This window comes from Carcharodon carcharias, chromosome 4 (genome assembly GCF_017639515.1).
Source record: "Carcharodon carcharias isolate sCarCar2 chromosome 4, sCarCar2.pri, whole genome shotgun sequence".
NCBI lineage: Eukaryota > Metazoa > Chordata > Chondrichthyes > Lamniformes > Lamnidae > Carcharodon > Carcharodon carcharias.
Window position 1 is genome coordinate 130426234 of NC_054470.1, and position 144179 is coordinate 130570412.

The 144179-nt window shown below is 43.2% G+C and overlaps 1 protein-coding gene across 1 annotated transcript; it reads left to right on the top strand.

Moving 5' to 3' along the window:
- Positions 1-15822: 15822 nt before the first annotated feature.
- Positions 15823-82791, top strand: st8sia4 (ST8 alpha-N-acetyl-neuraminide alpha-2,8-sialyltransferase 4). The gene is made up of 5 exons (XM_041186386.1): positions 15823-16082; positions 17515-17646; positions 29245-29502; positions 48703-48996; positions 81116-82791. The coding sequence occupies exons 1-5, from the start codon at positions 15976-15978 to the stop codon at positions 81390-81392; spliced, it is 1068 nt and encodes a 355-aa protein (XP_041042320.1). The 5' UTR covers positions 15823-15975; the 3' UTR covers positions 81393-82791.
- The last annotated feature ends 61388 nt before the right edge of the window (positions 82792-144179 follow it).

Here is a 144179-nt window from a genome sequence, read left to right on the forward strand (position 1 = left end):
TCCCTTGTAGTTGACAGTTTTTTAATTCAGCCACTGGATGTAGGTTTCGCTAGCTGAGCCAGCATTTATTGCCATCCCTAGTTGCCCTTGAGAAGGTGATGGTGAGCTGCCTTCTTGAACTGCTGCAGTCCGTGTGGTGTAGCTACACAGACACTCCTCCCTCTGCCTAGCCAGACACCTTCATCCCTCTCTTCTCCGTTGCCTTTACTCCCTGTACGCCATGAGATATAAAGCTAGTTCACCAGGCCCCATGTTCCTGATGTACTCCTCCAGCAGGATGGAAGAGAGATGCATGTGTCAGCTTGGGTGTTCTAAGAATCTCTCTTGGTTAAATCTGAAGGTCCCATAACGCATCCCAAAGAGTGCTGGCCACTGCTTGGATGGCTAGAATTTAGTGTGCTGCATAGCTGCTCGAAACCCTCCCCACCTCCACCCCACTACACCTGACCGATTGGCAGCAGCTTTGCCCATTGGACTGCATGCTGTGCTGTCAGCTCAGGCGCAGGAATTCTCCTAACCTGCACTGCTAGGCTGTGCTGTTAGCTTGAACCATGGGGGAGACTGGTCCAAACCGGAATGATGACATTGCAAGGGGCTGTGAGCGTCTCCACCAGTGACTGCTCCATGGCCAGCTTTCACAAAGAGATTGTACAACATGCACTGTTCAATTGTTCTGCAGTCCACTAAAATGCTCATTAGTTTGCAGTCTGTGCGTGAGGGGTGAGAAGCCCTGGAGCACTTGCTGGCAATTTCATGCCTCTGCATTGCTCGAGTGGGTAGATGAGCTAGAGGCCCAACTCCACACATATCAACGTGGCTGTGTCTGAACTGTCTCAGCTGCAGAGAAATGGTCACTTTATACAAGGTTTCCCTAATGCGTGGTCACTTTCCTACCCGCCCACCCTGCACGTGCTTGTGCATTACCTTCAACTGCAGGGCAGCCCTTGCCACCCACCCCCCCACCTTCCAAGCTGCCTCAACTGTAGGGCAGTCCCTGCACTGCCACCCCCAATTTGCCTCAACCTTGAAGTCCAACAAGCGACCCTGGTGAACACTGCGCAACGTCAATGTGCACTCACCTCCGAGTTCCCTCAAAATGCAGCTCATTAAGTGCACACTTAGATATGCATGTCGGCAGACGGGCAGACAATCCAGTGTGGGTGGTTGATTCTGTGTGGGGCTGGCCTTATAATGGTATGTAGATGTCCAATGGCGGGAAATGTGGCCCGCCATCAATGGGCTGAGTGGATGGCTGCAAACTGGTTTCACAATGTTGTGAAGCCAATTTTTGGCCTTCTCATCATCTTGTCTGCTCATGCCACCGAACATGCTCGACGCCAGCAGGCACCAAAATTTCCACCAAGAATAGTGGTAGGAGTAGTGGATAATACACTCTCCGACCTCATGCAAGCAAAGAAAGATGAAACCCTGGAAAAGGCAATCCAGATAGTTAGGCAGTCAGAGCTCTGTGAGGAGCACAGAACCATTTATAGGGGAGCAAATAAACTGTGGTGCAGAAACCAACTCACAGTTCAGCTGGTCAAGCAACAAAGACACAGGGACACTCCAGGCCAGGCAAAGCAATACTCGAAGCAGCCAGCAGAGCGATCATGCTGACACTGTGGAGCACAACAGTGTGCTTGCACACAAACAGGGGAGAGACTTCATCCTGAGTGAGACACAGTCAGAGTGAGTGTGGGTATTGGCAATTTGGTGCATAGTGGGAATTCGGTGCAGAGAAGAAGAGGTGCTCTTTGCATTTGTTCCTTGCTATCCAACTTTTTAAATCTTCAGAGAGTGGTCTTGTGCTGCTGCAGCGGTAGAGGCTACAAGGGAAGGGAATGACTGGTAAGTAATGGGTAAGATCGGGTAAATATTTACTACTTTTATCGCTTATAGTTTAAGGTCTTTTTGTGGTTTACAATTTGTATATTCTGTAGTAACGAGGATCAGGAAAGAAGGGCCCTAGAGTAATTGGTTTAAAAGGTTTAATTTAAAGGGATAAGTTATGGCAGGAGAACTCAAAGCCATGGTGTGCTCCTCATACTCCATGTGGGAAGCCGGGAAAATTTCCAGTGCCCAGGACCAGCATGTGTGCAGGAAGTGTGTCCAGCTGCAGCTCCTGGAAGCTCAGGTTTCAGAGCTGGAACGATGGCTGGGGACACTGTGGAGCATCCACGAATCTGAGAGCATCGTGGGTACATGTTAAGAGAGGTGGTCACACCACAGATGAAGGGACTTGAGGAAGGAAGGAAGTGGGTGACCACCAGGTAGTCCCAAGAGAAACAGGCAGGTAGTTCAGGAGTCCCCTGTGATCCCACTCGCAAATCGGTATTCCATTTTGGAGGCTGATGAGTGTGCTGGTTCCTCCAGGGAGTGCAGACAGAGCCAAGCTTCTGGCACCACAAGCAACCTGTCTGTACAGGAGGGGAGGAAGCGAGGGAGAGCAATAGTAATAGGGGAGTCAGGGGAACAGATTGGTGCTACTGTGGCCGTCAACATGACTCCTGGAAGGTGTGTTGCCTCCCTGATGCCAGGGTCCAGGATGATACTGCAGGGCGTCCTGAAGGGGGAGGGTGATAAGGCAGAGGTCATGGTACATGTTGGTACCAATGACATAGATAGAAACAGGGATGAGGTCTTGCATCAAAAATTCAGGGAGTTAGGCAGTAGACTAAATAGTAAGACCTTCAGGTTGTAATCTCTGTATTACTCTCAGTGCCATGTGCTAGCAAGCTCAGAAATAGGGGAAAAGCGCAGATGAATACGTGGCTTAAGAGTTGGTGCAGAAGGGAGTATTCTAGATTCCTGGCTCACTGTGACCGTTTCTGGGGAAGTAGGTACCTGTACAAGCGAGACGAGCCAACCACCCAGGAGGTAACCACAGCACCTTCAGCAGTGGATGTAATAGAGAGCGACCAGCAGCCCAATGAGCCTCAACCTCTAGCTCCAATGACAGTACAGCTGATCAACACTGCAACCACTGAACATACTCTGCAACTCCCAGCCAGCATGCCAAAGCCACAAAAGATGCAAGAACCTGGCAGCAAACGTCCATTGTCAACAGCAAAATGCAGAGGTGAGTGGATCACTAAACCCCATTCTAGTTAAAGGAATGCTCATCCTCTATCGCAGAGGATATCAAGATGACTTACACAACTACAGAAATAGCAAAAGAAAGTGACCAGGAGACAAGCACAATGGTCATCCACCCTGCAAGAAACAAGTTAGAGCAACAACCACTGACCAGCACAACAGCCAGACTGACCATGAACGGTTCAACATGAAAAGAATGAAAGAAAAGGATGAAATCATGCCCAGGTGCCAGAATAACCTCCAAACCTACAGGAAGAACCAGCAGCGACAGAGCTTACCACTCCTCTGACAGTAGTGCGAGCAAGACATGGAAGTGTTATAAGGCCACCAGACAGCCTAAACCTTTGAATTCAAGGACTTGAAGGGGTGGGAGGGGATATGGGTTAGTGATAACGTATGATAATAACAATGTAAGACATTAGGTAAATTATAATCGCTTGCATTGCATTCAATAAAGGCTTGGGTGAAGGTGTAATATAAGGGTCCGGAACATTACTGAGGTTCTGAGTACAGGACTACCCACACAGTGATGTAAGAGGCACATGACTGGTACTTAGGGGTCAGCTGAGTGTTGGTCAGAAGCCTGTGCACCAGCAGCATGGAGAAAGCTCCTATTTTGTATAATTTAATGTATATTTTAAGTCGTTCTAAGAGTCATTAAAGATTTACAGTTAACCTATGCATGGCCAAGAAGACTTCTTCAGGCATACCAAACTGTAACCAACACCATACAACACCTCATTCAACATGGTGCAACTTTTTCAAGGGCTTTTACTGTGAGACTAATAGCTCAAGGGTGGAAGCACTCATCAGTTTAGTTGATTTCCATTGATTGTAATCTGATGGTGGTAGGGGCCTCAATAGTGCACTCTGTGGAGAAGTGGAGAATTTCTGGATTTTTGCTTTACTCTGTGCATGTGTGGTCTGCAGAATTTGCTGTCAGTTTCAATGAAGTAATGATGGTAAAGCTGGTATTACTGCCACACAATCTGTCTGATTATTTCTGCCCCTTTCAAAATAATTCAAGATAAGACTTTTAAGCCAGCACGTAGAAAGTCCTACAAGAGATTTGGGCCTAATTTTAGGGAATGAAGCTGGGCAAGTGCCATAAGTGTCAGTGGGGGAGCATTTCGGTAATTGTGACCATTGCTCAGTAAGATTTAAGGTAGTTATGGAAAAGGACAAAGATGGACTGGAAATAAAGGTTCTGAATTGGGGGAAGGCCGATTTTAATATGATAAGACAGGATTTGGCCAAAGTAGACTGGGAGCAGCTACTAGTAGGGAAATCTACATCAGAGCAGTGGGAGTCATTCTAAAAGGAAATAGTGAGAGTTCAGGGCCAACATGTTTCCATAAAGGCGAAGAGTGGAACCAACAAGTCCAGAGAACCCTGGATATTAAGGAATGCACAGGATTAGATAAGGGAAAAAATGGAAGCTTATGGTAGGCACTGAGGGCTCAAAACAACGGAAGCCCTAGAGGAGTATAGAAAATGCAGGGGGTTCATTAAAAAAGAAATCAGGTGAGCGAAGAGGGGGCACGAAATAACATTGGCAGGTATAATAATAAAGAAAAATCTAAAGGCATTTTATAAGTACATTAGGGGCAAGAAGATAACCAGGGAAAGAGTAGGACCTATTAGGGGCCAAAGCGACAATCTGTGTGAGGAGCCGAAAGATGTAGGTAAGATTTTAAATGAGTACCTTGCATCTGTATTCACTATAGAGAAGGACAATGTAGATATAGAAATTAGGGAGGGGGACTGTGATATACTTGAACAAATTGACATTGAGAGGGAGGAGATATTAGCAGTTTTAACGGGCTTAAAAGTGGACAAATCCAGGCCCAGATGAGATGTATCCCAGGCTGCTGTGGGAGGCAAGGCAGGAGATTGCAGGGGCCCTGACATTAATTTTCAAATCCTCTCTGGCCACAGGAGAGGTGTCAGAGGACTGGAGGACAGCTAATGTGCTGCCATCAGTCAAGAAGGATAGTAGGGATAAACGAGGGAACTATAGGCCAGTGAATTTAACATCAGTGGTAGTGAAGCAATTGGAAAAAATTCTGAGGGACAGAATTAGTCTGCACATGGAGAGGCAAGGAGTCATCAAGGATAGTCAGCACGGCTTTATCAGAGGAAGATCATGTCCAACAAATTTGATTGATTTTTTTGAGGAGGCGACTAGGTGTGCAGTGCAGTTGATGTCATCTTCAGTAAGGCTTTTGACAAGGTCTTGCATGGGAGACTGGTCAAGAAGGTAAGAGCCCATGGGATCCAGGCCAATTTGGCAAATTGGATCCAAAATTGTCTTAGTGGCAGGAGGCAGAGGGTGATGGTCGAAGGTTGTTTTTGTTACTGGAAGCCTGTGTCCAGTGGTATACCGCAGGATTTGGTGCTGGGTCCCTTGCTGTTTGTAATATATATTAATGACTTAGACATAAATGTAGGAGACATGATCAGTAAGTTTGCAGATGACACAAAGTTGGTGGTGTGGTAAATAGCAAGGAGGAAAGCCTTAGGCTACAGGACGATATAGATGGACTGGTCAGATGGGCAGAACAATGGCAAATAGAATTTAATCCTGAATCGTGTGAGGTGATGCATTTTGAGAGGACTACCAAGGCAAGAGATTACACAATGAATGGTAGGACCAGAGTATCAGAGGGACCTTGGTATGCATGTCCATCGATCCCTGAGGGCAGCAGGACAGGTAGTTAACTTGGTTAAGAAGGCATATGGGATACTTGTCTTTATTACTTGTATTGAATACAGGAGCAAGGAGGTTTTAATGATGGAGCTGTATAAAATGTTAGTTAGGCCACATCTGGAGTACTGTGTGCATTTCTGGTCACCACACTATAGGAAGGATGTGATTGCAATAGAGATGCTGCAGAGGAGATTCACCAGGATGTTGCCTGGGCTGGAGCATTTCAGCTATGAAGAGAGACTAATGTATGCTGGGGTTGTTTTCCTTACAGCAGAGAAGGCTGAGGCTGGACCTGATTGAGGTGTACAAAATTATACGGGGCATAGATAGGGTAGATAGGAAGAAAATTTTCCCTTTAGTGGAGCGGACAATAACCAGGGAACATAGATTTAAGGTAAGGGACTGGAGGTTTATGGAGGGGAATTTAGGAAAACAAAATTTCACCCAGAGGGTTGGGGGTGGGGATGTGGTATCTGGAACTCACTGTTTGAAAGAGTGGTAGAGGTGGGAACCCGCACTACATTTAAGAAGTGCTTAGAGGAACATTTGAAATGCCATAGCATACAAGGATATGGACCAGGAGCTGGAAAACGGGATTAGAGTAGATAGGGGCTTGATGACCAGCACAGACAGGATGGGCTGAAAGGCCTCTTTCTGTGCCATAAAACTCTATGACTCAATAAACTTCCAGTCATTTGCTTAGGTTTCTTTGAACCTAAATTGCCTTTACTTCCACTTTTAATGAAAATGTCAGCTTGGTTAGTGAGCAGTATTTTGTTTCAGAGTCAGAATATAATGGGCTCAAGCACCAATTCAGCACTTAAGCACTGAAGCTAAAGTGACACTTCATTACAATATTGAGGAAATTTTGCACTATCAGAGGTGTCATCTTTCAGATGAGATATGAAAGATATCTCTTAAACCCCTGTCAGTTTAACATTGGTGGTGGGAAAGTTTTTAGAAGAGGGTGAGCGGAGAACCCTGGGACAGGCACTCAGCAGCATCTAGAGGAGATTTAAAGAAAGCAGGAGCTGGACTTGGGGCTGAAAGCGGCGCGAGGACATCACGATTCAAAAAGTGACACGACACAGGGGAGGCAACTGATTGGTAAGTTGGGTCAGGTGAGTACTTCTACTTCTACTTTTTCTATTAATTAAACTGCTGCAGCCCATTACTTTGGACTGTAGTGGAAGTGTTTGGAGTGGAATAAGGCCACTACCATAATTAGTATTCTTTAAAGGGAGTAACTAATGAGCTTAATCTAAAGGAAAGTCATGGCAGCAGAGCTCATACGCATGATATGCTTCTCCTGCATTATGTGGGAACTCATGGACACTTCCAATGTCCATGGCAACCATGTGTGCAGGAAGTGTGTCCAGCTGCAGCTACTGGCTAAACGCATTTTGGAGCTGGAGCTCTGGGTGGATTCACTGTGGAGGATCCGCAATGCTGAGATTATCATGGACAGCATGTTCAGTCACACCGCAGGTAAAGACTGAACAGGCGGAAAGGGGATAGGTGACCACCAGGCAGAATAGAGGAAGGCAAGCAGTACATCAGTCCCCTGTGGCCATCCCCCTCTCTAACAGATATACTGTTTTGGATACTGTTGGGAAGACAACTTCTTAGGGGAAAGCAGCAGGAGCCAAGCCCATGGCATAACGGGTGGCTTTGCTGCACAAGATGGGAGGAAGAAGAGTGGCAGGGCTATAGTCACAGGGGATTCAATAGTGAGGGGAACACGCAGACATTTCTGCGGCCGCACAAGAAACTCCAGGATGGTAAAAGCAAAATACTACGGATGCTGGAAATCTGAAACAAAAACAGAAATTGCTGGAAAAACTCAGCAGGTCTAGCAGCATCTGTGGAGAGAGAAACAGAGTTAATGTTTTGAGTCCGTATGACCCTTCTTCAGAGCTCTGAAAAAGGGCCATACAGAATCGAAATATTAACTCTGCTTCTCTCTCCACAGATGCTGCTAGACCTGCTGAGTTTTTCCAGCATTTTCTATTTTTGCTTGAGGAGATGTGTTATCTCCCTGGTGCCAGGGTCAAGGATGTCTCGGAGAGGCTGCAGGGCATTCTGAAGGGGGAGGGTGAACAGGTCATGGAACATATTGGTACCAATAACATAGGTACCAAAAGGAATGAGGTCCTACAAGCTGAATATAGGGAGTTAGGACATAAATTAAAAAGGACCTCAAAGGTGGTAATCTCAGGATTACTACCAGTGCCATGTGCCAGTGGGAGTAGAAATAACAGGACATAGCAGATGAATATGTGGCTGAAGAAATGGTGTAGGGCTGAGGGATTCAGGTTCCTGGGACATTGGGGCCAGTTCTGGGGAAGGTGGGACCAGTACAAGCAGGATGGGTTGCATCTGGGCAGGACTGGGACCAATGCCCTTGGGGGAGGTGTTTGCTAGTGGGTCAGGGAGGGTTTAAACTAGAATGGCAGGGGGATGGGAACCTGAGAATGGAGATAGAGAGGGGGAAACAAGGATAGAAACGAAAGACAGAAAAGTAGAAGCAAAAGTGGAAGGCAGAAAAAACAAGGGCGATAAACAAATGGGGTCTTAGTGCAAAATGTGTTAAATGACTAACAAGGTTAAAAAGACAAATCTAAAGACATTTTACTTTAATACGCGGAGCATTCACAATAAGGTAGATGAATTAACAGCGCAAACAGATATAAATGGTAATAATACAGTTGTAATTATGGAGTCATGGCTACAAGGTGACCAAGGATGGCAACTGAACATCCAGGGATATTCAATGTTCAGAAAGGACAGACAAAAAGGGAAAGGACGTGGGGTAGCATTGTTGATAAGGGAAAAAACCAATGCAATAGTGAGGAAGGATATTGGCTCAGAAAATCATGATGTGGAATCTGTTTGAGTGGATGTATGAAACACCAAGGAGCAGAAAAAGTTGATGGGGGTTGTTTATAGGCCCCCAAACAGTAATAGAGATGTAAGGAAAGGCATTAAGCAGGAATTAGAGACCTATGCAATAAGGGTACAACTGTAATCATGGGTTACTTTAATCTACATATAGATTGGACAAACCAAACCAGCAATAATACCGTGGAGGAGGATTTCCTGGAGTATGTACGTGATAGTTTTTTAGACAAATATGTTAAGGAACCAACTAGAATGCAGGCTATGCTGGACTGGTTATTGTACAATGAGAAAGGATTAATTAACAATCTTGTTGTGGGGGTCCCTTGGGGAAGAGTGACCATAAAATTATAGAATTGTTTATTAGGAAGGAGAGTGAAGAAGTTGAATCTGAAACTAAGGTCCTGAATCTAAATAAAGGGAACTACAGGGAAACGAGGTGCGAATTGGCAATGATGGATTGGGGAACCTTATGAATAGGGTTGACAGTGGATAGGCAATGGCTAATATTTAAGGAACGTATTCGTGAATTACAGCAATTATTCATTCCTGTCTGGCACAAACATAGAGCAGGAAAGGTGGCTCAACCATGGCTTACAAAGAAATTAGGGATAGTATTAGATCCAAAGAGGAGACATATAAAATTGCCAGAAAAAGCAGCAAGCCTGAGGATTGGGAACAGTTCAGTATGCAGCAAAAGTGGACAAAAAGACTGATGAAGAAGGGGAAAATGGAGTATGAGAGTAAAGTTGCATGGAACATAAAAACTGACTGTAAAAGCTTCTATTAATATATGAAGAGAAAAAGATTAGCAAAGACAAATGTAGGTCCCTTACAGTTAGAAACGTGGGAAATTATAATGGGGAACAAAGAAATGACAGGGGAATTGAACACATATTTTGGTTCTGTCTTCAAAAATGTGGACACAAATAATTTCCCAGAAATGTTAGGGAACCAAGGGTCTAATGAGAAGGAGAAATTGAAGAAAATCAGTATTATTAAAAAATAGTGCCAGAGAAATTAATGGGTTAAAGGCTAAAAAATCCCCAGGGCCTGATAATCTACATCCCAGAGTACTAAATGAAGTGACCCTGGAAATATTGGATGCATTGGTGGTTATCTTTGAAAATTCTATAGACTCTGGAGCAGTTCCTACAGATTGGAGGGTGGCAAATGTAACCCCACTATTTAAAAAAGGAGGGAGAGAAAAACAGAGGATTACAGACCACTTAGCCTAACATCAGTAGTGGGGAAAATGTTAGAGTCTATTATAAAAGATGTGGTAACAGAATACTTGGAAAGCATTAATGGGATTAGACAAAGTCAGCATGGGTTTATGAAATCATGCTTAACCAATCTACTGGAGTTCTTTGAGGATGTAACTAATAGAACAGGTAAGGGAGAACCAGTGGATGTGGTGTATTTGAATTTCAAGAAGGCTTTTGATGAGGTCCCACATAAGAGGCTAGTGGGCAAAATTAAAGCACATGGGATTGGGGGTATTGTACTGGCATGGTTTGAGAATTGGTTGACAGACCGGAAACAGAGAGTGGGAATAAATGGGTCTTTTTCCAGGTGGCATGTGGTGATTAGTGGTCTAGAGCAGGGATCAGTGCTTGGACCCCAGCTATTCATGATATATATAAATGACTTGGATGAGGGAACCAAATGCAATATTTCCAAGTTTGTTGACAACACAAAACTGGGCGGGGTTGTGAGTTGTGAGGAGGATGCAAGGAGGATTCAGGGTGATTTAGACAAGTGGTGGCGGCAAACACATGGCAGATGCAGTATAACGTGGATAAATGTGAAGTTGTACGCTTCGGTGTGAAAAACAGAAAGACAGAGTATTATTTAAATGGTGATATATTGGGAAATCTGGATGTAGAAAGGAATCTGGATGTCCTTGTACACCAGTCAATGCAAGTAAATAGGCTGGTGCAGCAAGCAATTAGGAAGACAAATGGAATGTTGGCTTTCATTGCAAGAGGATTTAAGTTCAGAAGTAGGGATGCCTTACTGCAGTTATACGGGGCGATGGTGAGACCACACCTGGAGTACTGCGTGCAGTTTTGGTCTCCGTACATAAGACTATAAGACATAGGAGCAGAAATTAGGCCATTCGGTCCATCGAGTCTTCTCTGCCATTCAATCATGGCTGATAAGTATTTCAACCCCAATCTCCCGCCTTCTCCCCGTAACCTTTGATCCCCTTACCAATCAAGAACCTATCTATCTCGGACTTAAATACACTCAATGACCTGGCCTCCACAGCCTTCTGTGGCAATGAATTCCATAGGTTTACCATTCTCTGGCTAAAGAACTTTCCCTCATCTCTGTTCTAAAAGGTCTTCCCTTTATTCTGAGGCTGTGCCCTCAGGTCCTAGTCTCTCCTACTAATGGAAACATCTTCCCCACATCCACTCTATCCAGGCCTTTCAGTATTCTGTAAGTTTCAATCAGATTCCCCTCATCCTTCTAAACTCCATCCAGGGTCCTCAAACGTTCTTCATACGTTAAGCCTTTCATTCCTGGGATCGTTATCGTGAACCTCCTCTGGACCCTCTCCAGGGCCAGAACATCCTTACTGAGATACGGGGCCCAAAATTGCTCACAATATTCTAAATGTGGTCTGACCACAGCCTTATAAAGCCTCAGCAGCACATCCCTGCTTTTATAGTCTAGTCCTCTCAAAATAAATGCCAACATTTATGCCACGTACCTAAGAAAGGATATGTTTGCCATAGAGGGACTGCAGCGAAGGCTCACTAGTCTGATACTGGGGATGGCAGGACTGTCGTATGTGGAGAGATTGGTTTGACCAAGCCTGTATTCATTAGAGTTTAGTAGAATGAGAGGTGATATGATTGAATTGTATAAAATTATAACAAGGCTAGACAGACTGGATGTAGGGAGGATGTTTCCCCTGGTTGAGGAGTCAAGAACCAGTGGCCACAGTCTCAGGATACGGGGCAGGCCATTTAGGACTGAGATGAGGAAAAATTTCTTGACTCAGGGAATGGTCAACCTGTGGAATTCTCTACCAGAGAAGGTTGTGGAGGCCAGGTCACTGAGTATATCCAAGAAAGAAATTTTTGGATATTAGGGGCATCAAGGGAGAGAAAGCAGGAATATGGTATTGAGATAGAGGATCACCCAAGATCACATTGAATGACGGAGCAGGCTCAAAGGGCCAAATGGCCTACTCCTGCTCCTAGTTTCTATGTTTCTAAATAATTATCTGGGAGAAATTAACATTCATTTGGACAAGTGTGGACTGATTAAGAAAAGCCAGCACAGTTTTGTTAAGGGAAAATCGTGTTTAATCAACTTGAGTTTTTTGATGAGGTAAGAAAGAGGGTTGACATTGGGGTTATACTCCTTGGAGAAAAGAAGGTTAGGAGAAGATTTGAAAGAGGCTTTCAAAATCATGATGGGTCTAGATAGAGTAGATAGAGAGAAACTGATTCCTGTTGGTGCAAGGGTTGAGAACCAGAGGACTCAGTTTTAAGGTGATTATGCGGTCTGTCCGCAAGAATGACCCAAACCTCCCTGTCGCTTGCCATTTTAACACTCCACCCTGCTCTCTTGCCCACATGTCTGTCCTTGGCTTGCTGCATTGTTCCAGTGAAGCCCAACACAAACTGGAGGAACACCTCATCTTCCGACTAGGCACTTTACAGCCTTCCGGACTGAATATTGAATTCAACAACTTTAGGTCTTGAGCTCCCTCCTCCATCCCCAACCCCTTTCTGTTTCTTCCCCCTTTCCCCCTTCCTTTTGTTTTTTCCAATAAATTATATAGATTTTTCTTTTCCCACCTATTTCCATTATTTTTAAATATTTTTAAATCTTTTGTACTCCCCCCACCCCGACTAGAGCCAAACCTTAAGTGCCCTACCATCCATTCTTAATTAGCACATTCATTTAGATAATATCACCAACTTTAACACCTATGTGTTCTTTTGTTCTGTTGTCTGTGACATCTTTTAATGATCTGCTTCTATCTATCACTGCTTGTTTGTCCCTACAACCACACCAACCCCCTCCACTTCTCTCCCCCCACCCAAATTCTGCCCCCCCCCCATCCCCCCCCACACACAGCTTATATTTCACCCCTTTCTTGGATTCACTCAAGTTCTGTCGAAGGGTCATGAGGACTCGAAACGTCAACTCTTTTCTTCTCCGCTGAAGCTGCCAGACCTGCTGAGTTTTTCCAGGTAATTCTGTTTTTGTTTTGGATTTCCAGCATCCTCAGTTTTTTTGTTTTTATCTTTTAGTGCTGTTACCATTTTGTGATTCTATAATGTTCATATGGTCTTGCTCTAGGCAAACTGGCTGCTAGATTTTCGTACATAACAAAAATAACCACACTCTAAAAATATTGAATTAACTGTGAAATGCTTTGAGATGTCCTGGGGATATGTGATATACTACCTTAATGCAAGATCTTTCTTCCTTAACATTTTTACAAAGTATGTGAGGAAGATCATAGCATGCAAAGAAAATGATAGTTTAGAATGGAACTCAAAGTGTTGTGTTAAAACTGGGATGGGAGGAGTGCACTATCTATCTCTAGTTTCACTACTCCATGGGTCACAACATATATTTAAATGATTTTTCCAGCTAGCTGATAGGCTAAATATATGTTTTACCTATGAATCTCAGAATGACTACTCAACTCCCATTTTTCTTCAATAAACAACAGGATTGTTAGTTTATTATAAAACCGTCATGCAGAATGATATATGAAAGTTTAATAATGATTATTTCTAAATATTCTAGCTCACACTCACACACACATCAAAAAAAATTAAAATAGAAGAATTCTGCCAAAAGGTTAAAAGTCATTGGCTCAAGAGACAATGATAGATGGTGGAGTCTTTGAAATGGCATTCGGGTTATACAGTTGACTTTTCAGCACTGGTCTGGAGGACAATCGATGACTCTTGCACTAATTTTCAGTGGACTTTGAGGGAAACTTGCAGTCAGTTGATTTCAGAACATAGAGAAACTTCCATTCCCTTTTTGCTTTGGACTGGGTCTGGAGCTTCAGGAGCTGCTGTCTTCTTTACCGAAGCAGTTGTTCCTTTTTGTTTTCTCCCCAAAGCAAAATCAGCCTTCCAGCTTTTAAACACCAGTTTCCAAAGCATGTTTTTTCCAAAGCCATAAACCACCGTGTGACTCTTTTGTAAACGGTCCACTGGGGTCAAGAGATTTCAAGTTTCCTTACAACTGCTTAATTACCTTTTCTTGTAAAATTCTGTTTTATCCAAGAACAGCTGCAAGAGAGCCCTTGCATTAACCCTTTAAGCGACAGTATCTTTTAAAAAGGAAAAATTCTTCCAGAATGTTCTTAGTCCTTAAAGATGAACCATTTTTCATGATTAAAGTGTTTATGACAGCTGTGACAAGTATATACAACTAAATGAAAAAATAGAAAATGCTAGAAATACTCAGCAGATCCACAGCATCTGTGGAGTGAGAAATAGAGTTAACATTTCAGGTTGATAAACTTCCCTCAGAATTGAAATAAATTTTAGTTTTAGTTGACAAGGCAATATGATCGGCGCAGGCTTGAAGGGCCGAAGGGCCTGTTCCTGTGCTGTACTTTTCTTTGTTCTAAGTTAGAGGTATCAGCTGCTGTCCCAATAAAGGTGACTGGGACTATGGCTGGAAATTGTTAAACTCAACTTTAAGTCTGGATGGCTGTCAAGTGCTAATTTGAAAGTGAGGTGCTGTGCCTTGAGCTTATGTTGCACTTCATTGGAATAGTATAGGAGGCTGGGGACGGAAAGGTCAAAGTCGGGAGTGGGGAGGGGAATTAAAATGACAGGCATTTGGAGGCTCCAGGTCACTTGTGGACTGGACGAATATGTTCCACAAAGCACTCACCCAATCCGCATTTGGCCTCCCCAACTTGCAGGAGATCGCGTTGTGAGCAGCTAATCCAGTGTACTAAACTGAAAGAAGTTTGAGAGGAAGCACAGCTTGGGTGACGGTTTTGCTGAGCATTTCCAGCATTTCCTGTATGCTTTTTCAGATCTCCAGCATCCACAGTATTTTGCTTTTGTATATACAACTAAACAATGACGTAGCCCCCTGAATATTGTGGTTTCATGTGTATTACCTAACAACAGTTGAGGGGCAACAACACACACACACCCTCACTCAATTCAGAAGTTCTGCTTTCTTGAGAGGGTCCTCTCCTACTGCCAGATTAGATGTGATGAAATCACCCAGAAGCAAACTCAGCCTTCAGCAGGCTCACCACAGGTTTTGGAGAGGGCATGACGTTTGTCTTAACAAAGATAAAACTACCAGACAGTGGTTCTCACATCACTTCCTATTGCAGTGACACAGTTATTAAAGTATCACAATGCTAAATGGGATCTAGTTAAAACCACTAACTTTGTACGTTCAGAAACTCAAATAAATTTGGGGTAACATGACATATTTATTGGAAAACAAATTCAAAAAGGGCAGGACCAGTTTTCAAAGCAAAACCAACACATGCAAGTTAACGTTAGAAATATATATATATATATGTATATATATATGAATGCAGTATTCATTTGTTTGAATAGCATAGTGTTATGGGCAAAATTCACAAAATTGATTCATTTCTGTACTCAAAATTAACTTGCTGAAGGCCCTTCTTCACCATGAAGTCCCACACAGCCCATGAACCCTGTACCAATACAAATTAAGGAGCGTGGACACACTCAGATCCGTCTTGAGGCGTGGCGGACAGGGAAACTTTACTAATAAAAACAAAAAAACTGCGGATGCTGGAAACTTTACTTCCTTTTTTAGCTTCAACTTATTTTAACCTAGTTTAGAACATGTCACTATCTTTCCAAGTCCACATCATAAAACCTCCACCTTTCGCTTCTCTTTTTCTATCAGCCAAACGCACGCTGCCTTTTAAATTCACTCAGCACAGAGTCTGCCTCCTGTCAATCATTTCCCTCGATTGGAACGGCAGCTTCGCTTTTCTATTGGTGAACCCAAGACAATTAGGCGAGAAGCAAAGCAGTATCCGTGCTACTATTGGTGGCCGACGGTGTCAGTCATGGAGTGCTGTGTTTAGTTCTTCCCCGCTGAGTGGATTCACTGAGTGAGAGAGAAAAAGAGAGGAGGAGCAGGGGCGTGTGGTGAACTGTCCGTCTCCAATCTCAGACAGAAAACCTTTGCGCCTTACTTATTTCCCAGACTGGGAGGGAGCGACTCTGTTATTTTTACACATAACTAGACACACACATTAAAAAATGCGTCTCCCTCGAAAATGTTGGACATTATGCACCATAAGTATCATAGTCATTTTTTTTAAAACAAAGGACGTAACAAGATCGGAGCAGCAGCAAACGCAAATGGGGTAATGTGCCTTAATCTCGTTTTAAATGAAAAAGTGGTGAAAATATTTTAAAGGAGTTTGCCTGCAAATCAATAAATGCAATTGGTTTGGTATATTAGTATTTAATTTTATTTTGATGAGCGACAATTAGCATTTGTAATCCACAAGTGATATGTCTGTTTCTACCTTTTAAAGCTACTATTAATGCTTTAGGAAGAGTTTTTTTTTTAAAATGTACGTTTACAATTGAGTTAGTTTTGCTGCTTATAGTCTTTGTGGTTCCCTTTACTGACGACGTGGCTCGCTAACGTTTTTTTCTGAGAGAAAAGTGCTGGGATGGAGTGGAAACCTTTGTGGAAGTGATTCAGTGAGAAAGACAAGTCTCGGCTTCACGAAACAAAACCGGTCCCCACCTCACCACCCCCCCCCCCCCCCCCCCCCCCCGCTCCCTCACCAGCCTAGACAACTCGCGTGGAAGAAAACGAGCAGGAATTTTGATATCCATAGTCTGACGCGCTCGGGTACCAGTGCCTGTGGGAAATGTGGTAACTCTGGATGGTGAAAATTTCCGATCCAGGAGCAACCCCCCAGATCAGTGCCGCCTTTTGTGTTGTGTTTTATTGAGTTGCCATCTCTTTTTTTTCTCCAGTAGGTGGGCTTGTGCCTCCTTGCACCTCAGATGTGGCTAACGCGCCAGTATTTTTGGTCTGGTACACACACTGAATGGTTGTGATTTGACTGATTGGTAGCAGTGAAGTCACATTCAGTCCAGCACTGCAAAGATCACAGTGTTCTTCTGTGCAACGAGTGTATCTTTTTTAACAGGCTTTGGGAGGCAAAAGAACTGTTAAGCGATTCTCCTGTTAATATCGATTTGACATTTTAGCTCACCGTTTCTTTTATGAAACTGTCATTGCGGGTTTAATACGTTTTACTGGTTTCCATAACGAGTTACTTTATATTGGATTGTCATCGATTTTTTTCCGACTCTTTTAGTAATGTTATACAAACGATCGGTGAAAAAAAATGATTTTCTTCTATTCTGAAAGCAAAGCTTGCAAGTTGCGGTATGAGGGCGGAAAGTCAGTTCTCAGCATTTATCAGAAAGTCATATGCAATCAAGTGTCCGCTGGATGGTGAGAGACACGATTACCAAGCTCTCACATTCGCTGGATGGGGGAGCTGTGGTAAAGGCAAGGCGAGCAGTCAGTCACCCAAGCACAGCTCACAAGTTAAACTGGCTGGATCGCCTGCGCTTATCAAAGTGCCGTTCATGTCATAAACAGGAAAAAGAGCTGACGTGACTGGAGAGATAGGTGAAGTAATCGGTGTGAACATAAATGGTCAACTGCTGCAACGTGCAAGATACACATTTAGTGGTTGCCTCGCATAATCTGGGGTTGATAAATTGTGAAAAGCATCTCTACAGTAACTTAAAATTTAACTGTTTCAGGGATGGAGAAGCGAGTCCAACCAGACTGATGGTTAATACTTCCAGAAAAGTAAATAGGAAGAATGTGCTTCCACGCTTCCAGCACTCTGTGGAGGGTTGGAAAAACAATGCATCTCTAGTGAACAAGATCAGGTATAAACTTTAAATTGATGGCTGATGTTGTTGACATTGGAAAGCTATGTTCACATTGTATAACCAACATCCTATTCCAACTAACTTTACCCCTTTGCTGTACAAATATTAAAATAATTGATTTCAGCAGGAAATAAGCAAAACATGTTTTTATTAAATGGAACAGGAAATAAAACACATTCAGCAGTTCATGTATGACTTCTGCCAGGCCCTTGTGTGTTAAGACTACATTTTAAGCCAAATCATTACCCAGCAAAGGTCGGTGAAGGTTTCTTGGAGCTGAGTGGGTTTACACCTTATTTTCTCAATTATAGAGCCAGTTTATGTGATCATAGGTCAGAGTAGGAAAATGTGAAAGATAGAATTATACAGATCTTTAGTATATGTACTGTCATAAGGCATTTGTTGCCGCTATTCTAGTCACCAGGCCTCCTCCACCCAAGCCACCTGACATTTAGCTGAACATTTTAAATTTTAGGAAGTTTATGATGTACGTAATTGAGTAATATGAGCACTAATGATAGAAATGTTTAATGAACCAAGGGTATTCCTCAGACAATTGTTGATATTAATAGAGGAAAATCCACAGGGCTGCAATCTCTTACATTTTTTCACAGCAACAGTGAGTGTAACAAAAAAAACTAATTCTGAAACATAGCAATGTAGCAGGTGTTCTAGTTTATTATTAGTCAGCTAGCTTGCAAAACTATTCAAAGACACAATTCAGGGGAAAATACAATAGAGGAGAAAGAAATTTTCATGAATAAACTTTATAATTAAATCCTAATGTTGACATCTATTCACAGTTACAACCAAATTTCAGTTGGTATTCACCGAGAATTAAAGTGGACTGAACTGAATAACAAGATTTTCAAAAGAAAAAGAGAAATACTTAACACACCCCCTCGACTCATTACAGAATAGAAACTATCATAATGGGCAGACCTCCAGACATATCTTGTCATCAAAGGCAGGCTTGCTTTACATGTATATTCTATTTATGTAAATGTAAAGAGACAGACAAGCAAGTGCATATGAGAGAGAAGACAGTAGATATCTCTCTCTATTGCAAGATAGCAGCTGTGTTAAGAGGGATAAACCGTAAATGAAGCTGAATTACTCATTTGAACACTGAGACGAGGTCACTGACTTAATTGCAGTTAGGTATAACTTATTGTTTAAGTGCACAAGGTAGTGAATTTTATTTTTATAATTTCCTTATTGTCATGATGCATTTCCATTTCTATTTGAAGAAGCCACCTGACATAACGAACCTGAAGGAATATCGACTTTCTGGCACATGGCCTGTAGGAATATTGAATTTATGACATAAAATCTGGAGCCATATTGAATTTGGGACATGAGACAAGTAGTAGTTGCAGATTATTTTTTGACAGTGAATTGCAGGAAGAGTCGACATTGTATAGGCTAGCAGCAAAATCCTAATCCTAGTTACATGTCCATACGGAAATTGAGAAACCAGATAGCATGTTCGTCACCCATAAGTTTTTACAATTGCAGTAAAGTCAGGATTACATTTGCCATGTGTGTTTTTTTTTAGTTTAGCATGTTTCATAGCTTCTTCTACTTAGGAAAAACCGTCCCAATTTGATGTTTTTACTCTTACTATTAGGATTTTTAAATCTATTTTCATTTTTCCGCTCCTGGAGGCAGGGATAAATATGATTCCACAGGTTCTTTTCACAAGCAGCATTTGCAATGCCTGAGTCTAGACATGGACAATTGAATTCTATGTAACACTATGGGGAGGTCTTGTGGTGCAGTGGTAGTGTCCCTGCCTCTAGGCCAGAAGCTCTGGGTTTAAGTCCTACTTCAGGACTTGATAGCCATGGAAGATACATTCATAATGTGGCCAAACAGGTTGATTATCAGCCTGTAAATCCTTTCAATAAGCTCAGGGGCAGCTGTAAAAGTGGGAGAGATTCCTTGTCAGTCATACGTCAGAATGTAATGGCAAATCACTTTGCTGAGCATAATAATGGACCAATCCAATGGGAGTCCATGGTTACCAATACCCTTATAGGGCATGGCACCAGGAGGAGGAGGGGGGCCACTAGATATGTGTTTTACAAATGGGAGTAGAGACGGAGGGCCATCGCAAGATATGGTCAAGAGTGGGATTTCTGACTAGAATTCCCTTTCCCAGACCATAAATATTAAGGCCAATTGTAATATTCCTGCTTCTCTCCTGTCTAAATTCGGCTAAATTAGCACTTACTAGGAACAGAACCTGCAATTTTCCTGGCCTGCCTGGTCGGGTACTTCCTGAGCAGAGCTTTGACTCATAACAACTGCCTTGTGGCTCCTGTTGGAAAGTACAAATGTGTTTGTCAAGTGAAGAAAGGGTCAGGCTTGGCTGTAAACCTCCCCCACGTCTCAGTTCAAGCTGCTAACCTTCACTATCTGGCTCATAGATCCAGAATGATGACACACTATGAGATGCTGATACCCTAGAAATTGTATCAAAATTAAGTCAGCAGATTCAGGATAGAAAAGCAGAAAGCTTGGGGGTAAAAGTATTATTTTAGCTCTCAGCTGTTGTGGAACTGCAATTAGTTGTAATTTGGCGCTAAGTATGAGGTGACAGGCTAAAACACTCAGGAAAAATACCACTGACAATCATATGTCAAATAAAATTCATACATTCCTTCTAACATTTCAAAGTAGTCCCACTTGAACTATGACAGTGCATTATGGCATACTTATTTATTTGTTGAATTAGCATTAGGATGTTACACTTGTTATTGGTGTTTTCAGTTGAGTTTCTGAAGAATAAAATTGCCAGCTGCAATTTCCCCCATCACTTAAATATATACTTCCTGTATATACATTATAATAAAAGTTTCTAAATATAATGCATTTGCTCAGAAAATATTACCCAAATAAGAGATTTTGGTGATAAAAGCGATAATATGGTGCACAGAATACAATTGAGTTTTCTTTTGTTCGAGCTACTCATATTGGCAAAATGCACAACTGAAAGCTTACAAGACACTGGAACTGGAACTAAATTGATTAATAGGGTTACTTCTGATTTTACTTTTTTCAGCTGAGCAGTTCTGCTAAAAATAAAGACTTAGACCTCTGAAAACTGAACAGCTGTTTTTTTCTTTAAATTTCCTTCCTTTTATGGGACAATGGTTAGGAAGTTCGTCTTGCAGAGACTTCCAGCATTAGCAGTCAGCTGGAACATTTTTTTAAGTTTTCAGTTGCAATTCAGAAATGACTGCATTTTGTAATAATGCAGAATTAGAGGAAGTGGTTCACAATAAGCACCTGTAAACAGCAAAGCCTGGAAATGGATAAGACATGCAGCGTAGAATGCTGTAGCTTACACCGTCAGTCTGAATCCTCAGGAGTTTTGGAAAGCTTTATTTCACTTCTAGTTGTGAAATCTGGAATAACTGACCACATCCAAGCTAAACGGGAATCAATTTTGTTTTTAAAAACTATGACTAATATGTATAGGATTTGTAGAATGGACACAGTATGCTACTCATTTCAATCTCAGTTTTATCCTATACAGTCTTGAAGGCATTGATTTTTTCTGGCATACACCAGTGGCCCTCCATTATGGTGTGCTGCATATGAGTGCCACCTACAAATCCAGGTGATGGCTGTTGGCAAATAATTGAGTGTGGGCACTAACATCTGACACTGTAGACCTTTTGTTTCTAGTAGGGGTCAATGAATAGCAAATTGGTGTGGAAATCCAGGGTGCTTTTCCCTCCCTTGAACCCAGGGTTATAGAGACATAACCATAGCCACCATTGCCCATAAGATCACTAGGAGGACAGACCTATGATTGGGGAAACGATGGTGTAGTGTTATTGTTGGTAGACTAATAATCCAGAGACCCAAGGTAATGCTCTGGGAACCTGGGCTCAAATCCCACCACAGCAGATGGTGGAACTTGAATTCAATAAAAATCTGCAATTAAAAGCCTTACGATGATCATGAAACCATTGTCTTTTGTTGTAAAAACCCATCTGGCTCATTAGTGCCCTTTAGGGAAGGAAATCTGTCGCCTTTATCTGGTCTGGGCTACATGTGACTCCAGACCCAAAGCAATATGATTGTCTCTTACATGCCCTCTGAAATGGCCTAGCAAGCCACTCAGTTGTATCAAACCACTACAAAATCACAACAAAATGAATGAAACCAGATGGACTAACCAGTATAGACCGAGGCATCGGAAATGACAACAGCAAACTCATCTCTGTCAAGTCTGTAAAGTTCTCCTTAATAACACCTGGGGGTTAGTGCCAAAATTGGGAGAGCTGTCTCACAGACTAGTCAAGCAACAGCCTGACATAGTCACCCTCACGGAATCATATCTGACAGATTATGTCCCAGACACCATCATCACCATCCCTAGGTATGTCCTCTCCCACCAGAAGGACAGATCCGACAGATGTGGTGGCACAGTGGTATGTAAGAACAGGTCAGAGGCTAGGAATCCTGCAGTGAGTAACTCATCTCCTGACTCCCCATCTACAAGTCAGGAATGTGATGGAATACTCTCCATTTGCCTGGATGAGTGCAGCTCCAACAACACTCAAGCAGTTCGACACCACCCAGGACAAAGCAGCCCACTTGATTGGCACACCTTCCACAAACATTCACTCCCTCCACCACCGACGCACAGTAGCAGCAGTGTGTATCATCTCAAGATGCACTGCAGAAATGCCCCAAGGCTCCTTAGGCAGCACCTTCCAAACCCATGACTGCTACCATCTAGAAGGACAAGGGCAGCAGATAAATGGGAACACCACCTGGAAATCGGCCCCTAAGCCACTCTCCATCCTGACTTGGAAATATATTGCCATTCCTTCATTGCCGCTGGGTCAAAATCCTGGAACTCCCTTCCTAGCAGCACTGTGGGTGTACTGACACCACATGGACTGCAGCGGTTCAAGAAAGGACTCACCACCACCTTCTCAAGGGCAATTAGGAATGGACTATAAATGCTGGCTCAGCCAGCGACGTCCACATCCCATGAATGAATAAAAAAATGTAAGGAGTCTGAAGGAGCATGAATGCTTCTCTTAAAGTCATACTGACCTCCTGGTCTGCTATCGACTCTTCTGTTTTCCTGGAATTGCCTATTCCCTCTTTTATTATGGGCTTCCAGTTCAGTTGGAAGTGGGCCAAATTCCCCCACCACCCCTGTAAGCTACTGTCAGTGATGGCTGATCTGGCTTGAACTATGAAAATGGGGTTCTATGCCTCCCACTAATGTCATTGGCCAGGCATAGCAGCCCACCTCCCACTCCTATCTACAACAAAGTTGAAAATCATTTCTATTACATTAAGCTTGGATTACATTAAACTATTTGGCATCTTCAATGCAATATTTCAGCCCATTAGCAATTCAAATAAAGAATATAACTGGTGTGGATGCTGCAATATGCAATAACAGTGGCAGCAAAGTGGGTTAATTCCCCAGTCTTCTGTGTGTCCAATCTCAGCCATGCTACTAAAAGAGGGAGTATGGGACCTATACATGGAAATCAAAGAAAGGGCTATCTATGGGCTGCTCTTGTCCCCTTCTCCGGTAGTACCTGGGAACAAGCCACCTGCCTAGGCCAGCAAAAAACTCAAGGGGATGACAAAGACAATGAAAGAACTTATATCCTCACAAAACAAAAATGCACCCTGCTGATCTTACATTATTTGGATGATAATGTACCATATTCACAAATTCAAATCAAATAACTCAGCACTCAGAATTGATTTTCAATGAGCTGTTTGGATTTGAATGAGCTGGAGTCTCAAATTGCCTAGGAATTTCAGGAAATTAATTAAGAAGAAATTCTATACAATATTAAAATTCCATGCACACTTGTTACTGGACATGCTTCAACATCTCCACTTATCTCTTAATTGTCTTTAAGTCCCTTGGTTGAAATGACTGATCACACTAGCATCTCATACATCCTACTTGCGTTAGACTTATGAGTAGAATGCCATTTCTTTTAAATATATTTTTCCTTTTTGTATCTCATATTACTATAGTGTATCTCACATACAAGTGAATTGGTTTGCAATAGCAGTAGGTTATTTTGAAAAATCACCACAAGTTCAAATCTTTTCTAATTGCGTTTTCTCAGAATTTGATATGTCAGTAGTATTACAGTGCTAATGTAGAGAAATGGTATCCTTAGAAGATGGAGCTTCTATTAGAGTCGCTCTACTACCCTTATTTAATGGTGTGTGAAATATTCTGCTAACCATTATTTTCTTATTTTTGAATATTTCAATGAGAATCATTACTACTGAAGAGAAATAATTTTAGGCACAGATAGAAATTTAAATGATCAACTAAGAAAATTATATACTTTGGGGCATGAAGAGGGGTCAAAAATATGATCACAGGTGACCTGATTCTATCAGGAAAATATATTTTATCGGCCCCCACAGCTTGGTATGAGTTATAAATCAAGGCCACAACAAGAATCCAGTTCTCTCTGTTCCTCTTCACTGCTATTTAGCATTGTTATTGGCTGGCTTACAGAATTGAGATAATAATTTCTTTCATAAAAATCCAATAGCCAATTTTCAAAATTATACACATTGTTACTGAATTTTATGCTCAACAAGGTGAACAGTACTTGTATTAGAAGCTAGAACTATTTATTAAACTGGATGTACAATGAGGAATAGTGAAGTGCCGTTTTTATTTCATTTATGAGAGATTTCTTTAAGGAACTGATCACAGGAGTTATGTGAATAAACTGGGAATTTCTATGTTCATCCAAAGGCTCAATGTACCACATATTAAGATAATGAGATGCACCATCCAAGTATTTCTTTTCATTCACAGGACATAGGCCTTGCTGGTTGAGCCCGTATTTATTGCCTATTCCTAGTTGTCCTTGAGAAGGGGGTGGTGAGCTGCCTTCTTGAACCACTGCAGTCCGTGTGTTGTAGGTACACACACAGTTCTGTTAGGAAGGGAGTTCCAGGATTTTGACCCAGCAACAGTGAAGGAAGAGCAATATATTTCCAAGTAAGGATGGTGACTGACTTGGAGGGGAACTTCCAGGTGGTGGTGTTCCCATCTATCTGCTGTCCTTGTCCTGCTAGATGGTAGTGGTCGTGGGTTTGGAAGGTGCTGTCGAAAGAGCCTTGATGAATTCCTGCAGTGCATCTTGTAGATGGTACACACTGCTGCTACTGTGCGTCGGTGGTGAAGAGAGTGAATATTTGTGGATGTGGTGCCAGTCAAGCGGGCTGCTTTATCCTGGATGGTGTCAAGCTTCTTGAGTGTTGTGGAGCTGCGCTCACCCAGGCATGTGGGGAGTATTCCATCACACTCCTGACTTGTGCCTTGTAGATGGTGGACAGGCTTTGGGGAGTCAGGAGGTGAGTTTCTCGTTGCACGATTCTTAGCCTCTGAACCGCTCTTGTAACCACAGTAATTGTTTGGCTGGTCCAGTTCAGTTTCTGGTCAATGGTAACCCCCAGAATGTTGACAGTGAGGGATTCAGTGATGGTAATGCCATTGAACATCAAGGGGCAATGGTTGGATTCTACCTTGTTGGAGATGATCATTGCCTGACACATGTGTGGTGTGAATGTTACTTGCCGCTTGTCAGCCCAAGCCTGGATATTGTCCAGGTTTTGCTTCATTTGGACATGGACTGCTTCAGTATCTGAGGAGTCGTGAATGGTGCTGAACATTGTGCAATGATCAATGAACATCCCCACTTCTGACCTTATGATGGAAGGAAGGTCATTGATGAAGCAGCTGAAGATGGCTCGGCTGAGGACACCATCCTGAGGTACTCCAGCAGTGATGTCCTGGAGCTGAGATGACTGACCTGCAACAACCACAACCATCTTCCTTTGTGCTAGGTATGACTCCAACCAGCAGAGAGTTTTCCTCCTGATTCCCATTGATTCCAGTTTTGCTAGGACTCCTTGATGCCACATTCAGCCAAATGCTGCATTGATGTCAAGGGCAGTCACTCTGACCTCACCTCGGGAGTTCAGCTCTTTTGTCCACGTTTGAACCAAGGCTGTAATGAGGTCAGGAGCTGAGTGGCCCTGACAGAACCCAAACTGGGCATCAGTGAGCAGGTTATTGCTAAGCAAGTGCTGTTGATAGCACTATTGACGGCCTCTTCCATTACTTTACTGATGATCGAGAGTAGACTGATGGGGCAAAAATTGTCCTGGTTGGATTTGTCCTGCTTTTTGTGTACAAGACATACCTGGGCAATTTTCCACATAGCCGGGTAGATGCCAGTGTTGTAGCTGTACTGGAACAGCTTGGCTAGGGGCACAACAAATTCTGGAGCACTAGTCTTCAGTAATGATGCCGGAATATTGTCAGGGCCCATAAACTTTGCTCTATCCATTGCCTTCAGCTGTTTCTTGCTATCACATGGAGCGAATTGAATTGGCTGAAGACTGGCATCTGTGATGCTGGGGACCTCCAGAGGAGGCCGAAATGGATCATCCAGTCAGCACTTCTAGCTGAAGATTGTAGCAAATGCTTCAGCCTTATCTTTTGCACTGATGTGTTGGGTCCTCCATCATTGACAGTGGGGATATTTGTGGAGCCTTCTTCTTCAGTGAGTTGTTAAATTGTCCACCGCCATTCTCGTCTGGATGTGGCAGGACTGCAGAGCTTCGACTTGATCCATTGGCTGTGGGATCGCATAGCTCTGTCTATCACTTGCTGCTTATGCTGTTTGGCATGCAAGTAGTCCTGTGTTGTAGTTTCACCAGATTGACACCTCATTTTTAGGTATGCCTGGTGCTACTTCTGGCAAGCCGTCCTGCACTCTTCAATGAACGAAGGTTGATCCCCTGGCATGATGGTAATGGTAGAATTAGGGATATGCCAAGCCATGAGTTACAGATTGTGTATGAGTGCAATTTTGCTGCTGCTGATGGCCTACAGCACCTCATGGATGCCCAGCCTTGAGTTGTTAGAGCTGTTCGAATTCTATCCCACTTAGCACAGTGGTAGTGCCACACAACACAATGGAGGGTATCCGCAACGTGAAGACGGGATTTCATCTCCACAGGGACTATGTGGTGGTCACTCCTGCCGATACTGTCATGGACAGATGCATCTGCGGCAGGCAGGTTGGTGAGGATGTTTTTCTCTCTTGTTGGTTCCCTCATCACCTATCGCAGACCCAGTCCAGCAGCTATGTCATTTAAGATTCGGCCAGCTCAGCCTGTGGTGGTGCTAGCGAGCCACTCTTGGTGAAGGACATTGAAGTCCCCACCCAGACCACATTCAGTGCCCTTGCCACCCCCAGTGCTTCCTCAAGTGGTGTTCGACATGGAGAAGCACTGATTCATCAGCTGAGGGAGGGTGGTACGTGGTAATCAACAGGGGGTTTCCTTGCCCATGTTTGACCTGATGCCATGAGTCTTCGTGGGGTCTGGAGTTGATGTTGAGGATTCCCAGGGCAGCTTTCTCCCGACTGTTTACCACTGTGCCACCACCTCTGCTGGGTCTGTCCTGCTGGGGGGACAGGGCATACCCAGAGATTGTGATGGTAATGTCTGGGACATTATCTGTAAGGTATGATTCCGTGAGTGTGACTATGTCAGGCTGTTGCTTGGCTAGTCTGTGAGACAGCTCTCTCAATTTTGGCATGAGCCTCTAGATGTTATTAAGGAGGAATTTGCACGGTCGACAGGGCTGAGTTTGCCATTGTCATTTCCGGTGCCTAGTTCAATGCCGGCTGCCGTCTGGTTTTATTCCCTTTTATGGACTATTAATTATTCAGAAAACTTGTTTGTGCTGTTTCCAGTTTGATGGAATCAATCCCTTTAAGAACGCATACTGTAGCCACTGGAAACTGCATTATGGTTCTACAACAGGAGTAGGACCCAATTGAAATAAGGCATCTGTCTGTTTGGGCAGCAGTGCTAGTCAACCATTTTGTGGCCCAACGTAGTATTTCACTCTGAAAACTCTGTTTATGCAACTATGTGCCAGAATTGCAGTTGATACAATATCCGTAATATGAACTTTTTGAATGAAATTTTAAGCCCTGATTTAATTGTTATTCAAATTATTATTCTTTTTAAAAATGCATGGCAGATATGACCATTGATTTAATAATACCGCTTACTGTGCCTTTACAAGTTCTATTTATGTATAAAGCGAAGTGTTTCAAAATAATACTAAAAAACCTGGAAGTGCAAATCTGTGTGATATGAAACACTCCTTCATATTCTAGTAAATGACATGTTGTGTAAAATATGTATTATTTTCAGGAAGGAACAATAAACAATGAGTGTTTTTTCAGTGAGAGATTTTATTCTATAAGAAAGCATTGTAATAACGTACTGTGTATATTTTGGATCTTTCAAGATCAGAAGGAGCAGAACAGCTCACTTTCACTTGTTTTACCTTTACCAATACAGTTATACGTACACTATTTTAGTTTAGACATTTAAGCATAAAGCGTGGAAGGAAGTTTTTACTGTTCTTACTTAATTTAGACTTTCTTGAGGGTCGAATTCACAAAATCAATTCGCCTGCTTTCTCCAAAAATAATCCCAATTCTTGATTCTCTATTGCAGGCAAATGTTATTATTGTATATTTTTCAATTAAATAATAATCTCGTATCTTTTTGAATGTTGTACTCAATGAGTAGTGACCATCACTTGTAGCAAATCATTCTCCATTCCAATAACACGTTGCATGAACAGATTTCTTCTCATTTCCCCTTACATGTCCCAGCTTATTTTAAGATCATGACCTCCTGCCGTCAATTGACCTACCAGGGAAAATAATTTATCCACATTTACATTGTCTGTTTCTTGTATCATTTTGTAAACCTCTAATCAAATTCCGCCCCACGTCTTCTCAGTTCCAAGCAATGAAGCCTTGGTTGTTGTGTCCACTCCTTGTGACTCAGAATTCTCACCTTTGACTGAGTAAATCTGCATTGTATTTTCTCCATGGCTATTATATTTGTTCTAATAGTGCGGAGCCCAGTGCCACATACGATGCTTCAGGTGTGAACTGACCATCATTTTGTAGTGCCATTATAACATTTTTAGTCTACATTAAAATGTGTTATAATGAGGATTGTACTTCTGATGGGGGAGGCGTTGGCGTAGTGGTATTGTTGTTGGACTAATATTCCAGAGGCCCAGGATAATGCACTGTGGATCTGGGTTTGAACCTCACCACAGCAGATCATGGAATTTGAATTCAATACAAATCTGGAATTAAAAGTCTAATGATGACCATGAAACCTTTGTCGATTGTTGTAAAAACCCATCTGGTTCACTAATGTCCTTCAGGGAAGGAAATCTGCTGTCCTTATCTGGTCTGACTTACATATGACTCCAGACCCACAGCAATGTAGTTGATTCTTAAATACCTTCTGAACAAGGGCAATTAGGGATGGGCAATAAATGCTAGCCTAGCCAGCAACGCCCACATCCCATGAATGAATTTTAAAAATGGTGTCATTCTCTCATATTCGTGAAAATACATTCTAACTTTTTATCATGTTGCCTTAGTCCAGTAAAAGCATATTTTCAGAGTGATTTATCTTTTTTACTGAATGTCACTTCTTCTAACGCAGGAAGGATATTCTTCGATTTTTAGACGCTGAGAGAGACATATCAGTAGTGAAAAGCAGTTTGAAGCCAGGCGACATTATTCATTATGTGCTGGACAGGCGCCGGACTCTCAACATCTCTCACAATTTACACAGTCTTCTCCCGGAAGTGTCCCCTATGAAGAACAAGCGATTCAGTACTTGTGCAGTTGTTGGAAACTCTGGGATTCTCCTGGGTAGTGGATGTGGAAAGGAGATTGACGGTCATGAGTTTGTAATAAGGTAGGACCCTTTCTATAACAGATTTGGATTTCCAGCATCCGCAGTTTTTTTGTTTTTTTTTGTTTTTAACCCTTTTTATAACAGCAAGTTACCACCTTTGCAGTTAACAATGGTTTTCTAAGGCACAGACCTTTGACCTTATGCTTGAGCATAATAGAAACATCGGGGCCAATTTTAATTCTTTGCGACTGGCTGGGTTTTGAATGGGTTAAAATTGATCCATTGGATAAGAGACAAACTTTGTAAGCAAGAAATTCTTTGTTCTAATGCAACATTTTCAATTTTTCCCCTTTAATGAAATTTAATGGATTTTTTTCCTTGAAAAAATCTGAAACAAAATGAAAAGAAAATTATGTCTGGCCAAGTGCTTCCTTTCTCGGCTAAAATTACTGGATTGTAGGGCAATGATACAGGTCACTGCAGGTTTCACAGACCATGCCACATAGTGTGAAGCAAGTTCACACAGGCTATCACCTACATGTTAAGTTCCTGACTTTTACTGCACCATTATGGGGAGAGGCAGACCTTCAATCCTCTTGGGGTTGCAGGTTACACAGGCAGGTGTCTAGAAAATATAGTAATATGGTTAAGAAAAATAAAACAACGCTTATTAAACTTTTAAAAATATGAATGTTTATTTATAAAATGTTTGATATACTCCTCTTTTGCTCTGTTTATTTTATGGGTGAAGATAGAAAGATTGGAAAGTGTTCAATAAGAATGGTAAAGATGCTACCAGCTCTTAAGTCTTTGATCTGTGAAGAGGAACAAAAGGAAGTAAATTTGCTCTTGGTTCAAAAGACTAAGTTGAACTTTTTGAAACCATAATGGAATCTGTAGGGTTGATATAGAAAAATACTCTGACTAATCTGGAGAATAAGAAACAGGCATGTTGTTACATATAAGTTTAAACAGGAGTGAATTACAACTAAGAAAGTAATTATTTCATACTTGGGAACAAATTATTACACTTTGTTAATTATAGTGGAAAACTAGATATGATTAAAAAAGTGAAGTAATGCAAGTATAAACTACTGGTGCAGTATTTAGCCATGCTGAGCTTTGCTCTAAATATCTCCACCTCATTAATAATGTATTAACAAACATTAGGAAAGGGTAAGTAAACAGCCTATACTTTTTTTCCATTAAGGAGTTAGTAAGGTCATTAATGATGAATATGTACAGCATTTAATTAATTTAATGAAATTTAATGCAGAGAAGTGTGAAATTATGCATTTTGGCAAGATGAACGAGGAGGGGCAAAATAAGATAAAAGGTACAATTCTAAACTAGGTGCAGAAGCAGAGGGAAATGTGCACAAATCATTGAAGATGGCATGTGGGATTGTGGGCTCTGTAATTAGAAACATTGAGTTCAAAACCAGGGAAGTTATGATAAACCTGTATAAAATACTGCTTTGGCCTCAACTAGCATATTGTGTGCAGTTCTGCACACCCCACTTTAGGAAAAATGTGAAGGCATTAGAAGGAGTACAATAAAGATTTAAGAGAACGGTCCCCAGGATGAGTAACTTGAGTTAGGTGATAGATTGGAGAAGCTGCGGCCATTCTCCTTGAAGATGAGAAGGTTGAAAGAAGATTTGAAATCATAAGGAGTCTGGCCAGATTAGATAGGGAGAAACTGTTCCCTTTAGAGGAAGGATTGAGAACCAAAGGACACTGATTTAAGGTGATTGGCAAAAGAAGCAATAGTGATGAAAGGAAAATCATTTTTTCCTAATAGCACTGTGGGTGTTCCTACACCACATGGACTTCAGTGGTTCAAGGAGGCAGCTCACCACCACCATCTCAAGGGCAATTAGGGATGGGCAATAAATGCTGGCCCAGCCAGCGAAGCCCACATCCCATGAATGAATAAAAAAAGAAGAAAAATAATGTTAATGGAACGAGTGGTTATGATCCGGAATACACTGCCTGAGCATGTGGTGCAGATTCAATCATGGCTTTCGAAAGAGAATTGGGAAATTACCTGAATGAAAAAACTTTGCAGGTGTAAGAGGAAAAGCTGGCAAGTGGGACTAGGTGAGTTGCTTTTGCAGAGAACTGGAACCAATGCGATGCTTTGAACACTTCCTACCACCCCCAATACTGTAACCATTCTTTGATTTCATAGTTGCATAGCCAGACTGAAAGATGAGTATTTTACAAAAGCAAAATATCATGAATGCTGCAAATCTGAAATAAAACAGAAAATGCTGGAAATACTCAGCAGGTCTGGCAACACCTGTATAGAGGAAACAGTTAATGTTTTATGTCTGTGTCCTTTCATTTGAACTAGGAAAAGATATAAATGTAATAGTCTTTGAGCAAATGAAAAGGAGAAAGGTGGAAAGAAGAACAAAAGGAGTGTTTTACTCTGGCTTAGACATGGCATTGGTGAACTTAATGATCAGGGAGCAGAAGCTAGGCAAAGCTCATAAATCCATTCAGTTAAATGCTAAAAAGGGACAGTTTGGTACTGAAGAGATGTGAGTCAATGAAGTAAGTAGACTTTTCTAACATTCTTGCACTTGCCTTGTTAATCAAAACTGTGGTGCATTCACTGGGAGAAAGGGAGGAAAAGCAAAACAATTTTTTAAAAAATTGATTGACCTAATTAGCAAATCAGTGGATTTGGGTATAACGTCCCCAGTAAATATTGATAATTGAAGCTGTGTTCAAGACCTGATTTTGGAGTTAATTATGACCTAATATCACCTTTCATTTGTAAAAACCATGGGTTATATTTTCAACTTGCTGGCTGGACACAAAGCTGCTGTTGTGGATCAACTGACCATTGTAGAACTCACCTTATTTTTCATTCAATTGGTTTTAATGCAAAAAAGGAATCTAGTTTTTATAACAGGCAGCTGATCACCTCGGTTACATGAATACAGAAAATATACAGAGTGTAAATGTCACTGCTACACAACGTTATTCTTGTTATGAAATTGTTAATAGTTTAAAAATGGCTAATTCTTTAACCTTCACTTCATGCATTGCACACTTAAGTGTTGGAAACTTACTCTAAGTGCAGTCAAGTTTAAAACAAAGAGCAGTTAACTGTCAGGACCCTAACAAATAATAGTTCTTTCACAAAACCTGAAATGTTTCTTCCAAACTGTAAGTATGTCATGGGAGAATTTCACTGGCCTGCACATGGCTTAGTCGCTCATGGCAAAGGAGAAATGTGACTTAATCTACGTGTTACCTCATTTGAGGAATATCAGATCTCACTCTGATTTACCTAGGCAGTGCACATAGGAAAGCAATTGCTTTGAAGGATGGAATAGCAAATAGGAAGCTATAATTCATAGTAATCTTACATTTCCTTGTAATAAGGAGGGGTCTTGCAGCTGCAAAAGGAGGTGAGGCCCAGGGCCGGAGGGGAGGGAGGTGGTGTTGGGGAGGGGGTGTGGTCTTGATGGAGAGGCTGGGAGGGCGAGGGAGAACCCGTGGGGGAATGTTACAGATGGGAGAGATGTGGGATAATTTTTCCCTTTTTCCCGCATCTCAACTGATGGCAAGATGTAATTTTGAGAAAAGGTATTTTAACCCTTTGACCACTGTGACTTTTAAGAACAGATACGAAACAGGCTTTCTGGTAAGTTTAAATCAAAAGACAGAATAAACGTTTATTTCTCACAACACCCAAAAATGTGCACAGCAAACACTCAATTCCTCATTCACACAGACACACACACCCACGCAAGAAAACATGACTTCCAAAGATGTAACAAGCACTTGGATTACTTGAAATCCCAAAAGTCAGTATTGTTTTGTTCCTCTACGAAAGTTGTCAAAGTGTTGCAGGCGTGGAAATTCTCTTTCAGTTCATTGAAGAAGAAAAAAATGAGGGTCAGAGGTTTCTGGTGATGAATTCACAATGGTACACTAAGCAATAGTAGGTTTCTGGCTTTTCTAGTCGAAAACTGTGGCCAAGCCCATGTAATCAAAATTACAATCTGCAGGCACTTCTCTGCCTGAGATGACTTTTTCAAGGCAGGGGGTATTTTATGGCCACCCGCTGCCTGCAAACCTGCCAGTGGGTGACTGCAAAATTCTGCTCATAGTCTAATATATTTAGAAATAAACTAAAGAACGATGTTGTGTGAAACCTGGAAGCATTTTTCTATTAGAGATTGATGTATAAAATCGAGGCGAGGAAAATAGTTTAATCTGAAAATGAAGTGTATGCATGTTGATCAATAAATGATTCTATCATTTTTTTGATAGAGCATTGAGGGATTTAGAGGCAAGGCAGGTAAATGGAGTTAAACAATGAACATATAGAATAACAGAACAGGGTCAAGGGCCTGAAAGGTTTTCTGTTTCAGTTATTTTGTTCACCCAATGGGAAGGAATGCTTGAAAGAAGTGTGTCTCAGAGATACACTGTAGTGCTGATTCCCTAGCCCATGTTTGCTTTGAGTGCAGTTTCCTAATGTTATCCTCATATATCTACTTTACTGAAATAGTTTCATAATGATGTTAAGCTGCAGACCCTATTCCACACCCCCACCACCCTCCCAAACCCCTGGATGATTGGAATGAACTGTCATTTAAGATCACTCACTTTTCATTCAGACACTTCTATTTATTCTTGACAGAGCTTGCCATACAAACATACAAATTAGGAGCAGGAGTAGGCCATTTGGCCCCTTGACCCAGCTCTGCCATTTGATAAGATCATGGCTGTTCTGATTGTGGCCTCAACTCTACTTTCCTGTCTACCCCCTATACTCTTTGACTCTCTGGTCAGTCAAGAATCAGTTTAACCCAGCCTTAAAAATATTCAATGACCCAGCCTCCACTGCTCTCTAGGGAAGAGAATTCCACAGACTAACGACCCTCTGAGAGAAAAACATTCTCTTCATCCTTGTCTTAAATGGGAGACCCCTTATTGTTAAACTGCATCCACTACTTCTAGTCTCTATCATAAGTGACTTAAAAGGCTGTTGGCTCTTCTGGTCATCCATTTCTTGCTGTGAGTTCTTGTTGCTCACAGTCTCACTATAGCCTAAAGAGTATCCCAAACTTTAGCTTCACTAAACTTCTGTGTTTCTCAATTTTAAATGTACATGAAAACGCAGGACAGATTTGCTTTCATGATATAATGTATATTGAAATATGGTTTAGAACATTAATTGTGGTTCTTACAATTGCAACCAAAGCTGTAGCTCAGTCTGTTATAACTAGAAATTGAAAAGGTTTAATTATATTGCTGAAAAGAGAGACATGTTGCCAATGCTTTTCGTCTTGCACTTATAAGGACAAACGCAAGAATGCCAAATTTCAAACGATCTCAACAATTTATATTACAGGAGAAAAGGGTGCTGATTGGTTGGCAGGTTGACTCTGGTTGAGGCATTGCCATGAAGAAAACAACAGGGAACTGTAGGCTCCCTAAGTTCCCGGGTAATTCAAAAACGGTGCAAAGCTTGAACATATTTCTTTTGTTTGCAGAGGACATGTCCCTGCATATGAATGTATGCCTAGCAAAATTGGAGTCAGTGGGATTTTGCTGGTTGGAGTCATACCTAGCACAAAGGAAGATGGTTATGGTTGTTGGAGGTCAGTCATCTCAGCTCCAAGGGAGGCGATGGCATAATGGTATTGTCATTGGACTAGTAATCCAGAGACCAGGGTAATGCTCTGGAGGCCTGGGTTCAAATCCGACCATTCAAATTCAGTAAGAAACTGAAATTAAAAGTCTAATGATGACCATGAAACCATTGTCAATTGTTGTAAAAACCCATCTGGTTCACTAATGTCCTTTAGGGAAGGAACTTACCTGGCCTGGCCTACATGTGACTCCAGACCCAAACCCACAGCAAGGTGGTTGACTCTTAAATGCCCTCTGAACTAGGGATGGGTAATAAATGCTGGCCTGGCCAACGATGCCCATATCCCAACGAATACATTTTTAAAAAATCACTGCAGGAGGTCCCTAGGGTATTGTCTGTTGCCCAACCATCTTCAGCTGCTTCATCAATGACCTTCCTTTCATCATAAGGTCAGAAGTGGGGATGTTTGCTAATGATTGCACAATGTTCAGCACCATTCGTGATGACTCAGATTCTGAAGCAGTCCATGTCCAAATGCAGCAAGACCTGGACAATATCCAGGCTTGGGCTGACAAATGGCAGGTAACATTCGTGCCACAGAAGAGTCAGGCAATGACCATCTCCAACAAGAGAGAATCCAACTGTCACCCCTTGACATTCAATGACATTACCATCACTGAATCCTCCACTATCAACGTCTTGGAGGTTACCATTGACCAGAAATTGAACTGGACTAGCCGTATAAATACCTTGGCTACAAAAGCAGGTCAGAGGCTAGGAATCGTGCGACGAGTAACTCACCACCTGACTCCCCAAAGCCTGTCCACCATCCACAAGGCACAAGTCAGGAGTGTGGTGGAATACTCCCCACTTGCCTGGATGAGTGCAGCTCCCACAACACTGAAGAAGCTTGACACCGTCCAGGACAAAGCAGCCTGCTTGATTGGCACCACATCCACAAACATTCACTCCCTCCACCACCGACGCACAGTAGCAGCAGTGTGTACCATCTACTGCACTGCAGGAATTCACCAAGGCTTTGACAGCACCTTCCAAACCCGTGACCACTACCATTTAGAAGGACAAGGGCAGCAGATAGATGGGAACACCACCACCTGGAAGTTCCCCTCCAGGCCACTCATCATCCTGTCTTAGAAATACATTGCTGTTCCTTCACTGTTGCTGGGTCAAAATCCTGGAACTCCCTCCCTAGATGGGAACAACACCACCTGGAAGTTCCCCTCCAGGCCGCTCATCATCCTGTCTTGAAAATATATCGCAGTTCCTTCACTGTCGCTGGGTCAAAATCCTGGAACTCCCTCCCTAACAGCATTGTGGGTATGCCTACACCAGATGGACTACAGCGGTTCAAGAAAGCAGCTCACCACCACCTTCTCAAGGGCAACTAGGGATTGGCAATAAATGCTGGCCCAGCCAGCGAAGCCCACATCCCATGAATGAATTAAAAAAAAACTTGTAGCAGGCGTAAATGAGCCACGTTACAAGCTCAGTGAATTATCTTAATGTAGCTATTCTCGATTTCAGGATTTCTGCCCAATTGTGGAATCACATCTAACAGTAGATGTTTTGGGTTTTGCAAGCATGGGCTGGTTGAGTATGGCCTGGACTCTGCCTGTTACGAACAACCAAAGGAACATGCTGTTTGATTCAATCAGCCAATTGCTGGGATATACAGCCTATGTACCTGACATCGCATTGGCACTGAATTCACACACGATGTTGCTCAATTGTGTGGCAGGCAGCATGTCTTTTTGCACTGATGGCAGCATCTTGTTAGTGGAAAATACCACTCATAGTGCAGCGTAAAATGGCTTCCTTAACCTACTGGTCATGTTTTTGAGATACTCTGTCTTTCCAGGGTAATTTGAGATAGAGCAGGCATTTTTCAGGTTTGAATGTGGCTGCCTTTTCCATTTGCTTACCTTGTGAGCTTGACACAGAAAAATAGTACATCAAAGCTACCCTGTGGGATGTGGCTATCGCAATCAGATCATTGTTCACGGTGTATCGCGCAAACTCACAAATGGGCCAATGTTGCTGCTGAGGAAGCCTTGGGAGCTTGCTGCAGTGCTCACTAGAAATATGCTTTGGTACACTGGTGGGTGTGAATGTTTAATCTATGGGCTGCCAATCAAGTGGACTGTTTTGCCTTGATGGTGCTGAGTTCCTTGAATGTTGTTTTTGCTCATCAATCCAGACAAATGGAGAGTATTCCATGACTTTCCTAGCTTGTGCCTTGTAGGTGGTGGGAAAGCTTTGGCATGTGAGGAAGTGAGTCGCTCACAGCAGAATTCCTAGCCTCTGCCCTGCTTTTGTAAACAAAGTATTTGTACCAGTACAGCTGGTACAGTTGAGGTTCTGGTCAGTGGTGCTGAAAGAACGTAATGGTAATGCAAGTGAATGTTAAGAGGGGCTGATTAAGTTTTCCTTTGTCGAAGATGGTCGTGCTTGCCTCTTGTATAGTGCAAATGTTACTTGACACTTAACAGGGCAAACCTGAATGTAGTCCAGGTCTTGCTGCATGCAAACACAGACTGTTTCATTATCTAAGGAATTGCAAATTAAGCTGAATGCAGCAATCATCAGCCAACAGCTCCCACCTTTGACCATTTCATGGAGGGAAGATCGCTGATGAAGATAATTGGGCGTGGGATGCTGTGCTGAGGAACTTCTCCAGTGATGTGCTGGGGCTGCAATTATTGACCTCCAACAATGATAACATTGTGCTGGGCGTAACTCTAGGCAGGCAAGACCTTTCCCTCGATCCCCCTGACTTCATTTTACAATTGCTGCATGGCGAAGCCAGTTACTCTCGCTTTATCTCTGCAATTTAGCTCTCGTGTCCATGTTTGGACCAAGTCTGTAACGAGTTCTGGAGCTAAATGGCCCGAGTGGAACTCAAACTGTAAATCAGTGTGTAGGTTGTTGGTGAGCAAGTATCATGTGACAGTACTATTGGCAACTCCTTTTCATAGCTTTGCTGAAAATTGACAGAAGGTTGATAGGACAGAAATTGATTAGGTTGGATTTTTCTTACTTTTTGGGACAGGGTATACTGTAACATTTTTCACAGTATTAGGTAAAGGCTAGTGTTATAGCTGTCCTGGAATAGCTTGGCTAGAAGCATGGATGGCTCTGAAACGCAGGTTTACAGTACTACAGCTGGGATGTTGTTGGGACCCATTGCGTTGGCTGTATCCTGGTACTGACTGTTTATTGGTATCATCTGGAGTAAATCAAATTAGCAAAAGGCAGTGGGGACCTCAGGAGGAGGCTGAGATAGATTATCCACTCAGCGGCTGGGATTTTCCGTGCCCACCGGTGTTGGGTGTGTTGGTGGCATGAGCGGACAACATGGTGCGATTGGTTTCACGACGGGGTGTGAAACCAGTTTGCGATTGTTTGCTCAGCCCGCCGATGGTGGGCCGTGTTCCTCGCCATCGGGCAGCGGGAGCCTCATTGTATTACATCAGCATATCATTATTAGATCATCCCGCCGGAATCGTGCCGCCCGCTGGATCGTCTGTCCACATCAGTGGGAAACACACCGATGTATTTCACAGCAGCATGTAGGCGACGCGCACTTGGCGGGCTGCACTTCGCTCAGGACTTCAAGGTTTGTTTGCCTACCTTGCTTCGGTCAGTACTTGCAGTCATGAGCGCCAGGCTTCACAGGCAGCACCACATCACTTTTAGGGGGGCTCATGGCAGGTCTCTACCTACCAGATCAGCCATATGTGGGTGGCTTTTCAATGGCTGCAGGGCTAGGGCTTACTTTTCGAAGGGGGCGAAGTGGCCTCAGGCGAGGGAAGAGGCTGCAGGATGAGGGCTGTACTGCAGAAGAAGGGTATCCCAGGGTGTGTGTGGGGGCACATGTTGATCTGTGTAAGCAGCCTCAAGATGGTGAGGGCAGAGCAAGCAATCTCCAAAGGAGGCGAGGCCAGGTGGACATGTGAGGGTATGTATGTTAGAATGGATGGTGATGTCCCTTGAGCTGGCAGTGAGTGAGATGCCAGTGAATGTGTGATGGGCTTGAGTGTGCGCATTTAGAGTGATGAGATGGGTGCCACACTTTGGCTGCACGGTTGAGATCATTCATCCGCTATCTGCATTGGATGGCCAACCTCTTCTGTGCAGCATAGGCACTGATCGCCACTGCAATTGCCACCAAGCCGGGGTGGTAAGGTAGCTGCTCTTCCTGCGGCCAGAGAGGGGGTAGAGGACATCACAGCGGGCCTCCAAGACGCCCAAAGTGCGCTGGAGGGCTGCAGTCTTCTTGTCTTTCGGGGCCATATCTTTGCTGCAGTCCTGGGCTGGAAGCACTGAGCGCAGCTATACTTTAAATGTGGTGCCTGGTTTGATGAAGCAGTCTGTGTGGCAGACAAATCGGAGCCTGCCTGCCATGGAAACAGCATGTTTCCCAGGAATGCATAAATAATGTGGCGGGTTTGAGACGATACGGCGTGAAAACCTGCCATTGCAGTAAAACATCATTTTACCCGCCAGCTACTGCACTCAGTGCAAATCTGGGACGATTCCACCCAACATTTCTGGTTCCGGCCACTTCAGCTTTTGCACTTGTGCTAGGCGCCGCTATCATTGAGGAGGGGACGGTTCATGGAGCCATCTCTTTTGTTTAGTTCTGAATTGTCCACCCCTATTCATGGCTGGATGTGGCAGGACTGCAGAGCTTTTATCTGATCCATTTGATGTGGGATCGCTTAGCACTGTCTAGAGTATGCTCCTGGTTAACATATGCTTAATGTTTATATTTCCTGTGTTGTAGTTTTACCAAGTTGGCACCACATTTACAAGTAAGCCTTTTGCTGCTCCTGGCGTGCTCCCCTACATGCCTTGCTGAACTAATGTTGGTTATCTGACTTGGGAATAGAAACATGGAAAGATTTATGGCACAAAAGGAGGTCATTGGGACCATCAGGCGAGAGAGAGCTATGCAGCCTGATCCCACCATCCCCCACTTGGCTCGTAGCCCTGTAGCATCAAGTTAATATTCAACTGCTTTTTAAATGCACCAAGCGTTTCTGTCTCTACCATCCCTTCAGGCAGTGAGCTCCAGACCCCACTGTCTGATGGGTGAAAAAATTACTCCTCAACTCCTTTCTAACCATTCTTCCAAAACATTAAATCTCTCCCCTGATTCTTGTCCTATCTGCTATTGGAAAAGGTCCTTCCTACACAATCTAGGTCCCTCATAATTTTGTCACCTCAATTCAATGTCTCCTCAGCCTCCTCTGTTCCAAAGAAAATAATACCAACTTACCCAGTCTTTCCTCAGAGCTAAAGTCCTTCAGTCCTGGGAACATTCTTGTAAATCTCTCTCTCTAGTGCAATCCCATCCTTCCAGTTTTTTTTATTCTTTCATGGGATGTGGATATCACTGGCAAGGCCAGCTTTTACTGCCCATCCCTAATTGCCCTTGAAATGTGTGGCTTGCTAGGTCATTTTAGAGGGCATGTAGGGGTCAACAACATTGCTGTGGTAGACCAGACTGGATAAGGATGGCAGATTTCCTTCCCTGAAGGGCATTAGTGAACCAGATGGGATTTCACAACCATAGTTTCCTGGTCACCATTACTGAGATTAGCTTTCAATTCCAGATTTATTAACTGAATTCAAATTCCACCAGCTGCCCAGAGCATTTATCTGGGCCTCTGGATACTAGTTCAGTGATATTACTACTATGCTACCATCTCCCTATAGGGAGATAGTAATAAGGTACTGTACACAGTACTCTAGCTGTGGTCTAACTGGTGTTTTAGAGTTAAAGGATAAAAGACCTACATTTATATAGTGCCTTTCAAGACCACTGAATGTCCCAAAGTGCTTTACAGCCAATGATATGTTTTGAAATGTAGTTATTCTTATAATGTAGGAAGCGCGGAAGCCAATTTTTGCACAGCAAACTCCCACAAAATTCAATATGATAATCTATTTTTATGATGTTTATTGAAGGATAAATATTGGTCAGGATGCCAGGATAACTCCTTTCCTCTTCTTTGAAATAGTGCAATGGGATCCTTTGTGTCTATCTGAGGAGACAGATGGGGCCTAGGTTTAAAGTCTCATCCAAAATTTGACAACTTCAACAGTGCAGCACTCCCTTAGTACTGCACTGGAGTGACAGCCTAGATTTTTGTGCTCAATGTTTTCCTAGAGTGGGACTTAAACTCATAACCTTCTGGTTCAAAGGTGAAAGTGCTACCAACCGAGCCACAGTTGACAGTTAACTGAAGGAAGAAAGCAACTCCTATGGTGGCACTGGCCCAGCCGATTGTGGTCTCAGCTGTTGCAATGTTTTTCTATTCCAGTGGAAGAAATAGTGGTTTGGACAATGCCAAAACATTGGCTCATTTGGATCCAACTTAAGCTTACGTGACCACTGGAAGTTTTTGTGACATCTTGGTATTCAACTTTCTCTTACAAAAACTTTACAACACAGTTTTCCTTCTCAACGAGAATTGAGTCTATCCTTGTCTGGTGAAAGTACCCTTGTGTGGGCTACACAAAGTTCTAGCATAACTTCTCTGCACTCATACTCTAGGCCTTGACCAATAAAGTAAAGCATCCATTGTGCTTTTTTGACCACCTTATCTACGTGAATTGGTTCCTTTAGGGATCTGTGGACATGCTGTCTAAGATCCCTCTGCTCCACTACACTTCCCAGAATCTTACCATTTATTGTGCATCCCCTTGCCTTGTTTTCCCTCCCTATGCACATTATCTCACACTCCTCCAAATTGAATTCAATTTGCCATTTTTCTGACCAGCCATTGATACCTTCTTGCAATTGACAGCTTTCTTCCTCGCTACTAACTACACGGTCAATTTCCATATAATCTGCAAACTTTTTAATCATGCCCTCTATATTTAAGATTAACTTGTTGATATGAGCCACAAACAGCAAGGAACCCAGTACTGAACCCTACACAATCCCACTATTAACAGCCTTCCAGTCATAAAAACACCTGTTGACCATCATTCTTTGTGTCTTGTCACTGACTCAATTTTGGAACAGCTTGCCACTTTTCTATGGGCTTATAAATAGTAAAATGATAATAAGAAAAGGGGAGAGACTGGTTAGGGGCCAAAAAGAAGACCTCCATCCCTCCCGCATGGAGGGAGAAGGCATGGTTGACGTACTGAATGAGCACTTTACATCTGTCTTTACCAACGAAGCGGATGCTGCTAAAGCTGTAGTGAATGAGAAGGCAGTTTAGAGACTAGTTGGACTAAAAGTTCATAAATGCGGAGGTTTTAGAAAGGCTTGCTGTACTTAAAGTTGATAAATCACCTGCACTGCATGCTGTACATCTGAGGACATTGAGGGAAATAAGGGTGGAAACTGCAAAGGCAGTGACCATAATCTTCCAATCCAATCCAATCCAGGGGTGGTTCTAGAGGACTGTAGAATTGTAAATGTTACAGCTTGTTCAAAAAAACGGTGTAAGGTTAAACCCAACAACTACCAAGCAGTCAGTTTAACACCAGTGGGGGAAAGCTTTTAGAAACAATAACCTGGGACAAAATTAACAGTCACTTGAATTTAATTAAGAAAAGCCAACAAAGATTTGTTAAAGATGAATTGTATCTAATTAACTTGATTGTGTTTTTTGATGAGGCAACTCAAAGATTAATAAGGATAATGAGATGGATGTGTATTTGGACTTTGAAAAGAAGATAAGGTACAGCATAATCGGCGTGTTAGCAAAGTTGAAGCCCATGGAATAAAAGGAACAGTGGCAGCATGAATACAAAGTTGGCTGAGTGACAGGAAACAGAGTAGTGGGGAATAGTCATTTTTTTGATTGGAGGAACATATACAGTGGCATTCCCCAGGTGATAGTACCAGGAACACTAGGATCGTTGGCTTTAGAATCCTCTTACACAGAGAGCATTGGAGGTTGGGTCATTGAATATATTGAAGGCTGAGTTAGATAGAATTTTGATCTACAAGGGAGTGAAGGGTTATTGGGGGGTTGGGGGGGGGCAGGCAGAAAAGTGGAGTTCAGGCCATGATCTTATTGAATGGCAGAATAGGCTTGAGGGGCTGAATGGCCTTCTGCATCTATTTCTTTGGTAGAATTTTGCCCATGTCGGGCAGGCTTGGCGGGGGCGGTTGGGAAACCGAATGTCGCTCGCGATTGAGGCTGGAAGGTGATTTCGTGCTGGCAGGCCAATTAAGGCCTGCTCAGTGTGAAACATGAGCAGCAGCGCTCAGTGCTGCCTGTGCGGGCGGGGGGAGAAGGGCGAGTGGGGTGAGCGCGAACTTCACACATGTGCGCGAGTGAATGCTTGAAAATCTCCCTGAGGCACAGAGCTCCCTCAGAAAGATGAAGAGTTAAAAAAGAAAATAAATTAAAAATGTAATAAAACATGCCCCCTCATGCGACTCTGTCATATGAGCAGGAACATGTTATTAGTTAAGTTTTAAATTTTTATTTTACTTTTATTTGCTTTAGGTTCCATGAACTTCAGTTTTTTGAATAGACTGGAGAAACTGGAAGAGGAGGTTAAGAGGAGATTTTGTAGAAGTGCTCAAAATCTTGAGCAGGCTAGATACAGAGAAACAGTTCCCATTGACACAAGGGTTGACACAAGAACCATAGGACGTAGATAAAAAATGATTGGTGAAACAGCTGGAGGAAACAGGAAGAAAAACCTAGTGAGTGGTTAGGATTGGGAATGCACTGCCTGAGAGGGTGTTGGAGGCAGATCAATCAATAGAAATTGGAGAAGCACCTGACAGAAAAATATTTGCAGAATAACAGGGAAAGGGCAGGGGAGTGGGACTAGCTAAACTGCTCTTGCAGTAATCTGGTGCAGACTTCATGGGCTGAATGGCCACCTTCTGTGCTGTAACCATTCTATGATTCTATGAAGTCCACACTCCTTACTTTAAAGCCCTTGACTTAGTAAAATAATATAGATATTTCTGCAGCTCTAACTGCCATAGCTTCGCGAGACAAAAAATTCTGTCATGCTCACCAACCTATCACATATCCAATTTGTCCTGTCATGGCACTCCTTGATATTTTTGTTCACTGCTCCCTTCTCCTTTTATCCCATCCTAGAGTCGTGGAGTCATAGAGGTCTATAACACAGAAAAAAGCCCTTCGGCCCATCGAGTCTGTACCAGTCAAACAAGTACATCACTATTCTAATCCCATTTTCCAGCACTAGGCCCATACCCTTGTATAGAGGCTTTCACCTCTCACCCCTGGTTCTGCTGTCGCCGAGATGGTCGAGTGAGGGATATGCCGAGCTGTGAGGTATTAAAAAAACTTCCCAATCAGAATAACCAAACTCCATTTTAAACTCTGCTTTTTAAAAAAAAATTATTTTGTTACCATTTCTTCAACTTTGCCCAAATTCTAGATTAAATTCCAATTGTTTCAAAACCTTTTAGCGTTTTGTAAGACATTTCTCACCCAAGAGGCACCCAGCTTCTTAAATAGATAACACTGTAACCATCCAGACTAACTACAGAAGAGGAACAGAATCTTTACCATTTTTCTTTTGTTTATCCTTTTTCTCCTTTAAAACAGTCTCAAGTTCTGATGTTTGCTACTTGATCAAATTTGAAAGAAACCATCAGTAAAATGTGTCTTTAATTTGAATTTTAGTCGTACTTCTTTTCGTCTGCTACCAATGTTTTGAAAAGTCTAAATTGGATTTCTGCCAGACTTCTTCAAGACTTCAGGCTTATCTTTATGTTTTGGGAAACAAACTGTAGAGCCTTTTTACAGCTGTATAGTACATGTTAATTCATACTTAAAGTCATGTTTTCATCCAATAACTTTGTGTTCATGAAGAACACCCTGCTTTAACAATGAATTGACAGTGTTTTGAATTTTCAGCTGGGTAAGAGTATGGCTTCATGGTAAGAAGTAAGGATCGTGAATGTTGGTGGTGGTGCAATGTAGTGTGTTTGACCACAGTTTTGCCTGGTAATTCACAAGTACCTCATATTAACCCTGAATGTTAGAGTATAAGATAGATATTATAAATTGTTTTATCTTTTTGACCTTGTATAGTTAAGTTTATTTTTATTTGTTCAAAATCTGTGGAATCTTGTGGTTTTATTCACTTAGCAAGTGTCTTGAAACTCAAACCTTGTCTACTTTAACTAAAATGTTACTGATCCATAACCGGATTGAACCAAAAATTTGGGGATCTAGTCAAGGATCATATCATGAATTGGGGGCACATCTGGGATTTTGAATCCATAGACAAATACAAGTGTTGGTACTTGCTGAGGTTAAGGTTGAAAAGTTTTTCACAGTGCATTTTACTATACTGATTAAAAAGCAGAATGGCTTTGTCAATTGCTACAGCTTTTCCACAGAGGGAAGATTTATCCCGGAGTGATTTGCAACAATTAACCAAGGTTAGGTTAATTGCATTAACAAAGGGGTTAGAATTAGAATTAAAAGCAGGGGCTAAGATAGCAGACATAATTGACTGTTGCTTCTCAAATTTCAAGCCAATGATACCTCGATTACTGTAGAGCCCACTTATGCTAATCTGTAAGATTTTGGCTTTGGGAGCCACAGATACCTAAGATAGGCAGTCAAATATTCTTATGTAATTTTGAAGTAGCTTATTAGGTTTATTAAGAAGGAACACTTTCAATATAATGCATGAGCTAAATGGGCAGGAAAAATATACAACCGGTGACAGATGAGAGAGGTTCGCTGATCCCAGAGGACTAACAGACGGTTGGTACAGTTGATCTCAGTAGCTTGTGGTGGCAGCATTCTGCTCCAGCTGAAGTGCGAGGGAATTCTTCCCTCAGTTCCCCTCCATCATCCCTGGTCTTCCAACTGAACAAGCTTGACTAGGACTGCCACCTGACGAGGACTGTCCCCGAGCACTCGTTAATGTACTTTATTTCTAGGGGCTGGTAGTTTATCTTTCGAACCAATGATTACAACACAGGTACACAAGATGTCAGGATGGTTACCTGCCCGCTGTCCATCACCTAGCTCAAGGTCAATTTTTAGTATACCTCATGCTGAGGGTCATTTGTTTGCCCTTAGTAGACACTCATATAGATAAAAGGGTACACAAGGACCCAGAAAATTCCCTGTGCAATCAATCCTGGAAGGTGTACATCTTTGTTTTCCCTCAGTCCCTGGCTACTAAGAATGTTTTTTTTCCTGAAGAGAGACAGAAACAGAAAATATACAACCGTCTTCAAGGGTTTACAATACAATGCCTGCTAATTCTACGATATTCTGAAAGACACCATTTCTTACAGTCTTACACACCCGAGAGGGTCTCCGTGTTTTTGATGGCGTGCTGCATCCTTTGGAATCTCACAACTATAAAGGCCCAACAGCAGTTTCTGGGATCTGGGGGCCATATTAGCAGGAAGAGGTGGTGGAGGAGGAAGGGAGGAGACCACGTGCACCACATGCAACTGGATGGAATGAGAGGGACTGCATTTTTTTAAATTCATTCATGGGATGTAGGCTACTCTAGGTGAACCAGCATTTATTGCCCATTCTTATTTATTGCCCACGCTTGAATGGCTCTGGACCTTGAGGGCCCAGCTTTGGACTGCACCACTTTGGCATGAATGGCAATAGACTAAGCTGGCTGCAAGGGAACAGCAAGGACACTGGTGAAGTGACAGTGCTGGGACTGCTGCCACTGTGAGAGAAGACAGCAGATTCATGCTCCTTGGTGCCATTGCCACTCCTCTGGGGCAGCTCTCAGAGATCCTTGTAAACTGTTGGAGCACAGATTGCTGGATAACTAAGAGCCTACATGCCCCATTGAGCACTGAGATCTGCACGCACAATGGCAGCTGTCAGTGCTTGGATGGCAACAGCCAGGGTCTCATGACTTCGGCCTGAGCTTTTACTGCAGTACTGGGACACCAGAAGCATTCATGAGTCAGCCTGACAGGGCTGCTCCATGCTTGTACTCGCCACTTCCATAGTGGAAAGGATGGGCTCCAAACTCTGCCCTGTTCGGTGCCACATTGGAGCCCAACACCTTCATGCTTCTAGCCAGTGACTGGAGACTAGCTAACGGGTCTGTCAATTTATCGAGAATCTCAGTGTACATCTTAATCAGCTGCCCCAAGAGGTTCTCATCTGAGTCTCCTGCAGCAGGACTCATCTATGACTTTGTCCTGCTAGGTGTTTGCACTAAACTGACCTATCCCTCTGGCCTGGCTACATCCCAGCCGTCCCCGGGGATTCACCATGTGCAGAACCCAACTCTAAACTAGCTTCTAATATACACTAGTATCTGCACTGGTGGCTCTGATGTAATGGTGCTTCTTCCCCAGAACAATGATATTGCTCTTGTCCTTCCTCATGAGGCTGCAGTGGCTGATTAGGCAGCAATTCTGAACTACCTGAAAACTCAAAAGCATAAGGGGAGGGCAGGAGTGAGGCCAGGCAGGTGGGGAGGAAAGCAGAAGGTCCCTGATCACTCTGTCCGCACTTTCCATTTCATATCACCTTTCAGGATGAGGATGAGGAGTGAATGGAGAAAGTGCCTTAGGCAGCAATGTGCCATCATCTTGTATAGCCTCGGCGGCGCCAGTGGCTCTATGGCATTGGTCCCGGTATTCCCACTCCTCCACAGCACTGAGGTACACGGTACTTCTCTGCCGATCCAATGGGTCTCCTCTCCTGTAAGAGGAAAGAATGTTAGTGATCATACGTCAGTATGATGAGGCGATGTGCCTGCCATAGTTATAGATTTGTGTGGGTGTTTAGAAGTATGTCTGGACCTGGCATGATTTGAAGGGGTGTTTGTGGGTGAGATGTAGTGTAAGAATGTTAGGAGTGAGTCTTGAGTGCCTGGGTGTGGGGTGTGCTGCTGGGTGAGTGATGGGTTTGTGCTGCATTGAGCAGTGTGATAAGAAAGTGATGTGGGCAGTGTGATATGTCATGTGCAGATATGAGTAAGGTATTTAAACTTTTATTGGTGCTGCTGCCATGTCCTGGGTGCCACACACTAGGCATTAACCCCCGCTTGTCGTGTGTTCCTGTTTCCTTTGGAAACATGGCCTTCGTGGCCTCCACCTCTCTGACCCATGCATTCAGGGCAGAGTCACTAAAATGGGGAGCTGTTTCCATGGCCTGGGGTGACATCCAAATGCTCCAATGTCTGCAGTGCACTACTACAACTGCCAAATGTAAGGACTGCAACTTCAAAACAGAAAGGCTGTTTGCAGATGTTGTTTCTTCAGAACACTACTCTTGAACTGCACAGAGGCAGCCAGCAGCGCAATGGAGAGCAGGTCAGCACGGAGCCACTTGTAAGCCATGTGAAAATCAGGGAAATGAGCTGCGTACACAGATTTTACCTGCTACTCACTTCACTTCAACCAGTGTGGACAGATCGCAGATCGCAGCCCCTGCATCCAAAAATGGTCACAAATGAAATCCTAGCCCATTGTCTTTTGTAGATTATTAATAATAGATACATATATGTTGGAACTCATATGAAAGTATTGGCTGTTTAAATTATTTTTGATTATTTCCATAGTCTGTAATTTATTTCTAAATACTAATAAATATGTTAATTGGGAAGAAAACCTTATGCAAAAAATAATTTTATTTGTTGTAGGTGTAACCTTGCTCCCCTCGTGGAATATGCTGATGATGTTGGACTCAAGTCTGATTTTGTCACAATGAATCCATCAGTCGTGCAAAGAGCTTTTGGAAGTCTTCAAAGTGAGACAGACAGAGAGAAATTTGTCGACAGACTGGCTGTGTTGAACGACAGTGTTCTGTGGATCCCCGCTTTCATGGTTAAGGGAGGAGAAAAACATGTTGAATATGTAAATGAGCTGATTCTGAAGAACAGGCTGAACATCCAGACAGCCTATCCATCCTTACGACTCATTCATGCTGTCCGAGGGTAAGTATCACTCCATGGCTCAGACTAGGTTAGTTATACGTTTTGGACCATGAAGTAGGCAGCACGTTGAACATATGCTGGTCGGGGATGTATGACATTGAACCGCAAACCTTAAATACTTTGCTGCTCATCTGAATTCAACTTCTAGGTCAAACAATTGGAATTTTAAAAAAATCTAAAGTTTTCTCAGATCTACCAATTTTAATCCAAGCAATTAGATTTTAAAAAACTGTTTGGATTAACGAGGGCAGAGATCTTGCAAAATGTTGTTATATAATGCCTGCTTGACTTGTGCAATATAGACAAGATATCACCTCCATTTAAACCACTCATCCTCTATGTATAGTGTTTGAATCTATAAGGATCAATCTGCAACCTTTTCAACACCAAATGAGATAAAGAGTAGATGACAGTGGGAAAATATGATTGGAACCTGGCATTATTTTGAATAATGCACAAAAACTGATCCATTCTCAGCGAAATAGTCTACAAAGGACTTAAGATTGATAACATAATTTAGATTTTCTGTAATTGAAATCTTTCCTGACCATAAACTCATTTATCAACTGCATTCAAAGGCATTGGAAGTTAAAAGATTACTTATTAAAAAATTAATAGTCATACACCACTCTGCCATATAGTTATGCCTGATGAGTGTCTGCCTCCATGAAGATATATGGGCTAGAAATGGATCTAGATCTGTAAATAATCCTTATTGACATTGAAAACAGTTGCTGTATATGTAAGAAATATACTAGCCCTATCTCAAAGAATATGATGTAAATGAGAGTGCTGTGTAGAAAGGATGAATAGCTCAAATGGGAGTGACAAGTTACATCAGGTTGACTTTTTGAGAAAATTTCAGAGATCCCACCCCACCAATGGATCTTACACATTGAGGTAATTTATTTGAAAATTGCAGGTGCATTCAGACTGATTGTGCAGTTAACCCTTAGTGGCAAATGGTCTTGGAACCTTTTGTTCTGTTGTTCATATAAATAAATACATAAATATTTAATACATAATTGGGTTTTCTAGGTCTCACAATGCCTAATAATTATTTTGTCTATCTGCCAGTATCTTTTTCAAAAATGTTTTTAAAAAAGTTAATTTTGTAACCTTTTGGTTTAAAGAGGAAGTACGATAAGCAAAATTCCCCCAACATCCCTCATGTAATGAGGGTAGATAATGACGTGCTTTTTCTTGGTGATGACTTGTTATCATGTTTTATGCTTTAAAATTGCTGAGTAGAAGCAGGTTTCCTTCATTCAACACACAGATTTCATTCCACTGTGTGGAAGCATGATATTTGATAAGGGGAATTTCTGTACAAAACTTCCATTCTCAGACTGTCTCTAAAACATAAAACATTGTAAGATGTGACCGTAGGGAATCCAGTATATAGACAAAAAATCTTCCTTTTACAATCTTTAGGGATGTTGAGACAACTCAGTGGAATATACTTTAACTCCTTTAACTACTCATTTGTAAGGATACATCAACAGTATTTATGAACTGGGTGCTATAAAGGTTGACTGCTCATTTGTAAGTTTAACGTCAGACCACAATAGTATCGTGAAATGATTAGTCATAGCCAGTGCTAAAGTTTTATTCTGACATATGTGCTATGAATGGTGCAATGTGATCATTGTATGCATTTTCTTAATAACATAGTTGTTATGTACAGAGAGGGCTACAGTAATGTGGTTGATACACGGACTTCCAAAAGGCATTTGGTAAAATGCCACATCACAGGCTTGTTAATAGAGTCAAAGCTGATGGGATACAGGTACTGGACCCCTTATCCAGCATCCCAAAATCTGGAAGGACCTGAAACCGGCGACATTCGCAGCTGGAGAGGAACTTCCGGTACGCTGAGTATTCGGGTCTTGGTGCACCAATCCCTTGCTCCATGGGTCTAGCCTTATTTATTTCATGTCTGGGTTAATGGCGCAGAAGCCAGCCTGGTCCACCCCTCATCCCTTTCCCGTCCTGGCTGGGTCTGGCTCGGTGGAAAAATCACCCTGGCTTTAAGTTTGAATTAATTATTATCCAATTTCCACTACACCACACCCCACCCCCAAACCCCAGATCTTAAATCAGTAAACCCCTGTATCCGGCACACGCTCGGTCCCAAGCTTCCCAGATATGGGATCCGGTACATGTAAAAAGGACAGTGGCAGCATGGATAGGAAGTTGTAAATTTCGACAGATGACACAAAACTTAGAAGTATTGTGAACTGTGAGGAGGACAGTGATCGGCTTCAAAAGGACAGAAGAGGCAGGCGGAATGAGAGGAAGAGGGGGGTGGTGGGAGAAAGGAAAGTCACTCTTTCGTGCATGCAAAACAGTTCAAACAGTTGCTTGGTGGTCCAGAATTGAATATTGCTGAAAAGAGAGACAAGTTGCCAAAGCTTTTTGTCTTGCACACATCAGGACAAACGCAAGAATGCCAAATTTCAAGCGATCACAACAATTTATACGACAGGAGATTAGCAGATACAAGGGAAGCAAATCAGTAGAGGCATTAGTGGAGTACAGACAGTGCAGGGTGGAGCTTAAGAAAGCAATTAGGAGAGCAAAGGGGATATAGGAAAGCTCTGGCTGGTAAAAGTAGGGAAAATTCCAAGATATTCTATAAGTATATCAGTGGGAAGAGGATAACCAGGGAAAGAGTAGGGCCCAAAAGGGACCAAGGGGACAGTCTATGGGTGGAGCCAGAGGACATTGCTGGAGTGTTGAATGAATACTTCACATCCGTCTTCACCCAAGAGAATGAAGATGAAGGTATCGAACTTGGGGAGATTGTGAGGTTCTTAAGCAAATTAATATAGGGCATGACAAGGTATTGGAGGTGTTGGCAGTCTTAAAAGTGGACAAAGCTCCAGGTCCAAATGGTATGTGTCCCAGACTGCTAAGGGAGGCAAGGGAGGAGATCGCAGGGGCTCTGACCCGAATTTTTAATTCCTCTTTGGCCACGGGGGAGGTGCCAGAGGACTAGAGCACAGCTTATGTGGTTCTGCTATTTAAGGAGGGTTGTAGAGATAAGCCAGGGAATTACAGGCCAGTGAGTCTCACGTCAGTGGTAGGGAAACTATTGGAGAAATTTCTGAAGGAGAGTATCTATCTCCCCTTGGAGGGACAAGGTTTGATCAGGGATAGTCAGCATGGCTTTGTCAGAGGGAGGTCATGCCTAACAGATCTAATTGAATTTTGAGGAGATAACCAGGTGTGTAGATGAGGGTAGTGCAGTTGATGTACTTTAAATGGATTTCAGCAAAGTCTTTGACAAGGTCCCACATGGGAGACTTTTAAAGAAGGCAAAGGCACATGGGATATAGGGTAATTTGATAAGGTGGATTCAAAATTGGCTTCGTTGTAGGAGGCAGAGGGTGATGACAGAAGGATGCTTTAGTGACTGGAAGCCAGTGTCCAGTGGCGTACCACAGGGATCTGTGCTGGGTCCCCTATTATTTGTCATTGATATAAACGACATAGATGACTATGTGGGGGGTAGGATTAGTAAGTTTGCGGGTGACACATAGATTGGCTGGGTGGTTAACAGTGAGGTTGAGTGTCTTGGGCTACAGGAAGATATAGATGGGATGGTCAATTGGGCAGATAAGTGGCAGATGGAATTTAACCCTGAAAAGTGTAAGGTGATATACTTTGGAAGGAGTAACTTGACAAGGAAGTATTCAATGAACGGCATGGCACTAGGAAGTTCTGAGGAACAAAGGGACCTTGGCATGTGTATCCATAGATCTCTGAAGGCAGAGGGGCATCTTAATGGCATGTTGAAAAAGGCATATGGGATACTTGCCTTTATCAATCGAGGCATGGATTACAAAAGTAGGGAGGTCATGTCGAAGGGTCATGAGGACTCGAAACGTCAACTCTTTTCTTCTCCGCCGATGCTGCCAGACCTGCTGAGTTTTTCCAGGTAATTCTGTTTTTGTTTTGGAGGTCATGTTGGAGTTGTATAGAACCTTGGTGAGGCCACAACTGGAGTACTGAGTGCAGTTCTGGTCGCCACATTATAAGAAGGATGTGATTACACTGGAGGGGGTGCAGAGGGGATTCACCAGGATGTTGCCTGGGATGAAACATTTAAGTTATGAAGAGAGGTTGGATAGACTTGGGTTGTTTTCGTTGGTGCAGAGAAAACTGAGGGGCGACCTGATCGAGATGTACAAGATTATGAGGGGCATGGACAGGGTGGATAGGGAGTAGCTGTTCCCCTTAATTGAAGGGTCAGTCACTAGGGGACATAAGTTCAAGGTGAGGGGCAGGAGGTTTAGGGGGATGTGAGGAAAAACTTTTTTATCCAGAGGGTGATGATGGTCTGGAATCTGCTGCCTGGGAGGGTGGTGGAGGCTGGTTGCCTCACATCCTTTAAAAAGTACCTGGATGAGCACTTGACAGGTCATAACATTCAAGGCTATGGGCCAAGTGCTGGTAAATGGGATTAGGTAGGTAGGTCAGGTGTTTCTCATGTGTTGGTGCAGACTCGATGGGCCAAAGGGCCTCTTCTGCCCTGTGATTCTGTGATAGGGGATTTTGTTTTTATTTATTCATTCAGGGGATGTGGGCGTTGCTGGCTCAGCCAGCATTTATTGCCCATTCCTAATTGCCCTTGAGACTGTCATGGTGGTGAGCTGCCTTCTTGAACAACTGTAATCCTTGTGTTATAGGAATACCCACAGTGCTGTTAGACAGCGAGCTCCAGGATTTTGACCCAATGTCAGTGAAGGAATGGCGATATAGTTCCAGTCAGATGACAAGTGGCTTGGAGGGGAATTTGAAAGTTATGGTGTTCCCAATCATCTGCTACCCTTGCCCTTCTTGATGGTAGAAATTGTGGGTTTAGAAGCTGCTGTTGAAGGAGCCTTGGTGAATTCCTGCAGTGCATCTTGTAGATGGTACACACTGCTGCTACTGTGCATTGGTAGTGGAAAGAGTGAATGTTGAAAGTGGTAAATGGTGTTCCAGTCAAGCAGGCTGCTTTGTACTGGATGGTGTCAAACTTCTTGAGTCTTGTTGAAACTGTATTCATCAAGGCAAGTGGAGAGTATTCCATCACACTCTTGACTTATGCCTTGTAGATGGTGGATAGGCTTTGGACAGTCAGGAAGTGAGTTATTCAATGTAAAATTCCCAGCCTCTGACTTGCTCTTGTAGTCACAGTCTTTATATGGCTTGTCTAGCTTATTTTCTGGTGAATGGTAATCCCCAGGATGTTGATAGTGGGAGATTCATTGATGGTAATGCCATTGAATGTCATGGGGTGATGACATCCTCTTGTTGGAGATGATCATTTGTGGCACTTGTGTAGTGCAAATGTCACTTAGCACTTATCAACCCAAGCCTGCATATTGTCCAGATCTTGCTGCATTTGGACATGGACTGCTTCAGTATCTGAGAAGTTGCAAATGGTGCTGAACAACATGCAATCATCCACAAACATCCCCATTTCTGACCTTGTGATGGAAGGAAGGTCATTGATGAAGATGGTTGGGCCTAGGATACCGCCCTGAGGAACTCCGATTGACTGATGCATTGCAGTAGAAAGCATATGGACATATGAATTAGGAACAGGAGGGAGGTTACTCGGCCCCTCAAGCCTGTCTCATGGCTGATCTGATTGTAACCTCAACTCCAAATTCCCACATACCCCTGATAGCCTTTCCCCCCCACCCCTTGCTTATCAAGAATCTGTTTACCTCTGTCTTAAAAATATTCCAAAACTCTCCTTTCACCTCCTTTTGAGGAAGAGATTTCCAAAGACTCACGACACTCTGAAAGGAAAGGAACTTCTCCTCATCTCTGTCTTAAATTGGCAACCCCTTATTTTTAAACAGTGACCCCTAGTTCTAGATTCTCCCAAAAGAGGAAACATCCTTTCCACATCTACCCTGTCAAGACCACTCAGGATCTTATATGCTTCAATCAAGTTGCCTCTTACTCTTCTAAACTCCAGTGGATACAAGACGAGCCTGTCCAACCTTTCCTCATAAGACAACCCTTCCAATCCAGGTATTAGTCTACTAAACATAGAAAATAGGAGCAGGAGTAGGCCATTTGGCCCATTGAGCCTGCTCCATCATTCAGTATGATCATGGTTGATCCTCTAGCTCAACACCAAACTCCCGCTCTCTCCCCATACCCCTTGACTCCATTAGTGTCTAGAAATCTATTTCCTTCTTAAATATATCCAGTGACTTGGCCTCCACAGCCTTCTGTGGTAGAGAGCTCCACAGGTTCACCACCCTTTGAGTGAAGAAATTTTTCATCTCAATCCTAAATAGCGTAACCCTTATCCTAAGATTGTAATCCTTTGTTCTAGACCCCCCAACAAGGGGAAATATCATCGCTGCATCCAGTCTGTACAGCCCTGTCGGAATTTTATACATTTCAATACGATCGCCTCTCATTCTTCTAAACTCCAGTGAATACAGACCTAGTCGATCCAATCTCTCCTCATACCACAATCCTGCCATCCCAGGAATCAGTCTGGTGAATCTTCGTTGCACTCCCTCTATGGCAAGTATATCCTTTACATAGGTAAGGAGACCAAAACTTCACACAATACTCCAGGTGTGGTCTCACCAAGGTCCTGTACAGCTGCAGTAAGACATCCTTGTTCCTGTCCTCAAGTCTCTCACAATGAAAGCCAACATACCATTTACCTTCCCAACTGCTTGCTGCACCTGCATGCTTGCTTTCAGTGATTGGTGTACAAGGACACCCAGGTCCCTTTGTACGTTAATCCAACAGCTTCATGGTTAATTTTACTTCAGATTTTCTTTCGTGCAATCAAATTCTCAAATGCTGTGGATGGATTTGAATGCTCACTTTGTGTGAATTATTAGCCCAAACTAAGTGTTTACCAAGTAAAATATATCCCAATGAGGAAGAAAGATGGTAAGAGGGGGAAGAAACATCCATGGCTAAGCAAGGAAGTTAAAGGTAACTTAAAGGCAAAAACTAAGGCATACCAAATTGCAAAGGTCAGTGGCAGGCTGGAAGATTTTAAAGATCAACAAAGGGTTACTAAAAAAAATAATAAAAAGAGCAAAGGTAAATTATGTAAGAAAACTAGCACAAAATATAAAAACTGACAGCAAAAACTTCTACAAGTATATAAAAGGAAAGAGAGTTGCTAAAGTGAATGTTGGTCCCTTGGAGGACGAGACTGGAGAGTTAATAGTGGGGAACACAGAAATGGCAGTGACGCTTAATCAATATTTTGCCTCAGTTTTCAAGGTGGAGGACACTAGTACCACCCCAATAGTAACAGGTAGTGCAGAGAGTTTAGGGAAGGAGGAACTTCGAACAATCACCATTACTAGAGAAAAGGTACTGAGCAAACTATTGGGATTAAAGGGTGACAAGTCCCCAGGACCTCATGGCCCACATCCCAGGGTCTTAAAGGAAGTGGCAGAGGAGATAGTGGATGCATTGGCTATAATATTCCAAAAATCCCTGGATTCTAGAAAGGTTCCAGTGGATTGGAAAAATGCTAATATAACGCCCTTATTCAAAAAAGGGGGGAGGCAGAAAGTAGGAAACGATAGACCAGTTAGTTTAACATCTGTCGTTGGGAAATTGTTGGAATCTATTATTAAGGAAGTAGTAATGGGGCATTTGGAAAGTCAAAATGCAATCCATCAGAGTCAACATGGTTTTATGAAGAGTAAATCATGTTTGACTAATTTGTTAGAGTTCTTTGAAGATGTGACAAGCAAAGTGGATAATGGGGATCCTGTAGATGTAGTATTTCTGGACTTCCAGAAGGCCTTTGATAAGGTGCTGCACAAAAGTTTAATACACAAGATAAGATCACACAGAGTTAGGGGTAATATATTAATTTGGATAGAGGATTGGCTAACCAACAGAAAGCAGAGTGTCAGGGTAAATGGGTCTTTTTCTGGATGGCAAGCTGTAATTAATGGGGTGCCACAGTGTTCGGTCCTTGGGCCCCAACTATTTACAATCTATATTAATGACTTGGATTCAGGGATAGAAGGTACTATAGCTAAATTTGCAGATGACACCAAAATAGGTGGAAAAGTAAGTTGTAATGAAGAAATAAGAAATTTACAAATGGATATGGACAGGTTAGGTGAATGGGCCAAAATTTGGCAGATGGAGTTTAACGTGGATAAGTGTGAGGTTATCCATTTTGGTCAGAAGAATAAAATGGCAACTTATTATTTAAATGGAGAGAAACTTCAGAATGCTTCAGTGCAAAGGGATCTGGGTGTCCTCGTGCATGAATCTCTGAAAGCCAGTATGCAGGTACAGCAGGTAATAAGGAAGGCAAATTGGATTTTGGCATTTATTGCTAAAGGAATAGAGTATAAAATAGGGAAGTGTTGTTGCAACTATACAAGGCATTGGCAAGACTGCACCGGGCGTACTGTGCACAGTTTTGGTCCCCTTACTTGAGGAAGGATGCAGTTACATTGGAGGCAGTTCAGAGGAGGTTCACTAGATTGATTCCAGAGATGCGGGTCTTGTCTTATTAGGAGAGATTGAGCAGTTTAGGCCTATACTCGCTAGAGTTTAGAAGGATGAGAGGAGATCTAATTGAGGTATATAAGATGCTGAAGGGGATAGACAAAGTAGACGCAGAGCGGATGTTTCCCCTTTGGGGCATTCTAGAATGAGAGGCCATAGTTTTAGGCTAAGGGGTGGTAGATTTAAATCTGAGAAAAGTAATTCCTCCTCATCTCTAAAGGTCATGAATCTGTGGAATTCACTACAGAATCACAGTGCAGAAGAGGCCCTTCAGCCCATCAAGTCTGCACCGACACGTGAGAAACACCTGACCTACCTACCTAATCCCATTTACCAGCACTTGGCCCGTAGCCTTGAATGTATAGACGTGCCAAGTGCTCATCCAGGTACTTTTTAAAGGATGTGAGGCAACCCGCCTCCACCATCCTCCAAGGCAGTGCATTCCAGACCGTCACCACCCTCTGGGTAAGAAAGTTTTTCCTCACATCCCCCCTAACCTCCTGCCCCTCACCTTGAACTTATGCCCCCTTGTGACTGACCCTTCAACTAAGGGGAACAGCTGCTCCCTATCCACCCTGTCCATGCCCCTCATAATTTTGTACATCTCGATCAGGTCGCCCCTCAGTTTTCTCTGCACCAACGAAAACAACCCAAGTCTATCCAACCTCTCTTCATAACTTAAATGTTTCATCCCAGGCAACATCCTGGTGAATCCCCTCTGCACCCCCTCCAGTGCAATGACATCCTTCCTTTAAAGTGGCAACCAGAACTGCACACAGTACTCCAGCTGTGGCCTCACCAAGGTTCTATACAACTCCAACATGACCTCCCTACTTTTGTAATCTATGCCTCGATTGATAAAGGCAAGTGTCCCATATGCCTTTTTCACCACCCCACTACCTCAGAGTGCAGTGGATGCCGAGATACTGAATAAATTTAAGGAGGAGATAGACAGATTTTTTATTAGTAATGGGTTGAAAGGTTATGGGGAGAGGGCGGGAAATTGGAGTTGAGGCCGAAATGAGATCAGCCATGATCGTAATGAATGGCAGGGCAGGCTCAAGGGGCTGAATTGCCTACTCCTGCTCCTAGTTCTTATGTTCTAAACCTCAGGATTACAAGTCTATTAGCTTAAAAGTGATACTATCTATATATGAATAATATCCTTTTTTCATGTCAGTCACCATATATTGCTTCAATGGAGCTGTTACATTAGAACAAACCACTAATGTGTTTGGCTTAAGACAAACCGCAGTAAACATAACTACACTCCAAGTTACAGACTACCCATGAGCAACACCATGACAGACTTACTAAAATGGAGCACAGGAGAATGAAAGAAAAAGCTTGTAAGAATGTTCTTTAGGAGATAAAGTAGCATATTAATAATTTAGTTCTTCACATTGATAGTTCCTAAATGCATGTAGTTTTAAATTCTTTGCAAAATGCGCAACACATATCAGATTACAGCCCCAGTTTATTCTGCTATAATCTGAAGGATACCCAGAAACTAAAAGAATTTATATTGGAAAACCTTTGTCCGAGAGCATTTAAGAGTGCAAAAGGAAATGGCAAAAAGGATTACCAAGATCAAATGTGTGTTCAAGAACAATTCAACAACATTCAAATTCCAAACTCAGCCATATCAAATGTAATAGAGTACGGCTATTTTTATTTAGTCATTCACAGATGCAGGCATCATTGGCTAGGCCAGCATTTATTGCCATTCCTAATTGCCCTTGGGAAGGAATTGACTTTTTGAACAACTGCAGTCTGTGTGTTTTAGGAACAACCACAGTGCTGTTAGGAAGGGAGTTCCAGGATTTTGACCCAGCGCCAGTGAAGGAACAGTGATATAGTTCCAGTCAGGATTGCATGCGGCTTGGAGGAGAACTTGCAGGTGGTGGTGTTCCCATGCAGCTGCTGCCCTTGTCCTCCTAGGTGGTAGAGGTCACAGGTTTAGAAGGTACTGTTGAAGGAGCCTTGGTGAGTTGCTGCAATGCACTTTGTAGATTTACACAACCCTGCCATTGTGCATCAGTAATAGAGGGAGTGAATATTTGAGGTGGTGGATGGGGTGTCAATCAAGTGGGCTGCTTTGTCCTGGATGGTTTTGAACTTCTTGAGTGTTGCTGGAACTGCACTCATCGAGACAAGTGAAGAGTATTCCATCACACTTCCAACTCCTGTCTTGTCGATGGTCGACAGGCTTTGTGGAATCTTGAGATAAGTTACTCGCTGCAGAATTCCCAGCCTCTGACTTGCTCTTGTAGCCGTGGTATTTATATGGCTGGTGCCATTCAGTGTCTGGTCAGTTGTAACTACTAGGATGTTGATAGTGGGGGATTCAGCAATTATTTCATTGAATGTTAAGGGAGGATGGTTGGATTCTCTCTTGTTGGAGTTGGTCAATGCCTGGCACATGTGGCTCGAATATTACTTGCCACTTGTCAGCCCAAGCCAAGTGTTGTCGAGGTCTTGCTGCAAATGGACACCAGCTGCTTCAGTGATTGAGGACTTGTGAATGGTGCTGGACATTGTGCAATCTTCATCAAACATCCTGACTTCTGATAAAGGGAAGGTTGTTTAACAGCTGAATATGGTTGGGTCTAGGATGCTAGCCATGTCCCGAGACTGAAATTATTGACCTCCAGCAATCACATCTATCTTTTGTGCTAGGTATGATTATTATCTGTAATAATATGTGAACAACAACACAGACATTGCTCCCTGCAGGATTCCAATGGATGTTAAAATCAAATGACTTTCCATGTGCTCGTTCTTAATTCGCCACTGTTGACCTCAACACTTGAAGTGAATACAGTGGAAACTATTTGGCTATTTGTTCACACTTCAGATGAACAAACAATAACTTCCAATTATATTATGTCATTAATGTAATTAGCATCCTAAGGTGATCAACACTAGTGCTATCAAATAAGCATTGACATTTCATCATATAAGAATTAGAACGGGTGACTAAAGTCAAAGAGATAGGTTTTAGGGGCCATGTTAAAGGAGGAGAAAGAGAGAGTGGTGTCAACTGTGTTAGTTAAAGCCACTTCCTCCTCTGGTGGTCTGAATTTACACTGCTGTTAGCAACTGGTTCTATTCTCAGCTCCTTTTACGAGAATCAGATCAAGTGTTTTGTCTGTAAAGCATCCAAATAAAATAGCACTCCAGCATCATGTTTGGTCATCACTTTCGGTATCAAACCTTTCTTGCAGCATTGTTTCATAGCATATATAATAGATATGACAGCAACATCCATTAGCTGGATCACAGACACCATGGCCGGAATTTTACTGTCCCAATGCAAAATGAGGTGAGCCATTCTAAACTTCATTGGCTTCGACGGAACTGTAAAATCCCGCTGCTGTAAAATTCTGCCCCATGTTTTTCCAGGGGAATCCCACCTGCCATCTTCACCATCCCAGCACCCCTTTTTCAGACTGTTTGGTGGAATTGCCCAGAAATCCCACCAGCTGTATCTCCTGCACATCTCCATAAAGTATCTGGGCTACACCATGCCCAATTCAAAAATTGGCAAGCAATTCAAGAGTGATAGGTGGCATTTTAAATAGGAGCATCAAGAAAGAAGTCATAAGATCTGCAGATCTTTGGGCAGATCAGCCTAGTCCCCCCACCTACGCTGTTAGCTGTATGAAACAGGTAGGTGTTGCTCTGAAATCCCACTGGGTTCATAGGGTGGACTCCCTAGCAACAGTTCCCAGGATTTGGAACAGAATCAGTATAAGACCAGAGCAGTAGGTAGATGTTTCACTCTTATGCATGTCAGTGCATGGTGCTGCTGAAACTTTAAGGCCAAATTCATTAAATATGTTGAGCACCATAGAGAGATGAAGAATGTTGTAGCACACAAACATAACATCCCTGCCTTTACCTCTCTGAAAAAGGATGGAATCATCACTGAGGGTTAGCAAAATGTTTCTAGCCAAAGATGCACCATCCAACTTGTTAAACCTATGCTGAGCTCCTTTAAGTTGATCAGTACAGCTAATCTTTCAGGTCTATCTGACCTCGTCTTGCTGGGAAAAACAAATTAATTTACTGAGAAAGTTGAAACTGAATCTTCTTAAATTTGACATTGATCCACATAAGGCAATGTTAGGTGAAATGACCAAAAGCTTGGTCAAAAAGTTTGAAGAAGGTTATTAAAGGAGGAAAGACAGGTAAAGATGTGAATGGATTTTGAGACCATATGCACACAAGACAGTCCTGATTGACATGGAACTTGATAAGCTGAACATTGGCACAGCTTCCCTACAAGAGATCAGGTTCACCAAGAGTGAATCACTGAAAGAAAATCATTACACATTCATCTGGCAGGAGAAGAGTTCAGAAGAAAAGTGTGAGTGAGGGTAGGCTTCTCTGTATGGAACCCACTATCGATGGTATAACCTCTCACAAGTGGCTCTGAATGTGTTCACTCCTTTGCCTCTCAACTCAAACAGGGCAAGTTAACCTCATGAGTTTCCAACAGTGTGCTCCACTACAGAGGCAAAAGACCAGTTCTGTGAGGAGTTGGAGACTGCTATCAGCAGAATCCCTAAGTCAGAACATTTCAATAAATTGGGGGATTTCAATGTAAGAGTGGGAATGGACCATAAAGCATGGCCCTCCTGGCTTGGACATCATGGCCTAGGAAAGATAAATGCAAACAGACAGCAACTATTTGAGTTTTGTTGCTACCACGAGCGTTGTGTAGCTATCACCTTACTTCAGAACAAGCCATACCATGAGGTGTCCTGGAGACGTCCAAGATCAGGCCATTAGCAGTAGCTGGATCTGATCATCACCAGGTATGACTCTCTGAACAACGTTCTCAACGCACACAGCTACCATAGAACTAACTGTGTTACAGATCACTCCATGGTGTGCCCAAGGTTAGGATACAACCTTTGAAACTTTTTCATACTGCCTACCCAGATAAAAACAGTTCCTTGATTCGATTGACCATGTGCTCTCCAGCATTCCCACACAAAATACAGAAGCAAAATGGAACATACTTTGACGCATTATCAACAATACTGAACTTTCAACATACGGGAATCAAGAGTGAAAAAGTGCTAACTGGTTTGAAGCTTAAGTCACTGCGATAGAACCTGTCATTGAAGCCAAGCGTTCCGCTCTCATTAAATACAGGAGATATGAGCAAAAAGACTCTGAATGCACTAAGAACCACTCAGAGTGAAGTCCAGCAGACTGTTAGGTGGTGTGCCAGTGACAACTGGTTACAATTTAGCCAGAATATCCAGATGCCCTTCGACACACGTTAAGAGCGTAGGAAGGGATCAAAAAGGCAACAGATCCATCAGCCAAGAAATCCATTGAAAACCAAGGCAGGAGGAGAGGTCATCACTGACTGCAACAAACAGTTGGAGAGATGGATGGAACACTACCTTGTGATGTACTCTAGGGAGAACACTGTCACCAAGGAAGCTCTAGGCACCATAGAAACCCTAACAGAGCTGGATTTAGGCCCCACAGTGAAGGAACATGGCAAAGTTTTTGACTTGCTTGCCATGGGCAAAGCTCCAGGTGATAATGCCATACTGCCTGATCTCATCAATCACTGGAAACCACCTACTCTATCATCCGCACAAACTTCTCTGTCTGCTGGAAGGAGGGGGCAGTGCCCCAGGATATGGATGAAGCAAAGATTGTGACCCTGTACAAGAACAAGGGATACAGAACAAGGGCAATCACAGAAATTGCCTCTGTTGCCCTTGTCAGATTGCATATTCTGGCTGAATGCATCTACCCCAAATCCCAGTGTGGTCTCAAAGCTGGAAGATCTACAGTTGACACAATCTTGTCAGTCTGGCAGCTGCAAGAGAAGTGCCATGAACAAAGGAAACCACTATATATTTCCTTCATCAATCACATCAAGGCATTCGACCATGTGTACAGAGGCAGTCTATTTATAAGCAAAGAAATGCTGGAAAAACTCAGCAGTCTAGCAGCATCAGTGAAGAGTGAAACAGAGTTAACGTTTCGAGCCCATGTGACTCTTCTTCTGAGAGCAGTGCAAATTCAGACCACTAACAGAGGAAGCAGCTTCATCTGACACAGCTGAGGATCACATATGGGCACCTATAGCTGACTTTGAGGGCTCACTTGAATTCTTTGTCTGTTGGAGCTTTCAACAGCCTTGAGTTTTGAATCCACCTTCCATGTTGTTAAGGAAGTTCTCACTCTAGATAACTGATTGACATAGAAATTATTGATGCTGTGCTGGAGAATGCTGCTAGTCAGAGTAAAGAAGAGGCCAAAACAGATGAAAGCAAAGGACCCAGATCCCACGTACCCCTTCCCCTGCCCCCAACCACCACCACACATCACCTCCAAGGCCATAAGTTGTAATTCTGTGCAATTATGGAGGAAGCAACTGACAACTAAGATAGCTTTTCCAATCATAGATGTTGTCTTTAGCAGGAGGACTATTAATTCCACTGCACTTCTATGAGCTAGATATAATTGATAGTATTGGGATGAACATGCTATTAACAGGAAGCAAACCGCAATCACACAGCATATTATGAAATGACTGGACTTCACCTTGATGTTTTATATGGTACTCAAATTTTCATCATGCAAAATCTTAATAATCTCTTTGATGTTTTGTTATGATCCCAGCTGACGTTGCTATTGGACAAGCCAGATCCCAGAGTGGAACCCGGCTTGATAGATCTTAACTTTTATTTTTTTGTTTAGAAACGTGGAGAGTGGCTACTGAATGAAGTCACAGGAGTCAGCTGATGAAAATTTTAACAAAAGAATAGAACATTTATTAAACATGAAAAGATGAACTACATTACTCCTTCACCCAAACTATACCTTTACTGATATATACAGATTCGTAAGGATAACACAAGTTATAAAGCTATCTTATACTCTCATGTTCACAGTAAGTACACAGTCTATGCAAACCAATAGGCGACCTGTGGTCAGGCACACCACACCCTGAAACCAAGTGACAGTTGCCACCCCAAACAGATGCTATGGATCCTTCATTTATTCCCTCCAGACACTTGTCACACCGTGAATCATCTGGTCTTACTGAATTCCGTCTTTCACACAAGGGTCCCAATCTCCACTTTCAAAGAACTCGCTTTGGAATCTTCTCCCAAATGACGCTTTCTCTCGGACACCTTCCACAAGGGTCCACCTCCAGGGTTTTGAACTCTCCTTATGTTCCTCACCCCTGGATTGCCAGGTGCATTCAAGCTTTGCCTTCCATGCATTCTCTCTCAGGTACTCACATGTCCATAGTAAGGAGTCACCAACCTTTTGGCTGTATCCGCGAATCTTCCGGCTTCTCGCAAGCCTATTTTGCTTTAAGTCTGCGTCCTGCAGCTTTCTCCCTTTAAGCTTGGAGCCTTCCTCTGCTTATGCCTCTAGACTTAGCTTAACAGGACCTTTTCCAGATTCCTGTCCATCCTTTGGCAAGAAGGCCTTGGGACTTTCCTTTTTTTGTCCCACACCCTGAAATCTTCTGCTGTTCTTAAAGGAATATGCTTTCTACAGTTCCCTCTCCTGCCTAGCTCCTCCTGGCTCCTGGTTTCAACTGAACTGAAACTACTTTTCTATTTTTCTCCGTCCCTGTGGGCCTGTCTCCCTGGACCTGTGTTGCTGGGCAACAGCACAGTTTTTCTTCCTTGTGTTTGTTTTAACTTCACTTCAGGAGTCATAAAACCTCATTAGAATGCAGACATCTTTAAAAGCGAAACCAAAACTCAAGTTCCCTGCTTTCTTACAATACAAATGCACATAGGGCAAAATTTTTCGCTCGGTCAGCCGCCGGCCTGACCCACTCGAGCATAAAATGACGTCGGGCGAGCGTCCCGATGTCAACGCGCAATCGCACAATATTTCATTCGGCAGGCATGTGCCAGAGTCAACAGTGCACCTGTCAACAATTAAAAGGCCTTCCAGTTGGCAGGTAGGCGAAGAGACCAAGTGGCCTTCGCACCTTTTAGCAGACATCATCCAAGGGCGAGATGAGGCTACCTGAAGCAAATAAAAATAAAATAAAACATTTAATTAGTAACATGTCCCTGCTCATGTATCAGTCACATGAGGAAACGTTTTATAACATTTTTAATTTCTTTTTTTTAAAAAAAACTCTCCATCTCCTTGAGGCAGCTCTGTGCCTCAGGGAGATTTTCAAGCACTCATTCGCGCGCATGCAAGAAGTTTGTGCTTGCCACACTTGCACACCCCACCCTCCCCCACACAGGCAGCGCTGAGCCCTGCCACTTGCGTTTCACCCTGGGTGGGCCTTAATTGGCCCGCCAGTGTGAAATCACCTTCTGGCTTCGATTGCAGGCGGCTGCCGGCTTTCCGACCATGCCCGCCTGACAAGGGTGAAATTCTGCCCATATAACTTAAAACTATCTCCAGTTCCTAACAGTTTTATTACACGTATTAAATTTCCTGTAGTGTTTCTTTTACGTTTAACTGTGCTATCTCATAGAAAATGCTTAATTTGAACTGTCTGATCATTTGAATTCTTCATGAACAAAATTAATTCTGAATTAATTGAGCTGACTGCACAAACTTTTTCATGTGTAAGCGCAGTGTTCTTTCTTCCCTGATCTTCTCATTTCTGTTCTGCTCTGCTGAAGAGCGTAATTCATGGAAGGCTTATGGTTCCACAGACAATAGAACTTTCTTGAATACTCAGGTCTGGCCATGGAGAGCGGAGGTTACCACAATCAAACCTGATGCATTCCTCCCTGCTGCTTCCAGCAAGTTCCAGGATGATGATTAGGCCTGGTAAACCTGACCAGTTTTGCTGGTCACCCAAGAGTGCTAAAGGCAATTGTACCACACTCTTATCCTACCAGTTGACTGACTATGATGTTACTAACTCAGCACAGAATAAAGATTGAACTGAGACTTTCTTGTTGTCTTTGTGCTGCAGCAAATGATGCTTTTAGGAGTATAGAGACAGGAGTATGCCATTCAGCCTTTTGAGCCTGCTCTGCCATTCAATTAATCATGACCGATCTCTCTATATCCTTTGGTATGCTTACCTAACAAAAATACCTCTAGGGAAGTATATAGTGTGTATTATTGCAGTTTTATTTGAAGCCGGTCAGCTGAGCTGCATAGTCTTGGTAGCAGTTTTCTGCTATGGACTCATTTGGCCTAATACCATTTTTCATTATAGTGAAACATGAAATTGAAGAAATATCAGCATTTTGGTTTCTTTGCATTACCTTATTCACTGCTGGCTGACAGGCAATGCTCACAAAGAAGCTGACAGACCCACTGGCATACAGGGAGTACCTGAATTACTATACTACAATACAGTTTGTAATAACTGTTGTTTACTTAAATTTTGTTGATAATTGAGATTCTTGTCTTTATCACCTATTTCTGGAGTTTCAAATTTGGTTGTGTTCCCAATTTCTGTTTTAATGATTAAGCGCTGCAGCTTAATTTGAAATCTGTACTCAAAGTAAAATGACACCATTCGTTGAATAGCTGCAGTTGCTTGCTATCACATATCTACTAGAGAAAGCAGAGCTAAGGAAGACTCAAAGATAATCAGTTGCCACTTATTAGCATAAATAATGGAAGACTTCAGACTTCAAGAGCAGCAATGCACAGGTCAAATATCAGCACATCTTCATTTTTGTAAAACTAATTTTAATGTTCATTAGTGTAAATAGAGACCTTTTGTGTTCTGCTCATACAATGATAGCATCACTACATCTGGAGAATGCCACAACTGGTATTTTATTTAAGGTTGAGATGCGAGGCCACAATAATGCTATTATTTGAAAGTTGAGTAGTAAAACGGTTAGTGCTCTTGCCATTTTATTAACAAGCTAGCATTAAATTTCAGTATCTATCAATAGATCTATGGATCTATCTATCCATCTTATACAGGTAGTTCTGCTCTTTTGGATCCATACCTGGCCAACATAGAGATTATTGACGCTGTGCTGGAGCATGCTGCTAGTCAGAGTAAAGAAGAAGCCAGAGCAGATGGAAGCAAAGGAACTAAGTCTCATATACTCCTCCGCCACCATGCTACCAACCCACCCACTTCCCTGCCACCACCTCCATGGTCATATATTGTTATTCTGTGCAATTAATGAGGAAATGACAAGAAGGCCATAAATTGCTTAGCAAACAGAAAGGCACCTGGCAAGGATGGAATCCCAGCTGAACTGTTCAAGCATGGAAAGTCCCATCCAATACCACACCTTCATGATCTTCTCCATCCACTCTTCTGCAGGAGAGTAGCTCCATTCTACAGGAGATGCAAATGTGGTCAAGGAAACCTCCTGCGTTACCACCTACTGCTACTCCTCAGCGATGAGTACTCCTCCATGTTGAAATCCACTTGGAAGAAGCACTAAGGGTGGCAAGGGCACAGAATGTACTCTAGGTTTGTCTTCAATGTCTATCAGTAACACTGGTTTGCTAGCATCACTACAGACTGAGCTGGCCGAGTCCTAAAGGACAAAGCTGCTAGGGTGGGTCTGCGGCAGGTGGTGAGGGAACCAGTAAGAGGGAAAAGCATTCTTGGCTTCGTCCTCACCAATCTACCTGTCATATGTACATGTGTCCATGACAGTATTGGTAGGAACGACCACTTTACTGTCATTGTGGAGCCAAAGCCCCACCTTCACATTGAGGGTACCCTCCATCATATTGTGTGGTACTACCACCGTGCTAAATGGGATAGATTTCGAATAGATCTAGCAACCCAAGACTGGATATCATGAGGCGATGTGGGCAATCAGCAGCAGCAGAATTGTACTCGAACACAATCTGTAACCTCATGGTCCAGCATAACCCACACTCTATCATTACCATCAAGGCAGGGGATCAACCCTGGTTCAATGAAGAGTGCAGGAGGGCTTGCCAGGAGCAGCACCAGGCATACCTAAAAATAAGGTGTCAACCTGGTGAAGGTACAATGCAGGACAACTTGCATGCTAAACAGCAGAAGTAGCATGCAATAGACAGAGCTAAGCAATCCCTCAACCAATGCATCACATCTAAGCTCTGCAGTCCTGCCACAGACTGTTGTGAATGGTGGTGGACAATTAAATAACTCACTGGAGGAGGAGGCTCCACAAATATCACCATCCTCAATGATGGAGAAGCCCAGCACAGCAGTGCAAAAGATAAAGCGAAAGTATTTGAAACTATCCTCAGCCAGAAATTCTGAGTGGATGACCCATCTCGACCTCCTCCAGAGATCCCCAGCATCTCAATGCCAGTCTTCAGCCAATTCAATTCACTCCACGTGATGCCCTGGAGCTGAGATAATTATCCTGCAGCAACCACAACCATCTTCCTTTGTGTTAGGCATGACTCCAACCAGTAGAGGGTTTTGCCCCGTATTCCCATTGATTCTAGTTTTGCTAGGGCTCCATGATGCCACACTCGGTCAAATGCTGCCTTGATATCAAGGGCAATCACTTCACCTCACCTCTGGAGTTCAGCTCTTTTGTCCCTGTTTGAACAAAGGCTGTAATGAGGTCAGGAGATGAGTGGATCTGGCAAAACCCAAACTGAGCGTCAGTGAGCAGGTTACTGCTAAGCAAGTGCCACTTGATAGCACTGTTGATGATCCCATCCATCAGCAAAATGGGATACTCTTCACTTGCCTGGATGAGTGCAGTTCCAACAACACTCAAGAAGCTTAACACCATCCAGGACAAAGCAGCCCGTTTGATTGACACCACATCTGTCATTTTCAACATTCACTGCTTCCAGCACTGACGCATAGTGGCAGCAGTATGCACCATCTATTAGATACACTGTAGCAACTTACCAAGGCTCCTTCGACAGCATCTTCTAAACCTGTGCTCATTACCATCTAGAAGGACAAGGGCAGCAGACACATGGGAACACCACCACCTGCGACTTCCCCTCCAAGTCACACACCATCCTGCCTTGGAAATATATCGCTGTTCCTTCACTGTTGCTGGGTCAAAATCCTGGAACTCCCTAACAGCACTGTGGGTGTACCTACACCACGGACTGCAGCGGTTCAAGAAGGCAGCTCACCACCACCTTCTCAAGGTCAAATAGGGAAGGGCAATAAATGATCAGCTAGCCAGTGACGCTCACATCCCAGGAATGAATAAAAAAACAGAGATGGATAATGCAAGAATCATCATTATTCAAAAACAAGAGAGACAAAAAGGAGATTGCAATTATTACAGGGGCACCTCACTCCTTAACATCACAGGGAAAGCCTTTGCTAGGATTATACTAAAAGACTCCAACTACTTTCAGACCAAGAGTACCCAGAAGCAGAATGCAGATTCTGTGCCGATAGATCTTTCGTGGACATGATCTTCTCATATGCTAGCTACAAGGGAAGTGTAGGGAACAGGGTATACCTCTTTATCTTACTTTCGTAAATTTCACCAAGGCATTCAATACCGTCAGGACAAAGCAGGACTCCACAAGGTTTTTGGGAAAATTGGCTGTCCACCAAAGCTCCTCAGTCTCATTCACTGCTTCCATGACAACAAACACTGCAGTGGACAGTTTGATAGCTCCACTCCTGACAGTTTCAGAGTGAAGAATGGAGTGAAACAGGGCTGTGTCCTAGCCCCCATTCTTTTTGGTATCTTCTCCTCCATGCTCCTGACCTTTGCCCTCCCTACAGATATGAAAAGAATCTACTTCATGCTGGGTCAGATAGTAAGCTCTACAATCTATCAAGGCTGAAAGTCAAGTCAAAGCCACATCACGTCCTGATCAAAGAATTTCTCTATGCTGACGATGCTGCATTAGTCGCCCATATGGAAACTCAGATACAAAGACTCATGGACTGTCTGGCCCATGCCTGTGACCTGTTTTCCCTAACTATAACTGTCAAAAAAACATGATCATGGGACAAGGTTTCACATATCCCCCCTTGATCACATTAATTAACATGCTGCTGGAAGTGGTTAGCAAATTCTGCTGCCTCAGGTCCATAGTGACAGGCAATCTGTCCCATGATGCAGAACTTGATACACTCTTAAGGAAAGCAGCTCCCAGCTCTGTCCAACTCAGGAAACACACTTTGAATGACATCGAGCTGACCCTCAGGGCCAAACTGATGGTTTATAAGGCCTATGTTTTCAGCATCTTGCTGTTAGGCTGTGAAACACGGATGACTTACAGCTATCAAGAAAAGCAGCTCAACAATTTCCATCTTCATTGTCTGCAGTGCATTGTGGGTATATCCTGGCAGGACAACATCATGAATGCAGCAGTCCTCTCAAAGGCAAAACTCTCATGTTTGTTAACGCTCATCACAGAGGTGGCTTCCTAGACTTGGGCACATCTGCACACCCAAGGATATTCTGTATGGTGAGGTAGCCAGAGCCAGATGACCAGTGCTCTGTTTCAAGGATGTTTGCAAGCATGACATGAAGGCCCCAAACATCGATTATCACACCTCAGAGTCACTAGCTGATGACAGAAGAAAATAACGCAACCTCCTGTGGGCTGGCATGCACCGCCTCAATGGCAGACACCAATGCTGAAAACAATAACAACAACAACGACAAGTGCAGCACTTGTGGCAAAAACTGCCTCTCAAGGATTGGCCTCTTCAGCCATCAGCAAAGATACACCAAATGAAGACACCTGATGTTTACTATGTGTCCATCACCTTTTGTATATTGGAAGGATGCTGACGCGACTGATAGCTGATACTGATTTTTTGCAATTCCCTATCAAAGTCTAGCTTATAACGTAAAACATTATAAATCTTCCAATCCGAGACACAATTTCACAATCCTGCTATCTTGAGATCCTGTGGCGTGCACACCACTTCAAGTCTGATAGTGCAGCTATCACTGCAGAAAATATAACATTTGAGGAAAATAAAACATTCGTTAACCAACAGAATCAACATAAATAATGCCACAAAGGTGTCAGCTATACATGCGGCAATTTATTGTTAAAGTTCAGTACACAAACGATTAATTCTATCAGTTTTGTATTTTAAGTCCCATAATCAGAGGTAGTTATAAGAATGGCTACATAACACATAATCGGTATTTAGTTCTTGTGTTTCTGGGACTCCTTTACTGATGCTGTCTTTTATCTTGGTTTCATTTTCATAGTGCACTTAGTTCTGAGAAGTCAACTTGTTGCAGCATTAAGATGGCCAGTGACCGAAACCAAAATTAACAAGGATATTGCCTGGGACAGATGTCATCAATGAATTGGGGCAGACAAGTGAACTCAGGATTTAAAATGAATAAGTTGAGGCATACTTTTAACACTGAGAAGGTGAATACACATGTTAATGTAAAATGTGTTACTGCAAACCCTCATGACAAGTATTTATCAACTGCCTCTTGCTTTTATCTACTGAACCGGGCTCATTGTAGCATGGGTTATTCAAGTGGAAGGGATTTGCAATATGGTCTGCCTGTTTTTCAATTTTTTGATGTTTATAGCATAGTGCAGAATCAGAAAATAGATGCAATATCAGAATAGCTGTGTGAAGACAGGGTTTGCATATGAATACTGCCTTAAAGTCACTTTTAAAATATTTCCATTCTTCTTGTTGAGCTTCTTCAGTGTATGGGAAAGCTTATGCATACAGAAATCTGAAAATCGCATTGTTGCCTTGTGTGGACTGATACTCAGTTGGAATAAAAAAGCAACCCTAATGTTTATGTGTATGACACTGGTGGGAAATGAGATCATGTTGTAAGGTAGCATGCAGTTTGCAGGATCTTGAGATAATTACTGACAAAGAAGAATGTTTGACCCTTATTAATTTATTAATCAGGGAGATTCTAACACCCCTCCATATAGCATTGAATTGTTTCTTTAAAAAAACTCCCAAGATTTTTACTTTCACAACTCTTTCTGGAGTTTTATACAACATTGATCATGGAGTCATTTGCGAAACAGGAGGAGGCCATTTGGTCCATGCTAGCTCAGGCAAAGCAATCCAGTCAGTCTTACGCACCTGCTTGGTTCACGTAGCACCGCAAATTTAATTTGTTTACGTGCATATCCAATTTCCTTTTGAAATCATTGATTACCTCTGCTTCCTCCATCCTTGTGGGGAGAGAGTTCCAGGTCATTACCATTCACAGTGTAAAGATATTCTTCCTCACATTCCCCCATAAGTCTTGCCCAAAATCTTGGATTTATGCCCCGTAGTCCTTGTGCCACCATCTGCTAATGGGAACAGCTTTTCCTTGTCTGCTGTATCGAAACTTGTCATAATCTTGTACATCTCTATCCAAGGAGAACAACCCCAGCTTCTCCAACCTAAACCTGTAGCTAAAATCACTCTTTGCATCTAGAAAGATTTCCTGATGTTCATCTTAAAATAGCGTTTTAGTAGTTTAAACCTATATTTTAATTTTTGAGTAATACATTATTCCAAGTTAGCTTTCTCCATACTCTTAGAACTCCTGCATATCTTTTAGAAGATCACCTCTCAAAGCCCCAGGTTTCTTTAACTTTCTCCTAACTCAGACCCCTGACACTAGTGTACAACTATAATTGAATGGTTCTGGGCAACCAAAACTGGATGTCATTCAACTTGAGGTCAGACTAGAGATTGATTGATTGATTTTTACTGGTTGTTGCTGAGTTACTTGAGGTGTTTGGAGGCTTGTATTGTTAGCCGAATTTAGTGAAGTCTTCAGGGAGTGGTGTGACATGGGGTAAAGGCATTGATTCTGATTTCAAGAGTTCTACTCAAAGCACTTCCTCTAAGTCATTGGCGTTGTAGTTTTTATCCCTCTCAGTTTTCAGCTTGACATGGAGAGTCAGCAGAGGAGAAGCTGCTTGAAGAGAGTGGGAAGCTGGGAGGAAAGTGCTCTCATTAGGAGGCTACCTGCACCCAGGATCTTAAGGGAGCAATTATCCTACCTCAATCTAAACAAGGAATAGTGTGTGTGCAACATCTCTGCTTCACCAAGGAGGCGCTTACTGAATTATTCCATCTGGTAGAGGCAGGATTGCAGCCTCAGCTCAGGGCGAAGACAGCATTACCAGTGCCTGTAAAGGTGACTCTGGCCTTGAACTTCTTAACACAGTTCCTTTAGGCTTGGAGTGGGCAATATCTCCAACACCTCACGGTTCACCGTTCACTGCTGTATAAGAGAGGGTATTGACTTCCTATCAAATGAGAGAGGAATACATTACATTCGCTGTTTCCAGTGAGAAGCAGGCAGTGAATGCATACAGCTTTCCCAGGATAGTGGCATTCCCCATGATGCAGACTTTCATTGACTGCACAGAACATTACTTTGCAGGCTCCTAAATCCAAACTCGGAGATATACCACAACCACAAAGGATTCCACTGCCTCAATATCCAGTTGGTGTGACCATACGCAATATGTCTTGCAGATCAATGATCAGTATCCTGACAGTAGTGATGATGCCTTGGTTCTGCACTGGACTGTTCTACAATCTGCATTTGAGCCACCTCGAGAAACCTTAGGGCGACTACTGGGTGACCAGGGCTATCCATTGACCACATGGTTCATGACTCTGGAGTGCAACCCACACACGTGGGACAATAATAAATAAGAAGAGATATGCTGTTACATGAAATGCCATTGAGCAGAACACTGGGGTGCTTAAGCAACAGTTCCAATGCTTAGACTTCTCTGAAGGAATCCAACATAAAGTAGTACACAACACAAAGATAGACAGGAACGCAAGCTTGCCGGAAGACATAAAGAACCTACAAATGGATTTAGATAGGTTAAATGAGTGGACAAAACTTTAGCGGGAAGAATAATAACACAGTATGTTATTTAAATGGTGAGTGACTGCGGAACTTTACAGTACAGAGGGATCTGGATCTTCTGGTACATTTATCACAAACTGTTAGTATGGAGATACAGCAAGTGATTAGGAAAAAGCAGATGAATGTTAGCATTTACTGCAAGGGGAATCGAGTATAAAAGTAGGCAAGTATTGGTACAGCTGTACAGGGCCTTAGTGAGACCATATGTGGAGTACTGCGCACAATTTTGGTCTCCTTACTTAAGAAAGGATATAATTGCATTAGAAGCAGCTCAGAGAAAAGGTTGACTCAACTGATTGCAAGGATGAAGGGTTATTTTATGAGGAAAGGTTGGACAGACTAGGCCTGTATCCATTGGAGTTTAGAAGATTGGAGAGGTGATCTTATTAAAGCATATAAGATTGTGAGAGGACTTGACAGGGTAGATGCTGAGAGGTTGTCCCCTTCTGGGGGAGTTTAGAACCAGGGAACACAGTTTAAAAATTAGGATTCTCCCATTTAAGACTGAGATGAGAATATTTTTTCCTCTCAAAGGGTCATAAGTCTCTGGAATTCTCTTCCCCAAAGAGCAATGGAGACTGGATCATTGAGTATATTCAAGGCTGAGTTGGAATTTTGATTAACAAGGGAGTCAAGAGATATTGGGGGCAGACAGGGAAGTAAATTTGAGGCCATGATCAGAGCAGCCATGATCTTATCAAATGGCGGAGCAGGCTTGAGTGGTGAAAAGGTCTGCTTCTGCTCCTAATCTTGGTGTTCTGGGTTGCAATTATTGCTGAACAGAATTCACTTCCAAAACTAAATCGCACCAAAAATAAGCAAGCAGATAAATCATTTGCCTTAAAAGTGTCAGTGACATGTTAAATTTTTAAGCTGATGTCTCATTTCATTGTGGATCAATGCAAGATCTTCTGTTTATTCACTTGTAATGAAACCCAGCCAAACTTCCCTTTCATCCATCAGAAGTTTCCATTCCTATCAAGAATGTAGGAGATCAAGTGAGGTAATTTTAGAGTTCTTAAGAGTCACTAAAATAATCTTTAACAACTATAAATCACTTTTTAAATTTTAAGTGCTTCAGATTGATGCTAACGGTAGTGGCAGAATGTTAGTGTAGGCTAATAATTTCATCTTTCTATAATTGTGAATCAATATGAACTCAGGATTTTTAGAGGGATGCTGAACAGGTACAGAAATGATTATTTACGGTAGCTCAGTTTCACTTAGTGTTAAGTGGAGATTTGATCAACAGCAGGCTGGGCAGACTAAACATTGATTGTACTGTTTCATCGTCATTAATGAGAGAAGCCTGGCAGAGTTAGAAGAAGATATATTTCCCTTCATGCTCTATTAAGGCCATTAAACTATAACATCAGCAAAGTGCTGATGGAATTGTTGGACTGATAGTTGTTGCACTAGTGAGACTCCAGGAGTCTTACTGACAGGTTGCTGGGCAGACAGTAAAGAGCAGCTTTGATATGTCCAGTATTGGCTTTTACTTTTTCTCATAAGAATCAATTTTAAATTGTCTTCAGTACTGTTTAATTTGTTGCTAAGTCAGCTTAATCACAAAAGTGAGCATTACAAATAACACCATTTTCCTCAGAAACAGTTGGCAGCATTTCCCTATCCTGGAGTGGAAGAGGTGAGGGCAGAAAAGTAGTGGGAGCTGCAGCGAGACAGTTCCCAACATTTGCCCGCTGCCAGGATAGTTTCCCGGGGTCGGGCTGGCATACGGATCGGCTGCCCACTGTCAGGCTGCCAACTCAGTTGAGGTGGCCCTACTGCAGCATTCCAGGTCGGGGGTTATTACAGTCAGAGGCTTCATCCTCTGAAGGTGGAATCTCTGGCAGCAAAGGCCTCACCACCAGTCAATCACTGTTGCCAGAGGGGAATCCCGTCCTATCGGAGGGGCCAGCCTGCTTGGCCCCTCTAAAACATGTACTAATTATCAACCCTCCAAGGGTGCTTCCATTTTGAAATTCCCTCGTGTTCTCCTAGCTGCCTCAGCAGCGCTCAACTCCTGGTAGATAGAACAAGGATAACAGCACTCCACATTATTTAAGTGTAATCTGACAGCAACATTTCACATTGTTCTTATTTACACTGCCTGTTTCAGACCCTTTGTGGTTCATTAATGATTCTTCAATTTGATTGTTTAAGGGGATACACAGTTGCTTGACCTATTCATACTGGTTCCTGATATTCTGCAAAGGCACCTGAAACAAAATGTCTCTGTAATCACAAGTTTCAATGCAAGCTGTCACTGAAAGTCTGTGGACTAGTATAAATGCAAGAAATGCCTGCCACCATAGGCTGCATTTTTGCTCTGGGGTTGGGACCCTGGCACTTGATTGCATATCAAGGTTCTTCACCCACATCTCGTGAAGCCAGATGCGATTTTTGACGTGCAGGCCAATTAGTGATCATTGTGGATGTTTACCATCCAATTAAGGGTGGTGAGCAGGCTCCTGAGGCTGGAAACCCCACAGGAGGTTCTCCAGCACTGAAAGATTGGCAGACCCACCGTCAAAGGTGGCAACTCCCATATAGGTAGGTGAGAGGGCACCTCAAGATGGAGGTCCCCTCTGAAGACTTATTAAAACCTTGAAAATAAAATGAGAACATAGTTGCCAGACTGTTAATGTGAAGGGGAAACTCCTCTACAGGGCATCTTGTGACCACAGCTATAGCCATTGTGCAGTTGTGGCCATGGTGGAGGGGAGGGGAGGTAGTAAGAATGGTAAATGGACCACTGGCCCCACCTGGTCTGCCATCTCTATTCATCAGCCAGAATTTGGCCTCAGCAAGGGCCCTGATTGCCAGCTGGGGGTTGGCGGGGTGGGGGGTGGGCGTAAATGTACTGTAGCCTTAATTGGCTACCCGCCACCTGCTCCTCCAGCCTTTTTAAACATGGCAATGAGGTGGGAACACGCCAGCGCACTGGCACGTCAGCCAGCAGCGGGATATTGTGGGCCCGTGCTCCTCCGTTCCCATGTCCGCAGCCCTTTCAAAATCCAATCCCCTTTGTTCATCATTGAGAATAATATCCGGCCTATTTCTGAGCTGCTTCAACCTCTATGCTCTCTGAAATTAACAGTTTACAAATCTCAAAGCTATAACAGGGGCAAAGTAAATATGGGCCCATAACTTACGATCTCCGGACAGTCATACCCGGGAGGTATCCTAGAAGATGGGCTGGGGGAAATCCCTCCGCAAGGACTGCGTGGGAATTGTTCAGGAAATTCAAACTTCCGATGGGCAAATACTCTGCTATGAGAACCATTCACCAATTCTATTTAAATCAGAGGCTTTGGATGGATCAGACTCTTTGACCAGAATAGTTGCCTAGGGAAAGTTAAAAGAATTAAAACCACTTCTAACTCCTGGGTAGCTAGAGTACTGACACCTCCAGGACCTCCCAACTACCTCCCTGTCCCTTTGATTGGAACCCCCCCCCAACCGGCAATCCCCCCCCCGACAATCCCCCCCCCCACACCCCCCAAACAATCCCACCCCCGCCCCCGACTACTCTCCTGATTCCCCCCAGCCCCCCCACCTGACTACCCTCCTGACCCCTGCGACTACCCTCCCAACCACCCAGTGCCCCCCCCCCCATTCCTACCCACTTATCTTCTCCCTGGCTTCTGCAGGTGGCTAGGACCTTTAACCTTACCTGCTTTATGGCAGCTAGAACCGTAGAAAAGGTTGCTGGGGTGGGGTTCCTTTTGTCCGACTATGTTGCCCTAGACTGAAGGCCTCAGGAACCTGCACTTTTCTCACCCGGCCTGAGTTGAAAGGTGGGGCGAGGAGGGTGCAGCTCATGACTAAGGTTGGAAAAAAGGAGCGAAATGGCAATCTGACTGTGATCACCACTCCTCAGAAGTTCTAGCCCATGAAGTAGTGCATTTGAGGGAAAAGAATAGGGAGTGAAATGTACGCTAAATAGTAAAATTCTCAGTGCACTGGAGGAAGAAAGGAATTTGAGGATGAATGAACATAGATCTTTAAAAGGAAGATTGCAGGTGGAGACAAAAAGCAAATCAAATTCTACCTTTTTAAAGGACATTGAGCACAAAAGCAAGGAGGCGATGATGAATCTGTACAAAAGATTTGGGATCATGTTGGTTTTCGGCATAGGTGGAAAACTGGTGATTGTAGGTTGGTTGGCGTCCTGTCCAGTTTTTCTTTCCATTGGCAAGTTTGTTGGGCTCCAGTAAGTTATTATTTGCAGGTTCAGGCAGCCTGTTACAGAAGGGATAAAAACAGAAAATGCTGGAAAAACTCAGCAGGTCTGGCAGTATCTGTGGAGTGAGAGACAGAGTTAACGTTTCGAGTCCGCATGCAGAATCGAAACATCAACTCTGATTCTCTCTCCACAGATGTTGCCAGACCTGCTGAATTTTTCCAGCATTTTCTGTTTTTATATCAGATTTTCAGCATCCGCAGTATTTTACTTTTATGCTACAGAAGGGACATTGAAGCGAAGGAATGGGTGCGAAGTAGATTCACTCGAATGATTGGGTGAGAGGATATGGTCGTAATGAGAGATTTGAGTAGTTGTTGCTGTATTCATAGAATAAGAGAATGTCAAGGAGGTATTCTGTTCTTGCCAATAAAGGATCCTTCCTTTGTTATTTGTTGGCCACCTTCCTATTGATGTCTGCAGGCAGCTGGAGTGGTGCACTCCAGCAGATACTGGCAATTGCTGACTACTGCTCTTTTTCTAATTTACCATCCTACTGTTCCTTTCTATTGGGTCTTTTTGAGGACTAGTGGAATCACATATCACTTTTTCTGCAGCTTCCAATGGCAAAAAAAAGTTTGACTTTGGATCCTTTTGGAGGCAGGGTATCCTGTCCCTGCCACTAACAGCAAGCTATCAGTATAGATATTGCTTATTCTTCACATTGATTTATTTCTTAACATTTCAAATAGGTGGCAGGTCTCCATAATTTAATCATAGTGGTTGCACTGCTGATTGTAGCATGTTTACTTCACAGCATATTGTAGAAAGTCAGAATAATAATTGGATACAGATTGGAGTGTGATGGCAGATTTGAACAATTAGTGGGCACAGTTCCATATCTCAAGCGCATGTGGGCTTTTTTTTACCATTTTGTTCAACTGCTGTGGCTTAGGTCTAAATATTAGGGGCAGTTTTGCAAAACTCTGCTGCTAGCACAAGTCAGATGTAGTGTTAAAACAGTACAGACCCAACTCTCTGAACCACGCTCAGTGCTAGCAAAGCCCTGTGCCAGTTAGAGGTTCACAAAATCAACTCTTTATTCTTTTGTTTCTCAGTGGTGTGCATTTTAATTGCATCTTTCCTCATTTCATTCTAAAAGCAATTTCTCTTCAATTACATTATCATTTAATGCATTTTTCCAATTAATCCTTTGTGATTTCTTGTCCCAGCATTAACATTTAATTTTCTGAAGTCTGGGAGTATAATTGTAATTGTCCTTAATTCTCTTCAGTAACTCTCATCCTGTATTGTGATCATGTATCTAAAGGCTGAGATTTAATGGTTTAATTACTTTCTTTCTAATTAGTAAATAATGGATTTGTTTGGTTCAAACTAAATAGCTCTTATAATGTGATATTAATGTACGTAAATATATTGTAAATAAAGCAATCTATAAGGATCAAGGTTCTGTGATATAATTGGTAGATGCAATTCTTGTGAAGAATCATTATTAAGTCTGAAGCACCATTGTTGGTTAGTGTTAACATCCTGTGAATCTCAATAAAATAACACTCTAAAGTGTTTGGAAGCAGATTATTTACATTGAGCCCTGTCTACCTCATGTTAAGAAAATTAATCATCACTAAGGCGATTGCAACAGTTAAATAAAATAGAAAACATTGACACCCATTGAAATCCATCAACTGTTTAACTAACCGATCTCTGCAGGTGGTTCACAATTGTACTTAATTAAAAGTTAACAAACTATATGTTACTGTAGGTAAAACTTTCTCAAATCTCAAAACTGACTGTCCTTCATTTGATCTGCTAAAATTTGCTCGCCTTTGTGTGCAGGCTTCACATTCAACTCGACCAGCTTGTGAAGAAGTTAAGCCTATAGATTTGCCATAGCTTCCCCCAGAGAATAGTGAGTATAGAGTGACAATAAGTAAACCTTACCACATGGTCTGTGTGCACCTGATTTTAAGATGTGTTAGTGGATTTAGCAGACTGCTTATCGAAGCTAGTTGGAAGACAGACATTCTGTCCAGTATCAGCTGACAGCGCAGCCAAGGAGGCCCTGGAAATATAAGTTGTAAATTGCTTCCATGGACCAGGGGGAGCAGGATTGGTCTTCTGAGCCCTACAAAAAAGGCTGCTCCTGGCCTGGGCTGGGCTTGCTCACCAAACCCTCTCCACTTCCAAGACCTTTCTACATGCAGGTAGAACTGATGTCCCAGCCAGCTAAATTGCTGTGAACCAAAACTAGCGAACTATAGTAGAAAGTCTATTTGGTGTCTGAAGCTTGGTTGCAGAGGTCATTGAGGCTGGAGCCTCAAAATTGCAGCTGGAATAGGCAGCTTCCCAGACAATATGCTGGTTGGCCTCCCAGAAACCAAGATCAATCCCAGGATGTGCCATGTAAATGTAGTCAATGTCTGATGGTATTTTATCATGTCATTATAGCTTAGTGGTTAGCATAGTTGGGTAGGTGGAGTTCAGCATGTCACTGTTTATGGTGTTAAGGCTATGTCAGGAGTGTTCCTGCATTTGTGAAACTAGAATGCAAAGGAGGTTACTCTGAACTTATCAATATCTCTTTATGTTTTTCTTACAGATACTGGCTGACAAACAAGATTTACATCAAACGACCAAGCACAGGTTTACTGATGTATACACTTGCAACTCGATTCTGTGATGAGATCCACCTTTACGGATACTGGCCTTTCCCAAAAGATGCGAAGGGGACACTGGTTAAATACCACTACTATGACAACTTAAAGTACAGATACTTTTCTAATGCTGGACCACACCGAATGCCACTGGAATTCAAAACATTAAGATCTTTACATGACAAAGGAGCTCTGAAGCTAACAACAGGGAAATGTGTGTAACCCTAGACATCAAAGCTGAAAAGCAGAGTTGGTGTGATATTTGCACACTTAGATTTTATGTGAAAAGGTAACTCCTCAGTGATAATTACAACAATGCTGTAAAGTGCCCATTGCCCAGCTAAGTTTACAGCTTCAGATTGTTGTGATGAAATAATATAATCTCACTGTTAGGAGCAAAGATCAAGCAGTGATGTGTTAACAGTGATTGAATATTGATTGACAAAATGGTCCAGGTCTGTGAGCACTGTCATCACTAGTAGGGCTCTGCATTTATTGTAGCCTCCGAAGTCCTGAGGACTAATCAGGCTTGGTGTTAACTAGAGGTCAGTATTTGTCTTGAGCAGCTGTCTCAGCAAGCAATCGATGCCAAAGTGCTTTCTGAGTGTTATACAACTGAGTCACAGTTTCAAGATACAATGTTATTGTCTGCATATGTGAATCAGCCAAGGGTAATATCAGTTATAAGAATTAAAAGGCCATGAGAGGACTTAAAGTCTGATAGCACCCCAGCTCGGTGTTGTTGGTAGTTTTATAGCTCAATGAATGTAAAGAAGTTGTCTTATGTGGTGTGCTGAATGTGAACTGTAAAAAGTTAAAGGTGCCCTTTCTGCCGGTACCAAAGATCTTTATATACTTTTCCTGTTAGAAGTTGCTTGTAAAGACTGATATTTCAGAAATTACTAGGGTAAAGTGTTTTTGTGCAATTACTACATTTGTGGTTTCAGCAGGAGGAACCAGGAGATAAAGAAGGAAGAGTGGACAGAATAAAAAGCACATGTCTTTTTTAAACAAAAGCACAGATTACCAGATCCTTAAAACGTGGGGAATTCTCTTAATTTTTTTAAAAAATCAAATTGGTACATTTGATAAGTTCACTCACTGACAAATTCCTCTATCAAATGTTCTGAATCATGCTGTGAGTGGTGGAAAATCCTATTTCCTATGTTGCATATTCCTGTTAACCAAACAATTAGCCATCAGCACCATTATTCCTTTCTGTAAATATTATGTAATGTATTTTCTGTGGTAACATTGTAAAAATTTCTGCTTACTTTTAAATTATTTGTTTATGCAATTCTTTAAAACTCATCCAGGAGAATCCCAGGTCACCTGAGTCTGGTCCCAGTTCCTGATGTTGAGACAGGCTTCTTGATTGCACAATGGCCAACAAAAATGTGGTTGCAACGAAGTTCTGCCTGCAACACTGGGAATTGGCAGGAGTGACTCAGGACTTTCCCAGACTTAGAACCCTGCAACGTTTAATTTCATTTCGAGAGATTGTCTTCTGCAAATGTTGGAACAGAACTATAGTATCTAATGGCTTGGAATTTCCTTGAGCTACACTGTTGTTGCCCCTTTAAAAAAATACATAGACTGGAAACTTCCAGAGACAGTTGCACATAGGTTTTCTGAGTCTACTGATTTACATTACCACTGGTGCAAGTGTTGGTGTGAAAATAACATAAAACAGCTGTGAGCAACTGAAACTTACACACAGCTTTTAAAAACAAAGTTCAAAGACTGGGTGATGAACAGATAAGTGAGGAAAAGTGCTTGGTTCTTTCTTTTCAGTTTCAAATAATTTCACTATCTGTCTTGGCATTTTTTTTACTTGAACGGAATATTGGCCACTCAAGCACCATTTGTACCCAGAAGGCAGTGGGGTGCGGAACCGAACCAGACAAAGGAATGTAGTTTTAAGTCATTCAAATCTCTTAAGACATCCTGAAGGTTATTGTGGGCAAGGCGAACAGGCCTCAAGGTATGCTTGCCACTAGCTGATGAGAAGTGGCACTGACACTGTTTATCAATTCTTTCATCTCTGGACCAAGGAGCAGTGCCATACAAGTTCCACACCCTCAGCTAGTCAGGCAACGTAACCTGTTTCAAACCTCCCCCTTTTCTTCTCACCCTTTTAAAACAACGCTTGCTCAACGAACCCTTCACAGTGCTGTTTTGTTAAGGGGCTCCAACTTGTACTATGGCTATCTAGCTCCTCTCACAGTAATTGCATGTAAACCTTTAAAACCTTCCTCATCTTTAACAGCCTCATACCCCCAAATGTCTTACTTCACCTTTTCTATACCACATGGCATGCAATGTTCAACTGCTAGCCTTTTTGCAGAACTCACTGTCTACCACAGGGCACTGGGGAGGGGTGGGCTTCTCCAATTGTAGGGACATGCAGTTCTTGCCATGGGAAATGTTCAGAATGGTGGCATCTTACTGGCATCAGGTTATTGACTGAGCACCTGCACTGTCACCATGCCATCATGCTGAAGCACCACCTTCTCTGTCTTCTTAATCCCGGGAGGGTGCTGCTCACCTAGTCTTAGCTTCTGTCCTCCTTTCCTGCAGAACAACCAGAGCAGTGGACACAGAAGGTAGAAGAAGATGATGATGGGGAAGAAGATGAGAAAGCCAACCAGCAGTCAAAGCTGCAGGGTACTGCAGTTCCTCAGGACAGCAGCACATAGCAGGAGTCCAAATCCTGGAACTCCCTAATATCACATGGACTGTAGAGGTTCAAGAAGGCAGCTCACCAGCATTTTCTGAAGGAGGGCAATAAGGGATGGGCAATAAATACTATCCTAGCCGGTGACACCAACATCCCATGAACGAATTTAAAAAAGGATACAGTGATGACATGTTGTAATGCCTCCTGTAGTAAATGCAGAATCTCTGTTATTTGATCCTGTGGTGCTGTTGGCTGTCCGTTATAATTCATACAAAAATATACCTATAGGGAATGCCATATTTTGCTTCTGAAGAGTCCTGACTGTGGATAATGGTTAGGAGGTGTCTGAAAATCTGGTTGCATCAGAGCTTTCCTAGTGAGAAGCAGTTAGAAGCAATTGTTAATATCTGTAGGCAAAATGAGCTGCTGTAAAAAATAATGTTCTACCTGCAGGAATCTGTGACAGGAACTCTTCGCTTCCATCTTGATTAGCTGGTCTTGGAAGTTGCTGGAAGAAATCAGAAATGAGTCAAAAAAAAAGGTTGACTGTAACCTATACTGTCAGTGACTGAGTTTGGGACATTTTCAATATTATAGGCTAAGTAGCGCGCACATTCTGATTGTAGTAGTTAGTTAACCGCACATTGGGATTTACCTTACTCGAAAATATTAAGTACTTTGCTTAGCCCAGCTAAAAGGAAAAACATGGCTTGTTCCACAGATGTGTGCTGCCTTCCGAAAGGCAAGTGAATGGCTTGGGAATCATTTTAATGAGTTGTAAGGAAGCAATACAAAGGGCAGAATTTTATGGTCCTGTTTCGGCGGGGTTGGGGCTGTAAAATGTGGCGAGACATTATAAACCCCATTGGCTTCAGCGGGAACGTAAAATCCCGCTGCCATAAAATTTCGCCCAAAGTGTTCGTGTCATGACACCCAACTGTGAGAAATCCTTCATCCTTGCAGGTTAACGTCCTCTTTTATCCATGGGCAGAATCTTTCAGTTGGCTTGTGGGGGTAGTTTAGAAACCTGCCCGTCCAACCTTAAGGTTAATGGGCAGGTAAAAAGTCCAAGCAGACTTCGCATTTTTCAGGACACCTCATCCACGGATGGGATGAGGTTTCCTGAAGCCTTTATAAAATAAATAAATAATTTTTCCCACCATTACAAACATGTTCCAACCCATGTGACATGTTTGAATACATTTTTAAATACATTCTTTATTAATTTTCATAACCAATTAATCTCAGCTCCATGCCTCGGGGAGATTGCTGCACTCTTTCACGTGCATGTGTTCTCCCTCACCCCTCCCGCAGAGATAGCGCTGAGCACTACCGGCCGCGTATTATGCCGGGCGGGCCTTAATAGGCCTGCCTGTCCAAAATGGTAGCTTGCAGCCGATTGCTGACAGCGATCGGCTCTGCGCCCGCCTGCCACAGGAAAAATCCAGGCCCATGATTTATTTATGAGACCTAGAAGTTTTATTCCATTTCTTTGCAATTCTGTGAGAAAGTAAAAAAAGGTTTTAGTACGGTTTATTTTCAAACGCCTCAAATATGCGGCATTTTTCTTTCAAATTTCCTCCCTGCCTTCTAGAGTTGTCGGGAATGATTTTCATTGGGTGTAGATGGAAAATGAATCGTTATGGATTGGCCATTCTGCTCGATTCGCCTTTCTGAATAAACAGCCAATTGACAACCACCAATTTTCCATCCATGACAAAGTGATAGATCTATTTGCTCCTTACTAAAAAACAATTTCATGTTCAGGGTACTATCTAGTGTCTTTCCCAACTGGCTGTTATTTGTGTGACATTGACATTGTTAGGACACTTTACTATGAGGACTATTAAATACAAATCTGGGTTTGCCCTCACCTCAAGTCCATAAACATATTTCCTGCATGAGTCATTGAATAGGGAACAAAATGTGTAACATCTGTCACTGACCCTTTTCTGGTTACATTTGTCTGCTGTTCAGAGGAAATAATGTTTGCATTTTCATCGCGCTTTATCACTTTAAAATATCTCAAAGTGCTTTGCAATCACAATGAACTATTTTGAAATGCAGTTATGGGGCTAATCTAAAGCAGCAAAAACCCACAGATAGCAAGGAGATTAGTCTCCATTTAATGTGTTTTCTGATAGTTAGCTGAGGGTGGAAATTTGGCCAGGATACATAGAGAAACCCCTAGTCTTTGAATAGTGCAAAGGGATCTTTAAATGCCATTCAGAACAGCGTTAGAATGTTTATTCATCATAGATGGAGAATCGTAGATTTTCTTCTCCAGTCCTAAGGCAATTTGACAAAACAAAAGCTACTTGAGCTGTGCAGTAAACTTGGGGCAGTAAACATCACTATCAATCCTGCTTAAGAAAATGTTTATGATTTTAGTGTATGCAATCGTAGTTATTACATTTTAAGGAAAGCACTGATATTTTTTGTGAAAATTACGAACCTAAGTTATTGCTGTCAGTTTGTCGGCATGGTAGAATGTTTTCAATGTGTTTTCATGCATCAAAAAAATGAAAAAAGACTCAAAAGACATTACATTACATTCGACTACTGAGAAAATAATTCCTACAATGTGAACATTTAAATATGATTTATATACAGTTTCCCAAAGTGATACAGGAACAATTAAATATGAAGGTTCTTAAATGCAATTGTCTGTTTGTTTTGTATTGCCTCCATTTTAGGAACAGTATTCAGTTTTCCAGCGTAGTGCTTAGGAGTACATATTTTTTTTTCTCTGCGAGATGCTGGGTACAGTTCCAAAGGCACCAACAAGCCTTCTTGCCCAAGATTTAAGGTGTAAGCTTGAATTGTTGAGGAATGGGGTAATTCTCCACAATTCCACCTGAAATCTCATCCATTTCAATGCCACAACCAGGAACTTTTCTTCCCAACCCAATGCATGAAAATAGCAAACGTAAGCATGGAGCCAATCCCCAGGGGATTTCCCTCCCATCTTATTGTCACTTCCCAGGTCTGCCATGTAAAAGATGGCGATAAGCCTCAGGATAGAGGAAAAACTAGTTGAAAATTTTCAAACCCCAGTAAAAATCTATAATACTGGCACCAATAATACAGGAGTTCCATTTTAAAGTATACAAGACCAGTTTGGATACATTTTACTGGTACCCTTCACTTCAAGTTTTACTGTTGTTTTCTTCTGCTAGGAGTGAGAGGGTGTCTAGTGGCCTCCTCCTTCAAATCTTGCCAAGGCCTCCTTCTGTGCTTCCATTGCAATCATCTTTGGGATGCATCTGCCTCTTTCAGATCCTTTGCCACCTTTTCTGGTTTTTCTGACTTGATTGTGAGGGATTTCTTCTTGTCGGTGGGGAACCTCCTGGGGACCCCACCAACATATCAGATGAATGTTAATCTAAGAAAATGGGGCACACAAAGTAGCTCTTGCACCAACTGCCCCATGGTGCTGAGATGATCTTCCACCAACATGGTAAACTTGGAAGGCACCAGCAGGATAGCAATATGTCAAATTTCAGAATTTATACATCCAACCTTCTCGCAGGGATCCAGTTTTGTGTTTTACTTGGAGGCTGCACTCACAGGTAAGCCATTAATTTAATTCTGACTGACGCTTGATACTTAGTTTGAGATGTCTATCTCTAGCTTAATTGCAAAGATCTGAGCTGTGTAGATGTTTCCACTGCATTCACAGCGATTCAGATCTGTTCTACGATAAGACTGCACTTGCACGCACACCAGAGCCCACACATTGAAAAGGTGTCATAGCACATATAGACTGTGTCTTCAAAACTCTTGAAAGTGCAAAATGGATGGCACTGAGACTGCCCTGGTCACAGTCACAATGAATACAATGCTATCAGCCACACAGGAGTCGAAGTGCTTTTACACTCGAGCAAATGGTTTGAAGCCCTTAGCACATTGCAGTGAACTTTCGTTCTGGTTTTCATGAGTTTATATCATCATGGCAGACATCTTCATTTTATTGAGTAGGATTTATACTAATTTCATATTTGTATAAAACTGTAGATGTTACTGCTGTGCATATATCATAGGCCTAGCTGACCCAGGTCACAACACTTATATAGATTTAAACAAGATAACTTTTCTGCATGCATGGGAAATTAAATACAAGGGACCAATGGTGAGGGACAAAGCAGGAATTGCTGGCAACACCTGAACTGTTAATTCATCTGTTCTTTCCACAGATACTGACTGACCTTCCGAGTGTTTCAGTATTTTAAGTTTTTGTTTTGTATTTCCACAATCTGCAGTGTTTGACCAGTGTTTGCAGGGTGGTGGGGGGGAGGGGGCAAAAATTTGGAACAGCCTGGTTTTGGGGCATGGGGGTCATAACACGCAATCACCATGCTCCTGGTCCAATCGAGGCAGGCAGCATGCAAAGCTTGTACTGTGTCCTCATGTAAATGATTTCAGTGTGGAGCGTGCTGCTGACTGACTGCATGCTCAATAGGGTGGCCCAGCAGCATTGGTGCCTAGCATGGCACACAGCTCTGCAATTTGTAAAGCCAGCATGCTCCTCCTGAATTTCATTGTAACAGAAGTATAGAAAATAGAGCAACAGCCAAAAGAAAGCGTTTCCAGGTTTTGCAATGTGGCACTGGAGGCATTGGTGTGTCAGCCGTGCCTCAGTTGGGAGCACGCTTGCCTGAGTCATAAGGTTATGTGTTTAAGTCCCAGCCTAGGACTTGAGCATAAAAATCAAGGCTGACCTTCCAGTGCAGTATTGAGGGAGTGTCCATTGTTGGAGGTGCTGCATTTTTGATAAAATGTTAAAACCAGGTCCTGACTACCTCCTTGGTGGATCTAAAAGATTCCATGACATTATTTTGAAAAAGGGCAGAGAAGCTATCCCTGGTTTCCTGGCCAATATCAATCAACATCACAAAAACAGATTATCTAATTATTGCATTGCTGTTTTGGGGAGTTTGCTGTTTGTGCATTAGTTGCTGCATTTCCTACATCGCAACAGTAACTGCACATCATTACAAGTACTTTATCGGCTGTGTGTGCTTTGGGACATTCTGTGGTCATGATAGGTGTTATATAAATGCAAGTTTCTTTTCCATTAATACAGAGGTGAAAAGGAGGAGAAACATAATGAGAGGAACCTGAACACCCATATGCAGCAGGGGTCAGGTAGCAGGTCAGCAACCCATTTGTAATTGAAGCAGACTTTGCCATGGTCCTTTAACTCAGCCACAGCATTAGCATTCTGCTTCTGGATTCCCCAACCAGCGACAAGGCGGGCATACTGATGTGTCACACCTGTCAAAACAAGGACCTCTAGGACCCCAGCAGGACTGAACATTACATTGATTCTTGTGTCTTCAGCAAACACAGGAATGGAGAGGAAACCTTGGAAGTCTGTCCACTCCAGGACTCTCTCTTACCTGGAGGTCCTGCTGCAGGATCTGAGGGGCTGAATTGCAGTGATCTTTCCCGAGAACATTAGGAAGAGTCCAGTTTCTCCAAGCAAGCAGGTGTGGATGGAAGTGACTGTGGAAGTGAGCAGCAGGAGCGTGGCCCATTCAAACTTGGTACAATGCCCCAAGAGGTTCAAGACCTCAGGAGGACAGGAAAGCTAAGCGCTGTACCATTTTTAAGTTACAAATCCTACACTCTGACTTTCATAGCATTCTCTTGCATAGCACTCCTTAGCCCAACACACCTTGCAGCTCCAATCATTCCTCTTTTCCCAGGTAACCCCTCACATCGCCATCTGTAAAGGAAACACTGACACTCACCCTCATCTTTGCAACATCTCTCATCGATGTCTCACAGTTGCTGTTCACAAATGTTTTCCTTCCCCCCTCTCTGAACAATCCATTTCTCACTATCACAGCTCTCCGCTTTCTCTCCTTGCAGGAGAAAGGAACCCCAGGAAGAGGCAGAGAACTGCGGTGGGGGTGTGGGGGGTGGAGGTAGGGAGGAGATGAGCGGGACCTTCCAGTGATGACAACTGGCAATGTCAGCCCACCTGGTCCATAATAAAGGAGGTCTTGTTGCAGGAGGCTGCACCTGTCAGCAACAACTTGCAGTGAAACCCTGGCCCTCCAGAGGCACTGGTGCTTACACATGTCGGGAGAGCCAGTCTTTTTGGGAGTCTCCCCTCCTTCGAATTGGATCTTGGTTTCTATGCCCTCTATCCTGTGGAGCAACATATGCCAGATGAGAAGACAGCTGGTACTGCTGCTGGTGTTCTTGCTGCTCCTGCTGCTGTTGCTCCTCACATTCCTCATCAGAGGTCCAAGCTAGAGCTGTGTAAGCTGTTTCCATGCCATGGTGAAGGCTGACAGCAGGGAATTTAACTGAAGATGAGTGAAGTCCAAGACAGGTGAACTGACTTCCACGAAGTTAGTAATCACCTGTCAAGCACTGAAAGCACTCTCTGGGAAGGAATGTTGTCAGCAGCAGCCACTCACCCAGCCATGGCTGGAGCTCTTCAATGTCATTGTTTGAAGGCTTTCCAGCCTCTCAGTCTCACTGAACAAGCACTCCCTGCAGTGCATCAATCTAGTTGACCCTTGCAAGTTCCACACACCTCAGGAAACCCCTATGCTCACTGTCAAAGCCAGAATGCTTAGCCATACGCTGAGTTAAGTGGGGATATAAATATTCTAATTACTTACCTAACAGCTCCACAGGGATTTTCTCCTCACCTGCAAACCTGCCCAGGTTAAACCCAGAAGTGGATGAGATCATGTTGGGTTCCTGTTCCACCATCACATTCTGGGGCTTTAAGCCACCACCTGTACTCGAACGCGCTCCTTGCCCTATTGCAGTTAAAACTCTGCCCAATGCTTTTTTACAGGGGGGCCAGGAGGTTCTCAATGCACCCTGGGAAGGGAATGGTAGCAGGAGATTAGGGAGGTCAATTTTCAGAGCCTGGCCTCAAGGACCTGGCACAGCAGTGGCAGAAGTAGTTCAATACCTTCACATGGGGTGTCAAGGTCAGGTAATGCATCTATACCTGACATTTCTTACTCACCATAGCACCAAACTCTCCTGTTACTCAGTGCATCACATCCCCTATCCCTCAACAGTCAACAATTTCTAACGATCATGTTTCATGACTAACTTCCTGATACTCCACCTCACGCATGTACATCTATAAATGCTGCTAGCCTCAAACCCTCTCTTGCTGCTTCCACAGACATCCAGTTATTCAACTATGGCAGGCAGATCACCTAAACATATTACAACTCACTGACATTCTTCCCTCTCTCTTGCAGGACAAAGTGTTGCAAAACTGTAGGACTGTAGGGAGCAGCAAAGGAAAGGCAGGGGACAATGAGGCCATTGCATCTGGCTTCGCTGAGACTGTTCAGGATGATGGTATGTTCCTGCCTTACACCTCATCCCAAATACCAGCTCACCTTCACCCTGCTATCTGGCATGAAGTGCAAGCCTTACACTCCATTCTCTTCACTCACCCCAATCAGATCCCCTTCGGCATTTTTGCTTTCAGATGCCTAAGAGCTCCTAACTGGCCAGCTACTGATGTCTCATGAAAGTGCTCTAGTGGATGGGGTCATGTCCATTATGGAGACAAAGAGGTCCACTTGCTGCAAGGTTGCAGTCATGGTTTATGTGATTTGTATGTAAAACTGCTGCCTGAGCTTGTCTTTTTTTCAATTTGCATTCATATATTCTGATCTTACAATCATGATTCACCTTGAAAACGGAATCAGAATTAACCTGTTCTATTCCCCTTCTTAAAGGTTTCCCTTTAGAATTATAGAAATCACAAAAGGAGGCCATTTGGTTCAGGCCAGCTCTTTCCAAGAGCAACTCGGCTATTCCCACTCCCCTGCCTTTACCCCAAAATCCTTCAAACTCTTTCTCTTCAGATAATTATCTAATACCCTTTTGAAAGCCATGATTGAATCTTCCATTCATACTCTCAGACAGTGTATTCCAGACCCTAGCCACTCAATGTGCATAAAGCTTGTTCTCATGTAACCTGTAACATGGTTCTTTTGCCAATTATGCTAAATCAGTGCCCTCTAGTTCTTGACACTTACATCAATGGGAACAGTTTCTCCCTATCTCCTTTGCCCAGCCCCTTCATTATTTTGAATTCCTCTATCAAATCTCTTCTCCAAGGAGAACAACTCCAGCCTCTCCAACCTATCCACCTAACTGCAGTTCCTCATCCCCGGAACCATTTTCTTGTGAACTTTAATGCACCCTCTTTAATACCTTCACATCCTTTCTAAAGTGGGGTATCTAGAACTGGACAAAATAATCCAGTTGAGGCCGAACCAATGTTTATTACAGGTTTATCATAACTGCGCTCTATGCCCCTATTTATAAAGCCCAAGGTTCAATATTTTTAATTAACTTTGTTCTCAGCTTGCACTGCAACCTTCAATGATTTGTGCACATAAACGCCATTAACCCTCTCTGTTGCCTCATCAAGAAAATCGAGCAAGTTAAACATGATTTGCCCTTAACAGGTCTGTGTTAGCTTTCCTAACTTAATCCTCATTTGTCCAAGTGACGGTTAAGTTTGTCCCAGATTATTGTTTCTAATTGTTCCTACCACTGAGGTTAAACTGACTGGCCTGTAATTGTTGGGCTTATCCTTACACACTTATATGAACAAGGATGTGACATTTGGAATTCTCCGGTCTTTTGACATCACTCCTTTATCTAAGGACGATTAGAAGATTGTGGCCAGTGTCTTCACAATTTCCACCCTTACTTCTCTCAGTATCCTCAGATGTATCTGATCTGGTCCTAGTTACTTATCAATGCTAAATACAGCCAGCCTTTCTAACATCTCTCTATCAAGTTTACATCCAATGTCTCAACTACATCCTCTTTCATTATGACTTTGCCAGCATATTCTTCCTTGGTAAAGATAGATGCAAAGTACTAATTTAGTAACTCAGCCATGCTTTCTGCCTCGATGCATAAATCTGCTTTTTGGTCCTTAATCAGGCCTACTCCTCCTCTTACCATCCTTTTGCTATTTATATCCCTATAGAAGACTTTTGGATTCCCTTTATGTTAGCTGTCAGTGTCAGTCTAGTCTCATATTCTCTATTTCCTTCTCCTATTTGTTTCATTTCCACTCTGAACTTTCTACATTCAGCCTGGTTCTCACTTGTATTATCAGCCTAACATCTATCATTCACATTCCTGCATCATCCTACTCTCCACCTCTTTCTACAACTTGGGCATTCTGGTTTTGTTCTCCTACCTTTCCCATATGTGGAAATGTACCTTCACTGTACCCAAATCATCTCCTCTTTAAAGGTAGCCCATTGTTCCATTACAGTATTCCCTACTAATCTTTGATTCCAATTTACCTGGCCAAGACCCACTCACCTCATCAAATTTGACCCTCCCACAATTAATTGTTAATCTTATTTTTTGCTCTGGATTGCTTCTTGACCTTTTTCATAGCTATTCTAAATTTTATAGTGTTATGATCACTATCTCCTAAATGTTTCCTGACTGACAATTGACCCACTTTGATCCTGCTGTTCCCATTAGCTGAAGCTACAAGAACTGGAGAACACATTTAAAATTTTAGATAAGAGATGCAGAGGGGATGAGAGGAAGAATTTATTTATGCAGCAAGTATTAATGACCTGGAACCTGCTGCATATGAGGGTGGTGGAAGCAGAAACAATCAATAATTTCAGAAAGAAATTGGATGGACACTTGAGGGAAATAAACTTGCAGAGTTACAGGCATACAGTGGGAGAATGACTAGATTGTGCTACACAGAGCCGGTATGAACTCGATGGGCTAAACAGCCTCCTTCTGAGCCATAATAAATTTATGATCTCATTCACCAGAAGGAGATCCAGCAATGTCTCCTTCCTGGTTGGACCAGAAACATGCTGGTCTGGAAAATTTTCTTGATCATCCGTCAGAAACTCTCACTCTCTCTGCCCTTTGCACTATTACTATCCCAGTCTATACTAGGATAATTAAAGCCAATATGAAGATCTCCCAATCCTACAATGACATCAGTTCAATCAAACCTTTACAATCTTTCTTAGCTCTGTGCCCCATCATGCACCTTCACGTTTCTTATTCTGCTCTGCTATCCCCATCCCACCCTGCAGGTGGCACTGCCTTACACTCCTACAATGGAAATCTGATCCTGAAAATCATCGGACCACGATCTTGACAGTTATGGTGGAATTGCAGCCACCAGTGCCTCCAACTCTGACCCTGTCAGAATGTGTGAAGTTAGAAGCTTGTTTACATCCCTGCAGCAGGTACCCATGGCCCAGGGTACACAAAGTGTGCTCACCATGCACCATTTCTACACTGCACAAACACTGATGTCAGGCTGTTGGTAAAAGGGCTGGGTGGGGGTGGTTGGTGAAGGAGAAAGAAGAGGGGCCCCAACTGCCCTGGAGAATTGGCCTCCTTACTGAGGGGATTGATATGAATGTATAGGAACTTCCATCTTTGGGGATCTAGGCTAATTCACTGGCCTGGATCCCCGCGGAGTCAATGTACCCACCCGGAGGCTAGGATGCTTTTTCTTCTCAGCACCTCCATTTTATTTTGGGTCTTACTGAGGTCAGAAAAGTGGGAAAAAACCCAAAATAGGACACCCTGGTCAAGGACAGAAATCATGAGCTCTGGTGCTTCTTCTCTTTCTGGGCCTCTTATTCCACACACTCAATCCCCCCACCCTCACCACTTAACCCTCTCCCTCAATCATACGTGTTACTTTTCCCCCTTTCAAGATTCACCAATCAATTCACCAATCACAGAAAGGTCCTAGGTAAAGTAATAATGCCCATTGTTGGCATCTGGTTACAAATATCATCTGATTTATAAGCAGCATGGGTCATTAATATTAAGAGCAGCAATGATATAATGCATTGTTAGTTTGTGTGCATTCTATGGATGATCCCACTGCAACTATTAACCAAACCAGAGAATACAAATTTTACTTTAACAGCATCATGCAATATTGTTAATTTGACAGGACGAAATCCTAGTAGTTATTTATAACGCTGTGCAGGCCATAACATTGATTTTGGTGATTGCCTCAACCCTCATTACCATGTTCTGGACATTGCACCACATGAACACGGTGACAGTAAATTCATATTTGGGAGAAAGATTCAATACTTGCAACTCAGATAAGCTGCACAAGATCATTTCCATTCTGTGGAAGAATTAGAAGATTTTCTCTTGCCTGTGTGCATGATATTATTCAATATAATTATTTCATAGAAAGGGTGTAATTGGATTCTATTTTATCAGTGATCTCATAGGGTAGAAAAATCAAATGACTCCTGAGCAACAATGTCTTCACTGTCAGTGAGAAGCATTAGAATCCTCAGGCGTCTCTGTGCGACACAACTTTTAAGAGACCAGAGGACAAAGACTGAATGGTTCACAATTCTGTTTGTGTTTTCCTGATCAGCAAGTCTGAAGATCCTGCTGATTGCTGCTTCTTGCCACAATATATTTTCAATATTGACTATGCGGCACAACTTAATCATAATATTTAATTCCACAAAAAACTTATAAAGATACCAAGATAGTGTGGGATAACAGTAAGTTAATCACAGAGCAATCAACTCATGTTAGGAAAGTGGCTACAAAAATCACCAAACTTACAAAAAAATTCAACTAATACAAGCTGATACAACCTTATCATTCTGACATTTCTGATGCCAACCTACAATATACCATAAATGACATCTGCCCCTTTTAAGCTAATGACAGTATCCCCAGGATTTATCAATCAGACATCTCCTACAGCTTAAGAAAAACATAGATTGAATTGTTCATCTGAATTTTTCAGAGAAAGAATGACACAAGGCATATAAATTCAGTACAGTCTGAACTCAAGAACTGGATTGCTTCCCCTTCTCCCAGAAGCTGTCATACAAATTGTATTGTATGCTGTGAATTTACAAACTAAAATGGAAAAATGTAATTAATAAATAAGAAAATCTAACAGCAAAAAAGAGTGACACCCCCATTCCATGCCCCCACCCCACCCCAACTTCCCCCATGCCCCCTGACTATCCACCTCCCAACACCCCAACCACCCACCACCCCTCCAACAGCCCCCAACTTCCCTCCACCCACCCCTCCAACATCCCCAACCTCTCGTAACCCTCCAATAGCCTCAACCTCACCCCACCCATCGACATCCCCCACTTCCCCCCACCCTTCCATCAATCCCCCAACCACTTCCAACACATATAACCTCCCCCACCCCTCAAACAAACTCAACGTCCCCCCACCCACTGCTTCAACACCCCCAACTCACCTTCGCCCTCCAACACTCCCTAAACTCCCTCTCCACCCCTCCAACAGCATTCAGTTGGTTCTAAAATAGAGATTCTGCTTACCATTTTTCAAACAAGAACTCTCAGCTGCTGCGTTGCTGTTGACCTTCGGGCAACTTTGTGGCTTTCTGGCAGGCTTTTCAAAAACAATTGGAACCACGAAGCTCCCTGAAGGTCGAAAGCTGCAGCTCAGAAACTCAGTGAAACTGACCTGAAAGATTAAGTTCTAAAAAATTGTAACTCTCAGCCTGAAGGGTCAGATCTTTTTTAAAGTCAGTCTTTCAGGTCTGCAGCTCTGCTTCTGGCTGCTTAGGCTGAGGGACAAGAAACTCCATTTAGAGCATCGACCCTGGCCCCCCCCCAATCCCCAGTCACTAATCTTTGGCACCACCTATAGCCCCCCACCATCTCCTGGGCCCTGACCACATCCCTGTACCCCACCCCCCCTTCACCCTGCTCTTCCTGTTTTGTATCACTGGCTTTGTAAGAAATGGATAGAGGTTTTGTTTCTTACAAAACTGATAGGAACTCATTATAGGCCAGCACATAGTATATCTAAGTCCCAGGCTATTTCCAGGCAATTCTGCCAGACTCCTACTGTAGCAGGGGTCCACTGGAATGAATAACTTGTGCCTCTCTCTTCATAAACATCTTTATCTCTCTAACTGCCTCACACCTTCAAAAGCCTCCACAAAACTTATCTTTTGACAGCACCTCCAGTCACCAACCTAACATTATTCCAACTTCTGTAGCCCTTAAAGTAGCTTGGGATATTTTGTATTTTAAAGCACTACATACATATAAGCTGTCAATTTTGTGATCCAAAAATTACTCAGTTAGTTTTTTGTTTAACTATTTCTTTCCAATGTAAATGCAATGCTTAATTTATGTAATATAAGAGTGTTTGGCTTAGCAAGGGTTAATGTGGTACTGGAGAACAGTACCGCCCACATTGTGGTGTCACATGAGTGTAGACTGTGTGTTATGAGAGTCTGAGAGAAGTTGACATGAAGATAACACCTAGATAGAGCTATACTTTGGAGGTATGTATATAGATGTGTGTTAATAATATGCTCAACCACACAAGCTCCAGACTTCCTAGCGAGACACCAATCAACCTTACAACATTTTAAATGCCTTACCTTATGAATTTGGATATTGTAATTGACCAAGGTATATAGATACACATTAAAACACCATTTTTCAGATGAAATATTAAACGCCCCTTAATGCTTCCCGGAGAGTGCTGGTCACCCCTTGGATGGCCAGAGCTGAGTGCGCTGCATGGCTGCCCTCTCAACCTGTGACATGGGGGACACGTGTCCAAACCAGGATGCTGAGATTGCAAGGGGCTGTGAGCATCTCCAGCAGTGACTGTTACATGGCCAGTGTTGGTGAGGGGATTGTATAATGTGTGCAGTCCAACTGCTCCGTGGTCCAGTGAAGATGTGGTGGATTCGCAGTCTGTGCCGGGGATGGGGTTGGTGGTGGGTGAGGGTAAGGTATGGAGTGCTTGGTGGCCCTTTGGTGCCTCTGTATTGCTTGCATGGACCGGCAGGCTAGGAGCCTGATCCCAATAATATCACTGTGACTGCGCCTGATCTGTTTCAGTTGCAGAGGCACGGTCAGTTTATAAAGGTGTCCCTAATGTGTGGCCACTCCCGTCACTTACCCTACCCCCCACTTTGATTGCCTGTGGCGGGATGCAGTGTCAGTGCAGCACTTGACTGCCCGCCCAATCTCCCTCAGCAATCGCCTCTGGGGCCAGGCATTATTTGCTCCCTGAGGCCTGTAAACAATGGGTGAGCTGTGGAGAATGCTGCTGCTCACTCACCTCAGTTCTCCCAAAGTGAAAGCACCAAGTGCACGTCGCCTGCGTGCTGTTGTGAAACACGTCGGCGTGCTTTCCTGACAATATGGATAGACAATACGGTGGGGTTCCAAGATGGCCTTTTAATTATATGCCAATGTATTACAATTAGCTCCCTGCTGGCTGCTGGTGGGAAACACAGTCCACTGTTTGCGGGCTGAGCAGACGATCACAACCTGCCTTCATGTCATCATGAAGCAGGTTTGCCATACTTGCTGTGCACACCACCTATCATGCCCGCCACCGGTGAGCTTGGAAAACTCTGCCCAGATAGTGGTAGGTTGGGAAATTTCCTGGCTCGGCATGCCTGCCCCATGGAGGGGGGAACCTCCAGCTTTGGAAACAGTTCGGAGGTGGCCACAGGGCTGCCGAGTGCCAAAGTCAACTGGTTAAAAGACCCACCTTGGATCTCTGGAATTTCATCCCAGCTGCTATGTTTAATATTAGGCTCTCTATCCCTCACTCCTCACACCCCCTTACCCCCCTGCCGACCCATTCCCCTCTCCTCATCCGTGCCAACTCATGCTACCTACCCATCCCCAAATGACCCCTCATACCCTCCATTCCAGTTCATAGCACTTCCATGTCCATTCACCTAGTATGTACCCTGCACTGAACCAATCAACCCTAGCATCTGTGAATAAAAGCCATTTTTAACTTTCTTTGAAAGAGAAAAACTGCTGCTATTACAACCTAAAGAAGTCTCAATCAACCAACTCTTTAAAGTATCAATAGCAAAAACTACAAGCACTTGCTATTCCTTTAGCCCGTGTAAATAAATCTTGAGCCATTCACAATATAGATCTAAGAAAAAAGTTGTTGATCAAGCAATGTTTTATCGAGTGTACAGCTGTTTCAACAAACATATGAAAGTCTGGGCTCTCAGCCAAGCATGCATAATGAGTCATGGAGAAGCTGGCCTGACTCAATGAAAATTGTAGAGGCTGGGAGGTGCCTACTCCATCAATGGAGTTGGCAGTTCAGGAGTGCAGGGCATAGGCTCACTGTCAGTACCCTTCTCCCACACTAGTGAAAATTAGAGGTACATGGTTGGGGACAGTGGTGGGTCCCATCCACCATTTTTAAAGGTCCACAGAGTCTCCCCCAACTCTGCGAAAATCCAGCCCAATCTGTCTTTTCTGTGTGCCCGTAACCTAGATAGCCCGGGTCTACCAGCCCAAGCTGCTTGTCATAAGAGTCACTTGTTTTGTAAGGGCTCTGTTTAACTTCCCAGAGTTCCTAACATTAACTCATCAAGTTTTCCCAGGATTCAGCTGTGTGGTTTAAACACTACATTTTGGGTTACTTCCCCTATCATATTCACATGTTCTTACCTCCCAGCAGTCAGCTCATGAGCAGCACCAGCAGCCACCTTCACAATTGGCAAGACCCACCCTCAATTTTCTGTCTGCACGTAGTTCAACGACCCAAGCAAATGCAAGGACAGGGGAATAACGTGCAAAAGAAATAAAGTTGCATGCATTCCAGATTCACAATGTTTTAGAACTGTAAATCAAATGAAATTTGAAAGGATATTGTCATTTTTTTGGTGAAATGCATAAATAGATCGGTAGAGATCAATACTTGGTGAGATTATGGAGAAAATACTGCAAGGATCATTGCTTTGTGCCTCCTAACGCTAGTCTTTCATAGTATTCTGTTTTCTCAATATGCCCACATTAGTTATTCCAGATATCATTCTGATAAAGCATTTTAAAAACTATGAATATGAATGACAATAACTGGATCTCCAGTCAACTGAAGTCATGTGATGCCCAAGTTCCAGGCAAAGATGATTTCACAGAGCTTATCTGATCATTCAGAAAGCACAGATGTGCACACTAAAATCGGTACCCTGTCAGCACACGAATTTAACATAACCAAAAAGCCAGCTATATCAAGTTTATTTACCATGTTCTCAGTGAAGACTGGCAAGGCTGAACTAGTTGAATTGTGAATAATTCAAGCTGCCAGCCATCACCTTTGCTGAACAGCACAAAAGGAATGTACAAATCTTACAACAGGAGAATGTATTTATCGTCCACTGTTATTCTATAAATGTGTGAAGGGCTACTTAAGATGCAGAAATAACACCAAATGATGGGTTTGGTAGGTTTCCCTTGGCAATGACAGCAAGAAATAGCATCCAATATTCTTAACTGTTAAAATAGTAATGAATGTAGTCCATACATGAATGTTGTGCAATATTTGGGGTTAACCGATATTTAACTCTGTCAAGTTTTGAGCAATTTCAATTGTGCAGAAATGTATCCACCATACTTTTGTTAAACAGTTATTTGTACTTGATGATATCAGGTGACTCCCGGCCCCTTTTCCTCAACCACATTCCTGTTCACGAATGTTTTGAAACTAAAAAAATTTGGAGGAATGCAATAAGGAAAACAAAATTCAATATCCTCCCACGTACTTCCTGTCAAAAGCAAATCCATTAACATTGTTAAAAATACAAGGTAAGATATTGGGCTGAAATGTTTAGCTCTAACTGTCAAGGTTCTTTTGCTAGGAGCCATGCATTCATCTCACACTTAGTGAGCTGAGAGATGTTGATTTTTGCAGTTTTCAATAGTAATTCATTACCAATAATAAGTTTACCTATCTCATGAAAATTAATGTAAAATTATTGAAATTCAGCAGCTTAAGAGCCAGAATTGATTGATTTGACCTTTATTAATCAGAAACCCTCATCCATGTGGGAAAAACATTGAAACATGTAACACAGACCAGGGGGGCGGAGGGGGGGAACAGATGTTGGTATGGTGGTGTGGAGGGGGCTGTGATGCTCTGGTAGAGGAGGGGAAGGTGCTTGAGGCTGCATCTTTAGTGTACACAGGAAACACCAGAATATGTATGTAATAAACTTGGAATGCAAGACTAGTTTCTTGTAAGAAACAGTAAACTTTATTTACAGACTCCAGATGAGGCTACCTGCTTTTTCCAAGACCAATGCTAAAAAGCTCCGCCCTAAAGATTCCCTGTGCTTAGGGCTGATTCATCCATAGATTCACATGATCCTCGTAACAATAAGAAATGATTTAGCTTAAAATCATTCCAATGTTGGGGTCTGGATTTAATGTCCCACTGAAAATATGGCACCTCCAACAACACAGAACTTTCTCAGTACAACACAAAATTATGCCTTTAAGCAATGTTCCCCCCTCAACTCTTATGGAATAAATTCCCAAGAGTGATTATATTGGTGTTTGTGCTTGGCACTGTAGAAATTACTGATGCAAATTGCTGCGCGTGCTCAGTTCAAGGCTTCATATCTACCACCTTCACCACTCGGCCATCAAGAAGATCAGATATAGATCATGGGCAGGATTTTTAGGTCGGTGGGTGGGGACGATCGGCAGGCCCAGGATCGGCCAGGGAATGGACCATGATTTCATGCTGGCTGGCCAATTAAAAATCAGCTAGCATGAAGTGTGTGCTGAAATGCTCAGCACTGCTGGGGTGGGGGCAAGAGGAGGGCGGGCATTGATGTAAGCACGGGCGCAGGCAAGCGCTGAATGAAAGCTTCCTGACGGCAGAGAGCTGCCTCAGGGAGCTGAAAACTTTAAAACCATTAAATAAGGTTTTTAAAATTAGGAAAAAAATGTCCACCTATCACAATCAGTCACCTGAACATATACATGATAAAAATGTTGCCAATAGATTTTTCTTATTTTTATTTAGTTACAGTAACCTCATCCCACCCTTGGATGAGAGTTCATGAAAAATGCAAAATCCACCTGGCTGATTCACCCACCTGCCAACCGTACGGTTGGGACGGACCACGGAAAATCAGAGATAGTTACAACTTTAATGACCTTAGAAGGCCTCTAATTTTCAGTGGGTGCACTTCCGACTTTTGCGCGTGCCTGCCTACCAAAATATTACATGCGCCCATGGTCATCCTGTGTGATTTCGGATCACGCACATGCCTGCATGCCGACCTACAATTTCTGCCCCATGTTTTAGAATGCTGGCAATAATTGTCCTCCCCTTGAAAAAGTCTTATATGGCAAAATATTGTAGTGTGTTAAACTGCAGTACTGCAGCACATAACTGTTGTGAAGTTGACAATGAATGGGTGAAGACAGGGATAAAGATCAAAAAGCAAATGATAGTAATTGTTTTAACCTTCAAAGAAGCCTCAGATCTCACCTTCCCAACTACATTCCAGACCTAGAATCTGGAGTGCTCTCTTCTTGGAAGCAGTCAAGATAAAGAAATGTGCAAGACCCCTTCAGTTTGCATGGTCTCAACTTGCATCCAGATAAAAAATAAATGTGTTGAAATAAGGAAAATTAGAAATATTGTATATCATTAAATAAGCAACTTGGCAGTCACTTTCTGAAAGTCTGCTAACAAACAGCATGTTTGTGCTGAAATTATGTGTGGTGTTTGGGGCTTGCAACATCGCAAGGGTATTTTCTGGCCTGTTAAAACATGGAGTTGGCAATGTATTTGGAAAATGAGTGAAGGGTTGCCAGTGTTACTATGTATGATATGTTTATGATATTCTAGAAACTTACACTGAACTGCTAGTGGTAAATATTGCAAAGCAATATTGTAAAAAAAAGACTTGCATTTATGTAGTGCCTTTCACAAACAATAAATATCACAAAACAAAAATAAAAATACCTGGAAAAACTCAGCAGGTCTGGCAGCATCTGCGGCGAGGAACACAGTTAATGTTTCGAATACATATGACTCTCCAACAGAACTAAGGAAAAATAGAAAAGAGGTGAAATATAAGCTGGTTTAAGGGGCAGGGGGTGGGAGAGGTAGAGCTGGATAGAGGGCCAGTGATAGGTGGAGATAGCCAAAAGATGTCATAGACAAAAGGACAAAGAGGTGTTGAAGGTGGTGATATTATCTAATGAATGTGCTAATTAAGGGTAGAAAGCAGGGCAAGCAAGGGACAGATAGTCCTAATGGGGGTGGGGTGAAGGGAAGGGATCGAAATAGGCTAAAAGGTGGAGACAAAACAATGGATGGAAATACATTTAAAAATATTGTAAATAGGTGGGAAAAGAAAAATCTGTATAAATTATTGGGAAAAAAAAGGGGATCGGAAAGGGGATGGGGATGGAGGAGAGAGTTCATGATCTAAAGTTGTTGAACTCAACATTCAATCCGGAGGACTGTAAAGTGCCTAGTTGGAAGATGAGTTGCTATTCCTCCAGTTAGTGTTGAACTTCACTGGAACAATGCAGCAGGCCAAGGACAGACATGTGGGCATGAGAGCAGGGTGGAGTGTTGAAATGGCAAGTGACAGGGAGGTCTGGATCATGCTTGTGGACAGACCGAAGGTGTTCCGCAAAGCGGTCACCCAGTCTGCATTTGGTCTCTCCAATGCAGAGGAAACAGCATTGGGAGCAGCGAATGCAGTAGACTAAATTGGGGGAAGTGCAAGTGAAATGCTGCTTCACCTGAAAGGAGTGTTTGGGCCCTTGGACAGTGAGGAGAGGGAAAGTAAAGGGGCAAGTGTTGCACCTTCTGCGGTTGCATGGGAAGGTGCCGTGGGAGTGGGACTTTACAGCCTTCCGGACTGAATATTGAGTGCAACAATTTTAGATCATGAACTCTCTCCTCCATCCCCTCCCCCTTTCTGATACCCCCTTTTTTTTCCCCAATAATTTATATAGATTTTTCGTTTCCCACCTATTTCCATTATTTTTAAATATATTTCCATCCATTGTTTTATCTCTACCTTTTAGCCTATTTCGACACCTACCCTTCACCCCATCCCACCCCCATTAGGGCTATCTGTATCTTGCTCGTCCTGCTTTCTACCCTTAATTAGCACATTCCTTAGATAATATCACCACCTTCAACACCTCTTTGTCCTTTTGTCTATGACATCTTTTGGCCATCTCCACCTATCACTGGCCCTCTATCCAGCTCTACCCCTCCCCCACCTTAAACCAGCTTATTTTTCACCTCTTTTCTATTTTTACTTATTTCTGGTGAAGATTCATACGGACTCAAAACGTTAACAGTGTTCCTCTCCGCAGATGCTGCCAGACCTGCTGAGTTTTTCCAGGTATTTTTATTTTTGTTTTGAATTTCCAGCATCTGTAGTTTTTTGCTTTTAACTAATTATCACAAAATGCTTTACAGCCAATGAAGTTCCTTATTTATGGTGCAACACTCTTGAGGCAATATTTTCACCTCAGCAGATGGGCAGGCGCCTGACCCGCTCGAGCGTTAAATGATGCAGGCAGACATCGGGCAAGCGTCCCAACATCAAAGCATAGTCATGCGATATTTCGGTCGGCGGGCACGTGCCTGAGTTGGCAGCATACCTGCCAACAATTAAATGGCCTATTAAGACCATTAACAAGGTAATAAAAAGAAATTTTTCACTGCCTGTCCAATCTTATGGCAAAAAGGCCAAGCGGCCTTTGCACTTTTTAGGAAACCTCATCCACGGGTGGGTTAAGGTTTTCTAAAGCAAATAAAAATAAAATAAAAAATTTAAAATTAACTGATAACGTCCCTGCTCATGTGACATTTTTCATATCTTTATTAAGGTCCCTAATAGGCCTCTTAATTGTCGGCGGGTGCGCTGCCACCTCTCGCGCATGACTGCCGAGCAAAATATCGCAAGAGTGCGCGATGACATCAGGATGCTCGTCGACATCATCGCGCACTATTTAACTCTCATTCAGATCGGGCGCACACTCGCCCATTGAAGGAAATATTTTGCCCATAAGGGACTAAAATCCAGAAAATCCACTGGGCCTGATGGCTTACACCCTGGGGCTTTGAAAGAGATAGCTGCAGACATAGTGGATGTGCTAGCTATGATTTTCCAAACTTTCTTAGATTCGGGGACAGTCTCAATAGCTTGGAAGTTAGCAAATGTTACAGCGCTTTTCAGAAAATGGGGGAGGGAGAAAACAGTGAACTACAGGCCAGTTAGTCTAACATCAGGTGTTGGGAAAATGTTGGAATCTAGTCTTAGAAAAGCAGAGTATGATTAAAACGAGTCAACATGGTTTTACTAAAGGGGAATTTCTTTGACAAATTTATTAGAGTTTTTTGAGGATGCAACTAATAGGGTTACTAAAGGGAAACCATACAGATGTAGTATATCTGGGGGCTGAATTTTCCCTGTCATGGGGGCTTGTGTGGGGACAGGTGGGAGCGAGCGCGAACATGATCAGCACCCCCGATCGGGTCCGTGCCGCCATTTTATGTGGGTGGACCAATTAAGGCCCGTCCAGTGTGATGCTCGCCTGGAAGCACTGAGCCCTCCCTGTGCAGGTGTTGTGGGGGGTAGGGGGGGTGCATGGGGAGATTCCCTGAGTTGGGGCTTGTGCCTTTTCGCGTGCATGTGTGCGGAAGAGCGCAGAAATCTCCCTGAGGCACCAAGGTCTTAAAGTTAAATAAAAGGAACAAAAACTTTTAAAACATGTCCCCTCATCTGACAGTGTCACGTGAGCTGGGAGATGTCAATGAATTTTTAAAATAATTATTATTTAGCTTTAAAACACTTCATGAAACCTCATCCCGCCCGTGGATGAGGTTTCATGAAAAATGCGAAGGCCACCTGGGCTCTTTGCCTGCCCGCCAACCTTAAGGTTGGATGGGCAGCTCATTTAACTGTTTTAATTAGTCTTTAACAGGATTTAATAGGTCTTTGACAGTTCAGTGGGCACGCAGCTGACTTGGCTGCACGCCCGTCGAATTGAAAATCTAAATGACGCACGATGACATTGGGACGCCCGCCCAACGTCACCGCATGTCATTTTATATGTCGGTGAGCGGACCCCATCCCTGCTCGCCGACCGGAAAATTCTTCCCTGGATTTCTAAAAGGCATTCGTTAATGTGCCACACAAAAGGTTAATGGGCAATATAAGGGCTCATGGAATTGGGGTAATATATTAGCATGGATAGAAGATTGCTAAACAGATAAAAAAGAGTGGGCATAAATAGGGCTTTTTCAAGTTGGCAGACAGTGAATAGTGGATTGCCGCAAGGATCAGAATAGCTGGGGCCTCAGCTATTCACAATCTATATTATTGACTTAGATGAAGAGACAGAGAATAATGTATCTAAATTTGCTGATGATACCAAGCTAGGTGAAAAGAGAACACACAGAGAGGCTGCAAAGAGATATAGACAAGTTAAGTGAGTGGGCAACAAGCTGGTAGATGGAGTATAACAGAGGGAAATGTGAAGTTATTCACTTTGGTCTTAAGAATAAAAAAGCAGAATATTTTTTTAAAAGTGAGAAACTTGTAAGTGTTGATTTTCAAAGAGACTTGAGTGTCCTTGTACAAGGAATGCAGAAAGTTTCGACTGAATTTTCCCCCTGTTTGGGGGGGGGGGGTCTGTTGATGGGCACGGCGCCATTTTACGTGGGTGGGCCAATTAAGGCTCGCCCAGCGTGACGTCTGCATGGAAGCGCTATGTGCAGGCAGAGGGATTCCCAAAATCGAGTGCACTCTTTCACACATACGCATGAAAGAGCGCACTCACCTCCCTGAGGCTGGGTGCTGCCTCAGGGAGATCGGCTGTACATGTAAAAAAGATAAAAATAAAAATTCCCTTACATGTCCCCTGTCACATGAGTTGGGACATGTCCATAATTTTTACAAAATCTTTATTAAAATTTTTAAAGACTACATGAAAACTCATCCCACCTGTGGATGAGGTTTCATGTTTTTTCTAGTTCCCACCGGGGCTTCTGGCCTGTCCACCAACATTAAGGTTGGACGGGCAGGTCCTTTAATTACTTAATTGCCCTGTCAATGGCCTCAATTGGCCATTGACAGGTTGGCGGGCACGCAGCTGATTTTGCTGCACTCCCGCCTTCCTGAAAATTTAAATGGGGCGCAGTGATGTAGGGAGTTCCACCCAATGTCTCCGTGTGTCAATTTACGCGTCAGTGAGTGGACCCCGCCCCCGCTCGCTGACTCATAAAATTCTGGCCTTAATATACAGGTGCAACAAGCAATTAAGAAAACAAATGTCATATTGGCCTTTATTACAAGGGGATTGGAGTAGAAGAATAAAGAAGGCTTGCTACAGCTGTGCAGGGTTTTGTTGAGACCGCATCTGGAATTCAGTGTACAGTTTTGGTCTCCACATTTAAGGAAGGATGTACTTGCATTGGAGGCAGTACATTAAATATTCACTAAATTCGTGCCTGGGCTGAGGGGGTTGTCCTATGATGAGAGGCTGAGTAAATCGGGCTTATATTCTCTGGGGTTTAGATGAATGAATTATCTCACTGAAACTTACAAAATTCTGAAGGGGCTTGATAGAATGGACGCTGAGAGATTGTATCTGCTGGTCAGGGAATCTGAAACACAGGGTCACAGTCTCAGGATAAGGGGACAATTATTTAGGACTGAAATGCAGAGAAATTATTTCACTCAAATTTTTGGAATTCTCTATCCCAGAGGGTTATGGTCGCTCCATCACTGAGCACATTTAAGGATGGGATTGACAGATTTTTGGTCTCTCATGGAATTAAGGGATATGGGGAGCTGGTGGGAAAATAGAGTCGAAGTCCAAGATCAGCCATCATCGCATTGAATGGCAGAGCAGATTTCATGGGTTGTGTGGTCTACTCCTGCCCCTATTTCTTATGTTCTTAAAGCAGACAGGGCCACAGTTTAATACCTCATCCCAAAGCCAGCATTAATTTTAGGTGCAGCACCCCTTCAATACTGCAGTGGGGTATTAGCCTGATTTTTGTGCTTAAGTCCTGAACTGGAACTCGAACCCACAAAGTTATGATTCAGAGGCAAAAGCGCTATAAGCTGAGCCACAGCAGAAAGTAGACATTGGACAAGTACAGGTACCTTGACAACCATTCAAAGACCCCAGCAAATTTCTTCCTCATCTGCTTTCATGATTATGAGATATATGAGACCATATTCCCCCTTTCTGCAGCCTCTTTTCAGGCTGCTTGGTGCTTCACTTAATTGGAAGATGCCGATCACTCAAAAAAAAATACCCTTGTGTGACATTGAAACCTGCATTTCAACCATAGAATTCTGGTTTGCTGTGTTGCTAGGTCCATTTTTTTCATCCTAGCAGCAGAAAATTGTAATCAACAGCCCTTTAAGAACTGTTGATTTTGGATATCCTACCCCTTGGCCCTCATGCACACCATCAGATGTGCACTGGGAGTGGTTCTCAGTTGTGTTAACTAGCCAGCCTAGCAGACAGCGGAAGGCACTGAGTGGGGAATTTACAGTGAACAGGGAGGTGCTTGGAGCTAGTAACAGCTCGGCCCAGCCCAGCCTCCTGCACAGAAGTAGACTCCTGGCATTACCTGAACCTGAAGGAAGCTGCATGTGATTAAAGTTCACACTTTTATTTTCACTATTATTCATTGCTTGTAGTACATACATGTATAAGGGAAGTGATATAGGTCAAACCACAAGCCAGCTTCCATTTTAATGAATTATTTCAAAACTATACAACATAAAATACAGAAAATTCCCTATTTTTCACAAGTATTTATGTGCCCCTGAAACAGAACATTGAAAATATATTGGGGAGTTTCCAAAGTTGCCAGTCATTTGGGGATCAAAGTTCTTAAAAACAGAAAAACAGAAACTAGATTTGTAGAAAAAATACTTCTATCACAGTATATTATTAAGAATGTTGAGAAAATAAGCAGGACCAGTGTTATGATCCCCAGCTCAGGGACAAGGGAGGAATCCCTAACTTTTTTTTTTGTTTAGATACTGAAGATGGTCTACTGAACAGAGTCACTGGAGTCAGCTAATGAACTTTTAACAAAAGCATAAAACATTAATAAACAAGAAAATATGAACCATATAACAATACTCTTTCACCCACAACTATACCTTTACTGATGTATACAAGCTTGTAAGGATCACACAAGTTACAAAAGCTATCCTATACTCTAATGTTCATCGTAAGTACACTGTAAGTTAAGCGACCTGTAGTAAGACACACCACACTCTGAACAAGTGACAGATGCTATGGATCACTTGCCAAATGCCCCCCTCACCCGCCACCGTCCCCCCTCCCACTGCCTCCACCCTCCCACCCACCCCCCTCCCACTTCCTCCACCCCCCATCCCCTCCAGCACCCCCACCCCTTCCAGCACCCCCCCCACCCACCCATCCACCCCCTCCAGCACCCCCACCCCTCCTTCACCCCTCCCACCCACCCCCTCCACCCCACCCTCCGCCCCTCCACCTCCTCCACCCAAGATGTTTGTCCCACCATGGGTTAACCAGTCGCATTGCACTCCGTCTTTCACATGAAGCCTTCCAGTCTCCACTCTCTAAGAAATTGCCTTGGAATCTTCTCCAAGACCAATGCTTTCTCTCAGATGCCTTCCACAAGAGACCATCTCCAGGGTTTTGAACTCTCCTTCTGATGTTCCTCTCCCTTGGGTCACCACATGCATTCAAACTTTCTTCCATGCACTCTCTCTGACTGACTCAGCTGTCAACAGTACACCACTGCTTCACATGTACATAGTAAAGAGTTACAAACCTTCAGTTGTCTCTTTGGACCTTCTTGCCTCTTGCAAGCTATTCTCACTTTAAGCTTTCTGAAGCTTTTGTCTCTTTAAATCTGAAGCTTGGAACCTTTCTCTCTGCCCCTCACTCTTAGCTTCATTTAACAGGATCTTAACCAGGCTCCTGTCCTTCCCTTTGACTAAGAGGTCTTCTTGGGACTTTCTCCTGTTCCGCTCACCTGGATTTCGGGGTATTTTCTTTAGCTTGAGACTGGCCAACTGTCCTCTTTGCTCCAGTCTCTCCTGGCAGCTGTCTTCAAAACCAACTGAACTTAAAACAGCTTCCAAATCGAACTGCTGTTCCTAGTTTCTTCTGTGTGTGTCTGTGGGAGGGGTCTACCTCTATGGACCCCTGTTGCTAGGCTACAGCCCAATTTTATTTTACGCTTGTTTGCTTTACTTAGCTGCAACAGTCGTAAAGCTCTCATTAGAAATGCAGGCACCTTTTTAAGTGAAATAAAAATTTAATTTGACCTTTTCTTAACACACAAATACAGAAATACAAATCAAACTTAAACTTTAAAGCTAAAACCCATTCCTAACATCTACAAATAGAAATATAATTTACTTAGACTATCTCTATTTCCTAACACCAGTCATTGAAAAGGATATATTAACCATATACAGCTGTTTTTATTTAGGTTTTGATTTTGTACTCATTAGCATCTAACAAGTTGTGCTTTACTTTTCCATGTTGTTGCAAACAAATATTTTTGTTACTCTAATCTGTAAAAAAAAACCTTTTGCATTTGATATACATTGTTCATGCATGAGGTCATCGTGCATAGTGTATATGACATTAGCACCATGCCAAGTGGAATACATTAAGGACAGATCTTGCAGCTCATAACTAGGCATCCATGGGGCACATGAACAACCAGCAGAAGCAGAATTGTATATTACCACAACCTGTAACCCCATCACTCAGCACATTCCTCCCTCTGTGATATATTCAAGAGAAGAGAGGTATAAAGATTTCATATGAAGTGCAGAAGGGTATGTCAGGAAAAATATTAGGCATACCTTAAAATGAGGTGTAAACCAATGGGCTGTATTTATGCTCCTTTCTGGGTTTGAAGACGGGACTGGCTCCTAAAATGCAGCATATGGCCGCTGCCTGCTTGAAATCCCATGGGGGATGGTGGAAGTGTTGGATAATGGTGGAGGTGGAGGTGGAGATGTTGTTAATTGCCACTTAAGGGGCTCATCCCACCCTGTGACTATTTTACCCATGGCAGGGAGTGACGTACACTATGTGGGTAGCCCAGGAGCTTTAACTGCATGAGCTGGTGTTGAGTAAGGGTGGGAGGGTGACCTCCTTTGCAGGTCCCATCAGAGGCACCACCCCAAGATCACTTCTCCCCCTTTACCCTCAACCCTGCCCTCGCAAACCTAACCTCCCATCCCCCTCAACCCCTCACTGGGTCCTGCCATCCTACCCTGGCAAAACACTGCCCCCCCGCCTCTTACCTTGGTGTCCAGCTTGAGCAATGATCTCCATTGGGGCCTGCCTGTAGTCCTTGTAGTCCTAGCAGTGGCCACCACTCTTGCACTGCTGGGACCACAGATCTTCCAGCCATCTGATTCTATGAGGTGAGACTTCCTGTCAACAAAAGGCATAAACCCTGCCTCCAGCCAATTAATGGCTAATTGGCCGTTAAATGACAGTGGGCAGCTGTTCTTCCACTGGGAGGATTCCCACCTTTTTAACCAGGCATGCTGGGACCAGGATGCCCCATAAAATCCAGCCCAATGAAGCTACTTTGCAGGGCTACCTTCATGTTAAGCACCAAAAACGGCTTTGAGGATGGATCCTGGGTGAAAAGGGTTATCCACTAAAGACATGGTTGCTCACACCAGGGCAGAATCCCAACCTTGAGGCAGAGGGAGCAAATAACAGCTGCCTTGGGACAACCATCAAAATGGCAAATGGCCTTCCGAAAATATGGTTCATATGCGTAGATCATTCTGGGGGAGCCCTTCAATTCAGCCCCCTAAAGGGTCCTCTATATTGTGGTGGTGTGTGTGCTCTGCACAATCTCGTGTGGCAGGGAGGACCTGAACAGTGACAGGCCAAAATAATTAATGCATCATATTCTCTGAGGAGGAGGAGGAGGATGAGGGGAAAGTGCTTCCCCTTGTGCAATTGCCTTGCTCATGGCTGGCGATGGATATGGCACTAACATGTGTGCAAGGGAAAGGCATAACTCCCTTATGTGCAAACAATGCATGGGCAGGATTTTCAGGTTGTTGGATGGGTGCGGTGGGCTGCCACTGCGATTGGCCCTCGACATCAATTTCACGCTGGCTGGCCAATGAACGGCCAGCCAGCATGAAAGAAGCGTTGAAAGATCCAGTGCTCCCAGGGTGGGGCGGGAGGAGGGCAAATGTTGCAGTCAGCACAGGTGTGGGGGAGCGAGCAATAAAAGATTCTTGAAGGCAAAGAGCTGCATCAGGGAGCTGAAGAATTTTAAAGCCAAAAATAAACATTATGAAATTCCGAAAAAAAATTCCACTATAAGAACCACTCGCCTAAACGTATTGATGATAAAAATTCTGCCCAAACATTTTTGCTTTTTTAAAATTAATATCTGAACCCTCACCCCACCCATGGATGAGGTTTCCTCAAAAATCCAAAGCCACTTGGCCGATTCGCCCGCCCACCAACTGTAACTTTGGACGGGCAGTGAAAAATCCAAGTCAATTACTATATTAATGCCCTTAATAGGCCTCTTAATTGTCAGCAGGCATGCTGCCAACTCTCGCATGCACCCGCCAACTGAAATATTGCGTGAGTGCGCGACATCGGGACGGTCAACCGACATCATCGCACACTGTTTTAGTCCGATCAGGTCGGGCACGCATTTGCCCGCAGGATGTAAAATTCTGCCCTATGCATTTTAAAAAGTTCATTCATAGGAGGTGGACATCGCAGTCTAGGCCAGGATTTATTGCCCATACCTAACTGCCCTTGAGGAGGTGGTGGTGAGCTGCCTTCTTGAACTGCTGCAGCCCTCTGTGCTGTTGGTACACCCACAGTGCTGTTAGGGAAGGAGTTCCAGGATTTTGACCTAGCAACAGTGAAGGAACTATGATATATTTCCAAGTCAAGATGGTCAGTGTCTTGGTGGGGAACTTCCAGATGGTGGTGTTCCCATGTGTCTGCTGCCCTTGCCCTTCTAGATGTAGCAGTCATGGGTTTGGAAGGTGCTGCCTAAGGACCATTGGTGAGTTCCTGCAGTGCATCTTATAGGTGGTACCCACTGCTGCCACTGCGTGTCGGTGGTGGAGGGCGTGAATGTTTGTGGATGTGGTGCCAATCAAGTGGGCTGCTTTGTGCTGGACGGTGTCAAGCTTCTTGAGTGTTGTGGGAGCTGCACTCCTCCAGGCGAGTAAAGAGTATTCCATTACACTCCTGACCATTGCCTTGTAGATGGTGGACAAGCTTTGGGGAGTCAGGAGTTGAGTTACTTGCCGCAGGATTCCTAACCTCTGACTTGCTCTTGTAGCCATAGTGTTTATATGGATAATTCAGTTCAGTTTCTGGTCAATGGTAATCTCCAGAGTGTTGATAGTGGGAGATTCAGTGATGATAATGCCATTGAATGTCAAGGGGCAATGGTTAGATTCTCTCTTATTGGAGATGGTCATAGCCTGGCACTTGTTTCACGTGAATATTACTTGCCACTTGTCAGCCCAAGCCTGGATATTGTCCGGGTCTTGTTGCATATGGATGCTGACTGCTTCAGTATCTGAAGAATCGCGAATGATGCTGAACATTGTGCAATCATCAGCGAACATCCCCACTTCTGACCTCATGATGGAAGGAAGATCATTGCTGAAGCAGCTGAAGATGATTTGGCCTAGGACACTATCCTGAGGAACTCCTGTACTGATGTCCTGGAACTGAGATGACCGACCTCCAACAACCACAACCATCTTCCTTTGTGCTAGGTATGACAACAACCAGCAGAGAGCTTTCCCCCTGATTCCAATTGACTCCAGTTTTGCTAGGGCTCCTGGGTGCTCCACACGGTCAAAGGCTGCCTTGATGTCAAGGGCAGTCACACTCACCTCACCTCTGGCATTCAGCTTTTTTGTAATGAGGTCAAGAGATGACTCAAACTGAGCATTAGTGAGTGGGTTATTGCTAAGCAGATGCTGCTTGATTGCACTGTCTTGACCCCTTCCTTCACTTTTTTGGTGATGGACAGTAGACTAATGGGGCAGTAATTGGCTGGTTGGATTTATCCTACTTTTTGTGTTGAAGGCATACCTGGGCAATTTTCCAAATTACCTCTGTAGTAACTAATTGTATTGTCCCTGCCTCCTGTCAATCACTCATCGTATGATGCGATTACGGGAGCTTCAACCAATAAACTTATTGCATGGGTAATCCTGTGGGCGGGGCTTCCAATGAAGTGATTGCGTCTCACGTGCAAGCATATCTACACATCTCCTAAATAAAGTTCAGCCTTTTCTTCACCAAACTGGCTGCTTCATCTCATTATTTTATTTGGCGACAAGGATAAAACCAACTTCTGCTGCGTACTTTGCCCTGGCTGATGTGAGTAAAACGAAGTTGAACAATAATTAGCAGTCATGTCGCTGTTTAGAGGAATTGATTCATATGATGCTAACATTGGATACTGATTGGTGTCAGTATTTCAAATGATTTCGTTCCATTTTGTTATGAATGTAATTACTGCTGAAGAAAAGAGTATAGCTATCCTGCTGAGAGCATGTGGAAGCAAATTGTACAATCTGATTTGAAACCTGACTGCCCCGAGCACGCCCGGTTCTAAATCGTACAGTGAGTCAGTGGAACTCGTGAAATCGCACTTTAAGGCCAAAGTGTCTGTGATCCTGCAGCACTTCAAGTTTAATTCGAGAGTTCGTGCCCCAGGAGAGTCCATTGCTACCTTTGTAGCAGATCGAAAACAGTTAACCGAATACTGTGAGTTTGGGGATGCCTTGAACAATATGCTGCAGGACAGTTTAATGCAGGGTCAAGGACAACGCCAAACAGCGCCATTTGTTAGCTGAATCTGACATTGATTTCAAGCGCACCCTGGAACTTTCTCTCGCTATAGAAAGTGCTGTGAAAGGCTTACAGGCTTTGCAGCAAGTGGATAATGGCAGCTTACTCCATGTTGGATGGGAAGCTGCTGCTGAGCATGAAAAACAGAACAGCAGGTTTTAAATGTGATTCTTTGCCCTCTACACAAAGACTTAGGAAGCCTAATGGTAACATGTCAGCTAATCAGATAAGCATTTGCTACAGATGTGGAGGAAATCATGGAGCAGACATTTGTAGATGCAAAGAGGCAGAATGCAATTATTGCCGCAGGAAAGGACACCTGGTTAGGCAGCGCAGAACAAAGGATAGACAAACAGCAAAACAGCAAAGGAATCTGGCTGAGCTAACTGATACAGCAAAGGCTGAGGCTGCTACTACTGATGTGTACTCTCTGTATCATGTGACTGCTGTTAAATCTGAGCCCATTACAATGGCAGCGCAAGTGAATGGCAGGCAACTGCAGATGGAGGTGGATACTGCTGCCTCGACTCCTGTTGTTGGGGAGCACACGTCCAAGTGCCTCAGCGAAGGGAGTCAGCCATTGGCATTGGAATGGACGTATGTCAAACTGTGAAATTACACTGGAAAATCCGTTCAGGTCAAAGGCATTGCTGCTGTCCCAGTCTGCTATAAACAACAGACAGCCCAACTGCACATGATAATCGGAAAGGGGGAAGGATTTTGGGTCGAGATTGGCTGCACAAATAAAATTTGACTGGTCAGAAATATTCTGTTTGAAATCTGAATTCCAGAGCTTCTAAAGAAACATGACAAGGGAGCGCAACAAAGGTTCACCAGACTTGTTCCGGGGTTGGCGGGACTGTCTTATGCAGAGAAATTGGGGAAATTGGGCCTGTATTCTCAAGAGTTCTGAAGAATGAGAGGTGATGTCATTGAAACCTACAAAATACTTGAAGGAATAAACAGGGTAGATGCGGCTAAGACATTTCCCCTGGCTGGGGAGTCGAGAGCCAGGGGATACAATTTCAAAACAAGGGGGAAGCCACTTAGGACCGAGATGAGGAGAAATTTCTTTAGTTAGAAGTTTGTAAATCTTTAGAATTCTCTACCCCAGAGGGCTGTGGAAGCTCAGTCATTGAGTATATTTAAGGTAGTGTTTGAAAGATTTCTGATTAACAGTAAAGGGTTATGGGAATAGTATGTATAAAAGGCATTGAAGTGTTCGATTAGCCACGATCGTATTGAATGGTGGAGCAGGCTCAACGGGCTGAATGGCCTTAACCTGTTCCTGTGTTCCTATGACACTGTTTCTCAAGACAAATTGGGAAAACTGAAGGGCATGCAAGCTAAAATGCACGTCGATCCCCAGGCAACAACATGTTTCTTCAAGGCCAGGCCAGTGCCTTATTCACTAAGAGAAAAACAGAAAGCAGAGCTGTGCAGATTGGAAAACCTGGGAATAATTCAGCCTATCCAGTTTTCTGAGTGAGTTGCACCCATAATCCCAGTTATCAGGCCAGACCAGACAAAATGTATCTGCAATGACAAAAAACTGACAGTCAACAAAGCAGCAAAGTTAGACAAATAACCCATTCCTAGAACTGATTACTTGTACATCAAGTTTGCAGGAGGCAAGGCGTATACAGAGCTAGACAGGAGTCATGCCCATCAACGATTGGAATTGGATAACTCATCAAAAGAATATGTGACACTGAATACCTATAAAGTCCTCTGCCAGTACACCCACTTACCTTCTGGAGTTTCATCAGCATGTGCTATTTTTCAGCGAACCATGGAGAGTCTCCTGCAGGGACTTCCACGTGTGGTCGTGTACTTAGATGACGCTCTCATCACTTGGATGACGGAAGCTGAACATTTAGCCAACCTGAAGGAAGTGCTGAGAAGATTTATGGAAGCAGGCATGCATTTGAAGAGAAAAAAATGCACATTTCAAGCTTCGGAGGTAACCTACCTGGGTCACAGAGTGGACACTATGGGGTTGCATCCTGCTGAAAACAAGGTCCAAGCAATTAAAATGCACCATCACCCTCTAATGTGACAGAGCTTAAATCTTTCTTAGGTATGATTAATTACTATAGTTGTTTTTTAGCTAATGTATTCACTATGCATTAGTTGCTGAGGAAGAACCACTGCTGGTCCTGGGGTTCACAGCAAGAAGAAGCCTTTGTAACATCGAAGAAACTGCCTCATTCATCATGCTTCTTGGTACATTATGACCCATCTAAAGTGCTATTGTTGACGTGTGATGTTTCTCCTTATGGTGTAGGAGCCGATCTATCACATCAAATGGAGGATGGATCAGAAAGACCCATTGGCTACATTTCAAGAACACTTTCCCAAGCTGAAAAGGGCTATTCTCAGTTGGAAAAACAAGGACTGTCAGTTTTATTTGGCATCAAGAAGTTTCACCAACACCTACACAGGCGACATTTTACAATTGTGTCTGACCATAAGCCACTGACAGGTTTGTTCAGCGAAGACAAAGCTTTCTATAGCTTCAGTGAGAATCCAACTTTGAGCTTTGATGCTATCAGCTTTCGAGTGTACATTCATGTACCGCCCTGGCTCACATATAGCCAATGCAGATGCACTCAGTCGTACAGGGTAGTCTTGTCAATATGCCTGTTCCATGAGGGTTAGTGTTATTGTTAAATTTCTTGGATTCATCACCTGTATGTGCCAAACTGATCAAGAATTTGATGAACAGAGACCCAGTACTGTTAAAAGTCAAAGACTTTGTTTTACAAGGATGGCAAGAACACTTGTGTCTGATGACTTACAACCATTTTATTCCAGAAACACTGCTCTGAGTTGTCAAGACGGAATTTTGCTGTGGGGTTCAAGATTTGTGGACCCATGACAGGCAAGACAGTCACTCTTGGCAGAGCACCACAGTACACACCCAGGCTACGTCTGGTGGCCTGGAATAGACAGTGAAATTGAGATCATGGTTAAACAGTGTTCCCTGTTCTAGCAACACCAGGAGCAACCTGTTTCAGCTCCTTTTCACCCATGGGAATGGCTTGGTCGACCTTGGGTTATATTGACCACATTTTCTAGGCACTATGTTCCTGTTAATCATTGATGCACATTCAAAATGGCTTGATGTCTACGAAGTAAAAACACCAACTTCAGCCGCATCTATTGAAAAGCTGCGTCATCCCTTCAGTATACGTGGTTTACCTGAGATTATTGTTTCTGATAATGCTACAGCTTTCACCAGCATGTAATTTCATGGACCTGAACAGTATCTGGCACATAAAGACTGCTTCCTGGCATCCTTCATCCAATGGTCTCATCAAAAGAGCTGTTCAGACTTTTAAAGCTGGTATGAAGAAGTAACCTGGAGGTACGTTGGAGTCTTGTCTTTCCAGATTTCTCTTGTTACCTTATAACACCACATACTACTACAGGCTCCACACCGTCAGTTACTGATGAAACACCATTTGCATGCGCACTTACATTTAGTATTTCCAAATCTAGAGGGGAAGGTGACACAGAGCCGGAATAATCAAAAATTTAAACATGATTACAGAGCAAGGCTCGTACTTTCCATGTAGGCATGTACATGCATAATTTTGGAAGTGGACCCTATTGGACTCCAGAAGCTGTCATTTCAGAGAGTGGTCCAGTATGTTTTCAAGTGCAAGTCGAAGATAGAATTGTACATAAACACATAGGTCATATCCGGGCTAGAGAAACATCCCAAAAAGTGGAAGAACAAACTGCGATTAAAGTTTAGCCGCCGACTTCTGAGATGTGTGATTGTCCTGGAGCTGATATTCCGGATGTATCTAATGAGTTGCCAAATACAGAACTACCCAGTTCCAACAATGTATCTCTGACTGCAGCTCCAGATCCTATTAATCCTATTCAGGAACCTTTATCAGCGGGGCTATGTCGCTCTAGCCATCTCTGCCGAGCTCCTCAGAGACTTAATTTGTGACCACCAAAGACTGTACAAATGTTTGCTGATTTTTCTGACATGTTTTTTAATGTAAATGTAAGAAACGTAAAGGGAGAGGAAGTTTAGCAAAAAGATGTATGGTCCCTCCTTCCTGTCAATCACTCATCATGTGATGCAATTACGGGCGCTTCAACCAATAAGCTTATTGCGTGGCTAATCCTGTGGGTGAAGCTTCCGATAGAGAGCTCATGCCTAGCATGCAAGCAACTCTACAGGTCTCCTAAATAAAGTTTAGGCTTTTCTTCACCATACCGGCTGCTCCAAGTTATTATATCTGGGTAGATGCCAGCGTTGTAGCTGCACTGGAACAGCTTGGCTATGGTTGCGGCAAGTTCTGAAGCAGAAGTCTTCAGTGTTATTGCCAGAATATTGTCAGGGCCCATAAGCTTTGCAGTATCCAATGCCTTCAGCCATTTCTTGAGATCATGTGGAGTGAATTGAATTAGCTGAAGACTGGCATCTGTGGTGCTGGGGACCTCAGGAGGAGGCCCAGATGGATCATCCACTTGGCACTCCTGGCTGAAGATTGTTGCGAATGCTTCAGCCTTATCCTTTGCACTGATGTGCTGGGCTCCCCCACCATTGAGTTGTTTAATTGTCTACCACCATTCACGACTGGATATGACAAGATGGCAGATCTTAAACCTGATCTGTTAGTTATGGAATCTCTTAGCTCTGTCTATCACTTGCTGCTTATGCTGTTTGGCATGCAAGGATTCCTGTGTTGTAGCTTCACCAGGTTGACACCTCATTTTTTTTTTAGGTATACCCCAGTGTTTTTTCTGGCATGCACTTCTGTGATCTTCATTGAATCAGGGTTGATCCCCTGGCTTGATGGTAATGGTAGAGTGGGGGATTTGCCAGGCCATGAGGTTACAGATTGTGTTCGAGTACAATTCTGCTGCTGCCCCACAGTGCCTCCTGTGTGCACAGCGTCTTCAGTTGCGAGATCTGTTTGAAATCTATCCCATTCAGAATGGTACCACACAACGTGATGGAGGGTATCCTTAATGTGAAGAGTGGATTCATCTCCTTAAGGACTGTGAGGTGGTCACTCCTACCGATACTGTCATGGGCAGATGCACCTGTGGCAGGCAAGTTGGTGAGGATGAGGTCAAGTATGTTTTTCCCTCTTGTTGGTTCCCTCACCACCTGATGCAGACCCAGTCTCTAGCAGCTATGTCATTTAGGACTCAGCCAGCTCTGTCAGTAGTGGTGCTACTGAGTTACTCTTGGTGATGGACATTGAATTCCCTCACCCAGAATACATTCTACACCCTTGCCACCCTCAGTGCTTCCTCCAAATGATGTTCAACATGGAGGAGCACCAATCCACCAGCTGAGAAGGGGGCAGTACATGGTAAACAGCAGGAGGTTTACTTGCCTACGTTTGACCCAATGGGGTCTGGAGTTGATGTTGCGAGCTCCCAGGGCAACTCCCTCCCAACTGTATACCACTGTGTCACCATCTCCTCTGGGATGGTGATGTCTTTCTGTGAGTATGACTGTTGCATGACTCTCTCAAATTCAGCACTAGTCCCCAGAGGTTAGTAAGGAGGACTCTGCAGGGTCAACAGGGCTGAGTTTACCATTGTTCTTTTCGATACCTAAGTCGATGCCAGATGATCCATCAGCTTCCATTCCTTTTAGGTTTTTTAGCAGATTGATACAACTGAATGGCTTGCTAGGCCATTTCAGAGAGCAGTTAAGAGTCAACCACATTGCTGCGGGTCTGGAATCACCAGATGGTATTTTACCACAATCAACACTGGTCATCAACAGATCCTTAATTCTAGATTTTTATTGAATTCAAATTTCTCCACCTGCCATGGTGGGATTTGAACCCGAGTCCCCAGAGCATTACCAGATACAGTGTCCAGTGACAATGCCGCTATGCCACCACCTCCCCCTTAGACAGGTGTCCCACTATGGAGGCCTTAGTAAGCAGTGATGAAGATCCATCACTATGTCAGGGGCTCTATGATAAGAACACCTCAAGTTTTTCATTCACCATAGCCCTACTACCATTTCATGGGTACCATCTCAAAGCCTTAACATGTGAGTTTATGGGCCACTAAGGTAGAAAGAAACACACAAGACATATAAGTATAGATTTCAACAAATCTTATGGTGCACAAAGCAATTACACAGTCGCATTCAGGAAAAAAAATCACCCAGTGAGACCGCTTGTGCAACTAGGTGCCTTTACATTACAGCTGCTATGTCATTATGTCCCAGCAGCTGGAGCTGATAGAGTCATTGAGGTCTACAGCACAGGAAAAAGGCCCTTCAGCCCATCAAGTCTGCGCCGGTCAAACAAGTACCTAACTATTCTAATCCTATTTTCCAGGGCTAGGCCCATAGCCTTGTATGCCATGGCATCACAAGTGCACATCCAAATACTTATTAAGTGTTATGAGGGTTTCTGCCTCTACCACCCTTTCAGGCAGTGAGTTCCAGATTCCCACCACCCTCTGGGTGAAAAAAATCTTCTTCACATCCCCTCTAAACCTCCTGCCCTTTACCTTAAATCTATGCCCCCTTGTTATTGATCCCTCCACCAAGAGGAAACCTTCCTTCCTGTCTACCCTATCTATGACCCTCATAATTTTATACACCTCAATCACGTCCCCCCTCAATCATCTCAGCTCCAGGGAAAATAACCCGTATCTATCCAATCTCCCCTCATAACGAAAACTCTCCAGCCCAGGCAACATCCTGGTAAATCTCCTCTGCACTCTCTCTAGGGCAATCACATCCATCCTATAATGCAGATTCCAGAACTGTATGCAATACTCCAGCTGTGGCCTAACCAGCATTTTATACAGTTCCACCATAAGATTCCTGCTTTTATATTCTATGCCTCACCTAATAAAGGCAAGTATCCCTTATGCCTTCTTAACCACCTTATCTACCTGTCCTGCTACCTTAAGGTGGTGGACATGCACGCCAAGGTCCCTCTGATCCTCCCAGGGTCCTACCATTCATCGTGAATTCCCGTGCCTTGTTTGTCCTGCCCAAGTGCATCACCTCACACTTATCTGGATTAAATTGCATTTGCCACTGATCAGCCCATCTGACCAGCCTGTCTATATCCTACTGTAATCTAAGGCTATCCTCCTCATTGTTTACCACCCCACCAGTTTTCATGTCATCTGCATGCTTACTAATCAACCCTCCTACATTCAAGTCTAAATTGTTTATATATACCACAAACAGCAAGGGACCCAACACTGATCCCTGTGGAACCCCATTGGACACAGGCATCCAGTTACAAAAACACCCCTCGACCATCACCCTCTGCTTCCTGCCACTCAGCCAATTCTGGATCCAATTTGTCAAATTGCCTTGGATCCCATGGGCTCTTACCTTTGTTATCAGTCTCCCATGCGGGACCTTATCAAAAGCCTTGCTGAAGTCCAAGTAGACTAGGTCAAATGCATTGCCCTCATCTACACACCTGGTCACCTCTTAGAAAAATTCAATCAAATTGGTCAGACATGACTCCCCTTAACAAAACCCTGCTGACTGTCCTTGATTAATCCCTGCCTCTCCAAGTATAGATTAATTCTGTCCCTCAGAATTGCTTTCAATCGTTTCCTTACCACTGATGTTATACTGACTAGCCTGTAGTTTCCTGGTTTATCACTTCCTCCCTTCTTGAATAACGGTACCACATAGGCTGCCCTCCAGTCCTCTGGCACCTCTCCTGTGTCCAGAGAGGTATTGAAAATTATTGCCAGTGCCCCTGCTATCTCCTCCCTTGCCTCATTCAACAGCCTGGGATAAATTTCATCCAGGCCTGGATATTTATCTACTTTTAAGCCTGCCAGACCACTTAGAACCCCCTCCCTTTCTATGCTAATTTCTTCAATTATATCACAGTCCTTCTGCCTGATTTCCATACCCATGTTGTCCCTCTCATTGGTGAACAATTTGCCACAAAGAATTCATTTAGAACCCTACCTACATCTTCTGGCTCCACACACAAATTACCACTATGGTTCTTAATGGGCCCTACTCTTTCCCTAGTTATCCTCTTACTCTTAATGCACTTGTAAAATAACTTTGGATTTTCATTTATTTTACCTGCCAATGCTTTTTCATGCTCCCTTTTGCTCTCCTAATTTCCTTTTTAACTTCCTCCCTACACATTCTATACTCTTCTAGGGGTTCTGCTGTTTTGAGCCCTCAGTATCTGCCATAAACCATCCTTTTTCTCTTTATCCAGTCCTGTATATCCCTCAACATCCAGCGTTCCCTGGATTTGTTGGTCCCATCCTTTGTCTTTACTGGAATATGTTAGCCCTGTACTCTCCCTATTTCCTTCTTCAATGAGTCCTACTGCTCTGACACAGATTTACCTAAAAGTAGCTGTTCACAGTCCACTTTGGACAAATTATATCTGATCTTATTAAAATCGGCCTTCCCCCAATTTAGAGCTCTGATTTCTGGCCTTTCCTTGTTCTTTTCCATAACAACCTTGAATCTAACTGAGTTATGATCACTATCTGCAAAATGCTCCCCCATTGATACCTCTACCACTAGCCCAGCTTCATTCCCTAAAATTAAGTCCAGGACTCTCTTGTAGGGCCTTCTACGTGCTGGCTTAAAAAGTTCTCCTGGATGCATTTTAAGAACTCCACTCCCTCTAAACCTATCACACGATGACTAACCCAGTTAATGTTGGGGAAGTTGAAATCCCCCACTATTACTACCCTATTATTTTTACACTTCTCTGAAATTTGCCTACATATCTGCTCTTCTATTTCTCTCTGACTGTTTGGGGGCCTATAGTACACTCCCAGCAATGTGACTGCTCCTTTTCTGTTTTTAAGTTCTACCCATATGGCTTCATTTGAGGAGTCTTCTAAGATGTCATCCCTCCTTACTGCTGTAATTGATTCCTTGATCGATATTGCGATACCCCCTCTTCTTTTACCTCCTTCCCTGTCTCACCTGAAGATCCTATATCCTGGAATATTGAGCTGCCAATCCTGCCCCTCTCTCAATCATGTGTCTGTGACAGCAATGACATCATACTTCCATATGTTAATTTGAGCCCTCAACTCATCTGCCTTATTCGTCAGACTCCTTGAATTAAAATAAATACCATCCAACCTTGCCAAACTCCCTTGTGCCTTAACTGGCCTATAATTTCTATGCCTTCCAGACTCACTTGTTCTCTCTTCTAATTTTGGCTGTGCACCTCCCCCTACTGAACCTCCTCTCAGGATCCCATCCCCCTGCCAAGTTAATTTAAAGGATGTTGGTCCCATTCCAGTTCAGGTGCAACCCATGAGCCTTGTACAGGTCCCACTGCCCCCAGAAATGGTCCCAATGTCCCAGATGTGGAGGCATGCTGCTCCAATGCAGAAGATGCCTCAAGCAGAGAACCTCTGGATTGCAGGGTTCTAGCAGGGCCTGACACAGGCTGCACCACCTGTGTAGAGGCAACCTCTGTCATCAGGGATGGCTGCAGTGTTTGTGTCACCATGAAAAGGAACAAGAGGCTGTCATCACCACCAGGAGCATCTTCAGCTGAGCCTCCATAACCTTCAGACATCCACTCCTCGACCCTTTCATGGCCCATTTGTACTCCCCTACTTATCAGAAGTGGGATGATACCTGGAAATGCATCTCAGGGCCATATTGCCAGCACAGCATTCAACACTCTTCAAGTATGCTGCCATACTGTGCAGGCCAGTGCTCACCTCTTGTATCCATTTGGTTATTTGCTGCCTGTGACTCTTCATGAGGGTCACTACTGTCTCAATGGATGAGGCCATGGCCTCATACACCAGAGACATGGCATCACTCATGGCATTGATGGGCTCCTATATCATCTGCACATGGGAGCGAACAGCCTCTGGGAATTCTGTCAGATGTTCACACATTTGGTATTGCTACTCCAATGACAGCCACTTTGCTGATGATCCCTGAGGCTTGGTGACTGCCTAAAACTGAGTGCTGCTGGGCCTGTCCTCAATTCTCTGATGAGGACTGGGTGCTGCTGTCACTGCCTCCCTTACCTGTGCCATGCTCACCTGCTGATGCCACCCATTTCAAATATGCATCAATGCCAACCACTGTGAGAGTAGCTATGAAGGATGAACTGGATCTCAGATGGTGACTCCTGGGGGGAGAGACAGGAGTGGTGTTAACTATATCCACCCACTTCCTCCTATCTGTCCTTAATCCAGGGCTTCACGTGATCATCAAGGGCCTCGTGGACACCACCGCAAACATTCATTTATGTCTTTGTTACCTTAAACTTGACTATTCCAATTTTCTCCTGGCCAGCCTCCCATATTCCATCCTCCATATACTTGAGGTCATCCAAAACCCTGCTGTCCTATCATAACTCATACCAAGTCCAATTTCCTTATTATCCCTGTGCTCGCTGACCTACACTAGCTCCCATTAAGCAACATCTTGATTTTAAAATTTGCAACCTTGTTTTCAAATTCCTCCATGGCTTTGCCACTCCCTATTTCTGTAATCCTCTCCAGCCCCACAACCCTTCACGATATCTGTGCTTCTCTAATTCTAACATCTTTCATATCCCTGATTTTAATCACTCTGCCATTGGTGGCTGTGCCTTCAGCTACTTAGGCCCTAAGCTCTGGAATTCCCTGCCAGAGTTCTCCACCCTGTACTTCACTTTCCTCTAAGATATTTTTTAAAACCCAGCTCTCTGACCAAGTTTTTGGTCATCTGATCTAAAATATTTTTATATGGTTCGATGTCCTATTTTGTTTTGTAATGTTCTTGTGGAGTTTCTTGGGAAGAGTTATTGTGTTCAAGACACTATATAAATGTAAGCTAAAATCAAAAATACTGTGGATTCTGCATATCTGAAACAAAAACAGAAAATGCTGGAAAAACTCAGCAGGTCTGACAGCATCTGTGGAGAGAGAAATGTAAGTATTGTTATTATTGAAGTCAATGGAAACGAATACAGGACAGGGTGTCAAACAGACTGCTAAGTTGTCATTGCTAAAGCTAAATTTTACCCACATTAAGAAATGATTTTTTATAAAATGTAATTACTTTTAAATCCTTAAGTGCTTTTCAAATCGCATTGTGGTGAATGCTAATACCACCAAATGGTTTGCATTAATTGCAACAGCTTCGTGTACAATATGTAACAAAAGAAAATCGTGGCTTAATTGTGTAAAAGGTATTAACCCTGATTTCCAGGAATTAACAATAAAAATATACAAGTTGGCAGCATCTTTGTCCAACGCATTTAATAGTTGATCCAAAAATTGGAAGTTTAATTGGAGTTTTAGCCTGGGTGTGAAAGCTCAACACAATAGAGTTTAACTCAAAAAGGAATTGACAGGACCTCCTAATTTAACATAAGTGTGAAATTGGTCTTGGGACGCTGCCTGTTTTACACCCACCTGATTTTTGGCTTCATAATAATATACTGGCAGAGAGATGAGTTTGGATTTGTAATCTCTTCCAAGAATGAAAGTCTAAGATGCTGGAGTTTACACTCACAAATTTATTAAATGAATTGACACTCACAGACAAAACACACAGTGATGCTAGATCATTTAATGATTCTATATTGGTGCACTTCTGGCAGGTATACAAACATGTTATTTTACATTGAGCTAGAAAACCCACTGGAGCAGCCTAGAGCTTGCATGTTCTATATTTTTGTAACAGAACACAAATAGAACTTGTACCCATTGCATCAAGCAACTCAAGACCATCCTTTTGGTCTGTGTGTTTCACCTACTGTAGATTCAAAATATATTGAACCTCCCACAGTATCAATTGGGTCCAGCTTCGGAAAGATTGAAGTGTATGTTGAAACCATGAAATTCTTGTCCAAATCATAAGGAAGTTTCATTCCTACAGTCCTGTGTCCTACTTTTGCACAAATAGAAACAAGACAGCCAACTCTTAAAGAAGTGGTTTAGACAGCTTAAATGAGCAACTGGCATCGCTAAAATCACTAAGGGCAGAATTTTCTGCTTGACATGCGGGGGGGTGGGTCAAGCACATCAGCGCTTAAAATGACGCACGGTGAAGTTGAGTGAGCATCCTGATGTCATCGCACGCCATTGCGATATTTCACTAGGCAGGCGCGTGATGAAGTTCGACGTGCGCCCACATTAATTAATGGGCTAGTTAAGGCCCTTAAATCGACAACCAACGCCGATTTTTAGGTGCCTGTGTGATCTTCGGCTTGGCACACGGGCGCAACGGGCAGGCGGGTAAGAGCCTTTTTAATAAACCTCATCCACAGGCAGGATAAGAGGGCTCAGTGAGGTTGTCAGTCTGATCTGTGAGTATTTATTGCAGAAAGTTTTTAAAATTTGCCTGTGTGACCTGTAGCAGCTCAGAACGAATTCCAGTAGCTTTCTGTGTACTTTTAAACTTCAAGTCAGCACTTTGCAGTCAGCAATCTTTATCAGGCCTGCAGCTTTCCAGAGGCCTCCCTTTAGCCTGGGTATGGGTTCTGACATGTCCACTGGACGCAACTCCTCTGAGGAGGAAAGGAGGGCTAGAATAAGGAGGAGGCCAGGAATACACAATCAGCCTCCAGGGGAGCCACCTTTGGGAGGCCAGGCGCAGGCACAAGGGGCGCAGGGCCAAGAGGTAGTCCAAGGTGGAAGGGGCCACCGAAGACACCACTATCCTGCTGCCACGGTATACAGGCAGTGAAGCAGCTCCCTTAGTATGATGCAGCACCGAAGGAGGCTCCGACTGTCAAGGGAGACAGTACACTACATCTGTCAGATGATTGGCCCTGAGATCTCTCCTAACTGTGTGGACGGACACCCCATGCCAGCAGCTCTCAAGGTCACAGTTACCCTCAATCTCTATGCCTCTGGTTCCTTCCAGGGCTTGGTGGGTGATCTTTGCAATGTCTTCCAATCAACTGACCACACTTGTGTCAAGCAGGTCACATACGCTCTGTTTAGGCATGCATTGACCTTCATCCACTTCCGGTGGGACCAGGCAATCCAGACACAGTAAGCCAGAGGCTTCCCGGCCATTGCTGGCTTCCCCCGTGTACAGGGTGCAATAGACTGCACACATATGGCCATCAAGGCGCCAGCAGGTGAGCCCGGTGCCTTCCTCAACAGGAACTCCATGAACGTGCAGATAGTGTGTGATCAGAGGATGCAGATTCTGCAAGTACCCAGGCAGTTCCCACGATGCCCACATCCTCAGACACTCCCAGGTACTGGGGCTCTTCAGTGCTCTGGCTCGGCTTGATGGATGGCTGCTGGGTGACAAAGGCCCTCAGAAGGTGGCTCATGACACCTCTCCACCATCCAAGAACAGAAGCTAAGCAGTGGTACAATAGGAGCTATGTCTCCACAAGGGCTGTGGTGGAGAGAGCCATCGGTCTTCTCAAGATGCACTTCCGATGCCTGGACCACTCAGGGGGCGCACTCCAGTACCCCCCAGATCGTGTCTCTCTGATAGTGGTAGCATGCTGTGCTCTGCACAATCTTGAACTAGAAAAGGAGGATGCAGCTGACGATGAAGACCTTGACGCAGTGGAAGTGGCTACATATGATGACTCCAGCAGTGGTTCAGAGGATGAGAAAGCACAGGGGAATGCTAAGGGGCTAAACGCTGATCCAGGACTAAACCAAGGAGGCAGGGACACCCGGGACACTTTAATCCAACGAACCTTCAGCTAAAATGGATCAGGAGGACCAGCCTTGTACTCCCAAAGGTGGTTTCCCTGGAGGCTGATTGTGTACTCCTGGCCTCCTCCTTATTCTAGCTGGCGCTTCCATACTCGGCACTTAAGTGCTAAATCTGCAACTTCATCAGCTGCAACTAAGGGCTTTGGACATAAACCTCAATGTCCACTCCAACACTCATGACATGTATGTAAAACATACAAATGCAGAACAAACGAGCCACCCTCAGCCATGGTAACACATCTGGTTTTAATTTTCTCCATCATAAGGTCACTCAAAATGAAAGCAAAACGTTTTTCAACCATAAACAAATAATAATTCCCTAATCTAGGGCCAAAGCACCAGTGAGAAACCCATGGTGTGACGAAGGTACCTTATGCTTACACTTACGGGTGCTACATCTTGGTGCTGCCCCATCGCTTGGAGTGGCTTCTGAGACAGCCTGCTGACTCTGCTGTCCTGTTGGCCTCGATGACCTTGGTGGTCGTCCTCTGGCCCGTGGAGACATCGAGGACAGCAGATGGTTCTTGGCCACGGGACCTTGAGGCTCCCCTTCCACCATCTCATCACCGTGAATAGGATATGTGTTGGAGTTCTGAGTTGCATCGCCTAGTTGCATCTCCTGCAGGTTGCCCCCAGACTAGTCATGTGCGACTAAGAGCAACACATGGTACGGGGGAGAACTCATCTCCTCGTGAACCACTCAGGCTGATGTAAGCATGGGCACTATCTGCTTGCCCACCCAACGTACGAGAATGGCCAACATGATTCAATGCAGTCACGACAGTAAGACTTGGGGTGGGGGGGTGGGGTGCCTCAAAGGCTAAAGCTACCTGCTGGGTTAAATGCCCAATGCCAACATGGTACTCACCCTTCCAGAGCACAACAAATCATTGAAGTGCTTACAGCACTGGATCCAGGTGCGCCGCTCCACATTGCGGGATCTCACCACCTCTGCCATCTCCTCCCAGGCATGTTTGATCATGTGGGGGGCCTCCTCCTCCCACCTTGCGGGACCAACACCTCCCGCCGTGTTGCCACCTCCTCAAGGAGGGCAGCAAGGCAGTCATCAGGAAAACGAGGGACACACTGGCCCCCTGCTGGCCTACCCTGCTCCTGTGGCAGACCCTGCAGTCTGCCCTGCTCCTCTTCCCTTCCCTCCAGCCTGCCCTGCTGAGCAGTCCCTCTGTCGTTGCATCTCCAGCTGGCCATTGTGAGCAGCCTATAGGAGGCTGCCAGGCCTTCCTTTAAACAGACTGCCGGGCCGCCATTGGACATAGCAGTCTGTGCACGCCCACCGCCACCTGCACACTCCCGCTATTCATGGGAATCAGAAATGCGCTAGACCGACCTTAATTGGCCCACCCGTGCAAAATGGCGGCGCAGCCTCGATCACGGGTGCCGATCGGGTCCGTACCCACCCATGTCCACTCCTGCTCTGCCCACCCGCCAAACGGAAAATTATGCCCTAAGTCCCAAACTTTTAAAATAGCCCAAACCTTCCTGTCAGCATCGGAAACCCTGGGCATAATTTTGTCCTTGGCGGGGGTGCTCAACGGGGCCGAGCAGGGGCAGTCTGAAAGCGGACCGATGCCAGCGACCAGTGATTTCACACTGGTGGGTCAATTACGGCCCACCCAGCGTCAAATATAAGCGGCAGTGCTCAGCGCTGCCTATAAGGGGGGAGGGGAGGAGTGCGAGCTGGCTGTGCGAGCTGGCTGAGCATGAACTTCGCACATGCACACGAGTGACCACTTCATAATCTCCCTGAGGCACAGAATTGCCTCAGGGAGATAAAGAAATATTTTAAAATAATTTTAAAAATAAAAATGTAATAAAACATGTCCCCTCATACATCCCTGTCACATGAGCAGGGACATGTTTTTAATGAAAAATTAAAGTTTTTATTTTATTTTTATTTGTTTTTGGAAACCTCACCCTCCCCACCATGGTTGAGGTTTCCAAAAAAATACGAAGGCCGTTTGGCCTTTTCGCCTGCCTGCCAAACATTAGGTTGGATAGGAAGCAAAAACTTTAATTTAATTGATAACTTAATGGCCTTAACAGACCTTTTAATTGTCAGCGGGCACGCTGCCGGCTCCAGTGCGCGCCCACCAACCAAACTATCATGTGACTGAGCCTTGACGTCAGCACACTTGGCCAACGAACGTCAGTTCACACTCGAGCAGGTCATGCCCGCACCAGGCCACCTGTGCCCTCTTTCTGACTCTGACAAGACAAAAAATTACCCACTTACCTTCCTCTGATTTTACTGACCAATCTCTCAAAGGAGGATTCTGCAGAAGTCACTGAGTGCAGGAAACCTCGGAGGCATCAGCAAAAGGAATCTGCGTGGAAGGTCATGCCCCATTTTACAGCCCGAGCTGCCGTATTCTGGTAAGTAAAGTTTATTGGTGTATTAGTGAATCAGGATAAAAAAATTGCTACCAAACACAATTCTAAAATGTAAAAATCATGGAAAGAGACAAATCTGTCACATTAAACATGCAGAGACATATTGGATAGCATTAATTGAATTTCTACTTTACTGCATGAACTAGGCAATTAAAATGCTCCAGCCTCAGATGTTGTAAAATAACGAGCCAGTTGATGATTGAGAAAGGCTATATTGATTAAAGGAAGAGTTATTCTAGGAAATTGCCATCATAAGTTAGTAGCGCAAAGTGGGCCACCCAATAACAATACAGCATTGGAATAAACTTGTAACAGGAGGTCTAAAAGAGAATGCATTTACGATGAGAATACCTATTCTGGCTGCCTCACTATTAAGTCAGTTTTATATTTGTTCACGGTCATTCGCCCTTAGATTAGATTTCTCCTTTCTCATTATCAGTCTTAATAGATCCTTCTGACCTCATTCTATCCTCAGATATTATATTACCCATATAATTAATTAATTAAACCTAAAACATTATAGATTATTAAAAATAGCATAACTAATAGTGTAATACCTCAAGCTGTTAAATTGTCTTCCTTGGTCTTATCAGACTTGGACACACGGTGTCACATCATCTCCCATCATGACAGGCAATTGTCAGGTTGTACCAGTGTCAGAGTTTATTTAAAATCTTTAACATAGAAGACTGTTTATAGTCACTCTCTACACTTCCTCTCAATAACTTCCAAATATGCTGCAGTGGGGCGTGTGTGCCGAGGCCGGGGGAGGAAAGAAATGAGAGGGCTGGGGGAAGAGAGAGTTTCCAGAGCACAAGGCCTGAATTTTACCTTTGGCGGGCATCCGCAATCAGTGGTAGGGGGCGGGAAACGGGCCCCTGACTGCAATCGGCTCCTGACCACGATTTCACACTGGTTGGCCAATTAACGGCCAGTCAGCGTGAAACACGTGCTGAAAAGCTCGGCGCTGCCGGGGTGGGAAGAGGGTGAGCGATGACGTTTCCGTGGGCGCAGCTGAGCGCTGTGAGAAAGCTCCCTGAAGGCAGACAGCTGCCTCATGGAGCTGCAGACCTGAAAATGCTAATATAAAGGTTTAAAAAGCTGCAGAAAATGCATCATACTCAATCACCTGAAAATAAAAGTGACAAAAATGCTGTCCACAGATGTTTATTTTTATTTTATTTCATAATGCAAATTTCATCCCGCCCTTGGATGAGGTTTGATGAAAAATGCAAAGTCTGCCTGGCCAATTCACCCGCCTGCCAACTGTAAGGTAGGACAGGCCATGAAAAATCAGAGATAATTGTGCCGTTAATGGGTTTAATTGCCCCCTTAATTGTCAGTGGACACGCTTCCAACTTTTGTGTGCACCTACCAAGCAAACTATCATGTGAGTACGCAATGATGTGGGGACACTTGCCCAACGTCTTCTCGCACGATTTTACACCTGATCGGGTCAGGTGCGTGCTCGCCCGCGGTTGTAAAATTCAGCCCCAAGACCTTGTCTTATTTTTTCTCACCTCTCAAAAGCCTGTCTGGATCACAGGATTTTAAGATCTTCAGAGGGTTTCGAGGGGTAAGTGGGTAAGGGGGCAGGGCGGTGAGGTCAGGGGATTGGGGAGTCAGGGGGGAGGGGGGAGGGAGGGAGTTGGTGGGGTAGTCGGAATGTGTGTTGGAGCTAAATTCAATCATGGCTTTCAAAAGGAAATTGGATAAGCTTCTGAACAGAAGAAACTTGAAGCACTATTGGGAGAAGGCAGGAGAGTGGGACTAGCTGAATTGCTCTTGCTGAGAGCCAACACCGAGACAATGGGCTGAATAGTACCCTTCTGTGCTTTAAACATCGGGGCTGAATTATGCATCCCACAGGCATGCATACACCCGATCCGATTGGGCGTAAAATTGCGTGAGAAAACATTGGGCGAGTGTCCTGGCGTCATCGTGCACTCGTGTGATATTTCACTCAGTGGACATGAGCCAAAGTTGGAACACACCCGCCGACAATTAAGAGGGTAATTAAGCTCATTAATGGCGCAATTGTCACCACTTTTTCATGGCCTGGCAGCCTTTGCATTTTTCATCAAACCTCATCCAAGAGCAGGATGAAATTTCTGTTATGAAATAAAATAAAAATAAGTATTTGTGGACAGCATTTTCATCACCTTAATTTTCAGGTGATTGATTATGATGCATGGACATTTTTTTGCAGCTTCTTAAGCTGTTATTTGATCATTTTCAGGACTGCAGATCCATGCGGCAGCTGCCTGTCTTCAGGGGGCTTTCTCGCAGCGCTCACTCGCGCCCGTGGAAACATCATCGCCCACCTTCTTCCCACCCTCACCCCAGCAGCGCTGAGCTTTTCAGTGAGCATTTCACGCTGGCTGGCAAGCATGAAATCACAGTTGGCTGCCGATCGCGGTCAGAGCCGCTGATCATGCATGCCCACCAGAGACAAAATTCAAGCCTCCATAATTTTACAATACTAAAGGAGAAACGTGTAGTCACATTCTACATGGAAAATCAAGCCAGCCTTTATTTTTACTGTGTTATTAACAGTATCAAATTAAGAATTCTTAATCTAGTTTATTAAATATGACATTCTGTTTTGGTGGAAGTTCAACAAACATATTACAGGCTTAAAAATAAAAACAAAAAACTGCAGATGCTCAAATCCAAAACAAAAACAGAATTACCTGGAAAAACTCAGCAGGTCTGGCAGCATCAGTGGAGAAGAAAAAAGTTGACATTTCGAGTCCTCATGACCCTTCAACAGAACTGAGTAAAATTAGGAGAGGAGTGAAATATAAGCTGTTTAAGGTGGGGGGGGGGGGTGGTGGGTGGGGGATGGGGGGAGAGAAGTTGGGGGGTGGTGGTTGTAGGGACAAGCAAGCAGTGACAGGAGCAGATAATCAAAAGCTGTCACAGACAGAAGAACAAAGAGGTGTTGAAGGTGGTGATATTATCTAAACGAATGTGCTAATTAGGAATGGATGGCAGGGCACACAAGGTACAGCTCGAGTGGGGGTGTGGTGGAAAGACTCGCAGGGCATAAAAGATTTAAAAATAATGGAAAGAGGTGGGAAAAGAAATATCTATATAAATTATTGGAAAAAACAAAAGGGAGGGGGAAGAAACGGAAAGAGGATGGGGATGGTGGAGGGAGTTCAAGATCTAAAGTTGTTAAATTCAATATTCAGTCCGGAAGGCTGTAAAGTGCCTAGTCGGAAGATGAGGTGCTGTTCCTCCAGTTTGAGTTGAGCTTCACTGGAACATTGCAGCAGGCCAAGGACAGACATGTGGGCATGAGAGCAGGGTGGAGTGTTAAAATGGCAAGCGACAGGGAGGTTTGGGTCATTCCTGCAGACAGACGCAGGTGTTCTGCAAAGCGGTCGCCCAGTTTGCGTTTGGTCTCTCCAATGTAGGGGAGACCACATTGGGAACAACGAATACAGTAGACTAAATTGGGGGAAATGCAAGTGAAAAGCTGCTTTACTTGAAAGCAGTGTTTGGGCCCTTGGACGGTGAGGAGAGAGGAAATGAAGGGGCAGGTGTTGCATCTTTTGCGTATGCATGAGGAGGTGCCATAGGTGGGGGTTGAGGAGTAGGGGGTGATGGAGGAGTGGACCAGGGTGTCCCGGAGGGAATGATCCCTACGGAATGACACCGGGGGGGGTGAAGGGAAGATATGTTTGGTGGTGGCATCATGCTGGAGTTGACGGAAATGGCAGATGATGATCCTTTGAATGTGGAGGCTGGTGGGGTGATAAGTGAGGACAAGGGGGACCCTATCATGTTTCTGGGAGGGAGGAGAAGGCATGAGAGTGGATGCACGGAAGATGGACCAGACACGGCTGAGGACCCTGTCAACGACCGTGGGTGGAAAACCTTGGTTAAGGAAGAAGGAGGACATGTCAGAGGAACTGTTTTTGAAGGTAGCATCATCAGAACAGATGCGATGGAGTTGAAGGAACTGAGAGAATGGGATGGAGTCTTTACAGGAAGCGGGGTGTGAGGAGCTGTAGTCGAGGTAGCTGTGGGAGTCGGTAGGCTTGTAATGGATATTGGTGGACAGTCTAGCACCAGAAATTGAGACAGAGAGGTCAAGGAAGGGAAGGGAAGTGTCAGTGATGGAGCTTGTGGAAGTGATGAAGGAGTGGAAATTGGAAACAAAATTAATAAATTTTTCTAGGTCCAGATGAGAGCATGAAGCAGCACTGAAGCAATCATCGATGTACCAGAGAAAGAGTTGTGGGAGGGGGCCAGTGTAGGACTGGAACAAGGAATGTTCCACATACCCCATAAAGAGACAGGCATAACTGGGGCCCATGCGGGTACCCATAGCCACACCTTTTATTTGGAGGAAGTGAGACGAGTTTAAGGAGAAATTGTTCAGCGTGAGAACAAGTTCAGCCAGACGGAGGAGAGTAGTGGTGGATGGGGATTGTTCAGGCCTCTGTTCGAGGAAGAACCTAAGGGCCCTCAGACCATCCTGGTGGGGGATGGAGGTGTAGAGGGATTGAACGTCCATGGTGAAGAGGAGGCGGTTGGGGCCAGGGAACTGGAAATTGTTGATGTGACATAAGGTGTCAGAGGAATCATGGATGTAGGCGGGAAGGGACTGGACAAGGGGAGCGAGAAGGGACTCAAGATAACGAGAAATGAGTTCCTTGGGGCACGAACAGGCTGACATGATCGGTCTACAGGGACAGTCCTGTTTGTGGATTTTGGGTAGGAGGTAGAAGCGGGCCGTCTGATGTTGGGAGACTATCAGGTTGGAAGCTGTGTAAGGAAGATCTCCAGAGGAGATGAGGTCAGTGACAGTCTTGGAAACAATGGCTTGATGTTCAATGGTGGGGTCATGGTCCAGGGAGAGGTAGGAGGAAGTGTCTGCGAGTTGAAGCTCAGCCTCCGCGAGGTAGAGGTCAGTGCGCCAGACAACAACAGCATCACCCTTGTCAACGGGTTTGATGACAATGTTGGGGTTGGACCTGAGAGAAAGAGTGCAGTAAGTTCAGAGGGAGACAGATTAGAATGGGTGAGAGGAGCAGAGAAATTGAGACAACTAATATCATGACAGCTCTCGATGAAAAGATCAAGAGAAGGTAAGAATTCAGAGGGAGGGGTCCAGGTGGAGGGAGATTATTGGAGGTGAGTAAAAGGATCCGTTGAACCGGGAGAGGACTCCTGCCCAAAGAAGTGAGCCCGGAGACGAAGACGGCGGAAGAAGAGTTCAGCATCGTGCCGAGCCCAAAATTCATTGGGATGAGGGCGTAAGGGTATGAAACTAAGTCCTTTGCTGAGCACTGAACGTTCAGCGTCGGAGAGGGGAAGGTTAGGGGTATGGTGAATACATGGCCAGGGCTGGGATTGGCAGATGGGGTGGGGACAGAGGGACAGGCAGGGGTGGAGGGTCATAGATGGGTGTTGGTGTCGATGAGTTGTTGGAGCTTGCGTTCCTTAGCACTTGAGAGAAAGAGAAAATGTTTCTTGTTGAGGTGTCGGATGAGATGAATAAAATGAAACTGAGGGCACGCGCAGCTTTGAAAAAGTGTGCAGCGGTGCTGCTGAAGGGAGAGGTCGAGTGTGTTCATATGGCAGCGCATGGCACTGAGTGTGGATCTCAGAATGCGGTGGGAACAGCAGTCCGAGAAACGTTTTATGTCCTGGAGATACCTGTAATCCTGGGTGGATTCGAAACATGAGGGATGGAATTTCAGTTGAAATCCACGTGGGGTAAGTCGGAGACGGAGACAGTCACTGAGAAAGGAGATATGGCTGTGAAAGCGGGTTTTAGTAAACACCTTGTCAAACACCAGGAGGGAAATGGAAAGCAAGGAAGGTGAACAAGGCAAAAGAGAGATATGGAAATCCTATTGGAGAGAAGAGCAGTAATTCTGTATGGGTGATATCACAAGGTGGAAATGCACCTTCATGATGAAGCTTATTAAAATTCACTGACAGAGCAGCCGAACCTGTTACTTAAAACTTACGTCCAAAAAGAAACCAAAATTGGTGCCCATAAAGCCCACTTTTCGCTCTCCAAAATCTGATATTTTTCTCTGAAGAGGAGTCATAGGGACTTAAAACATTAACGCTGTTTCTCTCTGCACAGATACTTCCAGACTTGCTGAGTTTTTCTAGAATTTTCTGTTTTGTTCCAAAAGCAACCTTTGCTACCTTTAACCAAGGTTTCACCTTGGCTCAGTGGTAGCATTCTTATTGCCTTGGAGTTAGATGTATGTTCAAGCCCCCTGCAGAGACTTGAGTCCATAAGCTACTTTATTTGAAAGAGAAGTTAAACGGAGACCCCACCTGAACATTCAGGTGCATGGAAAGGTTATTATGGTGTATTTTTTATTTAAATGCTATTTGTTGGTTGCCATGTTTCCAACAATACGACAAGTGCTTTCACTTCCAAAGTACTTCATCGCTGCAAAGAGCATTAGTTTGCCTGATATCATGATGCAAATGCAAGTTATTTCATTACCCACACTATATTGAGGATTTTAAGCTTAATTTCAATTTGCAAGATTGGGGGAGCTATATAATTCAGTTGGCAACTAAATTCTTCCTAGAATCTTTCCTATTTCCATTAGCAATTAAATGTATATCTCTCATTTTAGAGAGGGTTAATAACTATCATAAGTGGAAACAAGTGTTAGGCAGTCTGGCACTGTTCAGCTGCTAAATTGATGATTTGCACGTGACTCACTTCGCAGATGTAGAACATTTGAACAAAATTTTGAAACAGGGTGAGTCAGCCTTTCTTTCCATGCTCTTTAACAATATTATAATCATAAATTTTTTCCATTTACTCTGCTTTAACTGTTTGCCCCTAATATTACAGAATATGGGCGTGTATGCCAGCAAAAGAGAATTCTTCTATGTACGTACAATACCACACAGAAAAGCTTTGCTGTAATCTGTTTTTATAGTTCAACCAACACTCAAGGGATCTGGTTACTGGAGGTGGTGACTTCAATTATGCCCTCAGCCCTTGGCTAGATTGATTACCAGGGGATGGAATCAAACAGTGTGAGGTTGCACACTAAACCACACATCTGTGTCATTCAATCTGTTTGATTCTGCCTACCAGACACAGTAGCCACACGACAGGAATTAAACCCTTTTACATCATCTTTATGAGACTAGTCCCAAAACATTACTTATTCCTAAAATTTAACCAGAAATATTTTAATTCTTGACTGCATTTTGGTGATCCCAGTCAAAGTTGTGATGTGCTCAGGTCCAGACAATGCAGGCTGAATCAGAGTTCTGTGTCACTTCTACCCCATTTTACAGTGTTGACATCCTACCCACCACCCACCCAGATTAGTTCCTGAGCAGTCCACGATTTAGGCAGCCAGCCCACCTGCCCAAAATAGATGAGAGCTTTATTAAAACATTTAAATCAGGTTCTTAAATTTGTTTAGGCCCCCATACAATGGGGATCTCCCACTGGACGGAGCTTGCAGTGAGCCTGCTCCAACCCATGTTTCTCTGGGCTGCATAACAATTATCCTGCCTACTGCTGGTCTCCCTGGTGAACTTGACCCCCTTGGGGGAGTCACTGGATTTCCCTCCCATGCTGACACTGCTGGCATTAATTAAAAAAAGGACTTTCTGTGTATGGAGATTTTTTTAATTGGGTGATAGTAAGGGAATCTACCCTGTGAGATAAATATTTTACAACAATGGAACAGCTTGAGCAACTGTTCATTGGTATTCCAGCAAAGTATCAATGTCCTTACCTGAATTAAAAACAAATCTGTCAAGAAGCAAACATTACACACTGAAATCAACTCAGAGTTTGCCTGTCTCTATAAACAAATTACGGACAGATAATAGTCAGATTAATCATAAGATGTCCTTAAATGTCAAATGCTAGAGTAAAGCCAATTACAGGATGACATTTATCCTGCTGGCAAAAAATAGGAAAATTCATGTTTTTCTCCATAATTAGTGACTCACTCACAGAGCTACATTCTCAAAAGCAAATGTTTCAAAATTACACATTTCATTTTTAAATGGGTCACTAATTATGGACAAATAATTTTTACAATTTTGTAATGAGGAATTTTGATTACATTCAAAGGATGACAGAAGGATCCTAGAATTTCTAATAAAAATCATGTGGATTATTAGAGTATTAAGGCCAAGTGATTAGTAAAAATATGATATCCAAAAGTCTCACATAAGATCATTGTAAAAAGCTTATTTGTCATCACTCCTGAGAACCTGCAGTACATTATTGTTTGAATGCATCAATGTCATTGCATTCCCCAAAATGTTTTCTCGGCTTTATCATGTGAGGCAGTGACAATAGTTTCCAATTTGGAAATGAACTACCCGCCAGATAATTACTCTGCTGAGGTGCTGATTGAAGCAATATTATCCAAGATCGAAAAAATGGCTAAGCTGGCTTATGTATCTTTTGCAAATTACACACTAAATAATTCAATAAGCTGAAGGAAGAATATTGCCTTGACAATCTTGATGTATATTGCTATTTCCAAGTGCAAACTTTACCTTGCATTAATAAAAAATAATCTGTGCATACAGAAACTTCCTTTTTATTATTATTCTATAATAGCAATAGCAAAAAGTGATATGGATTAGCCATGAACATGCACAAGTTAGATATACCCTCGATTAATGATATTTTGGAAGGAGGAATTAAGTGAAATAGTGGTAGTTGAAGTGAGGGAGGACATGTGGGAGATGATCCATTCAGTCTAAAAGAAATGCAGCTCAAAATTGTGAATTGTAGCTATTATCTCTTTGCAACAATTCATTACAATTTTATAGCTTCCCATTGATTATATTTCATATTGCCCCTCCACTTTCTGTGATACCAATTGAATTACATCATCAAGTTTCATCCACATTTGCTTCATAAAATGCACTCCACATTGCCTTAAGAATTCCAGACTGACTTTTCTCTAAGAGAGAGGCAGTTTCATAAAAACAATCATGTATTTGAGGCTACTTTGACAATTTATTGAAGCCAGTGATGGAAGTACTTTATTTACTTTGATTAAGTAGACTGTAAATATAAATACTCTGTGTAATTTATATTCCACTGTCAACCTGCAGTACATTATTGTTTAAATGCATCAATGTCATTCCTTCTGCCATAAAATGTTATTAAAAAATTCTCAAAACATGACAGATTTTTTTAATATTGCTGAAGTTGCCCATAATACATCACTTGAATATAGTCCATGAAGTGCAATAAATGTACTTTACAGCATGGACTAAAGGAACAAAGTGTTGACAGAGCAGTCAGGGAGCTGATTCACGCCTATGAGTTCAGCTGCTGCTGGAGGTTAATATTGTGTCGGGGTGTGAATAAGGCAGTGTTCTCTCTTAAATAAATGATTGAAGTACTGTGCATCTCATTGCAGAATGCCTGAGAGTCAATTCTCACCCTTGTTCTAAGCTGTCGATTTAAAATCGTCAAAGTTTGAATCAAAAGCAAGTTCTGCGTCTTATTTGTACTGGTGGCTTGGGTCAGATTTGGTGTGAAATGTACTAAAAAGTGGAAAGTCTTCTATTAATCAGCGTTCAGCCAAATTTCATGCACTGAGCAATTCAACTAATTTTTGTATACCTTGAAGACTTCACTGCAGTTTGTCCCTTGGGATGAGTTTTCAATACAATACTTCAATTTCAGGCTATTTTTTACTTCTTTATTTGGCCATGGCTTTAGTGTTTGCTTTGGTTTTCTTTATTCTTGTTGGAATATACATACTTTCTATGTTGCTTATGATAGTCTTAAAATGTTCAATTTTTCTTGCATTGTTTTCTTCAGTTTCTATGTAGTGATAACTCCTGATATTAAGAAATTGCAATATTTTTATTATAACGATGTCTTCGGACTTGGGTCACCAATTCTGTGGACACATTCCAGGAAGTTTTCTCATACGATGTTCCACCTCTCTTATGCTCTCCCATTAGTCCCTCAATACATTAGCCCTGCAAAGCACTGCCTTGCCCCCTGCAAAGTGGAAGCGCACCTGATTGGGTGATAATTGACTTTTCCCAGCTCCAACAATTTTATCACTGATCAAATATATTTGGCTGGGATTTTCCGGCCCCGGGACTGGAAATTCCCATCCGCAGTCAATGGACTTCTGGCTGGTCTATCAAATTTTCCATCCTATCCGCAATGATTTCCACCATGGATGGGACTGGAAAATCCTGGTCTTAAGTGTTCAAAGAAAGTTTTAAAAGACATGGGCCTTTTTGATGTTTCTATGCTTTTTCCTAACAGCTATTTGCAACAATGTACCAGAGATTAATCTTTAATTTTTGGGTACTCCATGATGATCCTGGATGGCAGGCAAACTTACTCCAGAGGACCAGATAGCCACAAAGGGAAATTCTGCATCAAAACTGCTGCTGATAACAAAAGTAAAAACCATGGCAGCCATTGCTATTATTTTTGGGGTGCATTTGAACTGAGATATCATCTTGTTTGTACAGGCTGGTAATTTGGTTTTTAGAGTATAGGCCTGGTAAGGTTTCCCCAATACATAAGAACATAAAAAATAGGAGCAGGAGCAGACTACGTGGCCCCTTGAGCCTCCTTCAAGTTTCAATATGGTCATGATTGACCTGCCTCAACTCCACTGTCCTACCCGCTCTTCTTATCCCTTGATACCCTCAGAGAATAAAAATCTGCCTAGGTCAGCCTTGAATATACTCAACGATGGAGCATCCACAACCCTCTAAGTAGACAATCCCAAAGATTCATAACCCTCTGAGCGAAGAAATTTCCCCTCAATCAGTCCTAAATGATTGACCCCTTATCCTGAGACTGTGCCACATTCCATAACCAGGGGAAACAACCATTCAGTGTCTACTCTGTCAAGACATTTCAGAATCTTGTATGTTTCAATGAGATCACCTCTTATTCTCCTAAATTCCAGAAAATAGAAACCCAATTTCCCCAGCCTCTCATCACAGAGCAACTCTCTCATCCCAGAAACCAATTTAGTGAATGTTCTCCAATGCAAGTATATTCTTCTTTAACTATGGAGAGAACTCCATACAATACTATAGGTGTGGTCTGACCAAAATTCTAGGAAATTGTAGCTAGACTTCCTTATTCTTGTACTCTAATCCCTTCCCATAAAGACCAATGTGACATTTGCCTTCCTAATTGCTTGCTGTACCTGCATGCTAACTTTCTGTGTTCCTGTACGTGTGCATATAAGTCTCTCTGAACATCAACATTTACAAGTTTCACTCCTTTTAAAAAATATTCCGCTTTTCTATTCTTGTTACCAGACTAATAACTTCACACTTCTCCACATTAAACTCCATCTGCCATCTTGTCACTTAATCTATGTCTATTTGAAGCTTCCTTTTATCCTCCTCAATGCTTACTTTCTCACCAAGCTTTGTATCATCAACAATCTTGGATGCATTACACTTGGTCTCTTCATTAATATAGGTTGTAAATGGCTGAGGCTCAGCACTGATTCTTTCAGCACTTCACTAGTTACAGTCTGCCAACCTGAAAATACTCATTTGTCCCTATTCCATTTCCTGTCCATTCACCAATCATCTCTCTATGTTAATATATTATCCCTAATTCCATGTGCTCTTATTGTGCGCATTAACCTCTCGAGTGGAATCTTATCAAATGTCTTTTGAAAATTCAAGTATACTACATCCAATGACTCCCCTTTATCTACCCTATTAGTTACATCCTTCAAAAAACTCTAATAAATTTATCAAACATGTTTCCCTTTTGTAAAACTAGTTGACTCAGTCTGATCATACTATGATTTTCTAAGTGTCTAGTTAACACTTCATTAATAATAGATTCCAATATTTTCCCAAAGACTGATATCAGGTTAACTAGCCTGCAGCTTCTTGCTTTCTCCCTTGCCCCTTTCTTAAATAAAGGTGTTACATATGTTAACATCCAATCTGATGGGATTGTTCTAGAATCTAGGGAATTTTAGAAAATTATGACTAGTGCATTCACTATTTCTGCAGCTGCCTCTTTTAGAACCCTCGGGTGTAGGCCATCAGGTTCCAGGGATTTGTTGGATTTTAGTTCTTTTAAATTCTTCAATGCAATTTCTCCGTTGATATTAATTACTTTAAGTTCCTTGCTCTTATTAGTTCATTGGTTACCCTCTAAAGAACACTCAAAATATTTGTTCAACGTCTCTGTCATTTCCTCATTCCGCATGATAATTTCAGCTGTCATTACCTCTAACAGACAAATGTTTACTTTAGCTACTCTGCTGCTTTATATATACTTGTAAAAGTTTTCACAATCTGTTCTTATGTTCCTGGCTAGTTGAATCTCATATTCCATTTTGTCCCCATTCACTATATTTTTGGTCACCGTTTGCTGGAGCTGGATTTTCAAAATGGTCTTGTGAACCTAACATTCAGTTGAATTCTAGGACCTGACTCCATGCCTGAACTGCATTGCTATTGTGATGCTATTTTTAAATGTAAATGGGCTGATTGGACATGAGGTGAGCTTGGCCTAACTAGAGGCACTGAGCACCTCTAGGAGGTGAGAGTTGCCTGTCTGGCGCCAGCAGCAAAGCCAGATGACAGCCATATCAGAGTCTGCTGCTGCCTTGCTGAGGCGAGCAGGCAGCTCATCAAAGGGCTAGGAGGATAAAGATGGAGCAGAGGGGCTATGGACACAAAGTTGAGGTACAGTGCTTGACCCAGTGCTAGAAGACCCCTCACATTTCAAATTCTTTGCCATATTATAAGCATTTCCTGTTAATCCAGTACTATCCTTAACTTCCTTAATCAGCCACAGATGGATCTTTCTTGCTGCGTTCTGTTTTTAATGGAATGTATTTTTATTGTACATTTTGAATCACCATTCCTACAGACCTGTTAGCCTTATATTAGTAGAAGGGAAAATACTAGAATCTATTATAAGGGATGTGATAAATGAACACTTAGATAATAATGATCTGATTGGGCATAGTCAACATGGATTTATAAATGGGAAATCATGTTTGATGAACCTGTTAGAGTTTTTTGAGGATGTTACTAACAGAATTGATAAAGAGGAGTCAGTGGACGTAGTACTTAGATTTTTAGAAAACTTTTGATGAAGTCCCCCATAGGAAGCTGGTTCGCAAATTTAAAGCACGTGGCATAGGAGGTAATATACAGGCATGATTAATGATTGGTTAACAGGCAGAAAACAGAGAGTAGGAACAAATGGGTTATTCTCAAGTTGGCAGGCTGTGACTAGTGGAGTACCACAAGGACCCAACTGTTCATAATATATATCATTGATTTGGATTTGGGGACCAAATGTAATATTTCCAAATTTGTGGATGACACAAAGCTAATTGGGAATGTATATTGTGAAGAAGATGCAAAGCAGCTTTAGGAGGAATTGGATAGACTTAGTGGTTGGAATTTTGCGTGCCCACTTGTGTCAGGCGTCATGGCGGATGTGAACAGACAATATGGTGGGAAGGCCAAAAATCAGTTTCA

Excerpts from the sequence above, each read along its gene's own strand:
- st8sia4 (XM_041186386.1), top strand. The coding sequence starts at position 15,976 with ATGCGTCTCCCTCGAAAATGTTGGACATTATGCACCATAAGTATCATA. Across the intron at positions 29,503-48,702 it reads GGTCATGAGTTTGTAATAAG|GTGTAACCTTGCTCCCCTCG; the intron begins GTAGGACCCTTT and ends TATTTGTTGTAG. Across the intron at positions 48,997-81,115 it reads CTCATTCATGCTGTCCGAGG|ATACTGGCTGACAAACAAGA; the intron begins GTAAGTATCACT and ends TTTTTCTTACAG.